This window comes from Manacus vitellinus, unplaced genomic scaffold, assembly GCF_001715985.3.
Source record: "Manacus vitellinus isolate BGI_N305 unplaced genomic scaffold, ASM171598v3 scaffold_6_pilon, whole genome shotgun sequence".
NCBI lineage: Eukaryota > Metazoa > Chordata > Aves > Passeriformes > Pipridae > Manacus > Manacus vitellinus.
In genome coordinates, this window is record NW_021940750.1 from 28,586,598 (window position 1) to 28,730,776 (window position 144,179).

The following is a 144,179-nucleotide window of genomic DNA, read 5'->3' on the forward strand; positions in this document are numbered from 1 at the left end:
TCGGCATCCTTCTGGAAATAGACTATAAGGATCATCCTGTGCTAAAATGCAAATGTGATTTGTTAGTTCAAGGCTAAATAGAGTTACATTTCTCTGTCCAGTCTCTAGGCTCTTGAGAAAGACATACTAAGTATGGGTTAATAACTGGCCAGAAATCCTGGGATTTTTATTATTTCTTTTTTCATATGGCATTTCTGTCAGGTCATATAGATTGATTACCTACTAAGCATCTCAAACATTCTTACTTAATTTCATTTGTTATAGAAATGGACAATTAAAAACATCTGAATAAACATTTCACTGTGCACATCTTTGGCAAGTTCCTGAGATACATTCAAGACTTCAACCTTGAGATTAAATAAGTATGTGTGGTAGGTAACAGGTACTGTTCTTCAAATAGATACAAGAACTTCTGCTTTCCAACCTCTCCCTAAGGGAGTTGAGAGGTACAGCAATGCAAATGGAAGGAAACCAGGCTTTAGAAAATGTCTTCTCTTCTGAAAAGGAGTGTACAGGCACCAGAACTCAACTGTATGCATCAAATTAAACAATAACTGAGCCACTCCATTAGTTGAGTGTAATAATAGTCAAAGACCCAGAAAGTACAAATACATGCCATGAATCTTGTCTTTCCTCAGTCATCATGGATTTAATAAAATGGTATTCTAATCTCTAAATACTACCATAGTAAATACATTTTAAGAAAAGTTCTATTTCTAACTTAGTTCTATTGAATGATCCATCTTGGATTACTGGAAGCTGAAGTAGTTGTGATACACTAATTCAAACACTCATGACTGTCTCATTTGGGAAGCAATCTTTCCCCTATATATTAATTATCATCAGCAGAGGCCCTGAACTAAATCCACTCCACTCAAATAAGCCTGTAGTGAGGTTCTCCACTGAAGGCTTCCAGTCTTAATTCCAACAGCTCGGGTCTGATGGTCAACCATGTATTCTGAGCTCATGTATTACATGAGGTGAAGGAGCATTTTGAGAGTCTGGTAGCTAGCTTTGAGAAGGGGACAAAGTTACATACAGTTTTATATTTTGCAGCCAATAACCTCAACCCAAGGTGAGGTTAAAAATGTCAGAATTTGGTTACCTATTTTATCTAGACATCATATTCTGTCAGGTTCAACAGCAGTTAGGATACTGTATAGTGTATAAATCACTGTCTACAAGAACATACAGTGGAAAACCAGTATGATTTAAATCATATTCATAACTTAACAGAGAAGAATAAAGTTTTCCCAGTTCTGTTCATTCCATGCAGGGCAATGAAATACTCATTTCAGCTCAGCAAAAATGTTATCAGATTCTGTTAATGTTATTTCTTCAGGAGTTATTAACAGAATATGTTCATTTCACTGAACAGCTTAGTTTGCCTCATATTTGCAGATTTATGTGAACATACTTGAAAATGTAAAAAAAGGCAAAGAGAAAAGATAAAGTTGAGAAAACGCACATAGGCAAGTTGGCAGATCCAAGAGTATGTTATTCATTCAAACTACTGACTTGGGCAAAAATGTATCAACGCAGGGGTCAGATTCAGAGGTATCCAGAACGCAAGGAACACCTCACACAGGACATTTATTACACTATCTGAGAAACCTACTGAAAAACAAAATCAGGATAGAGGAATAAATCACGTAATTCATAGTTTGTGGCAAACAGCATTTAACAATTAAGTGTCATATATAACTAACACAAAGCACATTCAGGAACACGAACTGATAAGGAACTAGAGTATTGCAAATTGGCAAATACTCACAGGTTCATATTTTTCTTGGTGGAGACTGTAAGAAAGCACTCAGTATTTGACTGAATAGGCATTTTACAAACACCAACTCTGAAAGCAGTACTGGTAAATCTTAAGAGATATTTGTGAAAGGGTGAATTTGGTTTTCTGTAGACTTGGATCATATAATACTATGATTTAGTAGGGTAATGGTAAAATTTCCAGAAGTATTGCACTCAGTAAGCTAGAGAAGTTTCCAACATCCATTGCAAATATAAATTTAAAGACTGATTAAGACAGAACAGTATATGCCTGTTTTAGAGGTTCCATACAGTATTTCACATTTTGCCTTCTAAAGGAATGAAATTACAAACTCAGGTTTGAAACAAGCCCTTGAGTACAATTTTCAAAGACACATGCTCTTCCCATCCACTCCACCTGCTTTACATAGATCCAGAATGATCTCCTAAATCAACTTTATAGATAGAGTTCTGAAAATACAAGATAATCCCCTACATATTCATGATATTATCCTGGCAGCTGATTCTGCCTTTTTTCTTCAGAATATTTTTTTTTAAAAATAAAAAGCTTTACCTATTTAGAACAACCGCTGTGTATCTTCTTTCCACAAAAATAATTCCACATAAAATATTAGTAAAGGGAGATGGGAAATTAGTCTCTGGCTTCTCTTTCTCCTCAATTTCTTCATCCTCATCATCATCTTCAGAATCACTCCAAGATACATAATTATCCTGGTTCCTATTGTTATACCATTCAACACTTTCAAACTGCTGCCGTTCATATGGTTTGTATTTGCGCAAGATTTCAAGCAGCTTTATTACTTTTGGGGTCACAAATTTCAGGTCAAGTGAGGCAGGCGAGAAGTGCTCTTCACAGAGTGCATGTATTTTCCTTAGGAAAGTGTCTGTAAACAATAAAAATTTCCTGTGCAGCTCCTCTTGTTCATGTTTGATATACTTCTGCAGCTCTCTCACCATCATCCCAGCTACCTTATCTGCACACCAGGGTCCCAGAACAACCAACACAGCTCGACAGTCTGACAATATCTACAACAAATGAATTCAAATATCAGTTCAAAGAGTGCATTCATGAACTATTCATTTAAGACTAGGGGCTTTTTTCTCTTATAGCACAATCTTTGTAACAGTTATGACAATTGTTTTGTTATAAAAATATGCAGAAGTCTGCTTTTGTTATTTACATGACCTTGGGAACTTTGGTGTTTCTAATGGAGCAAGTTCCCCCTTCCTCTTAAATTACCATCAATCAACTTCAAACTCTGTACATTTCTGAATCTCAAGAAAACCCCAAGCTTAGTCAATATTTTGCGATTTTGTGGAACTGTAATTTGAAATTTACCCTAAGATAATTATACTAATAAGAAGAATACTTCTTCAGGCAGCTAGATAAACAAAGCAGAAATTCTAATCCTTTATATATAACACAGAACTTATAAAATAAACACTTTACTGGGCATTTTTACTTTATTTGTTACTGATAGCTGGCAGGGTTTCAAAAGTATATAACCAGAGAGTTGTACACTGGCCTTAGCAAGTCTACCCTTTCAAAGGAAAAACAAAACACAGTGGTTTGTGTGTGAGTGGAATAGGAAAAAGAGAGAACTATACCCTATTCAGAGAAAACAGCATAGGCACTTGAGTACCATCATCTTATCTGATGGTCTTTTTAAAAGATTCATTTGGATGTCCTATATTACAACAGAAGAACTAAAATTCAACTGTAACAGTCAAGATGATAGTTGCTACTTTAATTTTCCTTTCTTCCTCCCTTCTGTGACAAAGCAAAGAACTGGCTATCATCTTTACACTATCCTCTGTGAAGTCTGTTAGCTGTAGGATTTAAAGGCAAAATTATCTAAACTAATTGCAACTACATATAGAGGCTGGATACTCTCCAGTGCCAAGACAAAAAGCACCTCAGGTTGAAACTCATTTCTTTTTCCTAATATGGATGCCTCCATCTTCTAGGAGAGCTACTGGATCAGAAAACAAGCACAGAGGGTTAAGCTTTAGAAATCTATCAGCTAATCCACTCTCCTGGACTCTGCAAGTCATGGAGACTGCCTTCAGCCAGAATTCCTTATATATTTTAGCCTAGTACATTTTAAGTTTAGCACAAAAGTAATCAGGACTTCCATTTCCCACGCAGCTGTGCTAGGCTGCCTTATGTACCATCTTTCCCTCTGGTTGAAATAGTATTTTATGGACCAGCATCAAAGTCCTCAGTTTCCAAGAATGTTAAAGGAAACTGGAATACTTTTGGCTGAAAAATACATTTTCCACTTTTCTCATGTACTATTATGGGAATGTGACTCACTAGTGACTTCTTCTTCAAAGACTTACACACCTACATAGGTGTAACTTGGGAAGCAATTCCAAACCACAAAGCCCAAGTGGGGGAAAAGAACCATGAGTGGACCCCAGGCATAACAGGTCCCTGCTCAATACACCACACCTTTTGGATTATACTCTGCCATCTGGCATGACAACATAGGGGCAAACACAGAGAAAGCCAGGGGCAACTTTGAGATTCAAATTCCATCCCAGAGGTGTGGCACTAGTCCAGCGTTGTTCTAAGATAAACTGAAGACACTGTACATCTATGGCTGAAATTTTTGCCTGAATTCTTCCTATCAACTCTTAATACAACTGGGCACAGTCGAAATACTTCCTTAGGCATTATTTCCTCTCCTATACTGAATTATTCAGAGGTCAAAGGAGATTGTGAAGATCTCAAATTTTTGACTTCAGAGATGAGGACCCACAACATCAGGGTGCAGAATTGTTTCAGTGTTTTAAGCAAATCTGAATCTCAAACCAGATGAAGTTCTAATCAATGGCTAACATTCAAGTCCCACTCATTTATGAAAAGACCTGCACTGTTAGAGAATCCAACAATCAGAAGTCTTTTGGCTTAGACAGTCTAGGATGCGTGGGTTAGGAGGTTTCAGTAATGTAACATACATGGCAAAGAAAAACAGTTGTAAGATTCCTATTCCCCAGGTTTCTCACATAGCTTGATATCCTTACCTGCTTAGAAATTAAGGTAGAATCTCTTTCTTTTGAATGTACAGATATGTTGCAGTCATTTAAAAAAGCAAGTGCTTCATCCAATTCCTTTAATAATCTTCCATACAATCCACTTTTGTCAGTATATGGTCCACAGTCTACAACAATCTCACATGGCTGAGAAGCATATCTTAATGAGGGCAAAGAACAAGTTAAATAAACACAGCTTCTGAAAGTCACAGCTTTTTCACGCTCTTAAGGTTATACATCAAATACAACAGCAACATGACATGTATTCAAGAGCATTTCTTTCCCCACCATGAATTACTAATGATTAGTAGTTATACAGCTAAATACTTTAGTAGAGAAAAACCTCCACCACCCCAAATATTGAACTACTTCATTCTAAAATACTGTTCGTCCTAATACACTCCTAAAAAGGAGGTTAATATTGCTATCCTCATTTCAAATATTGCAGAATTCAAGGCAAAATAAACTGAATTTCCTTGACCACCATCTTCATTTGTTTTTCCAAAGTGTACTCTCTTCATATGCAAAACAAAACCAATCCACATACTGTAAATTTATGTCTATATATCTATGTTTACACAAGTAAAATACTCTTGAATAGCAGTGAAATTTTCTTAAAAGCTAATGGTTCACACAAGTTCAGAAAAATGCATTTAAAACATTCACACACACACATCTGTTCCAGAACATGAAAAAACCACTTTAAAAACTTTGTCTGAAACTCAGCAATGCAGTACAGCTGGTGCAAGAAAATAAGATACATAGAAATCACTTCACCCTAATATTCCCCTACAAAAAGTCATTACACTATCACTACCTTTATTTTAAATAACATTCACAGGATTCCAGATTCTGTAACTCACTTCCTCTGCTACTTAAGTATTTACCACTTCCTCTCATCTCTCTCTGCCTTTCATCAGCCCTTAAAATCCAGGCTACTCATTCAGGGGGAAAAAAAAAAAGGAAAAAAAGAAAAAAAGGCAACTTCTCCATATTAAGAACATATTGTACTGTGGATGTTGCAACATTTTGCTAAATAGAAACATTATGGCATACACTGGACATGAACCAGTTACACTCCAAACATAAGAGTGCATTTTGCAAGTTCAGAAATGTTTAATGGAATGTGAATTTTTAAGGTTGGTGGTGTGTTGGGGTTTTTTTGGTTGCTTTGGGTTGGTTTTTTTTTCCTTGAGGTTCTTTTCAGTTGTTTTGATGTCTTTTTTGACTTTTTTTGGTTTTGTTTTTTTTTAACAACTACAGAAAATCTCTGAATATCAAGGCCAATCAGCCTTTGTACTCAAAAAGCCATTGAACATTCCATCTCTGCCCTAAATAGAAGTAGTGGCATCACATACACACAAACTTTTCTAAAATTTAAAAGAGTAAATATTGCTACTAGTTTATTTCAAAATGAATATGCAAGCATCAATTTAACAGCTCTAATTATAGAACACACCTGTCTAAGACCACCAAATCAGTTGCAGTTTCAGCATTGCTCTTTAAAATTTTCTCCAGTTTCTGGATCTTCTCCTCTAACTCAGCAGGATCACATTTCCCATTTAAAATGGAAGCTGTTAATCCCAAAATTCGTGGACATGATGGATAATCCTCACAGATCTGTGAAGTAAAATCGAATTCCTTAGGACAGTTATCCTGAAAACCTACTATCAAGTTAGCAAACTGCAAACTTAAGATGCTTAGGCTGGAAATTTTTATTTCAATACCAGGTGCTGCAAAAGGAACCAAACCTCGAATTAATATTTTCTCTTCTGCTAACTGGAAGTTAAACTAAAAACTGAACAATATTTAACAGCCATCATATTTAAAGGTAAATATTTACAATGTAGAAAAAAATATAAACACTTAGCATTATACAAAATATTCTTGTGACACAATATATATCATACTTCCACACCATATGAAAACGCACATGCACTTGAAGAGAGATTTGAAAATACATTTATTATGCCTTACACTTATAAGCCAAATACCACATGGAGCCAAAAATATTCTGGAAAAAGTCCTAGAAACACCTCTAGAAATCAGTATTTTAGAAATAATAAAAATTGATTAGTACATACCATTCCCAAACGCAAATATTTTATAAATGAATTAAAAAAATTCCCCTAATTCCATAAATTTAGCTTCACTGTTAATGCCAGATTTTTCTTTAATCCCCACCATAAAATACAGTAAATACATTATTTTTCTATCTTTTAATATTGCTGAAGTCTTAACTCATTGCAGTAATTTCACAGTACCAGAACATGCTAAGATATGGTTCCACTAATATTTTTCCTTGGTAGAAAAAGCTGCCTTAAATGTTTCCCAATTCCCCAGCTCTCCCACTGACTTCTCATTCTCAACCAAGTATTAAAACATTCAAGCAATGGAAGCCCACCTTCATAATTTCACGGTACGGATGATCCTGGATTGCAAGATGGCACTCATCAAACACCAGAAGGTTAATATTAGACAGGGATAAATACTCATTTCTCAGAACAGTCAAAGCAACGTGACATGTCATAACCAGAACCTAGATTGAAAGGAAAAAACCACGTGTCAGTACAAGAAAAGTATCAGCTGTCTTAGACCAAGGTGAAGGAGGAAAGCCTTCTGCAGGTCTTGTTACACAACATTAGCAAATATCAATCCCTACTCATCTACCTACACCAGGTAAGGACAAAAGAGAATAAAACATTCTCTACAGGAGAGAATAATCTGTCTGAAGGGGTTTATATATATAGATCATATATATTCACGTGCCTAGAAAAAACAATACAATAGACAATATCAACACCAGCAGCCAGACTACACAGAACAAATATCATTAAATTCATAAGTTAGTGTCCTTTATGTGTCCCATCATCATGTCTCTGGCAAGAAAGACAGCTCTTCATAAGCCTCCAACCATTTGCAGCTGTAACAAAACCAGGATGTTATCGCAATTCTTTTAAAAGCAAAACTTATTTCTTGTACACTGACACAGATAAAAATTTTGATAGAATTATGCACAAGTTTTACACTAACTTTGAACTCCACTTTCTCCTGTCAGAGTTACTCAGACATATTTCATAGACCACTATTAACTGCCAGAGAGAAAAATCCAGAAATTAGAAATATTTGCATTCCTGCAAGATACGTAGGTCACCTTAAAAAAAAAATGAAAAAAAAGAACCACCAAGGAAATTGTTACATTAAAGCTAATGATTTTCCATCTATAAAGACAAGTACACAGAAATAGTGTACTTAAAAAAGCAGGAATAAAATGTCAATGTTCTGCACCCCCAGAGAACATTCAATTTTATCATACTTTTAACCTAATATTTAACAAAATTTTAATGGCATTTAAGGTAAAGCATGCACACTCAAAATATCTTCTTAAATCATCATCATGAACTACAAGTCCAGGAGACTGAAAACAAAAGACTAAAAGGACAGCTTTTTAAAAGCAACCTCATAATGCCTACATGTTTTGTCTCAAAATTAATACACAAATAGTACCAATATGCTGCATTTCTTTTAGAAAAAACTGAACGTATAATTGGAAGAAATCAATTCTGACCCAGCCTAATCCACTGTACATTTAGCTTATAGTTTATACTTAATACATTACCTGATGCTTAGAGAATTCCTGACTCCACTTCTCTTTTGTCCATGATTCAGTTATCTCTAAACTTGAATACTCTCCCACTTTAAGGTCTGAATGTGTCCTGACAGCTGACACTTGTTGAGCAACTTGATTTGCTTAAGAAAAAAAATAAATCTCATTCACATAAAGGTCTTTCCATACACTGATTTTCAAGATGTCTGTCATATTACCTAGCACTAGGTTTTATAACAGGATCTTTAGCTTAGACTAATGTTAAACCAGGTGTACATGGCAACTGTCTTTATGCAAAACCACATCAAGGAAACAGATCAGTAACTAAATTGCACTTCAGATTCAATGTCTAAACTTTAAACTAGCAAACAAAACATGCAATATATATTAAAAGTTTATATTAAAGTGATTATAAACAAAAGATTAAAGGTATCACATCCTTGCTGTTGAAGACTTTATGCAAAAGTTTCTCCCACCTTAGCTATCAGACAACATCTGTTCCAGAATATTCCATGGAAATACTAGCAGTGTGTTTAGGAACTTTTTGTCTTACCAGAGTTGACCAAGAACACAGTTCTTTTTCCATTTTTGTTGAAATCTCCCCTGATCTGATAGGACAGCTCTTTAGTGAGTAGTACTGCAATAAAAGTCTTCCCTGAGCCAGTGTTTAAGCAGACTATTGTATTATGATCCAAAGCTGCTTCAAGCAGTTCAACCTAGGTTTAAAAAATAATAATGTCCTTACTTGCAGCAATGCAGTGAAAAAGCTGACAAAAAAATAACACAAGTAATAAATAAACTATAGACAAGTCAGTAGTACCTTGATCCTGAGATCTTTACACTGCCACAGAATTAACATTTCTCTTTCATAACAATGTACTGTTACAATCTTTAAAAAATATTAACACACTATATATAGTCCAGCTTCTAAATCTAAAATCCTTCAGTGTCACAATTTGTTCTCAGGTAGCTTTCTATCTTTTTAATAGATGATTCTGCTACTAGATACATTGTGTGAAGAAGCTACAGCTTTTCAATCTAATTGCATATACCAATGCAGCCAAATAAGCAAGTACACTAGCTCAGGGTGATTGAAGCTCCTCAGTAATACTAACAAAATGCTGGCTTTCGGGCACGTCTACAGTGAAACTCTAGAACTCAGAAACAGTTTATGTTGAAGTGAAAAACAAGGTAACCTGAAGAGGTTTCTGACTTTACAGAGCTACTTTGACCTGTCTGTAAACCAAAAATCAAAATTTACTACATAGAAGACATAAGATGGGGGAAGGAGACATGATGTGTGCATACAGTTGAGAGTCACAGTTTACTCTATTTGTCCATAACAGCATTCTGCAGAGAGCAGGAGAATACTCAGCTTAAATGTTGTCTGCTCATTAAAGAAAACTGAGAAGAGGGAATGGGAATATAACAAATGTAGAGCAAAGTCAAACTAAAGAATTAACTCCCAACACGTGGAGTTGAGAGACATGCTTAGGCAGTGTGCAGCACTGCACATTCTCCACCTGCTCTGGCTCTTTTTCCATTAAATTAATGGATTTAATTGTACTTTTTTTTAACATTACTCCATTAGTACTATCACTAGTACCTGATATTTTCTTGGCGTGTAAATGTTATCATGAATTGCTTCTTGTTGCCATGGTAGTCCAAAAAATGGACCCATTGGGGAGGAAGCAGGGGTCATGAGCTGCAGTCCCGCCATGCTGAGGGATTGCAAAGCAGGGCTTTTCATTCATTCATCCAGTGTTTCTTTCATTGCATTTTTGTTCCAGCCCAGCCTACTATAAGAAGAAAAAGAAACAGCATTAGATACAGTTGCAATCCCAAAAAAGAAGAGAAAATTTATTATAAGAAAAGGACATTACTTGATTTTACTAACCAAAGTTCTTCTTCTCATACGATTTTCAGCAGAAAACATTGATTTTAAATTTACAGGCACTCTTCCAGTTGAAGATGTGTGTTTAACAAAGTACAACAGAAATTCAAAAGAAGCCGTACTTTACAGGGCAAAGTTCATTCCAAGCATTTGGATTTACACACATACATTTTAATATAAAGTTCCATTTATGTTCTCACAATCTCATTTAAAATATCTTGAACAAAAAATTTTTAAAAGGAAAGTTGTCTTAGCTTTACTTCAGGAAAGAAAAACATTGATTTTCTACAGCATAGGCATAAGTATCAGATTTTCCATTTTTCTTTCCAACCAAAAAGTCCCTGTGACCAGTTAAAGCCTTTACACGCACGCAAACACGAATTTTATTCTAACTGGCAGGAAAAGAACAGAAACTACACAAGAACTTCAGTATTTTCAAATAACACATCCTGATAAGGTTATCTTTTTAAGGAACTGGCAGAAGCATTATAAATAATTGCTGATGACTCCGATAAGGACTAATGGAGACCTGGATCCATATCAGGTTAACCACCAATTTCCTGAAAGATACCCTAATTGATAAACAAACAAAGCATTCAGAACTTCATGGCAATTATGCATTGGAAAACACTTTCCTACTAAGGCTATGAAGTCGTCATCACCAGAGGGGCTTAAAAAAATTTGCTACTTGTTAGGAATCATCAAGGTAAAAAACAAGAGATAAAGCTTTGTCTCATTTCTTTCCAAAGTGTCAGAGAAAGCCCAGAAGGACATTGTGGTTAAGGTGAACTAACATTATACATCAAGTTCCATCATAAAGAATTATTTATCTTTTGAAAACAAACATTCAGTAGCAAAAGCTACTTACTGAAAAAGGTAAATGTAATTTCTTAGGATTTTTTTTCAGTTGCTTTGGAATCAATCTCCAAACTTATGCAAACCTTTTCATTTACTTTTTCAGTCCTGTAACCTAAGCTACCATTTCAGCCTGAATATTTCAGATTACCTAAACAGATAAAATCAATCAATATGCTATTGCTTTATTTAGCTGCAAACAGAAAACAACACAGCCTACACACATCATAAAATAAGTAACATGTCATTTATTCATTTCAGTTGTAATAAAAAAAAAAAAAAAAAAAAAAAAAAAGACTCCTGCAGATTTTCAGATTGTTTCTATACATTTCAAAAAATGCATACACACGCACACAGGTTCTGTTCTAATAATTCAACAAGTAACTTTATAGAGTGTTCTAATCTGGCACAACTAAAGATGTTCTGGTTCATTCCCTCTTTGGAACTAGTGGTTTCGTGGCTGTTCCTCCACTGGGACTCCAAAGTTCTGGGTCATGGGAGACAACAGGTAGGAGAGATACATTATCACAGAACAGTTTATTTGTTATACAGTTTCATGTAGCAATCTGATCATCCCTGACATTCTGATCTACTGAGCATTCTCACACCAAGTATACTTCATGTTAATCAATGTGTGACTGATCAGCTTAAATCAGTCACGTGGCAAGGACAGCAGCATGATACACAATCTTCCCCAGCCACTAGTAGAAAGCATTGAGAAATTCTGGGCACTGCTAAACCCTTAGAGAAGCTTTTGTATGAATCGACAGCTTAGATGCATGAGAGCAGGGAAGAAGGGAGAAAATGTAGGGAAAGATGTGTCATCCCCAACACCTCCTTCTCCAAGCTTATAGACAAAGCTCTCCTTTAATATATCTAGCTTCTCTTTTCATATTCCAATGAGTTTAGCACTAGTTGACAACATATTCAAAAAAATCCTTAGAATCATAGAATGATTTGGGTTGGAAGAGAATTTAAAGATCATCTAGTACCAACCCCTCTCTTGTGTTTATCATGATTACAATATTTCATTGAAATGGTCTCAAGCATGCTTCTCTAATTACATAAGCAACTTGTGAAAAAAACCCTAATGTTTGATTTGTTTAAAAAGAGGCCTCATCAGTGTCATAATAATTTCTAGAAGGGACCAGGGGAAAAAAAAAAAACAACAAACCTTTTCCATAGTAAAAGCTGAAGCTGTTTCCTCAATCATTCTTCTATGTAAGCCCAGTCACTTCAGTTTTATAAATCACTTTAGATGAGCAGCACCTCTTCTTTGTTTACTGTTCCACCTATGTTGTGTTTCTTTTTCAAATGGTAACTACAACTTTGAGAACATATAAAACAGCTCTATAACATCACCAGGAGGGAATTAAGAGAAGAAAACCAACCTTATTTTGAAAGGCTGCTAATAAAAAACAACATAGGATCCAATATGACAAATAATTCTATCTCCTTTGCTACACATTTCATAACAGTGATACCAGGTTAGCTACCCTGCTGCAAGAAGCAAGGGAATTTAGACTTACCTACAGTTCCAGCTTGATCTGGAAAAGCTGTGAAACAACATATACTCTAAACTACAATTTTGGTTTCTGTGTACCTTCATGAAAGACCTGCCCCAAAGTACAATCATGTCACTGAGATCAAAAAAGCATTCTTGAAAAAACTTTTGAAGTGCAAAGGAAGAAGTAGACGCACATTCATAACAGCATTGCGTGCCACTGTAACCATAGCAGAGCTGAGCTCACATAAGGCTGAACACACTTGAAATATCATATAGTGGGAAGAAATTTGAGCTAATTCAGGTAAAGAAAAAAAGTTATCCTCCCTAAACCATCACTGTTACTTTCTGCTGTAATAAAGTTCCCTAGTCCTGGCCTTCATTTCTATGATTCGTATTGGAAGTATATAAGATCTGACAAGATCAATGTCAACATTATTATGGGAGTAAGCCAATAATTGTATCATTCTAAGTTTCTATTTCAATAGCAAGGAAGAATATCAAGTTCTTCAATAAAAGAAAAATACTACAGGACCATCTACAAATAAAAAGCAAAAAAACACATCTACTTGAAGAACAGATTTTAAATTGAAAACATCTGAGATGTGAGTACATGTGTTCCGAATCTGTGGACAGAGATCGACTGAACATGAGCTAACTGAAACTAGCTAATAGTAAAGTAGAAAAAAAAAAAAACAAACTAGTCCTGCTCAGCCAGCTTTGAGTAATAAATATACTTGCTATGATGTTCCATCTTTGTCCACTACATTATTTTGAAAATTAATAGAATAAGAAACTGTAAGAACTTGCTGAAGTTGAATTTGGAGGGAGAAACACCTGAACCAAATCTTGCTTCCTGGGGCTTTAGACTAGTTACAGGAGCTTTAGACAGTTACAGAAACTTGATAAGGCAGCACAGTGCCCAAGCTTATCTGTTCTACTAAAATAACAGTGACCATCAATCTTGACAGTTTTAAGAGCAGAATTAACAACTTGATGTCCTTACTTTAATGCACATTTATGTGAACAGATAGTGAACTGCAAAGCTAGAACTAACCCCTTTAAAGAACTTTATTTCAGAAGGGTATTCAAGGTTGGGAATGAACAGTCAATAACATGTAACAGCAATTTCTTCCAGCCTTCAATAATTCTAGAACTATATGTGTAGGTTTTTCAGCCACATGACTGTATCCAAGTTGAAGCCACCCTTGGTGCACAAAAAATTCAAGGTTTGCTGCAGTAAGGAATACAAGCCACACCAGCCAGGGCTCTCACTCAGAATAAGACATCCTGGATCTAGTTCTGCTCAGAGGACAGTTTAAAACATTTATGGAATGACACTGAAGTAGACAGAGAAGAGACCAGAGTCGCAGGGATGCATCTTTCAAGTTTTTACCACCATTTGCATGCATAGTTTGTGTTATATTCATACCAAGTTAAGAAGTTCTTACTGCCATATGCAATGTATTTCATTTGCTTTCTACACTGATTTGTTAATTTGTGCCCAATATAATTCTTATGATACAGAAATTATTTCCAATGCTTTAGGTTTTCATCTTTTCCAGGAATGTCTAAATTATTCTCTAAAAACACTTTCAGCATCAGCCAAAAGAGCCTCAAGAGGTAAAAATAATTCACTTATTCTAAAGGAAATAAACCACAACTATAAAAAAAATTAATAGAATCATATTCTCTTACATGAACACCTGAAAAGTCTGAAAGCAGTTTCTTAATAGCCATTTCTACATTCAAGTGTTACATGAAACATTAACTATTTTCTAACAAATAGAATTCTTACTTGGGTAAGGGAGAACCAAGTAGAAAGAAAAATGCAAAATATTACAAATATAAAATACATAGTACAAAATTAATGTAAATGTTCATTTACAAAATGTAAATAATGTCACCGAGTGTGTTCCACATCAACTTACACTGTAAGAATTCAGTAGTAAGAATTGTTTTTGCCCAGGTGAGGGTGCAGATTTCTACACTGTCTGGTTTTTAAACCTCCTTTAAAAGTACACTTTTTAAAAGGATTTGACTTTTGCTGTGATATTCCAAAAACGTCACAAAAGTATATTTTTTGAATATTACTCCCATCATTTCAGTTCTCTTATGAGAACTTAAAAATCCCAAACCAAACACCCCCAGTTTTATTTGGAAAAAAAAGGCCCAAAACTCAAACATCAAAAAACTGACAAATAATATTATTCAATAAGATTAATCAGAAATTTCTTACATTATGCTGCCTTTAACACAGAATGCAGCTGTAGAAGACACTCCTTATCTCTTATCCTTCAAAGATCTTTATCATGTGCATCATCTAACAGCAATTTTTATACTTGGTCTTACAATATTCTTAAACGAAAAAAAAGGTATTTCAGATGTGTTCCCTTTCAAGAAGGACAAACAAAGTTCAAATGTAAGCATTCCTGTAAGGACCATCTTCCCTGGTTTCACTAGCTCAATCATCAATATTCATTGTGAAAGGTTATTTTGAACTAGAAGAATTTTATTTGTTCTATTTTTCTGGTACAGAACTGTCTAACAGCACAAGCAGAACACTGGCCTCTAATAGCCTACCCAAGGCATACCAAAGCAGTAAAGTCTGCTTTCTGTTGTTCAGGAAAGTTTCATTAAAGAGCTTATTAATAAAGATTACATTGAGGCTCTACATTTGGATGGGCTGCTTCCGAAGCATTTCTACAAGCAATACAACAGTTACCAGCTGGAATTCCTGGCATGCTCCCCCTAAACGTCTGTTTACAGGAGAGAAATGGAATATAACATGATGCTTTGCAGACTCAGAAAACTGCATAAACTCTTAAGTCCTTCATCTAGTGTTCAGTCACCAGTATGACTAAACCTGGATTTGATGCAAAAAGCCCAATAAACACTTTCTGTTGCAATTAGTCTGGCTCTACCAACAAGACACCGTTCACACAAGAGCAGCACAGCTGTTGTATACTGGAACAGTCTCTATGGCAAAAGAATTACAAGAATTACAGCGCTATTTATCAGCATAACACACACGGGCTGGAGGGCATTTACCAGTAAAGCAGTGCAAAGTGAAAACAAAAATCAGGGCTGTAGTGACACCAGTGCATGAGGCATTGAGAATAAACATTCTCCTTTAAAGAATATAGACATGCAGCCAGATTCTGGAACAAACTTTCATTTTTTCAAACGCTGTGTATAAAGCCCTGTGCAACAATCCTAACTATGCAGTTGCCTAATCAGGGGTGTAGACTCCTCTTCTTTTACCTCCTTAACACAGAGGACAAAACATAAAACATGAAGTAAATGGTACCTAAGACATGAGGCAAAGTGAGGAATAGCTAGAACAGGAAACTAGATACATTTCTGTCTACTCTACATTTTCAAACCACAGGTCCATTTTTCTGCTGTGTAGCTTTAATTGGAAAGCCTCTTTTCATATTTTTGACAAATTCATAATTCTAACTGAAGCATACTTTTGAAACTAAGATATTAACAATTTGTCATTTTCTTTCCTCACCATCTCCCTTCTATCTCCTACTGGGAACAACATATAAATCCAATTATAACTCTAACCTTTTGTATCACCCCTCTCCTCACCCTTTTTTTTTTTTTAAGTGATTGTATTCACCAACACAACCATATTGGAATATAAAATCCATAAGAAATACCTAAACGCCCAGACATCCTTTTAAAAAACTGAATAGATTTCTAATCATATTCAGCTTCAGAAGAAATATCACAGCATGTGTTTCATGACAAACATCTTTATCTATGCTACTGGATAAAATGAAGTAGCTACTTTCATTATTCTTTCCAAGGAAATTCACAGTAAATTTCTGTAACCTCACACAGAAGTTACATTAATCTATGGTTCTGAAGTAGCTTTAAATACAAAATAGAAGACAGAGCAGTGATACATCAAAACCTGCTTCTTGCACACTACAAAGCACAGTCTTACCGTTTTAATTTCCGCAGCCTCTGTGTTTATGCTTCCTGAACTGCATTTTGACATCATGATATCAGCTTGTAGATTAATCACATAATTTGCAAGCTTCGGCTCTTAAAAACAACAACAACAAAGAACTATGAACTATAAAAATTATTTGAAAAGGGAACTATGACAGCAGGGTTAATTGTGGTAATTCAGTTGCATACAAACATTTAAATGTGTTGAGCCAACACTACAATTGGCTGACAGAAATGAATTATTTAAGTTCACTTTGAACATGAATTGTTTTAGTTTACTACTAGAAACTAAAATTCAAAAAAGAGTGATATAGAAGATAATTTTTGGTAGCTTAAATGTGCATGTACTTCCCTAATCCTATTTACAGGTTACTATTATTAATAACAGGTTCATATGAGAAATACAGCAGTAGAGTGTTCAATATAATTTTACTATGGTCTGTAAAATTGTACTGCTTTTTCCATGCACATGCACTTTGATTTCACTTGAGCTAAACATTAAAAAAATTAAATCAGAATTCAAACTTCCTTAAATTATTTCAATTTGTAGCTGCAAGTAGTAGTCAACTCATGAAAAAGCAACAACCATTTCTTCATATTACATTAGCACGTATTTATTTAGTAAAAGTAAAAATATTGTGCATTTAAGATGGTGATTTAGACATAAAACTCTGAAAGACAGTCATTCGTGACAGTGAATTTCTACATACATTAGTCAAATAAATATATTTTTACATGTAATATAAAAATATAACTTAAAGCAAAAATACCATATATATGCAGATCCAAAGTGTTCTTAAAATCTAAAATAAAAAATTTACACAATATATACATACACCTAAAAGTATGAGTTTCCCCAGACCAGAAAAGAGAAAATTTTTAAATCAATACTGAAAACTTAAATGCAAAATGGATCTTGATGAAAATTTCTACTCCAATCAGTTCCACAAAGTTAACAAGGAGGACACTCCCAAGATTACTTCAGTATGTTCATTTTTACCTCAAATGCTGATGCTGAGCTTTTCCAGAGTCTCCAAGGCTGTAATTTTGTTTCACCCTAGGTAACCTAAAAGGCAATATAAAGAGAGAGCATTTTAACATGAACTGCCATAAAAATCAATTGTGCCATGTGGTAGTCTGCTTTCTTGCATTTTAATATTTAGCTCTGTAGCAAGAACACATGGTCCTTCAAAATCTAATTATCATATGTCCTTTTCTGGCTAGGGATACAGACAGCGTCTGAAAGATCAGCCTCAAGTGCTCAGGAGATATTTGCATGTTTTGTTTTATCTGCTGAAGTAATTGCTAGCTGAGGCCAAATAGATTTACAGCTTTCCTCCCCTGTGCTCCCTCTACATATTTCACCTAACACAGTAAAGAAATCTACAAGAAAATTATCATTCAACACATTTAAAAGAAAATTCTGAAAAAATCTATGTTTTTCCAGAAAACAAAATAAACAGTTATTGTTTTATTTTACAACAAGAATACAAAAGGAGTGCAGCACAGAAAATCTGATGAATATTGCATTCATGTATAAAATAGACCTACAAAAATTTTATTCCCAGGGCTACATTTTAAATTCTTGTTTGCAGCATACATAAATATATCCTTTTTTCACGACAAAATACAGCAAATTACTGCTAGGATGCAGTAAGTAGAACTTAGATTTATTATAACATGTTCCTGTTATGCCTAGGTTATTCATTTATTCACTGCCTCTAAACATGAACGAAAATATGTATTCCATTCAACCAGAAAATAACCTAATAACAGAAAACTGCCACATCCACGGTAAAAATACAGAAATATACTCCCCACTGTATTTGCAAGAAAAGCTAAAAGGAACAATATAGCATTTGGCTACCCCAGCATAAAGCAAACACAAACAGAAAAAAAGGCTCAACCCTTGCCAGTAAAGCTAATGCCATGTGTGGCTTCACAGAGCAAATTTACTTTACTGCCTAATCGCAGATGGCAAACACAAAGCACCCAGATCAGTAGGTAAGATCTGGAAAACCAAAACGTATGTAATTCTCCACCAACCCAAACCGCTTCCTTTGGCACATCAAAGCCGAGAGCCAGAAGACCGCGGCTTTAATCAATCGATCGGCAGGCGGGAATTACAGTGGGCCCTTTGAATGCCAACCCAAAACCAGACAGGCCGCATTCCTGAGATGCAGTCAAGGTCTAGTACAAAACAGCGAGCGTGTATCGCATTAGCATCTAAATGGCCTTGGTGCACCCGCTCAGACAAAGCCTGGTGCGGTGTGGCCGATCCTTCCCGATCCTTCCCGCTGCCGGCCGCGGGCACCTGCCGCCGGGATGGCCCTGGGGACAGCCCAGCACTCAACAGCCCACACGCTGGAGCCCCAGCCGGCAAGGCTGCTTTTACCACATTAAAAAGAAAAATTAATTTATATAAAAAATTTTGCTCCGTAGTGTCCAGGCATCTTGTTAAAAACAAGCAAAAGGGACAAAAAGGAAAAATCAATTACATAATTACATTTTAGAAACTTATTTTTTAGCAATGTCAATGTGTGCTATCAAACAGCAATGCTACCCTTTTTTTTTTTAATGTTACATTTTCTTCTAAGAGCTCAAAATTCACATATTTTTTCAACGGGTAGAACGTGAGAGTTCCAAGACAACGAGCTACTTGGAGAGTCTTAACTCCAAGACACACCACAAACACAACAAATACTCGAAGAAAAAAGTACCAACATGAAAAAAAAATCGGTTCCTATAAAGACATCAAGAGAAGCATCCAGGAAGTGACACAGCAGGTACTTCTGCAAATCTCCAGCACTCTAAAAACCTGCAAGCAAACCACGAGTTACTTCTGCAAACCTCAGCCAAGATCTTCAAGTATCTTGGCTATTTGCTACTGAAACACTTGCTAATGCAAAAACCAGGTAGCCGAATATACCAGAGGATACAAACAAATCAACGGGTTTTATTTTTATTTCATGGGTTTGGAATTCAGCCCTTGAAAATAATCACATTCATATGATGTCCAACTTGCTATCAAAAAAGGATGACTAAAATTTAGAGTAAAAGACCTGCTGTAACACTATAAGCAACTGACTGAATCTGAAACACAGATTATCAAAGTTCTTGCGCTTGAATATCCAATTCTCTCCATCAAATAAATCATTACTTAAACTGTTAACAACTTGAAAATGAAGTTATCTTGCAAGAAGTTCTATGCAATTGGGCTCTTAAGCTCTCAATAGAGCTATGATAAAGTGAATAATCTCCATACAAATACAAATGAATTCCAGCATGAACCCAACTCCTGCATTATCAAAAGGGAGTAAGGTAAAAACTGCCATTATGACTGGGAGGAAAAAGTCCTTCTAGGCTGGCATCCTGTCTCTCTATAACTACAGCTGGTTGCAGATGCTGGGGGCAGGGGTGACTACAAAACAGGACTTATCCTTCTCTTCCATGTGTTATTCCAGCAACTTCACATTTCAACCATTTTTCTTTGGTTTATTGTGATCCAAACAATCGAGTTAGTCAGAAACAGCAGTACTAACTTCTTTCTGCCTCAGATTAACTCCAAACCAAAATACTCTTATCATCCAAGGAACTAAGCCTTCTCCATAAAAGCCAGGTAACACACTTCTCTAAACAAAAAAAATCTGAGTTATACAAGCACTCTGAAAAACATTTATTAGATTTAAACTTATTAGAATTAAATTATGCCACATATTTAATTCGAGTTTTTTCAAGCCACTGCATAGAAAAATAAAAATCACAGGTAAATTTATAGATTCTAATTTATAGGTACTATCATATCAGTATCACAGGTAGGGATAAGTGATCATATCCATGCATTTCTTTATCATTTGGTACTTTACCTGGGTACCAAATTAATTACTTGTGATGATTTACTTTATTTAAAGGTTACGTTCAAGCCTTTCAGGCACCTACGTCTTTCGACAGGAAGGCAATTAAGCAGACATTAGGGCAGGGATTTCTCTCTTCCCCAATTTGGGGGCAAGCTGTGAGGCAAGTACAGTTCCAAAGCATTAATTATTCTTGCTTAGGATAAGTAAAAGCAGCAGCTGTCCCCTGAATATAACCCCATGTGGAGACTTCAATCCCATTATTTGCATAAACATAAACCCTTTCTCTCCATGTGGCTAAAAGTCAAGCTCCCCATATTCAACAGCTCTGTTATCTCTGTGCCACAACATCCAAAATTACTAAGTGTTCTACATTACAAAAGGCTTTCTCTGAAGTCAGTAATTGCATCATGCAACACCAACAGATACTTGGATTTTAAATAAAGCTCTAAAACTTCTACCAACTCTAAAATGAGAGTTCGAATCTCCTATTGTTGGTCATAATATCAAGTTAAGTATCACCCAAGAACCAGTGTACGAATTCCAGCCTTAGATCACCCCAAAAAAGTGTTCCTTATTAACTGTGCAAACTAACTCTTCCTAGTGCAACCTTAAAATGCACAAGTTAGCACATTATTTATTCCATATTTTAAACTTTGTAGTTTTTAATGTCTTCCTAAAAAGGAAAGACTACTAGTCTTCACATGTTCTTACCCTGTGAAAAACTTGCGGAATTTTCTTTTATGTGAAGCTGGGATGAAGTAAAGTCCATAAAAATATGTAGCATGAAGAAACTATTTTTGCTCCCAAATTCAGAAGACAGTCAAAGCTCCACCGATACCACAGAATCCAATCTCCAGAGAGAGAACACCAGAAGGGAGAAAAAAAAACCACAGTAAACAAAAAACATACTTGGCTCTTTCATTTTATTGAAGGAAAAAATGTGAATAATTTCTAAGACATTTCCATAGGGCCCCTGCTTCTGTTTTTTTTATTTTTCCTTTTGGAATATGTAAGAATGTCTAAAGGTGAAGATGCTGCCCAGTAAAGTGGTCAACATCAGCCCTAGAGATATTTAACAGATGTGTAGATGTGGCACTTAGGAACATGGTTTAGTATGGACTTGGCAGTATTACATTGATGGTTGGATCTTATGGTTCTTTTCCAATCTAAATGCTGTGAAATTCTATAGTTCTATGAAAATGCTCTGTGGCATACAAAGAGTGTTTCAAGGACTCTCAGAGAAGATGAACAGAATTTCCCATGATGGCAAGAATGTGCATGATTGTAAAATGATCTGAATTAATTCCAAAATGGAAAAGATACTGTTATTTCCCTCCATGTAAATACATGCATTTAGAATACAACATGAGCATTCTGTTAAATTTTTTTCGGTTAAACAAATTGCAGCAGAATGTATCAATTAACAATTTTAATTTTTTTTAATGCATCAATCTTCATTTTTCAGTATTGTCCAATAAAGCCAAGATTTGTATACTATCTGGGGTTCCAAAGTGGTGAGAAGTCAAAATATTACATTTTATCAGTATAAAGCTTGAAGCCTCATGCAGTATTTTCACATCACATGTTATCTGTAGCCCTGTTGACCTTCCAGAACAATTGACATGATACTGACACTGAATCAGATATATTCAAGAATTTACTTGGCAAAAAGGTAGTGATGGGAGAGCTGAAGTCCTTATCTAAGATAAAGTGGTAAAAAATAACAGTACAAGATGAGACATACTTGTTTTGTGTATTGTCAGTCCTGAAGTAGAGGTAGAAAAAACTAGAATGGTTTGAAAAGATTTGAGGACTTCTTGTGCTGAGTAACTTAAAAGTTTTCACTGATGATAAAAAACTTTATTTTTAACAGATGTCTAAAATGGAATTCTTAGGTTTAGGAGTAAATATGGAGTCATGACTGAATTAAAAAAATAAAAATACTCAAGATCCACAAAACCCAACTGGAACAGCTTCCTCTCCCCAGTATGTGGGGTTATAGGAGTCTAAATATTGACTGAGAAGCTTTATATTTTAAAGCTTTTTTCCCTCCTTTGAAAGCCTTTCCCATTCTGATCAACTAGGAAAGGTAGAACAAGGTTGAACAGATAAACCACCAACCATGTCAGTTGTGAACTAATTGGTTCAAAAGGGTCCTGTCGCTCCAACACTGCTGCAACTGAGCACCACTAACCCCTGCAGGGCACAGACCCAAATCAGAAAACACATCCGTTCCTGATTCATCCATCTCTCAAACTTCCACAGAAGCAGAGTGAATGCAAGATAAAAAAAAGGAAAAATTGAGATAAAATAGGTATCCTTGAGAGAGTTCTCTCAATGTATATTAATAGGTATCTATCTCTAACGCCAAGTCTACATTACAGTTTTCAGTCCTTTCAGTCCTTTTCAGACCTTTTCAGCCCAGTGCAGCGTCAGTCCTATTTTCCACATCAGCTCTGCATGTTACATTTATTGTGATGGATACTCTTACTATGTGGCTAAAAAACAGTATCCAAGTTGTTCCTCCTTGTGGAATGATAAACCAGTTTGTTTCAGTTTTTGAAGCTTTTCTTGCTACTATGACTTTAAAAGAAAGGGAGGTAGAGGGGGAGGTAATTTTTTTACCCTTCATTTCTTAGAATGGAGCAAAAGCTATTCCTGCATATATGCAAAAGTATTCCCAGCTATGTAAATGAAAGGATTGTTCCAGACAAAATTAAGTTGTGGTTTACTGAATACAGCATTTACCAAATATTTATTTAATGATTATAGAGGTAGATTAGAAGGAAAGATAATGAAATTATTGTTAAACAATTACACTTTTTTGTATTATTATCTAAAATTACTCAGGCCTAAGTAATAACTTTCAGGCATTAAATCCCTGAAAGTGGTACAGTTGATGGCTTCTGACACTAGTTTGGGTTCTGGAAGCAATGTAACTAAGTTAATACAGTACTGGGCCTGCCAATTATCTCTTCTGCCAAGCACAACTCAGAATTAATATATTCCTATGCTTGTTTCAATTCCAGATCCTGTCTGTATAGCTGGCACAATACTGCATTGAAAAAGACACATGTATCTACAGGACCCTGGTCCAGCCATCAGTCAAAGAGAGTTACTTCCTTCCGTAATAATAAAATACAGTCCCGTAATTTAAACACTTGTGAACTACATTTTTAGGGCAGAATATAAACATATATAAACATACAACTTTGAGTAGAGACTTTTTTTCTAAAAATAACAGTAGATCTTGCTTTATCTGGAATTACCAGGTCCACGAGCACTGGTTATCAAAAAATAGAAAATATTAATTCAAAGAAAGAATCCTTTTCTTACCACGTTAGTTGTAGTTTGCACAGAAGTTGCCTAACCATCGATCATTATGTCTGGTATCATTTAATAACCAAAGTATAGCAGCAGACGTTTTACAGGTTGCTGATTGCAGCAACATTCAGTAGCCAACATCAAACAACCATCAGCAAAAACTCTGAGGCATTTTCTTATTTCATTAGTTCTCAGTTTTCAGAAAAAAATGAGGCCAAATTCTGTGGGGCTGACCTGACAGCTCCATCAGCAGAGCCTGATATAGCTCCCCTTTCTGCTGGTGTCCTAAGGTTCTACTCTGGATACATTAAGACCTACCAAAAAAAAAAAAAAAATAGTGACAGCCTGGCAGGTAACATTCTGACAGAGATGACAGCAGAATGAAACAAGCGGTGGAACATATCTCCACCATTCCGAATCTGGGAAAGTTCAGATTCACACACAATCTTTTGCAGTTCTCACTGTATCATTCCTCAAGTCTGGGCAGCTCTGTAAACACTTCAATTCTTTCACTTAACAATGAGTACTGGACTAGGAGTACTTTCTCGCTCTCATTTATCCTCACAGTACCCTGCAGATGACCAATTCCAGGTCAGACTGACTATGTTTCTCCAGAGGTCCATCAAATCCAGGCTCTCTGAAGACATCCATGAAGCAGCACAGCACAGAAGTGGAGATCAGGGCTGCTGTAATGAATACACAGCCAGATATGTTGGATCAGAAGCAGCACTGCCAGCATTTAAGTGACAAAGAACTCAATCTGGTTGTGAAGGAAAGGAGCAAGTTTCTAGAAGCAAACCAAAAAACATGAATGCGATCAAAGTCTTGGAAAAGCAGAGATACTTCAGATTAAAAAAAAACAAGCCACCTTACTAAAATTTTGTCTTTAGACACCAAATAATTTTGCTTAAAAACAGGGTGATAATCAAGCATTTTAAAGTAAATTATTTCACTATTAACATCCCAATACACCAAGTCCAACTAAATCAGAGGCATTAACACCCCTAATTTAATCTTGATTTATATTGGTTAGGTTTACATATAAAGTTGTTGCATAACTACCCTTTCCATCAGTTAGGAACTTATCTTGCTTTTGTAGCTTTCTTTAGAAACAAGTGCATACATATTGATATCATTTAGGTTGATTCACAACCATCAAATACAGGCATCTGATTAACAAGGAGAACAGCATCACAGCCATTAACATTCAAGTAATCATAGCATTTAGCTTACTAATTGGTATATTTAATTACATAGACAATTTTCTCCCTGCATACTACAGTGTATTTGGAAAGAATTTACACCTTCATTCATGCAAACATATCTTACATTTTTCATAATAATAAATAAAAAACTTTAAATTATGCAGAATAAATATTTAAATACAAATGGCTTTCAATTTCATTGACTAATCATTTGCTTCTATCAGCTAATGAGCTGCTTATTTGAGTAGGCATACACAGATGCACTAAGATGCCCAAAGAGGCAGATAATTGATTAGTATGACTTTCACAATTACTTAAGCAGATTACATTCCTAACTTTCAATGGAGATTTCCCTCTTCTTTCTCAGAACTGCTTTCTCAACACTGAACAACAGGAAATCTCTCACTTCTCTTCAATTAATTACTTTAAAAATGGCCATTTTCATAATATCATAATTTACAATTCAAGCTACCTCAGCATCTTCCAAATACATACTAAAAATGCTGAAAAAGCATCCATAGGCTGTAAGTCTAGGCCTCTAAGACTTGCAAGAGAAATACAGTTTTGAAATGAAATTTTAAAGGTATATAATTTTTACAAGTTTGACCTTGCTGCACAGACAAGCGGTTAGACACACTTAGACTAATCACCTAAAGCAATGAAGCTATTTCAAAAAGTACAAGTGTGTTAAACTCTTATGAACAAGCTGTCACTGAGAAGAGTGACCTTATTACTCCTCTTCTAGTCCGATTAAACACGTGGCATATGCAGAAGTTTAACGTACCATCATTTCACTAGATTGGTATTTCATTTTAGCTTTCTCAAATATGCTTATAAAAATCTGTAGTTGGCTGTACAGTCAAAGTAATCACAGAAGAAACACATCTCTGATGCAGACAAAACATAGGAAAGTCACTTTACATTTTATCGCTTCCCTTTCATTTTCACTCAGCAGTAAGACAAAATGCTGTATGATAAAAGGTTCCCAGGCCTCACTTTAACATGCATTTAATGTGGGAAGGTTAAACACCCAAGAGCATCACTCTTACTCTTCAATCTATACACTGTCTCCTCAACTGTTTCCAGGTAATTTGTGACCACACGTACAGTCAGACAATAACAACAAAATGAAAGAAATCACACAGAATAAGCTGTTTCTTAGATGAAATGATCTTGCTAATTCACTTTACCATAAAACTTTAGAAATGAAGCTTAACAACAAATACCACAGCCTGGGGGTTTTTCTCTAGGCAGAAATGCCATCTAAAATGCACAGCAAGCTACAGCCCAAGATCCAGTCTATGCTCCTCACAGGCCTAACGGGTAAAAGAATTTACTGTTTTGAGTAGCACCTCCATGATCATGTACCCCCTAAATAGAATGCAAACTTTTACAGAATCTATTTTATATTAAGGTTTGATGGCTTTATCTTTTCAATTAACCCTCTAGACAGTCACATAATATCAACTGAAAATATTTCTGCATTAAGTATTGGCTACCACTTCATATAAAAATTACACATACAGTCAACCAATATTCTTAGAAGTATGCTTGTAAACTTGAACTCGTAAATATTGTTTATCCTATAAATCCAACAGGAAACAAGAGTCGAGTTTAGCCCATACTTGAAGCGCTCAACTGGTAACATTGAGAAGCACACTGTTTACATTTTGGATATTCTTGACTAAAGATCTAATATAGCCAGTTAAGATATATCACCATTCAATTATATATGATATCAAAAACATATCTAAGATGTACCACCATTTAATTACATGTTTTAACAAAAACAGCGGTCAGTTTTCACCACAAAATTGAGTTTAGCCAATGGAAAAAAAAAATTCCAAAACCATGGTCTGGAAAATTTGTATAGCCTAGGCCCACCCCTAGTTCTACTCTGAAGGCAAATTTATGGGATGGGGAGAAACATCTCACTCAAGCTGTGGAGAAAAAAAATCAGAAAGTTTTCCTGATTTACAAAGGTAACTTGCGACTCTCAACTAGTCCAACTTGTTACTTTTTAACTTCCGACATAATTATATAATGACTTCTGCTCTGGATAGTCTGGGTTCCCAATGTTTTGGTTTCAAATGAAGGATTACAAATCTCTACCAGGTTGATGGTGAACAAACTAGGGAGTTATTCTGTTTTGATTTGGGTTTTGTTTGGGGGAATGGTGGTTGGTTTTAGGGGGTTTGTTTGTTTTTTTAAATCAGGACAATGATTTCCCCTGCCCTCACTAAAATATAAGCACTTTCAAAAGCTTTTAAAGCTAATCAAATTATACACAAAAACTTGAACATATAATTACAAAAAAACCTTATCCCATCACTTTCATAAGAATAGAAAACTGGATAAAGGAAACATTCATTTTTTATGTTATTAGGTGTTGATTTGTATCTGATTTTACTACTGTCTTGGAACATATAATCAACTACATTTGAGGAAAAATGGAAAATAAGTCCTAGAATTTTAAGCAGTTTCTTGTACAGATCCCTAATTATGGAGTCACAACTCCAAATTACCATTAGCTAAAAATGAGAGGTTTTAAACTAGGCATAACTTCAGATCTGAAGTTTCCCAAGCTAACAGCTACAGTCTAAGTGTTCTATCTCAACTACCACACTACGATTGTTGTTACCTTTGCTAAGAAGCAGCTCATACCTCAGAATAGTACTCGCTAAAGGAGTGTCATTAAATCCAATTGTATTTTTATTCCACTTTCATAACATAATGTAAGGTTTTTTTCCCCCACTTTGGTTCATATCCTAGATTTTCCACAGCTGACTTTCATACACAAAACAACAAGATTACTGTAATAACACACCTGTCTATAACAGAAGCTATTAACAATAAAGTGAGAAAGTAGACAGATGAGAAAAACATGAAGCAATTATTCCAATTAATAGGTGAGAAAAGTCAGTATTCATAAAGGAACACAAGTGGAAAGTGGTATTTTGGATTAGTTTTCATGAGACTGCAGATTCAATCTGATGGCAACCTAGTGCTAGATGAAGCAGCCCCACTGTCACTGCTTCTCTAACAGCTTTGACAATTGCCTGACTCTCTGGGAGAAAACTCGTTCAGCATGCTACAACCAAGTGATTTTTTTTTTCCCTTGACCTAGGCAAGTTTTCTCCTGGTACAGCAAGCTGAATTAAGTAGCTGATGGGAATCAGAGGAGTATTAGAGCTGGCATGAGGAGAAGGTTGTCATCCATTTTGACAGCCACTTGACTGCCTGCATTACAGAAAACAAGGAAATTGGATTCAACACGTTTTTGACTGTCATTTAAAATCACACACCAGCTTCTCTTCTCTACTGCCAACTGTTGCTGAATGGTGTTACACTAATGACAATAAACCTAAAACTTCCAAATCCAAAACTTCTGGCTGTGTAGTCCATAACTATTTGAATGGTGCAAAAGGAAACAGAGACAGCAGACAGCAGTAACAGGATGAACCGATAAAAGGTTTTAACAACTATTAATAGCTGGCAGTCAATGTACACATTAGAAGCATTATTGGCGTACAACTCCAAATGCTTGCCAGAAATCAGCACCTGCTTCATCATTATGCCAGTCACTACATTTCCCTAAAATCATTCAATAATTCCTTGTAGACCCTCATACAGTAGGATGGTCAATAGACAGTTTTAACAAATCATCAATTTTGTCACTAGAAACTTATCTTCTATTCAGTTTAGGCAATACAGTCTTGAGAAGACCATTTTCCAGAAAATTTAGTATTAATCAAGGCAGGTTTAACTTCTCAACTTTGACACAGCAAAGTATTAACTATGCAAAGATTACTATAGGGAAAATTGCTCATCTCCTGGAAGCTGCTTGTATGTCTTTCAAAGACCCAGGGAGCTCATAAATGGTTTTGGCATTCTTCCAGTCCTTTTTTCAATTAAATACTTGAAGGCAAAAATGCATTGCCTTCCTAAAACCTACACACTTCCTCCTCCAGAGCTTCATCACCTGTCACTGCTCAAACTCATTCCTATCAAATCCCTCCGCTGATGATGTAGCCACACTTCTTTAGTGGAAGATTTCACTAACTCACAGTCTTTGTGATTAAACAGGAGACAAGTCAACTGATCTATTCAGCATATAAGCCTATGGACTTGAACACCTGGGTATACATTTATTTTTTATTTATAATCTTTGAAAGTACACAGACAGCTTCTTATTGCCTTGTCACAGCTTGCTATCTTTCTTTAGTGTCAATGAACCCATGAGGCTGACACTGACAGAGTTCAATATTCTCTAGAAATAATGAAGAAAGGGAAAACTTTCCCCACACACTTTTTTTACAAGTAGCAGAAAATTGTAAGGCAGTGCATGAGACCTTGCTGACAGTAACTGTAGAAATAATGAAAGAGATAGAAAGATAATCCCATGGCTCTCAGTAACATGCTTCTGTCACTTCCCCCTTACAGTCTCTGCCATTCATGCTGATTCTGTTCATTACACTGGTAGAAAATATTCATATTCCAATTTTCTTCTTATTTTGTTTCCCTGTTTCACACACAGAAACAGGGAAGACTAAGTAGCAAGAAGAATAAATGACAAATACACACACATCTTCCTGGGGACTTAAAGAACATGCAGCAGAAACAGAGGTTCAAATATGGGTTTGTTTGGGGCTTGTTTTGTTTTAAGAAGTAGTATACTTTTTCATGCTCATTATCCATCTCCAAGAATAATTTGGTTTCTACAGTCTTGGAGGTCATTGAGACAGCACTATGTCAGACAGCAAGAGCCACGAATCTTCAGGAACTGGGGAGAGGGGCATGTGATTCCCCCCCCCTCCAAAAAATAATTTTTCACAAACCTCACATCACTTCTTAATAACTTTACATAGCAAGTTGCCAATATGGACATATAACTTTAGTGGAAAGATAGCAAAAGGTTGTGGGTCACTAAAAACAATTGACTGATCAAAGCATTTTCTTTCATTTTATGTCCTCTTCCAAAAACAAAAGCCATCAACCACAAAGGTATAGCAAGGCAGACAGGTTTGCCTGCTCAGAAATACAAAGCTTCAGTGAGGAATTAGAAGTCTTACTTGAGATTGATACCAGACACTAATATCCGGATTAAAGAAAATCAAATATAATCAATGAACATTATGAATTCATAAAACCCCAATTCATAAGTCAGCTTAAACATATTTAAATGTTTTAATGTACAGAGGCAAATATATAAACATCTAAAAACTGCCTTTTATTTATGCACTTGAAAGTTCAATTCAAAGGAGGGGGTGAAAACAAAGATACCTGAATTAACTTGCCAAAACCCAGTCAGTAAGGTAAATTAGGTCTTCTGAATCCTGGGAAACGTCCTAACCCCAGAGAACCTCTAGAAGTTTTTACTATCAGCTACAAGGCAACTTCACCTTCAGATAGGTAGGCCTTGCTCATTTCTTCTTGAACAAGAAAATATAGAGCAAAAAACACCACAAAAGGCCAGTAACAGTTTAAAGAAGCTGTAAGAAACCTGATCTAGATAAGAAACAAAGCAGACTTTCCAAACGAAAGAGCAACATGAATTGCAAAGGTAGCCAGCCCAGACATGCTTGCATAGCCAAATCATGTCAATGGAGTCAAACAAATTAACTTCAAAAAGCAAGATGTATTTGCCTCACTTCCTAAGGAAAGGAGATTTATGCAGTCAGTAAGTGGGTAGGTCAAAAACTCTAATTCAGTTTTCAAAAATAGAAGATAAAAAAAAAATTAAAAATTCTTATTTTCAAGGAGACCAATTATTATTACCACTACCCAGCTACTTATCAGCACCTCAGCTGAGGAAAAGGTTGCTACATGGCCTGACAATTTATCAAGAATCAGATTCAAAAGGAGGAGACAGACACTGGCAATCAGTTTTTAATAATTCACAGTAGGGGGGGGATTGGGGTCACTTTTTTTGTGTGTGCATCTGTGTACAAATGAAAAACCACCAGGGTATTGGTAAGCAATTTAAAACATCCAAAAAAATCCCAAGGCCAGTTAAAACAGCCCCAAACTTGTTTCCAGCAATCAGTCCTTCAAGTCAGCAGTCACCCTGCTGCATCTCAGATCTCTCACATTTATTCAATGAATCCCAAGGAATTGATTTCTTTATGAAGAATAACAGATTTAAAACACAGGCAGAAACAGATCATGCCTGCTTACATCACAGAAGTACAGAGCCACTGACATAAAGAGAAAGAAAGCACAGCAAACCAAGTTATTCTACTATTACATTACCAAAGATCAAGAGAGAACACTTTTGGTTCTTTCCCTTGGTAAGAAGGGACTCAAAAGTAACACCTACACCAACCAAAACACAGATCAGATTCACAAGTAAGTTGCACTTCAAGGAAAGGTCACGACAAGCGGTACTAAAGTCTCTTGGATCCAGGAGTGTTTATGAAAGGAGAAGTTACTCTTCCTTCTTTTTCCCACCAGAAGGGGATTTCAACACCTGCAGCTGTGCAACAAGGCAAGCAAATTCCTTGATACTGGTTTCAGTTCTCTGCTTCTTGACCTCATAAATTTGAAGGTGACAAATGTCATGGAAAACTGATTTAACTAATGTAGTCTGCAAGACAGAGCAGAAATAACACGGGAATTTGAGAGATACTGCTCAACACACAAACTTGAAAAACTGTGATGTTACTAAGTGAGGTGTGCAAGATCTACCAAGAGTTCACCTAATATAATATCATGGCATACATTAAAGTGGGCACTGCTTTATTATCTAGATTATGCATTCTAGAATGCTTACTTTAATTACATTCCTAAATCCACCACATCCCCAAACGATCAACACAGTTTGAACACCAAACCTTGCCATTCCAATAAAGACTGCAGTAACTTCAGCTAAAAAGTTAACTTTTAGTTTTTACTATGTATCAGGTTTCTTCTCTTCAGGTTTATCGTGATACATATGAAAGTCACAAAAGGATAAAGGATAACAAAAAGATATCTGGAAGATGTAAAGAAAAATCATGCTTTCTGATCTACACCAACTATTCTTAGCCTTCAGTATAGAGTATTCTAAAAGCATACTGCACACAATTATACAGACACTCCCGCTCTACACAATACTATAATTACACTTCTAGTTTCTTTAAAGGTAGCCACTTCCTAAAAAAATAAATAAATGAATAAAATCAAAGTTCTGTTATCAGTCTGAAGAAATTACTGCTGAACACATGAAGGTGATGGGATACAGATGGTCAGGGGTTACATAGCTAGGCATCAGGACACAGGAGCCAACAATGTAGCAGGCTCAGGGTACCCCCTAGTTTGTATCACCTACATGAGAGGAAAAAAAAGGTCACAGAGAATTACAGAATAACAGAACAACTCATCTCAGAATGTTCTGATGTTCTACCTGCTGCCTGATAGACTTAACCTATGCCCTGAAATAAAAATCCTGTCTGTAGCCTTAGCACTTCCTATAATGCTCATCACCCCTAAAGCCTAGAATCCTTTACAAAATCTTTCTGAACTCTTGCTTTCACTTATACACTACAGCTTATCTAAAGAGAAATCAGAGTATTTCAGCTCTATTATCCATTTTACTAAATGAATCCTTGCTCTTCCAGGAAAAATACACGTTTGCATTTGGGTTTGCCAGTAATTCGCATTCAGTACAGATCAATGCACATTTAGTCAGTTCATACTGAAAGCAAACATGGGTCAAGTCCTGATACTTGGATTCTGATCAGCTGTGTTAAAGCAAATCCATTCACTTTGCTGAAAAACTGGCAAAGTATGTATTTTAAAAGCAGGAAATGAGAAACATCTATGGACTGCACAAAAAAAATGGCAATATATTGGGTTTTTGAACTGCAGGGTTTGCTTTTTTCCTTCCTGTAGGCTACAGATGACCAAGGTATTTCTAAAAAAAAAAAAAATAATAACTTCTAGAAAAACACTGGTGTAACATATCAGACAAAACAGTTCTGTTAGCTTCCCTCTACCAGTAACCAGTGGTGGACATGTACGAAACAGTATAATCACAGGGCAAGCAGAAGTACCATGGACTAGCCACCTTGCTGTTTGCCAAGACTGAAAAGATACTCCTGTTTTTATAGTCTCTGATGATTTTCAGTATAAATTAATAGATTCCACTTTCTTGTAAACTTCTGGCATTCCCAATAGGCTGCTGCACCACGTCTTTTAGTTATGCACAGTGTAAAGGAGTATGGCATTTCTTTCCAATCTGTAGAATACAGAAATCTTTCAAAAACAGGGCAAACAAACAAACAACACTTCCTTATGCTACTTTTTTCATGACTCTCTGTTTCATGTCTGTTATCCCTTCACTGGTATGTCCTGCACCGGGTGAAAAGCTTCAGTCGATTTTCCATCTACCTTTCTCTAAGTTTAATACAGCCCTTTTAGGGTAGAAGAGAGATGAAGAGAAAATACCCAAGCTGAATTCAGTATTACATATATGGACTTGGAACAGATTTATACAATGGCATATTGATGCCATTTCATTCTCAATTAATTGTTAATTCTAGTATTCATCACGCTGTGATTGCCAAGTACTGAGCTGCCACTTTCACAGAACTGTATCACTAAGATGCTTTAAAGAACTGCAGTAGCTAATTCAGGGTCAACACTTCTGAATATTTACGTAATTTTTAATTCTACAGATTAATTGATAAAGTAACAGTCCAATTACTAAACACTATACCTTCCAGCTGAAAACTTCTAGTAGCACCTTCAAAGGTCACAGACCACAATGTATCTTATAGAGACAGACAATGGGAAAGACTCTCTTAAGAGAAGAATTTAGAATAATTATGGTATAATAGAAATGAACTTCAGTTTGTGTCTGTATGAACTTGCTAAAACAAGCACCACCCAGCCTACTGAACACACACGTGCCATCAGCATTTCAGCAGAGCATCCAAAGCGGCTCATTTGAAGAAAACGTGTAAAACGGTGCAAACCGAGTGTCTGCAAAGTTAACTGTTTTGGTTCCCACGTTTAGGAAAACAAAAGAGAAAACAATCTCCCAATCTATGCACTTTCACCAGTTGAGTCCACCACATAACTTGAAGACCAGAACCTTAACACCAAAATACTCAGGACTCAGAATACTGATCACCATAAGTGCCAACATTCCTCGGACTATTAGCTAGTAACTGAGATTCACCAGTCACTATGAGATTCACTTTTCTGAAACACTAATTTTTCCTTAAATATAATACACAAAAAAATCCTTTTTTTTTTTTTTTTTTAACAGGTATCAGTATCACAACCCTTTTTCTACTCATTCAGGCTACCTTACCTAACACAGCAACAAACTCCTGTGCAGTAATATACATCTTTATAATCTTTCTTTTTTTCAACGCACAATCACACAGCACAACGTCTGCCTTCGTTTACACTGGAAGAGAACGGAAAGGAAGCAACGTGCGGAGCCACAGGAGTTTCTCACACCGCCTTTCACACCAGCGCTGCAGATTGGAAACTCCTTTACAACCCCCACCGCTCTCCTCGGGCCCACGAGGACACGGCGGGAGGGCCGCGGAGCCCCCGGGGGCGCTGAGCACAGACAAAGCCGAGCGGGGCCCGGGGCGCGGCCCGGCCGGCCGGGCCCCCGGCCGGCGCGGGAGCTGCCGCGGAGCGCGACCCCGGCCCCGGGAGCCAGTGCTGGTGCCGCCTGGCGGCGGAGGAAGGGGCAGCGCGTGCCCGGGCCCACGCGTGGAGGGATGGAAAGCAACCCTGCCGCCATCTCCTACCGCATCCGGGGCCGGCGGAGCGCGTGGCGGCGACAAACACCGCGCGCTCGGCCGCCATGCTAGCTCCCCGGGGGCCATCTCCTACCTGCTCGGACGGGACCTCAGCCGGTCGCTTCACTCCATCTACGAGGCCGCGTCTCATTGTGCTCCTGCTGCCGCTCGCCCCCCCCCGCCACCCCCCCCCCCTGCCGCGCATTTCCTGCCCCGCGCCGCCGCCTCAGTCCCCGCAGTGCTGTAGGGCCCCCCCTTCCCCCAGTTTCACCTGGGGCCCGGGACGGCGCCCCTCCCTCCTTCCGCCCCGCTGGCTTAACGGGCCGGCGCTACGCAAAACGGTAGCGCGCCCGCCGCCCCTGCCCGCCCGTCACCAACGGGGGCCGCCTCAGCGCCCGCGGCGCAAACCCCGCTCGCGCAGAATGCCGCCCTGCGCAAGTCACCGCACGCTTCCGTCATTCCCCACGCGTATGAGTAGGTAGCCCGGCGTATTGGCTAGGCCGGGGCCGGGTTAAAAAGGTGAAAAGGTTCGCTGAGGCTGGCCAATGGGACACGCGGGACACAGCGGCGGTCCCGCTGAGCCGCCAGGGTCGTCCCGGCGCGTCACGTGCGTGGCTGCGCTCCCCTCCCCCGCCGCAGGACTGCGAGGCGCTAGGCCCCTCCGCGCACGCGCGCGGGCGGGTTCGTGCACCGAGGCGGGAGGCGGCGCCCGCCATCTTTGTGGGGGTGAGGGACCCGCTGAGGCTGGGCCGGCCGTGGAGGGGCGGATCTGAGGGAATGGCGTCGTGCTGTCGCGTGGCAAGCCGTAGGGAAAAAGGCCACCCCCTTTTGGCAGTGTATGGACAGAGCAGTGCTGAACTCTCTCATGACTCTGTAACAAAATGCCACCGCTCCATGCACACAGGTGGCCAGTTCCATCAGCCGTGACCTTCCTGCCAAAGGCAAAGGGCTGCTTTCTCACCCGGGAGCCATTAGCCCAGCCGTGCTCGGCCCATGTGGAGGAAGAATAAATTATGGCGGGGAGGGGTTGGGTTTATGTGGGCTCCCAAAACCAACATCTCCCGTTGTCATTGCTTGAGGCAGATTGTTGACTGCACCACTAGTCTCACTCCAGTTTCTTGGCAATGCTCCCTTGCTTGAGTAGATGTTATTAACTACTACTATATTTTTTAAAAAGTGTCCTAAGATATCTGGGATTAAACAGGTGATGTAGAGTAAGGCTTTTCCACCACCAAAACCCTTCAGCCACAGGTGAAGAACCAGTTACACTTGTGTTAAGCCGGGTGACCAAGAGACTCCTGTCCTGTGATCACATACACTTGCATAAGGACTGGTTAGAGATTGTCCTTGTTGCCTAGTAAAGAAGATGACCACAAATGCAATGCAAAGCCACGTCTTGCCAGCCACTGCCCTTGTTAGTTGTGCTGAAGGCAGTGTGTATCCAATGAAAGATCTGTGATGGGAGGTTCAGCCTCCCTCGTCCCATCTGCTCTCTACTAGGGACTTGCCATCTTCTTTAGTATAACTGTGCCTACAAAATCAATATGAGAATATAAAGCTAATTGGAGCACTCTAAGGTTAATTTAAACCAACCTTAGTAAAATTATTTCAGATTAAAAGTGATATAGAGGCCAGACATATTATCAAATTAAGTATTTTCTTGGCTCAACCTCTGTTGCTGTTTAGAGCACATCTTCTGTAATGTCCATGTTGTTAAATGTTACAGTATTAGGTATTTTTTTAGCATTGAACAGGCATCCTTCTGTTTTTTTATGGATGGAAGAATAATTATATCCCATGACAAAAGCTGAGGAAGAGGGGCAGCTGTTCAGTCTTATCCAGTGGGAACATCAGAACATATGGGTCTATTTTTCCAATTTTAGCTGAAGTACTGAAGGAAATTGGCATTCTTTATTATTTCAACATAAAATAGAACAGAAAGAAACCCTCCTTAATGCAGGCCATGGTTAAATAGTGAATTTTATCCAATTCAAGTAGGTTCAAAGAGAAAGCAAGCAGAATACTTAGGAAACAAAACAGACGAATGCCAGGAGAATTCTGGAAGTTATTTTCATATAAAAAAGGGTGTCTTTCTCCACAGCTACTTCCTCCTCGAGCCTGCCTGCTGACAGGAGTTTTTGATTTAAAAGCACAGTTAGGATAAAATTTGTGCTATTCTTTACAATTCTATCCCCACTAACCTCTCTTCATTCTAAGACACGTATATATATATATATATGTATAATGACAGCTAACCTTCAGAGCTTAAGCCTAAATTAAGAATTTACTTTTATGTTGATTTCACAAATTCTTTACAAAGATTTTTAATATGAGATGAAGTCATCAATGTAATATGCAACTCTAAAAAATTCCACATACTTCAAACTGGTTGGCATTCAGATCTTGGTTAAAAAAACACACAACCAACCATAAAACCAAAGCAAACAGGCTGTGGGATGAAAAGAATACAATAGCCCATCTATTAAAATCCAGAAAAGAATGAGAAACAATGTACCAAGTTACAACCTTCCCCATATCTTTAGGACTAGAAATACTGATCTTTACTCTGTAGGGTAACTGTTAAAAGACAAGAAAATAGAGACATTTATCTCCCCCTTTTTAAAAAATCATCAGTAAAGGTTGGGGGGATGGTGTTTCTGTTTCTTCCTGTTGAGTAACAGTAAAAAAAAATTCTGTTAGACAAGAGGAAAATTGACATTAAAAAAATCATGATGTCACAAATAATTTTCTTTGTTCATGCTACAGAACTCTGTAATCACACCAGTGGAAACCGGGCTTTTTGGCTCCACTCGTCTCATCAGGTTCTAAAATGGACTCTGAAGAGATTCCTTCCTGCAAGACAATGGTGACCTCTGTTGTTCCCTCCCGTTGGTACCAGCCATGATGCTGTTTTGGCCTTGTGTCATGCACTATTTCAATAGTGGACTTTGAAACAAGCGGGCAGTTACTGAGAAAATCTGGGCTGAAGTGTTGCATTCAAGTTTCTGTCCAGGAAAGGATGTGTCTATTCTGCACTCTGCTTAAGAAAATTTTCCCTGCGGGTTTCGTCTCAAGCAGCCCCTAGTCTGGCTACCAGGTTTTCCAGTTCATAGCTGTGAATCACTGCAGGAAGGAGCAGTTGCAAACATTTTAAGCCACAGTGCAGTAATAACACCTGCAATGTGTTATGAGAAAAAGCTGCAGGTATTATTATAGAGAAGGAAGTTGGAAAAAATAATAACCTATTTTGAACAGATTCCATTTCTAAAACTGGAGCTGAGATTTTAAAAAGGTGTTAGGTGGCACAAATCTTTGTGTTGCCCTAAGATGCTTTAAAAAAAATTTTTGGTGTACTTTCACACTTCAGTGACTCAGACTTCTTAACTCCAAGGATATTTTCCCTAGCGCAAGAGAAACTTCAATAGTTTTAACTGCTTTCTTTTTTAACCTCTTTAAATTGCTGATATGAGGACATGAGCTGACATAGTTTGGAAACTGACTCCTCTCTCTCCAGAAAATTCTTTCCAGGCAAACTTCTCTACTTTTTCCTTGGATTTCTCCAGACTGATGATCTCCTCCATCATCTTCTACCTGTGCTATGGTCTCTAGAGTGTCTCTATCACAGTGACACGTCAGTAAAGAAACCCCTCAAACTCAGATGATTGGTAAAGAAGAATAAGGATGAAGAAAAATAAATGTTGTGTTAGGAAACAAATCCATTTGTGACCTCCTATAGCTACCAGTGGATGAAAAAAAATGGGGAACAAAATTCAGTTCAGCCACAAGACTTGTAATTGTGTTGGCTATTCTGGAATGTCTCACAGAGAAAGAATATTTTTAAACCAAAACTGGCTTCCAACTGCTCTAGAAATATTTTTTGGCTTCTTTTGATGCCATCAAACCTACAATGGGTTTGGATGCCTTAATTTTCCTATGAATTAAGAAATACATCAAAACAAGAAAAAAAGAAAAGAGTCACAGAAGATTTTGGTGTGACTAAAAAGTCTCCTGAACACGGGCAGCAAGAAAGAGAAGTTTTGCCCAGGTTTCCGGGTGATGTCAGCCCTTGAAGAGCTGAGCACTGCACTGTTTCCTTTCAGGTTTGTACCAGCAGGGAAACAGAAGAGCAAGTGGGAAAGGCGAGGGGTTGCTGAGGGCAGTGACTGGGATGAGAGGAGGAACCTGCAGTTGGATTCCTGACTGAGCATGGGCTTGTTCATACAGAGGTGGGAAATCAACAAAGGCATCTTTTCCACTACAACCACCTTCATGGGAGGTGACAGACAGCAGCACCTTCCATCTTTGCTTCTGCACCACCACACCAAAGTGTAATCACACAGCTGACAAAGAAAGCGAGAGGAAGACTAATATCTCCAATTTCTTGAAACAGAGGCATTTCCAAAAGAGGGCCAGTGGAAATTCTCCTTGTTGCCATTTGAGAAGAAGCTGAGAGAGCCAGCACTCTTCATCTGGGAGAAGACTGGGGGGAGTGTGAGTGTCTTAGCATTGTGCATAAAACACAATGAAGATGAGGGAGCCAAGCTCTTCTCAAAGAGAAGAGAAGAGCCTGGTTGCCCAGGCAGGTTGTGGAGTCTCCATCCTTGGACATGCTCACAAAGCAAGGGCACATAATCCTGGGAGCCTGCTTGAGCAGGGCCAGAGGACCTCCACATATCCCTCACAACCTCAGTTGTTCTGTGTGATTCTTTGGTTTGGTTTGACTCCTGAAGTCTCTGAGCTCAACCCTGATGCCGACTGGCAAGGATTCTGGGGCAAAGGATGATCCCAAACTCCTCCCTTAGGATCCATCACTAAACAGCATCTCCCCAGTCCAGAATATCATAATACAGACACAGTCAGAAGAGACAAAAGATCATTTTTTTCTGGACATCAACTGCAGGGTGTGGAGGGAAGCCCAGTCTGAACAGGGGTTCAGACAGGAAATTGGCACCTGCAACAACACAGTCAGGGAGCACTTGATAAAACCACCAAGGCAGGAATAGGTATGACTTGCTTCCCCTTTCCTTCGGAAACACAGTTGACAAAGAATTGTGTATGGCCCAGAAGAGAGAGCTATTGCTTTTTGACCACTACCCTTTAGGTGCAACCATGCAACTGGTTCTTTATCAACTGAATGGTCCACCCATTGGATCCATCTCCAATTTAGAGAGAAAAATGGTGTGGGGAACTGTGTGAACTGCAGAAGTCCAGATAAATGACATCTGTAAGCCTTCCCTTGCCCACTGATGCAGTCACTCCATCATAGAAGGCCACTAGGCTGGTCAGGCAGGACTTGCCCTTGGTGAAGGTGTGCTGGCTGTCCCAGATCACCTCCCTGTCCTCCATGTGCTTCAGCATAACTTCTAGGAGGATTTGTTCCTGATCTTCCCAGGCACAGAAGTGAGGCTCACAGGTTGTTAGCAACTAGGGCCCCCCTTCCTACCCTTTTTGAAAATGGGTACAATGTTTCCCTTTTTCACAAGCAGCTGCAATGACAAATACAAAAGATCTGTCATATGACATTTAACATAAGTTCCTAATGTCCTTGAGAAATACCCTTTTGAATGCTCCTCTTTGCCTGGGAACCAAGAAATACCACTTTGCAATGTATAAATCTGTATTGATGCTGATTCTTGCTAACATGCAGAAAATACATATTGGCAAAGTGATAAATCAGTTCCCCAGAGTACAAATCGGCCATGAAAAAGTAACCTAAAAATAATCAATTCAAAGTATTTACAGCAGATGGAGCTCTACATTTTGCTTTGATCATATGTTACATGATATTCCAAGATAAAGTGTACAGTCTGACAAGGACTGTGGCAAGTTAGTGGTACCATCTCACCAAGGAATGGAGTTACAGAAGGCATTTCATAAACTGCTGCAATTAGCTTTCCTGGAAATAATCCTTGTAACATCAGTAGAAATAGCAACTCAAAAAAAGGTTATCACTGTATATTGGTATCTTAATAGAAATCACAGCTCAAGTCTAAGGGTTTGCTGTATCTGCTCACCAATTTGAAGCCAGCTCACCCTGCTGGCTTTTGTTTACCAGCCAGGTAAAATGAGCACTGAAGAGAGGACAAAGTTTTCTTTATACACTACTAACCAGAATCTATGTGTAATGTCCACAGATTATCCTTTGGAACTCTGGGCTCCTGCATAACCAAAGTGCTTACTCACTGTATGTATACATGCATAGGGTTCCTTGTCTGAAATGAAGCCTGTTCTTGTCTTTATTGCTGCCAAGATCCAGATGGATGTGTTTCCCATGCTGCATTTGCATCATTTTTAAACTACAAAAATTTTGATTACACACCAAGGGTAAGGGAGATTATTTTTGCAGTTTCTAACAGAATTACTTTTATCCTTGAGTAATTAAAAGAAATCTGGTACAATTCTTGTCCTATTATGTTTGAATTTGAACTAAAGTTTGGATCTTATACTGCTATAAAAGCTTACTCTGCTTCCACATTCTGAGATGACCCATCTTGCCTATTTGAACTTCACACCCTCCACTCCCCAGTCCACTTGCAAATTCCTAACCATAGTGTCAGTTGCAAAAAAATTAATCCAATTAAAAAAAATCACAACATTTTTATTCTCCACCTAATTGTCATTCATGACACCAAAAAAAGCTACTGTTTTCAAACTGTATTTACAGATTTTAAAGTTATAGTGATGAAAAGGTGATTGATGCCCCATACCTGGAAACATTCAGATCAGACTGGAAAGGGTTCTCAGCAACCTGATCTGGTGGAAGGTGCCCACTGCAGAGGGTTGGACTAGATGGCATTTAAAGGTCCCTTCCAGCCCAAACCATTCTATGATTCTGGAAGTCTGCACTGCTAACAGGACTGGACTCTAATATTCCAAATTCTCAACAGCATAATGAATATCCTCTTACTGCCTATGCTTAGGTGTGGGGGAGGATGGTCCTATAGGCAGGTACCAGCTAATCCAAGAGTGGTTAGAAACACTTTGAAAGCATGTGGGATGATTTGATTTTGTAGCAGGATAGAGGAATATTTATAATTCCTAATGCATGAAACTTTTAGAGAAGAAGCATTCCTACTCCTTTCTCCATATACCATTTCCTTTCTCTGTGTTTATCCAGTTCAGATATATTTCTCAGGAGACACATCATGGGGCTGAATCCGATGGTATTGCAACTCTGTTGTACTTTATTTTCCTTTTCATAGTAAATATGAATGGATACTGCAACTAGTAATTTACTAATCCACAAGTCTAAACATGGACATAGAAACAGTCCAGATAAACTGAATTGTAAGAACAGTAACTAATTAAGCACAACTGTTTTTGTAATGTTTCCCATGGCTTGCCTTTATAATGCCAATTTCTATGCATTAATAAATTAATAATTCTTCACCTTTATAAAAATTTAAAATCCATCTGTTTATTGACCAGAATAAAAGTCTAGATTCTTCCTCTAAAATGAAAAGTCACTTTCTGGGTAGTTGGGAAACAACATACTTTATGAATTTGCAATGTTTACTCTGCTAAAAAGTGAATATAATTTCTGGGCATGAAAAGGTATAAATAGATAAAAATAATATACACAATAGATAAGATATACAATAATAACAATGAATAAATTAAACAATTAGAACTAAATGGTGATCTCCCCTAAACTATGTTTTAAGGTATTTTGTTGTGAGAAAAAGGACAAAGCCACAGATAACAGATTATATACAGGAAGCCTGTCCATTTATTTCAAAATTAGAGATTTTGTAAAATAAATTGGAACTATTCACTAGTAAATACTATTCTTATTAAAGCATAGCAGTTTCTAAAAACATTTGCTTTTTCAGTGTACCAGCTATACATAAGAATATAGTTCTTTCTCACAAAAATTAGCTTTGAGCAACTAGTGCAAACATCCAATACAAACCTGACTGAAAGTGTTAAGAAATGTATTTGTAAGTACATGAAAATGCATCTCCTTCAGTATATCTGGATACTACTCAAATCCTCCCAGCATTTGTTCTCATTTAAAAAAAAAAGTTCATTCCTCACCACTTGCCAAAGAGGAACATGTATTTTAAATATTACATTCCTTACTTACAAATTATTTATTTAGGATGAAGTCCCTCATAAACCTTTAGCAAACTAGCACTTTACATTTTAAACTGGAGAACTTTAACAAGAAAAGGTAAAACAGTTTATTCAGCTTTTTACAAAGCAGTATACAATAGCACAAAGTGGTATGCCTACTAAAATGTTTTGTTCAAGACAAAAGCAGAAGTTGAATTTTTTATTACAATAAAAATTCTTATTTGACTTGTGTAACTTATTTGGCATTAAAACATGACTGCATTGCTTCTCTCAAAAACTGAGCAGCATATACTTTGAAAGTCACTTGATTTACATCACACCAGTCATTTTGAAGTAAACAATGGTGATTTTCTGTTACAGTCTTAATCACAGCTGTGGACCAGGACCCCCCTGTACAAATTGGTCCTTGGACACACAGCAAATCTATTCTGTGAATCAAAGAAATTCCAGGAAGGCCCAGTGAAAGTCATGAAACCATTGGGGGAATAAAATATTACCTGGCCTGAACATAGCAGTGAAGGCAAGTAAATAGTCTTTCCTGGAATGATAGATTTTAGTATTTCTCACAAAGATAAAATTATTTTTATTGGTCCTTCTAACCGTTTTCATGAAGAAAAAAATTTATTAATCACTCATTAATTTTATGTTCTAGAGACATAAATGTAGATATTCCTCCCCTATGGGGAAAAAATAACTGGGTCTCATTTTCCAGTATCAGCAGCAGCAGCTGCCTGGAAAAGAGTCATCGAAAGTACCACTGAGGTGGAAGGAAGTTTACCATGTGTTACATTTAGTGGAGGAAAGAAATACTTTCATGTTCCACAATTTCAGTTAAGATAACCCTGAAATGACTATGGCATTTGAAAAAATAAGGTTTAATTTTTAACCCTTCATGGGCTCTGAAGTTGTGTAGAGCAATGGACAGCTGTGCCGCTCAGAACACGACTTTTCCATATCATTTAATGTGCATGCACCTCCCATCCTCCTGCACGAACAGCTTCACAATCTTGGGGTGGTGTGGCTGGGAACAAGCCCTACTGTATGTCCTGTTTATATACAAACCTGGAATGTGAATGATCCTAAGTTGGGCAACTGCAAATTATTGTTATCAGTGGTGTTCCGAGGGAAAGAATTGGAAGTAATTTACCTGACAAAAAACTGCACAATGCAGAAATACAAAGAAGTTAGGGGGTTTTACCTCCATTCAGATCTGCCACCTATGGAAACAGCTCAATGGAAACAGCAGGCAACCTGTTGTCAGTGTGAGCTTTCAGCTGTAGCAGTTTGGAAACTTCCATGGCTATATCCCAGCCTGAAACCTCATCTTCATCTTCCAGTTATTTGTTCCCTGCTGCTCTTCTAACTTCCTCTCTTTAGAGGGTTGATCCTGCAGAATTTAGACAAACAAATGCTCTGTGTACAAGGGGAGGTAACTGAAGTGAGTGGTATGGTTGGTGTATGTTGGATTTTTGAGGGGATCCAGCACTAAGGGCATTGCATAGGCTTCAGGGACCTCCTGGCCTATGTGGTTAATGTTGATTTAAGTGCCCTCGGGGCCAGGTCCTGTAGTGTGTGCTTAGCACACAGATGTGTTGCATTGACTTCCACAGAAGTAGAGGAAGTGAACACATCACTGGATGCATTCACATTTGTGCTTGGCAAGAAGGGACTCCAAGTATTTAAAGCTAGCATAAGTGATAATGCACAGTTATTATCATGTTAGATGGCTGAATGTGATACCACATGCGCTGGGCAGATTAATCTCCTACAGCTCTGATTTTGTGAGGATTGTTGCAGAGAACCCTAAAGAAACCCAATGGGTATTGCATGGTACCCCCATAAACTCAATGGAGCATTACTTGATTAAAGAAGTTACAGTCATACTGAGCTGGAGTAAACTGAGAGTGTCCAGAAGACGTAGAGGATTTAAGTGTGTTTAGACACCAAATATCACCATGTAGAAATTTCAGCCTCCGGAAGTTTTAATGGAAGAAAGTAGCTTAATCACTCAGTATATTTTGCAACTGTAGCTGAAAGTTTAACATCACAAAATAACATATTGCTATGCAGCTTCAAGAGTCACACAATTATATTCAATCATTTCCCCTGCTTTTCAAGTCTGCTGTTCATTAAAAACTCTTCTCCAGCTTGCAGTTTCCAGTTTTCAAATGGATGACACAACCAATGCATAGCTTAACGTTCATTCTCATGAGTCATAATTAATAAATAATCGTATCACATACACAGAATTTTACAGGTACTCTTAAAATGGTTTTACAGTTCTATTAAATATATAGATAAAATAATCACTGCTATATAAAAAAAATCATTTTCAAACAGCTGAACTCTCAAGCTCTGCATAAAATTCTGTAGACACATTCATTACAATCTAGAAACTGAATAAAAATACATTTTAGAGCTCAATCTCTCAAAAATATTCATGGCATTGAAAACTGATTGTCATTTTTTACTGTAATCTGTGCTTCCCCTACCATTGTACTGAAAATTTCCTACAATTTGGCAAAGGCTATATCCAGGTCAGTTTGTAGTTTATGTGACTGTTTAACTCATTTCCTCAGTTCTTAGTCATCTGCCCCATAAATGTTTTGTGGGGTTCTGTCTTTAATGGTGTATCTTTCCTTGCACTTTCTATAAAATCACAATGAAACACTTTGCAGTTAAGTTACATGACTACAATGACATTGAACCATCCTTTTATAGTTGTCACTTGCCCTTTAATGGTGCTTCTGTGAACACCAAACATCCTTTATCCAATGATCCTCAAACACTTCCTGTCACTTACACTTCACAATAATCTGCTACCCACATTTGCTCAAAACCAGTGGGTTTTAGAAACAGTCTTAACAGATCAGTACCCTTGTCCATCTGAATTCTGCTGCTAAATTGAACTACCAAATGTGGTCAGTTTAAGGTTGGCATTTTTCAAAAACCCAGTCAAAAATTCAGGAAAAACTTCCTTATTCTGACAGCGCACATATCTGATGGAAAATGGGTAGACAACAGACTGCCCACCAGCCTTTAAACCCCCACTGCCTCAAGCCAGTTCTCTAGGCAGCAAGTTAAAATAGGCTTTGCCATACAGAATGTTTCACAATCAGGCTTTTAGACAGTAGTTCAGAACAGGCCACAAAGCCCAACAACAAGCACTGTTTTCAGAACAGGGCACTTGCATTGAGGGATTGGATCTTGGACCGTGGAAGAAGAGATGCAGGCTCACAAGTCAATTTAAGTGGGGGGAAACTGCTTCTTATGCAGATGTCACTCTTTGCCGTTCCAGGTAAAAGCAAAACTCCTGAAGAATCCAGACTTTTCTTTCATGCACAGTTGACAATACCAGTATCATCACTCTTAACTCTTCACCTGTGATCTTCTCACCCATGGAATGGCTGGGTAAGGTACACTGCCTCTGTTATAGCAAACCTACGACCAAACAAACCCCAAAATGGAAAGCAGCATAACACCAAGTGTCATGGACTAATTTAGTATTTTTTTTCATCTATTTTGAATGGAAGAAGCAATCTTTGTCTCTCAGTGGGATAGGATGGAAAGTGTGTATCAGCTGAAACACTGGGTGAGATGACCAAGACAACTGCTGGATGCTGTTTGACATTTAAACTGCTCATTTCAATGTTTCAGTCACTGTTCATCAGTGGGAGGTAACAAAGAAAACCTTGGGTTTTTTCCCTCTTGGATGAAAATACTGTGTAATGAAATTCCCAGCATCACTGCATTCCCACCTTTCCATTCTTCATGGATGGATAAGACATCCAAAGAGCTTCTTATCCTGATTAATAATCTTAGAAAGAAGAAGACAGAAGAGAGCATACTTTACTTGACTGAACTTTCATAGCTATAAAGTTATATGAAGAGACTGTAATCCAATTCCAGGTAACCTCTGCTCAAGATCTATAAATATGGAAGGATCAGTGAGTAAAGATACAAAGAATCAGAAAAGGTTGTCATAAACCAAAGGAGCCTGTGAAGAGTGAAACATAATGAAGAGCTGTCAACACTTTCACTCCGAACTAATGTACACTGCTACTTGCTGCAATTAAATAGATGCCATACCCCAGCCTAGTATTCCTTGGTTTTAAGGATAAGGATATAATGTTTCTTGTATTTAGTTTTATTCTTTCAGAGGGAAAAGCACTAGCCTTTCAATATTCTATTTTAGCCTACTTCCAGAAAGCATTTTCAAAAAATCTAATAAAGGTTTTCTTTTGGAAGAAAGTATCACTGTCTTCAACAACAAGCACAAACAAGTTCATAGATCACAAAATCAGATGACTCAAAATGCTGAGCACTTTCATCAGCAAGATGAAGAATGTATTTTTTTACTTATGTTGATTTACATTGAATTAAGTTGGGACATTTGGATCTGTTCCTCACCAGGCACAGTAGATCTTATTTTTAGGTTCATGGGGTGAATCCAGATCTAGTCAACAGTGAAAGGACAGAATAGGAAAGATTTGAAAAGTAGTGACTTCACAAAAAGTCACATAGAGAAAAGTTACTGGTATTAAATTGAATTTGAAGACTTCTCTTTTGTTCTCCAAAGCATGGGTTACACCTTGTCTGGAAAAATCCTAAGTCAAATATCCTAAAGTGATCACTGATGTGGACAAAAATTACAAGAGGCAGAAGTGGCTCAACTGTGCCTATGGAAAAGCCACAGGAGTCTCTTAGTTGCACTAGAAAGTCAGTGTTGGCTGTCAGCATTTCTCTGTATTTAGTTTTATATCTGTCATTTCTTTCTCTATTGATTTGGACACTTAAAGGCTATTTCTAATCCTTTTACCATACACTTGTGCCTTAAGAGTAGCCTTAGCAAATTAGGTGACCTATTGTTTTTTATATCTTCAAAAAAGAGACATTTTCCCGTGATCTGCTAAGTAAAAGCAGCAGCAAAAATGAAGCAGAAGCAGACTCAGAAGCACTGAGGTACTTTTAAAACACTTCAGTTTCTGGGCTAAGATTTCCCATATGACCACTCCTGTGAAGCAGTGAGCATGTATGTGCTTCACACTTCTCCACACCCAGTTTATTCCTTCGGACCAAACCTAACAAAAGGTGCAGGACCAAAGTGAATTTAAATCCTAAAAAAAATCAAACTCTCCTACCCCAATAAACCCTCAACCTGATTTTGCTGCTCCACTGGATTTGCTACTGGAACTGTAATTCCTGATCTGTATTTCACTACCTGTAGTTCTGCTCTGTCTCCAACTCTTCCAAATAATTCAATGAAAAACGTGAAGAAGCATTTCTAGCCTTGCCCTTGCAGGTGGCCAGATCCAGAGGCAAGTCAACACTACCCCTCTTCCACAGCTGTCAGGCCCTACATAAGAAAATGAAGCCAGAAGAATAATTTTTGAAGACTAGAGCTCTGAATTGTTCATATTTCTACTGATAATTATCTGGTTTTATTTAGCATCTTATAAAGCAAGGCACAAATGTACAAAATTGCGTCTACTAAATCGGGTCATTTTTATATATATTTACACAGTTATCATAATATAAAACGTGCTTTGACACTGTCATAGCACAACAGTAGAGGAATTGAAGACAACCTGATAATAAACACAAATACCAGGTCCTGGATTTCTGTTTGTGCTTCACCTGAAGGAATATATTCATATGCAGATACACAAAGCAATCCAGCCACCATCCTTTATTTTTCCACACCTCACACAGATCAAACTTTGTTGCTAAGAAGCTGTGGAAGGAGTAAAAGGCAGTAGATCAGCACCCAGAAGAAAATGATGAAGTAAAATATCTCTGGCTGCTCAAAAATTGTAATCTCGTGAATTGGTGGTGGGGTCTCACTTGCTTCTGAGTCCTTTTTCTTCCTGTAAACAGGAGATAATTCAATAAGAGGCAAGCAAAAGAAAAAAAAACCTTCATTGTTAATGTTTACTGTGAAGATCAGAGGGCAGACTAACAGACAGCAGTTTAAAGAACCAATTCAATTTAGTCAGCCTGAGTCCCAGCTAGACTAGGAGGGGCAGAACAGGCTAAAGCAGTGTGTTCCTTCCAGAGCCACTGTACATATCAATTAATCCTCAGAAAACTGGACAAATTCTCAGGTAGTATAAGGAGATTCCCACCAGTCAGAAAGATGCCCTTTTATTTTGAGAACAGTAAACATAGCTCTGGGCAGCACAAATCAAACTTTCACAATTTTGCTTATACACTGGATCTGACTTAATATACTTCCCCCAAATCATCTACTTTCAGAGCTACTTATGTCAGACACCTGAATATTAAACAGAAAAAGCCCAAAACTTCCAGAAACCAACTAGCAGTTGGGGTTTTCCAGGACAACTCCAAAATTTGAACTTTCCAAATTTCCAACTGTGGTTCATAAGGGCAAAGTCCAATGGACTCTGCTGGCACCACTGAGCTCTCACAAAGACAAGGAAGGGTCTTATTTAAAAAGGCACAAGATGGTACACTCGTTTTATAATTTTACAATACTATAAGAATAACCCTCTGGGTCTAATCTACTTTTGGAGAAAAATGTGTTTTGGCCTGTTTTAATGAGTCCTTTTTTCTGGCTTGAGGCATCCTACTTGCTCAGATGTTATACTGGATATATACCTGAGTATCACCCAAAATTTGCTCAATATCAGCAATCCGTAAACAGCTACAACTGTAACAGCTATTTATGTTGGTTTTTTTTTTAACAGAAGCATAAGTGAGACCGGGACAGTGGATCTTGATAATATTTTGTGTTTTCTGCATTTAAATATAACAATCGTTTTAACTACTGAGAGGTACCACTCAGTATCAGCTAAGAGAGAAAACCTAAAGCAATCCTTTGTTTTTTATAGATATTTAGTATCCAAAGGCATACACACTCTGTGTTCAGGACCCATCACCCTAGTCTAGACTAAACACACACACACACACACACACATACTCTAACAGAGGGGCCTGACCTCCACTGAAGTTATTGATTTTCCCTAGCATTGACCATACTAAATACTGTCTTGACAGTCTTCCAAACATAGAAAGAGTCATCACTGCTAGAGGGCCTGACATATCCACCAAGTGGAGAGAACACTCAGACTCCTGCTTAGACAGCTGAATCTTTCAACTCAAGTCAAGAAAAAGCATTTTAGTCAAGGGACAGATTAAGCAATAATGAACTTTCGTATCTTACGCTTATAGGAAATATGTAGCACTTTTGTAGCACTGCTAGTAGTACCTAGATTTATGGATTCCTCGCAAAACTCTTTGAATAAGAACCACTCACCTGATGATTAATGTATTTTCACCCATATCTGTCATCTTCTGCTCATTTACACCATAGGTTTCCTTAAACAAACAAGAAATAGATTATATAACAAAAATAAAATTCAGTATGTCACAAAGGTGGTAATTGTGTGTGTATTTTATGCAGAGTATTTCTAATTGTTTGCTCAATTAAAATGAAAGTGTGCTTATAAATGTATTCCCTGTTAGCACATCCAGCACTGCAGTCTAGTATACACACACAGAAAAAGAAAAAAGTTGTGAAATAAGATTTTTTTGCTTTCAACTGCTTTCACTCAGCTGAATAAAGCTCCCCTCATTCATATGTATTTCTAATAGCTCTGACAGCGTTGCAAAACTAAAGCATCTGTGTGAAACCTCAGTTTCACTGAACGTTGGTGGCAGCATTTCTTTAAAACTCCAAGATGGTCAGAATTTTGTTTTTGTGCTGAAAAAAGCCATATTCCTATCCCTGCTCAGCGTGACCAGATTGCTGATAATGTCCCTTTCTTCTGACTTAAAAAGTAAAAATCCAGACCTCAGCTGTACAGTGTGCTCTCAAGAAGCCAGTATGAATCACATCTGTCATTAGGGATGCAGTTTCATGTTACAACTAAAATTCTTTTAGGGTTAGCTGCTGCTACTGAGAGAATATAACACTGCTACTGTGAAGGAGAGGGAAAGAGCCCAGTTTTTCAGAAACAGTGCTCTTCAGAAGACACACAACATTTTTGCAGGGTTGGGACCAGGGCACCAACATACATACAGAGAATGCAAAAATTGAAAGAAACTGGGGCAGCAAGTAAAGGAAGCTTCAAAGAAGCAAAATGTTGCAGCTATACAGTTATGACGGAGCAAGATTCAAAGTTACAGTAGATTTAATTGTAGTATGAGGGACTCCTTTGGGGATTTGTTCAAGGGTCAGTGAAATTCAGTTCCATGTATTTAGGAGATATAGAAGCTATGCCTGGTTTTGGCACTAAAATTATTAGAAGCCACAAGACTTGCATACTGTCACAGAGCTTTATAGAGAGAGTAGACCTTTTTACAGTGTGTGAACTTTTGGAGTTTAAGAGAAACAGAGAAACAGTGACAAATAAATTTCCACACACTTACCTCCTCAGAAGGATTAGGAGACCTTTTTCGGAGATAAACATTGGCATCATTGTCACTGGTTCTGAAATGTATGTAAAAGCAAGTTTTTTAAATTTAAATTCATAAAGGAAAGTTAAAGAGAGCCACTGCAATTGCACATGCCAGTTTTAAGCTGTGCAAAACCACAAATATGCATTGTTGCCTGTATTAGAATATGGACTCAAATTTATCAGTAACATTATAAAAACAGCTTTGGGAAAATCTGACTCATTTTCAAAATTCATATGCTCAAAAAGGAATCTTTTCTGAAAAATGCCATCTGACAGCATTTTCCCACCTTCAACATCACTAGCATTTCAGTGAGAATATACCAGGTTTTATGGCATCAACATAAATTAAAAACGGACAGGGGAACAAAAAGCTTGAAGGGAACAATGGGTTTTTCTAAGTAAACTTTCAAATTCATTACAGTGCTAAAGTGATAAGCATCAACAAATTGCAGTTCATGTCCCACTCCAATAAACCTAAGAATAAATTGGAACATAAGAAGAAACAGAAGTGAATGGAGTAAAATTAGCTGAGTGTCTCTGTACTGGCTCTGGCTGGGGTGCAGTTAAATTACCCCACAGCAGCCCCTATAGTGCTGTGCTTTGTACTTGTAGCTAGAAGGGTGTTGGTAAAACACGTGTTTTGGCTGCAGCTGAGCAGCGCTGGAACAGCACCGTGGCCTTGCCTCCAACCCCCACCCTACAGGCCAGTGGTCTGAGGCTGGGCAAGAGGTTAGGAGGGGACACAGCCAGGACAGCTGACCCAAACTGACCAAAGGACACTCATACTTGTTATTATATCTGTCTTCTGAAGCAACCACTACACTCTGCTTCCCAGGAAGTGGCTGGACATCACCTGCTGATGGGAAGTAGAGAAAAAATAATTCTTATTTTTTGGGGTCTTCTAATTTTCTTCCACACATGGCCTTCGCTTTTTTATCATTAAAATGCCTTTATCTCAACCCATGAGTTCTTCATCTTATTTTCTCTCCACAACCTCATTTACTTGATCATAATCAGAAGAAAACACTCAAAAAATATCTGTTGGAATGAATCGGTGTCATGCTTCCATACAGTGTCACAATGCACATGGATTATTTCATCTACCTTACAAAATACTCTTTCTGTTGGAAAAGCAGTTATAACACTGCCATGTTCAAAATGCACTGGGGTTCCAATTGGGCTCCGTGTAGCAAAGTGTATAGCACAGTCAAATCAAGTTCCATTGGCACTGAATCACCCGATATGTTTAAGAGAAGCACAGGAAGAAGAGAAACACAGGAAGAAGCCAATGAGTTCCAATACACTGTTCCTAAAAGAAGACTACAAGAAATATCCAATGGACAGGGCACATTTCCAAAGACCAGTCAGGTGTATTTAAGAGAAAGTTAATGTGAAATACCTGGTAAATTCCTGGCATTCAGCAATTTCTTGCAGGTTATCTTGTGATAGAGTAGTAGTGGCAACTTCTGAGATCTGCAAATCTTCTTTGATCATATTTTCCCCTTCCTCCTCCCTATTACTACTTTCTTCTGGTGTCTTTATAGCTATTGATAAATCCTCTAGAGGTTCTACTATGGCCTGTTGAAGTTAAGAAACATTTTGCATTAGGCAACAAGACTGATTCTCCACCCTTCCAAATACCTTAGTGGTGTAGCCTATTCAGATGCTATATTGCAAGTAGTATGAGACTGAAAGTCTCACTGAAGAGAATAAAAAAAGCAATAAATTTCTTGAAAATCTTTCTGGATACATTGAGCTATAAAGTATCACCAGTGCAACATACAATCATCATACTGACAATTGTCAGTTCTTTCTATTAAGAAGCCATGACATGACATGGGGCTTCGAAGCAATCCACAAGACTTTTTTAAATCTATCCCAAATTAGTCTTTCAAGCTAACAGCAAAGTGACTTCATTACTATAGTAAGTGTCAAGACAAAAACATGCTGAAGCAACTTGTCCAATCAACATATAGAGCAGCATTAAATGGACACTCACTCCTGAAAAACACTGTCAAAAATTACTCCACTGGAAAACTTGTAAGGCACTTCAAAATTGGTGTCTGCAAGAAGAGATACAGGAGCAAACTGTCTAAACCAAATACCCCAAAAATCTCCCCCTCTTTCTCCTCCTCCAGTGTAGACAAGCCTTCATTTTGACAAGCCTACTCAAATTGCTTTTTTAAGCTTTTGTAGGCAAACTTATTTGGATTCAGATAAAAATTGTCATTGCCTTTATCCTTTCTTTATAAGCTATACTACTTTCTCTTCATCTCATTACAAATTATTAAAAATACCTTCTCTGGTAATCTTTTATGCCTAGGGATTACAGAGAAGCCTCAAAGGTAATCTTTTATGCCTAGGGATTACAGAGAAGCCTCAAACTATTTTAAAACATAATAAAAATTCACATTTTTGCTGTACTATTAACAGGGCTTATTTTCTCTCTTAATGCCAGATCTTCTCAGGGATCTGCAATTCCATTCATTCCAGTAGGGGGCTGTGGCAAACAGTGTTACGGGACAGGAAACAAAGTATATTTTAAACATTTCTCCCAAACACTGCAAAATGAAAGCAAATGAAAACCTCTGAGGTCAGATGCTAATCCCCCACAAAGAAATGCTGGTAATAAAAAAATAAAATACCTCAAGATGTTGTGGAATAGTGGAATCTTGATCGTTGGTGGCCTTATTGCCATCTTCTTCAATTTCTAACTCTTCTACTATTAATGGCACTTCTTTTTCATTGGAATAATTCATGTGACTATTAATATTTGTAGTTTCCTCCTCTCTGTTCTCAGTATCTGTTTCTAATGGAGGGGTGCTTAGCTTATTGTCTAAGTCTGGCTCTGAAGCATCTTCCTTGTAGTTTTGTTCTGGTAAGCTCTTGTCAGGTAAAACACCTGTTACTGTTTCAGAAGAAGCTTTGTCATTTCCAGTGTCATAACCTTCGATACAAGGCTCCAGGTAAGCATTCAGAACTGCTGATATAGGGACATTATAATGTGGATAATAAAAGAGATCATGGGGTATTACGGATACTTTGGAAGAACTGGGCAACACTTGAGCTGCAGACTCAACTTCATCACAGCTGTCCAGGTCATCTGGAGTTTTAGGTACATCTGAGAGAGACTCATCAGATGTTTCATGCTGTGTAGACAGTTCTTGGCTTTCGAGATTAGAACTATTCAGTGAACAAGGGCTTGATTCTATTGTCTCGAAGACAGGTGATTCCTTTGTATGTTCGTCTTCTGGATGTTTCTGTATTTCCTCATTTAGAAGATGAAGAACGTACTTATGTGTATCTTCTTGTTTTGAGGTGTCTTCTGGTAAAAGAACTGAAGATTGGGGTTTGCTCTCTTCTACTTTATTAATAGAATCATCTGTAAGTATACCTGAAGTCCAGGATAATGGACTCAAAGAAGAAGTATTGGCTGAAAGGCTCTTAGTTTCGTTGTCATATTCAGTAGGGGTTTCTTTAGTTAATTCCTCAGAGTATTCTTCAAAAGAGTCGACAGAATTTTTCTGATCTGTCAGAACAGTTGGAGAAAGGTCATTGTTCTGTTTCAGTTGATCATCAGAGATGCCCCCTTCACCTGACATGAATTTATCACTTAGAACCTCCCAAGAGGAACTGGATTCAAAACTGACAGATCCTGTGATTTTCAGTGAGGTAGGCCTCTGAGGCTCTTCTTCAGATGTTTCCTGTGAGTCACCTAACACTTGACTCAGTTTCCCATTACAATTTTCAGCAGCGGTTTCTGAGGGGATTCTCTCAGGGATGTCATGAATATGGACCTTTGGAGGAGCAGGATGACTCCTCTCGTGATTAACAGTATACATGTTTTCTTCACTTTCACTTAAAATCAAGATTTTGCCTTCCTTTTCTGACGGTGTGTCTTTGATGTGGACATATGTGGACTCAATTGGAAGCTCCTTGTCAGGATCTGTAAAGTCTTCCTATAAGTGATGATACACCATTAAATAATAAATCCTACCTCAAATACCATTTTACATTTCCCAAACACTATAGAAAGAATAACTACCTAGCCCATCACCCCATTACCTTGTAAATGGCCAATTAATGACTCATTTATTTTGAAAGTAGGAAAACTGATTTGGCAAGTCAAGTGCCTTGAAAAAGCTCAATGTCAAGAAGCCACTTGTACAGGAAGATCAGAATGCAGACAAGCCTAATCCTCAGTTGTTAATGTATTCATTTCTCCCTGCTGCACCTGTGGAGACAACTGATGGCTTTTTGACATAATCCCAAACCCTAGGAATAACATAAATCTAACAACTCCAATAAATCCACTGTGAAATGTATTGATATATTAGATTATTTCATTCCAACAGACTGTATTAAAAGAAAGGTTGGTTTTTTCTATGTCCATTAAAATGCCAACAAGTCTTAATGTCAGCAGATCTTACTGCTCATCTAACTTAATAATAACAACTAGATTATTATAATAATTTTAATTCCAATGACTTTAGTAATGCCCACCAATTTTATCAGATACAAAATATATCCCAGCTGGAACCTGCAGTTGAGAAATGCCTGTTTCTGCAAAAGATCTTTGGCAATCCCTGGCACTGTCAGGCCCCACTTAATCCTCAACTCTTTATTTTTGCATTTAAGTCCTAGTTGTTTAAGCTGCAGTTTATTTCATGCTTACAGTGAGTGCTTCTGACTGTTGTATTGACAAGATTCAGCCTCTGGTATCTTGTGTCTCATACCTGCTAAATTCAGATCGATCATGGCCCTCAAACTTGAGAAGATAGAATTCAAAATTAAATTCAAAGTCCAATGAAACATCACAGGTGAACAGATAAATTTCAGCCTTATTTAAGACAAATACAGCAAAGTGGTAGAGTCCTGTGAAACCAGTCCTAATCTCTGAAAGTTACAATTGGATGTAAATGTTTAAAAGCACAATTCTACCTAAGGCATTCTAGCACTCACCAACGAAAGCCTATTTCACTAGATTTAACAAAAATGCAAACAATTAAATCTGAGTTTGTTATTTTAAATAGCTTAGAAAAAAACATAGAAAATAAATATCTGACTTTATTAAGTACACCAAAGCAAATTAAAGAAATGTGATATAGGAGAAAACACATACCCCTTCCAGCTCTGGGAAGTGCTCCAGAAATTGTGCCACGTATGTGACGATTGACTGTTCATCAGGTGATTCCACCATGATATCTGTGGAGACAGACAAAAAGGCCTTAAGCACACACATCTTTAAAACACTTGCAGAGGAACAGATCGTCAGACATTTATCCTGCCTTTGTGGTGAGAGAATTAACAGCTAACAAACACTTTTCTTTTTCTGACAGATAAGATAAATGCTCTCCACTGTTGATGGCACTCGATAGAGTTCTCAACATTTTGTTCACATGTTTTTTCCTATTTCCAAACACATACCAAATCCCAATCAGGGTCCCTTTTCATCCACCTTTGTACTGTCATTTATGTTGTTGTCACTAGACAGTTGAGTGTTGTTCAGTGACAATACAGAGGCTTATTTGTGACAGGATGACCCAGTCTTCTGACATGTGACCCACGAAAATGCAATTGGGTTTTGAGTCATAGCATCAAGGTCTAACACCTGTCTAGTAGAGTTCAGTAAAAAGCACTACAAGAATCCACTTACATACATATATTTATATACACACATATGTTTGTATTTAAATATACAAATATGTGTGTGTGTATATGCATTGTAAAGTGAAAATTGGGAGATGCAAATGCATTTGAACAGGTATCCATTCAGTTTCCTGGTACGGCAGCCTTGCACACTTCATCATGGAGTGACATTTAGTCTCTCCATGCTGAGGTGTTACAAAACAGTGCTAATGCACTGAGACACCCCTCAGCACAACAATTAATGCCCCCTAGTAATGCAGATGTCACATAGCATCTAAACGTGAACCAGGGCCAGTGTACATAGCTAAAACCATGGTAAGATCTCTGCCCCCAAGGAGCTTACAAATATGACTGACAGCATACAGCTACAAGCTGCTGACCAATTAATTTCTATTTTTCTAATCAGTAAGATCAACACACTGATCACATCAACAGCCTAATCACTGGGAGGTTTTTGGTAGGTATCACAATGCACTATTCATGAATTCATTATAGTTTGAATGTTACCCAACAGAGCTGGTGTAGGCGTTTTACCTTCTGGTTCGAGGAGCCGAGGAACACCCAGCTTATTCTGTGCTATGCTGAAAGCATCCTCCAGGTTTTCTCGTGCTGATTTCTCCAGTGCTTGCTTCATGTCTACCAAAGTGCAGTCTATGGCTTTTATGATGGCTAAGAAAGCAAGGCCACTCCTCCAACTGCTGGTAAAGTCCTGAACTGCAACACCGTACCTAAACAGAATGACATACAGTTTACGGGGGTGGTCGTGATACAAAATCCAAAGTAAAGGCATAACAATTTTCAAAGACTCCGAAAAGTTAAAACAGAAGGTTGCTGAGTTGTACTTGTCACATTTGAGATATTTTTGGATTTCAAAATGCACAAATACATCCAGAAAACACACAGATTCACAAACTGGATTGGTGTGGCTAACAGCTGACATGAACCTGCTTGTAGGAAGTAGTTAGTAAAAACAAAGCCCTCAAGAATTCAGCAACCACAATTAACATTCACAAAACCAAATGTCTCTGTGATTCCCGTTTCTGTTGCTCTCCAGCATTTTAATGCCATAGCTTGGGAAAACTGCCAAGATTTAAATATTTAAACAAATAAGCATAAATGATTCACATTCCTGTGTATTTGGCCTTCTATAGCAGAAAATTTGCCAAATGCAAATGATGTCAGCATATCCAGAAACCACAAGTTTATGTCCAAAGTTTTGGAGCGAAAACTTGCAATGAAATACAGCCCCAGAATAGAAAATTCTGCAGAGATCATGGGATAGCAGTATTATAGTGATGCTATTATGTTTTTAACAGTGCAGTTGCAAGAACAATTTTCTCCTGTTAGATGTTTTCGATTTGTACTCTTTGACTGGGCTGAAAAGACTATGGCCTTTACTTCTCAGGTCCTCACTTTCCTTGTATCACCTCCCTGTTAATGATGATATCAGCATTATTTTGGGACTAAAACCATGCCTCCTTTATGGTCTGTGCTGGTAGCAGTGAACTATGGATCTCAATGGAACAACAAGCACCCTTAGCTTCACTGGAGAGAACCAAGGAATGATGTCCACAGGACCAAGCATTTAAGATTGAAATTTCTGTCTTCAACACTAGATACAGAAATTTGTGTCCAAAGGCAGATTTGGACATACAAATCAACAGATAAAAATGCCAAATATTCATATAACCAACCTGTATAAGTAACTTTGACCCATGCCCTCTTTAAAACTCTCTGCCAGTCACTGCTTCAGATAACAACACATATAAAATACAGTCCAAGCATTTGCATGTGCACCAGATATCTTACACTACAGTTTTTTAACGTGACAGTAACTCTGCCAGGATAAAGCATTACTAGACAAAATGCTTTGGCAAAACAACCACTTTTTTATTAAAGAGGAGAGATGTGTTGTGCAATGGAAATGGACTCAAATTTTACAAGTTTGAGAGAAGTGACTTAAGTTTCACCACCTTCCCCCTTGAGTTCTGAGGAATGAGGAGGTCTAGTAGGGTCTCTGTCCTTCATGGCACTCTGCAGCACACAGAGAAGCTTCCTCAGGGCTGTTGCTTAATTTAAAAGGCTGTTGATAAAGTCTTTCAATACATTTATTTTTTCAGTTCACCCCTTGGTTACACCTAGCCTTTAATTAGCAAAAGATATTGGACAGACTGCAGGAAAGCCAGGGGTATGGGGAGGTGGGAATGCTCCTGTTTTAAACAGCATCAAGAAGGTTATTGCAAGTTAACATTTAACACTCAAACTATGAAGCCAGCAGCGGGCTTCAAGGTCAGACAGCTGCTGTAGACACACGGCCGTACTCAAACACCCCCTGCAGAGACCCTGCACTTGCAAACTTTGAAAGCAGAAGAAGCCACAGCACACAGTAACAGACCCACGGGGCAGGACAGAGAAAAGAGACTCAGCTTCAAAAGGGCAGGTGGCAAGACACGGTTTTATACAAGAGTTTGCTAGCTTACTTTCTGGTTTTCCTCTGAACCCAGATTAGAAGGGCCCTGATGGCTTTCCGCTGATCCTTCACTGTAATAGACATGTTTCTCTCCACGCTGGGAGTGCTGGGGGATGTGTCTGACTCTGGACCACTGGGCCCAGAGGACAGGCTGGAGGAGGAGGAGTTCCTGTTGAGGTTGCCGGTCAGCTCCTTAATCTGTAATAAAAGGCAAAACACACAGTGCTCTGCTTTATCATGGGCTGCACGGTGCTCTTGTTTACATGCAAACTTTAAAGAGATCAATGCCGTAACTGAATTTTAAGAGGTAATTAGAGTCCTGTCCATTTTAACTCTTGGCTTGTATTGCACAGGCATGACAGTCAGCAGCAGCCCAGCTGGCAGCCCCAGGCAACAGAAAGGGCAGGGTACTGTTCAGGCTGAACTGCGGAAATTCCTATTAAACAAAAAGCAAAGAAACATGTCCTTGAAAGAAAAGTTAGTTTAACTGAAATTGTTCTCTTCACAGGAGTTGCTTGCGTGATATATTTTTAGTCAAAAAGTAGTGACTTGCAGCAGGACTCCTGTCCTTGGTCAGCACTGACATTTGAGTCCAAATTATCCACTCTGCTGCTTTTGGGTCCCCTGTGCCCTCTGCTGCCAGGGTGACAGATCCTGGTCGCAGCATCTCTGCCCGCAAGTCTGCCTGGCTGAACCGGTTCTGTGCAGCACTGCTCAGCCCGAGGAGCTCAGCCAGGGAGAGAAGCCTCTGTGCAAATTCAAGATCATTTTTTTAACCTTACAGCCATTTTTTAAATGAGTTCAAGAGAATGAAAGGGCCTCACATTCGTACAAGAGTTGCAGAACCCTCTCTCCATCTCTCTCTCTGTCCATTAGAATTTGGTATTGTTTAGAAGGTAATTTTCAAACTATGTGTAGATTAGGGCACAGTTTTAATCTAAGTCTGGGGCTAAATCAATTTTCAGGCTCAAATCAGTTTTTTCACTTCCTGGCCCTTCGAGATCTTTCATTCATCAGTTGTGAATTTTTGCCATGTCGAGTAAGTCTCCAGAGATCAGTGATTCTAAATGGAATTTCCTATCGCATTGGACCAAATCCAGAAAAGGTTATTGAAAATAAACTGTGACCTGGAACCAAACCCAGGACATTGGTTCAGATCCAGGGAATCTGGAACAGAACCCTGAGAAGGCAAGGAGAGAAAGCAAAGTAGTAATCTGAAGCTCTAATTCAGGTCCAAGTCAAATGAGGGTTTAAATTGTCTCCAATTTACACCAAAATAGGTCCAATGAAGTAAAATGAAAGCAGCTGCAAGTATAAAATTAGTGTAGGTAAAGCTCAGGTTTACTATGATTAATTATGTTCTTTAGGACTAAAAATCAATTTAAAAATCAGTATTCAGCTGGAATTGATTGATACCATGAAGACTGTTCACTTATGAGTAAAGTATTCAAATTTTATTACCTGAAAAAACAAGATTATATTCCATATTAGTCCAAGAACCAGAGAGGAATTTCCATCTGCTATTTCTGCTGCATCAATGCTAACAAGCTTTACCTGTAAAAGAGAAAATAAATCCAGAGCCAAATTCAAAAAAGCAAAGTATATGCAAAAAATGCACTGAGACTACTGGATATGTCCACAGCACTTCTGCCACTGACTGGCCGGCCAGAAAGCAATACTGAAATCTTGTGTTAAGGATAATTTTCCCTGATGACAAGCACCCTGCTTCTGGAACTCCTATCTGAATGCCCCAGCATAGTCTGCAGCACAAAAGTGAATCCAGTTCTGCATTCCTGGGACCACAAATGCATTTCCTCCATATAAAAATGGAAGAAGACAGGGCACACTCCAGTGGATCCCATTCATCTTTCTCACTTCTCATACAAAAATTTAAAATCCTAGTAAGATCTGCTTACTTCTTTTTTGCTATACATCTTGTTCCTCCTTGCTTATCCCACCTTACACAGCTTGTCACAGAGTTCCAATTAAATCAGTGAGCAAAGGATAGGGTTGCCTAATCCAAGCAAACTCTAGACTTTCCCACAGAGGTTTTTTCCAGCTGATAACACCAGGATGTTATTCTCTTAGACAACACAGACTTGTTTTGGCAAAGGTCACAGGGGAGGGAGGAAACAAGGAAGCTGTCAGTACCGCACAAGGCACCCAGACTGAGTTAAAGCCCAGCATACAGCCCATTCATCTCGGAGAAATCCCGGACATGGCGAATCACTCAGCAGTGCTTTGCCCTGCTGCCCCAGCTCCACAGAAGCGTATGCTGACAGGTTCTACTGTGGTTTAATATCTAACCCTGAAGCTCTTGGCAGCCAAGGCATTTTGCCAACACTTTCATCACCACCCTTCACTAACCGGTTTGGTTAAGCTGAAAAAAGGAAAGCAAAATAACTTTTTATCTAGTGGTTTGCACAACATTTTCAATCTTAGCAAGAAGACACCTCTAGCTGTCATATTTCAAGGCTCAGATTTCTTGCCAGCTCCAAAGTATTTGGCATGGGAAAACCTTTAAGACTTGGTGCATTTGAATAGCACTTTCTCCACAATGGGGAACAAGTGGCCTTTATCATTAGACTGCTCGGTGTGAGCTCTGTCCTCTTACTGCTGCTTACGCTTGTCACTCAGCTCCACAGAAATACCCAGCTGGTAATACCAGCTGCTGGTATTACCCAGCAGCAATACTAAGATATTGGCTGCTTACTTTTAAGGGAACAAGAAATCCATAGAAAAGGAGGTTCAGCACTACTAATTAAAAGGCCACCTGTGCTCTAGGCTCCTCTTGCCTGGCCTTGCTCACTGAGGTTCTAGGTTATCCCCTGGTGAGGTCCTGACAACCAGACATGCTTCAGCTGCAGCTCTGCAATATGCTGGTACCAACAGAGAGAAAAAAAAAATCTCATCTGCCAGTGGGTCTTAGCTGGATATGGGTAGAAAGCATCAACTGGGAAACTTAAAAAATATGTGAATATGTAAAATATTTTTTCAGAGTTCTATAGCAGGACATGTAGATGTACACATTTAGGGCCAGATCAGCCTCCACTGATGGATTTTCCATAGGGAGACTGGAACACTTGGAAGTTACGGGACTACTTCTTGACTTTTCACATACCCTCCTGAGGAAAAAGGCAAAGGATGTTAAACCTCCCACATCTCAGAGGTCATAAGAGATGCACTAAGACCTCACATCATGCTCATTCCTGCACTGGGGTCTTCAGCAACTCTCCTGCAGGATCTCTGGAGCAAGAGTTAAGGCTCAGTGCAGGGAAGCAGCAAAGTGGCATCAGTTTTGTTTGGGCATTCCATGCAAGGCAGGATTCTACTCCTATGCACACACTCCATCCCCCCTCACCCATAAAGATAAACCTTACTGCAGTCCTTTATAGGAAATAGCTCATTTTCTCTTTCTGGAAGATCTAGGTATACCATGTATATGAGTTGTTACATGACTGGGATTTCTCTTGGCCCCATTACTTCTCAACATTTTTCAAGAGCAGAGAGTTTTCAATACACAGGTCATTTCGGTAAGGCTTTGGAATAAACCCACATTGGGAGAAACAAAAAAAAGGAATGAATAATTTCAAGCTATGGGGCCTGATCGCTCTTGGTCACTTGCAACTTTAGGAAGTGATTCTGCAGTGCTGCCACACTGACTGTGAGGGAAGTTATATCCCCATAAGGCTTTGATTCCTGGAATTATGTATCTATGTCATGTTCCCAGATTTCATTTTCTCTTGCCTTTGACTCATTATCAGCTGCTGCAGCAGTCAGTTTACCAGAAAAATACATGATTTGTAATACTCAAAGTATTTCCCATAAAAGAAAGTCACCTACCTTCAGTGTAACTGAAATAATGCCACTAAGACCCAGCTCATAAAAATTACCTGCATTTCTTTTTATTTTCTTTTAATATTGCGTTCCTGATCCTTTAATCCCATTGAACTTTCACATATAAAATGAACAAATAATCCTTGTTTTAGACTCCATAGGTGTTCTTGTTGTGCATTTTTATGTGGCTTTTCAGCCTTGCTGCTGAAAGGTAAGTCACAGCCTCCTTAAGCAGTACATTCCTCTTACAAACATGAAGCATATCTGACTAACTACAGTTGCAACAATTGCAACTTGCAGCACACATCAAGAGAAAAATATTAAGACCAGCCTTTGGAAATACTCACATTACTGTCCTCCAAGAACTTAAGTGCTTTGGCTATGTTGTTCAAACGAAAAATGCGATGGGTTGAAGATTTGTATTCGTGCATCTAGATAAAAGAAGAGCCATAGTTTTTAAAATGGTGGAATTATTCAGCAGGTCATACAAAACTTAAAAACCTACAAGCACTGAGGCAAAATAAAGCTAGGGAAATCTACCTATGTAAAATTATTGCCATCTTTTGTGAGCAGTAAAATGCTTCAACTACGTGATTGTAGCAAAACAGGGTTAGCAACCAGCTTTCCTGCTCTCCAGATGTTATCACTCTCTTGGACCTGCCACACTGATTATTTATGTAATCATTCCCCAACCATGTTCAGTCACAGGATCATATTTGCCTGAAAATCCATAATAATAGATTTTTTTTTTGTCTTGAATTAAATAAATGATCCTAATTAGGAAGCATGAGCAATTTTCATAGCAGGCACAGGCAGGTGGGACGCAAAACCCCTCACTTTGGCAGAAATGGAACAGATTTTGCATGCCTGTTGCCCTGCAATTCCACTTTGGCACGCTGTTTTTATCACATGCATACAGAAACACCTAACATAACTTTGGCCAGCTGATCTTGCCCCCTTCCCTGACCTCCCCTTCCCTGACCTCCTCCCTGACCGTAGGCATAGCCTACAGTTTACTATGATGTATCTCCCCCTTCAATTCCTTTCCAGCCTGGCTCTCAATGCAGTCAGTGTGAAGACACACAGAGACACCGCTGCTTCTGCTGCAGCTCCNACTGCCATTCCTGCTGCAGAAAGCAGGTGCTCAGTCACTACAGAGCATCACCAGTGCATCTGCAGGGGTGACATGGCTGCAAAATGGGCCCCTCCTCTTGCCCAAGTGTGATACCCACACAGAGGAGAGTTCTTGCTGACAAGATTGCTGGAGAGAGAAAACATTAAAGTCAACTGTAACTGGGCTTTTATATTTGCACTGGGTGTTCCATTTCTGGCATGTGGAACTTTACATAGCTCTTACACAAAAAGGAGGAGAGAAAAAGGTTCTGATTAGTGAACCTTTGCCCTGCTGATTTAGACCATATTAGTAAGACTAATGAAAACTGAGTCAGGATACCAGAACTAAACTCACACCTACAGCAAGCATCAGCAGACATACTGAGTATCATAATGATCTCAGACAAAATAGAAACTGAACTGGTGGATTGAAAAAAAAATACAGTAAATATGTGTTTTCTTGATAATGTGACTTGGGTGATCTCCAAATGGAATATGTAAGCATTATTGTATTAAAGTCTTAAAAACCCTGAGGGGTTGGAACATTAACACTGATCACACACCATTTACACCTCATTGTTATGTATTTCCTTGAAATCTTACAGCTCAGGAGCCAGCCTGTAACATAAGGAAATTACAACAAAGCCACTGAAATTCTCATTACTATACCCAAGATGTGGCACCAAATGCACCCTTACTCCTTGCATATCCATATATTGTTGCTCATAACATACCAAGCTCCATTCCTATGGAGGTTTCTCCCTCTCTTTACGTACCAACTTTTGTCCTGACAGGACTTCCAGGAGCGCCATCAAGATTTTGCCATCTTGTATATCAATAAACAAGTCTTTCACTTTCAAAGGGGGCTTGCACTGTGAAGAAAAAACCACATAGCTTTTAAAGCAGTACTGTTTGATAAGTCACCATGATTTCAGAGAGTCAGAAGGAGAATTTTACAAAACAGAGATACTAGAAGTAAATCATAACCTGCAGGAAGAAAGACCTGACTATTCTTCGCATCAGTGGCAATTTTGTCCTAGGAATGTTGGAGCTAAAACTGAGATACAGAATTGTAATTGTGAAGAAAAAAACACATAGCTTTTAAAGCAGTTTGATAAGTCACCATGATTTCAGAGAGTCAGAAGGAGAATTTTACAAAACAGAGATACTAGAAGTAAATCATAGCCTGCAGGAAGAAAGACCTGACTATTCTTCACATCAGTGGCAATTTTGTCCTAGGAATGTTGGAGCTAAAACTGAGATACAGAATTGTAATTGAGATCAGACAAGGACTAATTCCAGATTTCCCGTAACAGAATCTAACACTAAAAACTGTGCTAAGAAGTGACCACCCAGGGGTTGGGTGCTGATCCCTCAGACTAAGACAAGTCCACCAGAAGCAAATACCACTTTATACAGAAATAAGCCTGTGATCCAGCCAACCACAATGTCCTGTCTCCTCTGAAAGGTTTCTGGTGTGCCATTCTGCTTCCCCTTATTTTCTAAGTACTTTAAATAGCAACTTCTTGTATTGTGTCTCTTCTCAGCAAACTCCTCCAAGGGGAACCTCGTCCTCACCTCACTGAGGTGTGGATGATTTGTGCTCTGTTGGATGAGGCACACAGCCAAATCAGCTCAGCCCTTAGGGGGAGTCTTAGCTGCAGCAATTACACTCTCTTCAGGTGTCACTCACTCACGTGTCCCTAAAGAGCTCAATCTTTTTATCTTTGGATGGGCAACACACTACTGTTCCATTAAGCACTAATCTTGGCAAACTGGGACCACACATTTTCATTACTGGTCCCTAATCCAGCCAAGAGTACTAAACAATGCTCCATGAAAGAAAGCAAGATATCATTCATTTCAAAATTAAATAACCTATCTGAAAGCCTCAAACCCAAACCTTTTCTATTCTTTCAGTACTTAAGGCAAGAACAAACAGAACTCAGAAGTGCAAATTATTCCCAATTATCCCACGACCAGCAGAGCCAGATCCTCTCAAAAGATGACCCAAGTGGGATGGTCTGCTCCAAAAGCAGACACACCACACTGTAAGTTTCCTGAAGAAGTATAAGAAGACTTCATTGCTGCCTTTGAAAGCAAGAAGCCACTCTGCAAGAAGTGCTTCTTTAAGGAGAAAGGCAGAAGCCACCTTTCTCACTGAGTGTCCTCAGGGAATCACCTGTAACTAGAGACAGCTTTGATGAAGCTCTCATTATTTACATGGGTATGTTTATTATGCCACTTCCAGGAAAAACATTAATATACCAGAAGACTTTTGCCCTTTCTCCAGAAAGGCATTTTGCTTTGTTGAGTCAGACAGGAAAAAAATTTGTATGCACTCCAGAGAAAGCTGACCTGCCCGCAGAGGTTCTAAGTCTTCATATGCTTGGCACAGCAGAATTAACAGCACCCTACAGCCTTTTTCATTATATAATTCCTTCTGTAAATCAAAGACCTCCTCTACAGTCACATATTTGACAACCCTTTCTGACAACTTCCAAAACTGCAGTTAGTTTAAAGCCCTAGAGCCTGATTCATGAAGGCATCACGTAACACTGTCTTCGTTCTGAGAGGCCTTTGGGAGCAATTGCTAGTCAAAACATTTCTAGCTAGCCTTATTCTGATTTTCCAGTGAGTTTTAAGAGGATCCCTTTATGCCTTCAGCAACACTCACTGCAGAATAGTGGACTTAAGCAACTATTTACGTGATACCTTTCTTCTAAAATCCCTTTACTTTACTGTGTCTGAAATGCAATCACTTCCCAAGAACTACAGAAGCTAAACTTATAGTTAGTTTGTGGCTCAAACTTAGACCCAGTCCGTTCTTTTTGAAATTTAACCATGGATACTAAAGCATTGTGAAGCTCAAACACCAGTCCAATTTAAGACTTGTCTAGATCGGGAGATGGTCTCATTTCTTGATCCTGCACTAAGCATTACTACTGTCTCAGTAATATTAAGATTTTTTTTTTCTCTTTTCGACCAAAACAGCAGGAAAAAGGTTCTCAGCATGACAGACCACTCAGGAGAGTTAGTACTTATCTGCTATCAATAAGAACAGTAAATTAGATTTAATAGCCATATTATGTTGTGATTAAGAAACAACTACAGCTTAAAGATATGAAGGGATGTCCAAAACTTAGTTCTCTGATGTAAGTGGATATGTGAAGATCCCATCATACTGCCCCTCCCAACATGGTTGACAAGGAATTAATGTTTTCCATCTTCAGATCTGGGATGAAGATGGGTTCTGAAGAACATCTGTCTTTGGCCATAATGCCTCAGATGTTCAAACTTGCAGTCCAGGGAAGAACACAGACATCCTCACCAGAGCAGCCTCAACCACATTTGATTTTACGTGGGCGCATTGTATGGGAAAATTATACCCTCATGGTAACAGCCATTAACATTAAAGACTTTAATGCACCTAAGATGAACTGAAGCTACCCAAGCATTGATTGTGCCTGAAAACAAAGTTTAATTTAGGCAGAAACAGGCTTTAGCTTTCCCTCATCGTCCTCCAAATGTCTCCACATGCACAAAAGTCAACTTTGTTTCCAAATTTTACCTCCTTTAAAAGGAGTTAACTGCAATCTGTCTATGGCTGTATCCTTGTATCCCAATATCAAGACCATCAGTCTTACCTTTCCCAAGTGCAGGTTTATCCATCTGGTAAAGGTCCTCTTCTGTACATTTTCCCGTTCAACTAGGAATATCAGAAACAAAAAACAGCACTTAAGTTTCCAGAAAAGGGAAAGCTGGTAGGAAATTTCAGAAACTGATACACAAAACAGAATTCATGGGAGTCCTGTGAATAAAACAAATACATTCCAAACCAGGAGACATAAGTTTGAGCTACAGTGTTTTATTCAATTCTTTGACCAGACATGAGCTATACACTTCTAGATGCATTTTTAAAGGCAGGAGGAAGGAATCTCTCTTAGTTTTGCAGTCTTTAATGCTCAGCTTCTGAGAGGTGAACATTTATTTATGTGCTGTGCACAGCTCTCCAGTGATGTCACCCTCTGAGCAAGCAGCTTGACCTTTCTATGTGAATTTACAGGATTATTGCTCTGACACCCTTGTGCAAATTGGGCTGGTGCAGATTCCAATATACTCACTTGCATGCACAAGGAAACAGGACCAACACAACAATTTTCTCTTCATTCTTATGAATGGAAAAGCCTCATCAAATCTCATCTTCCCAGTCTCCTAACCAGGACATTTAAAATCAAAATTCCAAGTCCCTAGATTGAAGAATCATTTCATTTATATTGCAATAAGACGAGGAGTGCTAGTTTCTTGCCAGAAGTGCTGTATGCTAGGTGCTGTACAAACAGCTCTCAGGCCAGCTGAAGAGTTTTTAATCACATCTGCCATTTCCTGAATCCATTTCCATAGTGAACTACAGCAAAAGTGCAAGGGGAATCATATTACTGACCAGCTTTCATTTACCTTCTAATATAAAAAAGTAAACCATATATTTAATATAAATGAAGTAGACTGTGAAAGTAATATTTCATTTTAAAGACAATTATTCTCTAGAGGTTCTCAAGTTTCACTTGAATTAAGGAAATCTGGCAATTTATGAACAAAAACCATTAAAACTAGTTATATGCTGTATTTCAATTTACTCATAGAGTATATCAAATATATTTTAAAACCATTTTGTGTTTCTTCAGCTCTACAAAAACAGCTAACCCATCTACTGGGAAATCACATTCTGTAAAAGTCTGGTTTGTTTTTATTGGTCAGACTGATTATAGGCCAAGCAGTAGCTTCTGTAAATCAAATTTTAATATTGTTCTTTTTGATCATTTTAACTGAAGGGTCAGCAGTCTAATCATATGTATAATTATTTTCCTTATTTTTATGCATTGGAATAGAGCTTTCAGCATGAAGCACATCTGTCACTTTTAAGTCCCCTTATTCCATAAAACCTGATTTTATATAAGATTGGTTAAAAAAAGTCATTACCCCTTAAGTGCTTCAGAAAACATGGAAAATGCCAAACTAATTATTGCTGTTGGCTTTTCTTTTAAAATGTCTTAGAAGAATGTGCACACATTTGAAACAGCTCTCTACAAAAGAAACTGTAAATTATATTAGGATTCCAGAGTATCTGTAAAACACCCACAGCATTTACCACCTACAAATCCCGAAGTACAACAAACTGAGAGATGTGTCACATATTTTTTGGGCTTCCTTTCCTTCAGCACCTTGACCCCAGAACTGGTTTTCCATGCACTCCCACAGCCAAGGCTGAACAGAAGTGCTATGGGTCACCCAGGGTGTAACTTCCACAATCAATCTGCTAAAATTAAACTTTGAAGGTGGGCGGAGGTTAATGTTAAGCCAGAACTTCTCCCAGATATACTCCTTTCTGTTCAAATACAGGTGTTAGTGCAAAGGGGATGGCAGAACAGACACAGGACCTAGCAGCAGGCAATGGGGCCACCTCTTGAACTTGTCTGAAATGCTCAGGAATGCCTGGGTGGGCATCAGTGCCAGGCTTTGGGAAGGAAAGGAGACCTTATCAAAAGGGCTGGATATACAGACTTCCAATGTCAACCAAAATCAAAGAGGAAACACAGAGGGTACACAGAAGCTTTCTGGTATCATCAGAGGCTTGGTTTCTTGTCCTATTTTTCACCAGTCACTTTGACAACCTTCATTTTCACAGTAAATAAGGATGCAAAAGAGAGCTGTGTTTATTTACAGATCATCCATAAACCTGAGCATACATTGGCTCCTAATTTGGCTGCAGAAATTCTGCCATGATGCAAATTAGGAGTTGCACATATGCCTTAAAGGATGGGCGAGCCAAGCTGGTATTACTGCTTCAAGAAGCTCACATACCAAAAAAAAAAAAAAGACACTTTCAGGAAAGCACTTGCATACATGAACAGATTTCTGAGATTAATCACTGAACATTTCTATGGCAAAGAGCCTCTTTCCAGGAAGAGCGATGACTCCAGAATGGGCACTATTTAATTCTGTAATAGTCTAAAGCAACAGTAACTGGACGGGAAGAGGAAAAGGGAGGAAATGTGTTTATAAAACCCCTAAGGTAGACAAACCTCTAATGCAGTCCATATGCTCAATGGCAGAGCTAATGGGAAAAATTCAGCACAGGTATTTACTGATGTGTGCGTTTAACTGCTATTCTTCTCCAGCTTTGTGGACCTCCCAGTTTCAGTACAGCCTCTCTTCTCCACAACCTTTTCATTTCAGATAATTGTAGAGACTCTATAAACTTTATACAGTTTCTATAAATTAAATCTTTTTTTCTCCTTCACACCTACTATTATATAAAAGTGAAGAAAATCATTCAAGTCTAAAGTTCCTATGCTTGTATATATAGTTTACTGAAACTGCACTGTGTTTACTGGGCAGCTAGAGAGCAATAACACCATTATAAAATAATTACACCCACATATAGCTGGCCTGCACACAAATACCATGCTGGAAAAGAAGAATTCCTGCTGTGAGGGTTGGATTGAAAGATCTAATGCTGGAAGGTAGTAAAAGTTAGGAATTGCCATTTTGATTCAGCTCATACCTTGACATAAGAGAAAAATTACACAGGGAAATTTTGACCACCACACAGAAGCTGGGTCTTACATACTCTTCCAATAAGCTAAAGTGTAACTTCTTTTCACAGAAGGGTTGAAGACATTGCAGAGGCACAGTATTTATATCAAAGTGCACGTGTAAGTCACTGACAGGCATTAGCTGCAATAATTTAAAGGGGAAGAAACCCCTAGAGAAGGAAAAAGTGTGCTGTTAGGGCGATGAACCTATTCTATAACCCACACAGTTCTTTGCTCCACACTGTGTCCTAGAGGACAGGAATTTGGCAGAATTTGGCCCAATATCTGTACCTTAGTAAGTCTGCAAATACATATTCACAAAGATACACCGCTTTGTCAAGTCTTATGGCAAAGGCAACTAATTTGTCAAAGACTAAAACTAAGCTATTTCAAAAACCACTTGGGCAGAATTCAAAGTTAAGCTGCTAATGCACAAGGGAGTTCAGCTGCTTTCCTGTGTGGCACTGTCTAGAAATTCCTCAGGCATTTACTAATGCCATTTCTTCCTCTCTCAAATCTCCTCAAAGGTCATTACTGTTGCGTCACCTACAGGAAGCCAATCCCTAACAGCCTCTACATTCAACAGCAAATTTGAGATAGCAAATATTGATTTGCTCCTAAATACTATTTATTCTGTTGTTGTAGAACCAGTTATGAATAATCCTCTGAGGCACACCACGGTGGGGCTGGGCACATCAAGGAACTAAGAAACATGCAAGTTGATTCGAGTGGAACACTTGTCAGTGTGTAATTACATAGCTTCAGAAAACTGCTTGATTTGCATGTATGGATATTACTCCCAAAGCAAAGCAGAAGGACACTTAAATTTGCTTCCAAACCTATTAGCATTTCATCTAGGATATCATCATCAGATGACGTTAAAACCTTCACAACAGGCCAAGCTGGCTTTTAGATCCACTTGCAACTTACCTTCTGGACATCTTACTAAGTACCAGTTTTACAATATGCACAAAAGTCAGCTTCCTTGTTTCTACCACAATTTACAACCTCTATAGATACAATATATACCTTATTAACAAGTTATTAACAAGAAGCAAGTTTTCAAGATGGAAATGATGGTGTTGGCCACCTAACTGTGACAGAGGATGCTTTAACTGCCCTTGGCTTGAGAGGCCCATATTCACTTCATAAGTAACCAGTGGCTGCCAAAGAACCAGCTCATAACGTGCATGGCTCTGGAGGCATTCCAGCATTTGCCAAAGTCTTTGATCTGAAGGAAATGGCATTTCTTATTACACAACAAAAATATATGGGAAAATGTATGATAATTAAATACTACAGCCTAACTCCAAAGTGGAATACAGTTCAGACACCCTAAGTCTTGGGAAATGCAAATTCCTCTCCTTCTGCCTTCCTCACCCCCAAACCCTCATTCACACAGTTAAGCAATCAATCAGTTTCTAGTGAACACACGCTAAACAATCTACTTTTGAACTCCAGGCCAATAAATAAAACAAGAACTGGATTTTAAACTTGGCTTCATAGTGTTCCTGCACTGTGACTCAGCCTAGGTATTTCTGATTTCTAGGCAACATACTATTGAATCTGAATACTCTTTTCTCTGCAAACAATGCCTATGAAGGAAGCCAGACTGACATCTTAGAAAATTGATTTTACCTAAAACTGCTTATTTGCGATGAAGAGAGATGCAAGTAACTTCTTGCAGGCAAATAAAGGCCATGCCATTAGTTACAGTAAGTGGTCAGGCATTAGATACAGGATGTTGATGCCAGATACCAGATACTGTATCTGACAACTGTAAGGAAGCACAGATCCTTGTCCGGGAGACCTCCTACTGTTCAAATACTACACGTGGGACAAAGTTCGAATGCAAACACCAAAGACAGGGCACATGCAAGCAACACATCTGACATGGAAAGGCTGATTAAAGGTGTGCTGTAACAAAAACAAAAGGGGGGTGAGCAAGGGAGACTGGGGGGGGGGTAGCGACTGACAGCAAAATAACTGGAGAGTAGAAGATTAAATATGTAAATTAGGGCAGGGAAAAGTGCAATTAAATTTTCCACTTTTGTTTCATCTCAACACAGAGTTACATTAAACACGTTGAATCCTCAGAGACTTAGTCTGTATTATATGAAATGAAAAAATATCTCACAACATAAGACAACATATAGGAAAACACATTCCTCTCATGTATATGGTGCAGTTCAGCTACACTGCTCTCTGAGCACTCAGTACTTGTATGTAAAAATCTCCATATTTGTAGGAGTATGAATTTTAAAGGCATAATCAAAGAATAAGGAATAATTTTATCCAAATTGCCCACAAACTTCATTTTACAAGCTTCTGGATTCCTGTGAATTCTATATTTTCCTTGTGCTTAAGAAACCCCCAAACAGCTTAGAAGATTAATATAAATTTTCTGCTTGATCTATACAGGGGTTGAAGGCTTTGTTGTGTACCATATGCCAATTTGATGTAATTTGGAGCACATGAAATATTAAATCTTAAAAACTCTGGTTTTCTAAAGGAAACATTAACTACACTATATAATATGAGTCTGCTCTCAAGTTACCTCCTATGAAACAGGGCCTCTAAGACTTCCAGATGAAGTTGTTAAGTTAATTGTTTGTTGAAACCGACCCATTTATTAGGGTCCTTATTAAATTTCTACGGCAGGTGTTGAAAGCTTGAAGCTTTTTCATTCCATAGAAGTTGCAGAGTCTGAGTCTTACTGGTTCAAAATTCTTTAAAACTCAGGTTGGTCCTGCAGAACACAAACATCATAAGATCCCAGGCATTACATTTTCATTAGCTGCAGCAAAAGAGGTTTCTTTTGGAGTTCAATGTCTGGTTATAGCAAAATATTTACTGCTGCAATTGGTATGTTAGGATTACATGCACCAGACAAATATTACAGGATGAATATGAGATTTCTAAAAAACTCTTAGTGCTTCAATCCTCACAATGTCTGAGACAGATGTTCCTCTTACCAAAGCATTAGAAAGATGAATTTACTTGTAAATTCTACTAGGCTCTGGAAGAGATATCCTACATAAAATATTACTATTAGAGCTGATCAAAATAGCTTCCAATGAGAGGGATTTATATTTCCCCCTTGAAAACTAATTTCGTAGTGGCAGATGGTAAAGATTCCCCTCCATGTACCCTTCAATCACAAAGCAAACATCTTTGTTCTCATGACTCTTTATGCACATGGAAAATGTTATTGAACAGATTAAAAAAATTTCTCATTTACATACCAGGAATGTTATGAAACAAAAATCTGACAAGGTTAAAAAAGAGAAATACAATTGTGTTCTGAACACTGTGAATGAAACAAACATCAGTGTTTACTGAGAAGATTGTTGGACCCAAATAAAGTATTAATTAGGTTAAATTCAATGGGTTTGGAATTGATCTAACAAGTGACTTAAGAGCTGATCCAGCAAGAGGTTTTCAGGCTGTGCAGAGCACCTCTTCTGGTTTATTACACACTGTGCAGGGATCATAATATCTCCTTCTGCACAAGAAAAGAAACAGGATTTGCCGTTACCAGCAATGGCCATTAGGAGAAATGCAACAACAACCAACACCTTGGTTCAAGAGTTGCTCTTCGCCCAGAGTTCATGGTATTCCAGCACTGTTTGCTGCACTAGTCTGGTTTCTCCAAACAGTTCACCTCCTGGGACTGCTTATGTTTCTTGGAGGTATTGAGGTCCCCAGCTCTGCAGCAGACAAAATGTCCAACCCTTGTCATTGCTGGAGTGTTGAACTCTGCTTCGAAGCACAATGCTTAACTTCAGCTTCAACCTCCTGCACCTTTCCTACCTACTTGAGTACATCAGGTCTGATTCTCTTCGCTTGCTCAAAAATAAAATCAGGAGTGCCTTTTTGAAGCTAGTAAAATTATAGTAGCTGCACTCAGCCAGGTACCAGTTAGCCCCATCTTCATATCAGTTAGAGAAATGGCTCTTGAATCACGTTCACATTGACAAGGTTTTACTAGCACTAACACAGCCCTTTCCCTCCCACATGGAGAAGAATGCCCCATACCCATAACAGTATCTGCACCAGTATCTATACCTCACATCTAACATGAGATCTCCATCCTCGGCCTTTGGCATCTAAAAAGAAAAATACAACATCTTCCAGAAACCACCCTACATCAGCCAAGTAAGGGCTCGTCACAGAGTCCAGTCCACTTCATCTCCACTGCTCTGCATTTACTTTTAATTGTTGTGGCAAACCTAGAAAGTCTAAACTGTGAAATTCTTCAAGTTTTTTGACTTCCAGAGAGGAAAAAAAATCCTTTTTGTTGAGACATCAAAATCTGAAATGCACTAAGATATTCTGCTATACATCAGATCTGACAACAGTGCTAAAGCCTGAATAATTTGAGATGAGCAAAGAAGCCAAACAAAACCCACACTATGTGTCAGGGTTATTTGGTTATTTCTTGACATTCAGAGTCAGATGAGAACTAGCATGTGTCCAGAGTCCCACTGTTTCCTATATTTGTCAGTTAATGTTAATGAGTTGGTGCTTAACTGTACTTTTATGCATTTAAAACCATTGTAACTGAATTTGTGAGCAGAATGCAGAAAATGAATTTGCAAGGGGCTTTAACACAGAATTTGAGCTCTCACTATTAGCCAGCAGGACCTTTAAAGCACCACAGGATGGGACAGAAGAGCTGAGAGGACAACTGCCAGGGGTGGATAATCCTCCTTGTAATTTGCCTTTACCTGTGGCAAACTTAGAAGACAGAAGTTTCTTCTTCTAAAATCAAGTATCGAAAGTCAGTCACAAATGTGTCACAGAACTACCTTGCAGAAGGCCTGAAATCACAAATAATTGCTTGTTGGAGTGCCCGTGGCTTCCGGATTTCTCTTTTTTACTTCTCCCACTGTCCCCAAAGAATTCGAGATTACCCAGCCAGTATATCATCCAAACCAAGAAGTGCTTACAAAGCCTTCTGAACAGGACACCACAGCACTAGAAGAGGTTCAGAAGTAAAACTTAATTATACATGTGCAGTACTGCAAAAACAGTAGTAAAAGCCAGAAAGAGTAATTACTGCAGGGACCACCAAAACCTACTGGTGTCCTCAAGAAAGGGAGTGGCCTCGGGTGGGTCTCCTTAGTGAGAAATATGAAGAATCCAAAATCACACTGTCTTCTGCCTCTCTCCCACTTATCCATCCCTTTATTGTCTCTTGTCAAAGCCAATAAGCAGCACAGAAGAAATAGAGTGAGGAGTATGGTAATCAGGTGAATATTAGAAACATGTAGAAATACATACAACTCTAAGAAGAAAAGATTGAAGAGATTTACAGAGATTAATATTAACTAGAGAAAAATTCTGTGGCTTTGGAGGAATAAGCAGATGCTTTGTTCATTGTGGGCCAAACATGTGATCTGAAGTAGAGGGTACAAGACTGTTCTTAGAGGGATGGAGAGGAAAACGAAACCAAAACCACAATATAAGAGATAGGAGCTACACTGTGTAAGGTGCTGTATTGCAGAGCAAGGCAATCACCATTTAAAAATGGATGAAGGCAGAGTGTAAGTTGCCAAAGTTAGATTAAAATGGATAAAAAACTGAACTACGGCAGAGGTCCTTTTGAGACGCATTTTATAAAATCCAGGAACCCAGCAGTGACCGGGATACACCCCTGTGGAGTTGCCATTTGTCTTAAATGACCTGCTGGGAGGCATTCTGGGAGGCATTCTAGGAGGCTTCAAGGGAGTTATGCCTACTTTTCTAAGAGAGGGAACCTGCCACAGAAGTTGCGGGCAGACCAAGGATGGCAAACGTCTGAGTGTTGAGCAAAGTCAATCATGTAGCCTCCCCCACAAGACCCTAGCTGACCCTAACTCTGCCCCCTCTAGCCCAAACACAGGTTCCATGCACAGCACAGCAGAAAGCCTGGCTCCCTCTGCACACTGGTGAGCACTGGTCTGTTAGCACAGGGAACCGTGAGCTGGAAGTACTGGGCATTATTCTGGGTGATACTATCCAGCTGCCAAAAGTTAGCAGATGAATTATTTTTCTGAAGTCAGTAGAAGTCTTTCTTTTGCTCCAGAAGGCTTTAAAAACAGGTTATAATGTGTAAAGATCATTCGGAAATAGTATTGGCACAGCTTACCAATTAATCAAAACTAGAAGGTGTCAGACAAAATCTTGGGACTGGGCTTGGATTAAGGCCTGCGGTAACACTCATGATCCCAGTTCTTCCTGAGTCTCCCAGAATGTGGCAATGTAGCCCTCAAGTGACTGATGCTCTTGATGAGCTCCACATTTTTAGCTGCTCGCCTGAAGGCAGGTTTCAACAAATCTGCCAGGATGAAAACCCAAAAAAAAAAAAAAAGTGTATATGAGCTCTCTTGTTCTGGGGATCCAACAGTAAAATAGCACCATTTTATGGTATTAAACCAATGTCATGAAAAACCACAGCACAGCGACCTGTAGACATTTCACACACCTTCAACACTGACACTGACATGCCTCCTCACTTTGTCATTGAATAGTTCACCTGTAGCCTCCAGGACTAAAGCCAACTCTCTACTTCTCTATTTTTTGCAACTCTTTTCCAAATTTCAAATGAGAACATGGAAGGAGCCATGAAAATTCACCGTTTGTCCTTCGTGGCCAACATGGAACATCCACTCAGAAGGAAAGGCAAACAAAAAAGAATTTGGATTTAAGTGCCAAGCAAATATTTGCGTTATTTCCAGAAACAAAATTACTCATAGCAAGAAAATCTGCTTTCAAGTAAAAACCCTGTTATTACATAACTAAACTCTGTGTTTGCACTGCACCTTTAACCCAATTAGCTCTGTGATTCTCCTTATCAGACTTTCCTGTCCTTGGGGACAAGACATAGCATTATCTCCTGTTACAACAAAGGAGAAAATGGGAGCACCAAGAACTTCAAGGACCAATTATCATGCAAGCAACAAGCCCTTCCTTTAATACATTCCACGGTGCTCATATGGCATTACATCTTTCCAAAGGCAAGTTTAAATTAAAAAAAAAATAAAAGCTTGTGGAAAGAACAAGTATTTTGTTGCTTTGAACTGTGCTCAACATGCAGAACGATCCCTCCTGAGATGGGCTTAAGAGATACACTGCAAAACGGGACGTAACCTACTTGTTTGCTGTATTAGCTTGTACTAGGAAGAAGTTAATCTGACATTCCAGAGGAAGGTGGACCTTCCAATATATGTCATAGTGCCTAGCACAAGAGGAATAAAGGCACTTTGGCAAGAGAGGGAGGGCCAGCACAAGGGAGGGTGTCAAACAGCTCTTTGGCAGCAGAGCTGGCCTAGTGTGTTAAGCAGTTCCAACCCAAGAGCACTTACATATCCAAACATTATCACATTAGCTCACTAATGCTCTCCACATTACTCTTGCACTGCTTTGCATCTCCTACCCCACACCTTAACAACAGGATTCTGGTTAATGCGTGTTCCTCACGTTTTTTTATCCATTTGCCACATCAAATCATGAACGTTGTGCAATGGGAATAATGCAGAGCATGAGGGCTGACAGCATTCCTGTTGCCGTAGAAGTCAGAAGTCTAATCAGTCAACTCCTGTTCTGCCTCTTCTTCCTCTCTCTGACAGGTATACCTGCCAATTTCAGCCCAGAGGACTGCTACTGTGTGCTGGATATGGTTAATAGGTGATACATCCACCTTCTTTAGGCCTCCAGGTACCTTCAGAACTGGAATGTACATGCTCTCCAACAGAAAAAAATCACTACTCATCCTCCATTTTTCTTAATCCATAGGATGTGAGATGGATGGATGAGCAGCAGAAGAGGACAGTGAGGACACTGCTGCTGTTGGGACTACACATTCCAGTTCCTTATGGTAACTGAGTTGGACAATCCAGTATAACAGAAGACACCAAAAGCACTAGAAAGGCTGTGCTGCACACAGACTGATGTCTGCAACTCCTTGTCAACACTGCTGAGATCAGGTGAGCTAGTACAAGCACGGACATTGCATACAGGGTGACAGGGAATGACCAGATGTTTTGCCCACTCGGGTCTTGACTATGCTCAGACCAAGAGACTTCAAAGCTGTTTTAATACTGTTTGTATATAACTTGTATAAGATTCTTTTATAAAAAGCCCAGGTATCTCACATAGCTGTGCTGGAGCCAGGTCAGAGCCATTCTGACTTCAAGTGGCACTTTCAGATGAGAAGCCTTCACAGGTGGTCAAGGCCCTGTGCAGCGATTGCCTTGCTCACGCCATCCAGCAACTGCTTAGTTTTGAGAGCCTGGTTTTAAGTTGAGAAGCTTAACTCTTGTGAGGAGTTTCTACTCTTTACAGCTGTATGAATTGACCCAGGGCAACCAAAACATTTCAGAAATATGAGACATGACTCATGGATTTCGAGAGCCAGAGTCCACACATCCCCAATGAGTGTCATTTTGGGATCACGGAAAGACATTATTAAGTATTCCAAGGACTCTGGTAGGCTTGAAGTGTGCATGGCAATGAGCTTCATCAAAGCACTTGCAGCAAAGTCAGACTAGAGAATTGAGTAATCATGACTAAAACATGCTCATACAGTCAGTTCCCCTCAGGATTAGAAACACAATGAAATCTTCACAGAGAAAAAAAAATCAAGAGCGCAACTACCTGATTGCAGCCTCTTGCATGGCAACAGGGAAACAGCAAGTCTTTAAGCAGAAGATGCTACTTTGAAACTGAGGTATCATTAAAAAAAATAAAAGGACTCTCGATGCCAAACAGCACGTAGACTCTGCTACAACATATTGCTAGGAAGGTCAGGGGTATCAGAGTATGACCTCTCTTAAAAAATCCTAAGTAAAGCATGGCAAGGAGAAGGCTCAAAGCCCTAAATATCTGCAGGAATTCCATTCAGACCTTGGGCAAATTTCCACAATCTCTGCTTCTCATCTGTAACAGTGGAATCATTCACACTTTGAAGGCATCTTGAAATTGAACCCACACACACTGACTGCAAAGTCAGGTCCCAATGTTTAGAAAATATGGAATTCATAAGATGATTTTTGTGATGTATCTATCCAACAATATCACAACTGCTGATCAATAACATCATTTACACAACCGAGGAAGGAATGGCAACAGGACTTGATACAACAGTGTACCTCTCTTGTGCTAATTTTGTTTGCATATGTATGAAGTTTGATCCCAGTGCAGTAAAGTTGTAAAGACAGAAACACCTTTTGCCTACTAACCCTGTGATACTGGAAATAACAGAGAATAAAAAGTTACAACTCAACTTCATCAGCAGACCATTCCTCCCTTGTTCACCAACACAACAATCATAAGCAAGTCACTTGAAAAGTCAGGACGGGAATTTTCTTTTAGTGTAACTTCATTTGGAAGAAGAAAGTGAAACTTCTCATGATTATATTTTAGTTTATTTTTCCATTAATAATTATGACTGCAATTTAGCTGTAAGAATGGCTTTGAAAATATACCTTCTCCATTTCAATTTATTTCTACAGCTGCAGAATTACATTGTTTAACTTTTCTTTCTTAAGTGGATTTTCTTTGGCTTTGGCTTCCATTTAATAAAGTGACTAGTTTACTGAAAACAGCCTCTGCAGTTTCAGTGGATTAGTGCAGTAAAGCCTAACTTGATTGAAAAATAACTTTGCTCCATGTTGCTTTACTGCCAGTGTGCTCACACAGATGACAGCTGTGTCTGGCCAATAGACCAGTTATTTCACGTTTTGTTTGTTTTCAAATGGTCAGCAACTGCAACACCAATAACACGCACCCTCTTCATTTTACGTTCTGTGGTGTGTGCAGAGTTCTGTGGTGTGTGCAGAGTACGTGGGAATCATCTAAGTGGAGACATTGTCAGGAGAGGGCTTAAGTGCTCTGCTGAAGATCAGCAGTCGATAAAAGCAAAGAGAGCAAGTATGGACCAAAGAGAGTAATATAATTACTTACAATTCTATGCCAGATGAAACACGTAGGTGGCAATTAAGTACAAAAAGCTTGTCAGAAATCCCTAAGCACATAATTTAATCAGGATTTGATGCTATGACACCACAACATGCTGCACAGCTCTTTAGGGTCTGCAGAGCCTTCATTCCTCACTGATATCCCATCCTGCAACACTCTGGGCACAGCTGTGTCCCCCAGAGACTCTTCCACAGAGACAGCACCCACAGCTCAAGATAGGCATCAGGATTTAGCTTTTATTTGTCTGCTAAAACAAACAGATTTAATCCATACATCATTTTATTATGGTGTAAATAACAGTTGCTCTGTTCTTTCAACAGTGAAAAGGTTTCATTTTAGAGCTGCTTTTTTGTAGGATGGTTACATTAAACCCCACACATGTAAGCAAGCAAGGATTCTTTGACATTAAGAGATGAGAAGCAAGGACCATGGGCCTTTCAAACTCCCAAGACAAACCTTATCTGCCCTTGGCCAGAAAATTAAAACTGGAGATAACTGTTGACTTTTACAAATACCAGTATTGGCTCATATATCTCTGATGGAAAAAAAAATAACTGATTGATTTACTTCATGTCCACTGAACATAGGATTTTAAAGCTTAATTATATAAATCCTTCCACTTATATGCTTTTAGACCACACTCTCCATTAAAAAAAAAATTAAAAAAAAAAATTAAAAAGACACAATCAGGTATAAAAGTGCAATTATATAGCAAAGGACATATTTTTGTCACAAATAACATGCAGGCAAGTAAGGATTTTGAGTTTCTAAGTAAATTAAAATTTACAAAATAATGACAAAAAGTAGGTAGACAAGTTCATAGTATTTGCAATTTCAACAGAAATCTCATTGGTATAAAGAATATAAACTTTGCTCACTAAGTGAGAGACGACAGTCTTCTACAGAACTGGATTGTTAAGGAAGATGGGAAGAGCTTAACAGATGGTTTCAGGAGGAATTGCCAGTCAAAGGAAAAACTTTCTGCTGGTATACCCTGACCCTTTTCCTCTGGATTTCTAGAAACTTAGTAAATTGATCCATGCAATTTTATAAAGGGGCAAATATAAGAAATTATCACTATACTGACTGTACAAAAATTTACAGTTGACTGATTTGTCTGATGTCACACAAGAAGCCAAGTGACATCTTGAGCCTTGCTCTTTAAGTCACATTTTTCATGGTATGCAAGGATATGCTTAGAAAGCACTGATTTGATTTGAGTTGCTATGAAAACGATGGATCTTTAAACTGCAGCTTGTGTGGGCCCTTTTCTTAATGAAATCCACTGAGATACTGGACTCCACAGCTAAAATAGGTTTTACCATACAGGTTTGAAGCGAATGAATCTGGAGCAGAATGTACTTGCTATAAAAAGCAAGGGAAAAAAAGTCTTCAAACTTACATTTGTCCCAAGAGTCACATAAAATTTCATGTCTCAGGGTTGTCTTCCAGAGAAAGGAATGTTTCCCTGGAAACATGTTTCTAAATACAGTTGCTCCACTCATATCTTACACTAACAGTTTGTTCTTCAAGAACAGAGACAGGCTAATCAATGCCGAGCTGATATCCCTGAAACTTGCTCGCTCTACTCAAATCCTGCAATTTCTCAGGATCCCCCTATTTTTAATAACTGACAACATAAAAAAACCATAACCTGTGGTCCAAGTTACTTCCAAAATGGATGCAAATCCTCATCTCATACTTCAGCATCTTTAACCTCTGACATAAAAACAGAGATGCCCTACTGCTAAATACTCTTCACATCTGAGACAGCTGGTGCTCAATCCGGTACCACAGGCATTCCAGGAAAGGGACTGTATCTTGACTTCATACCATGCCTGGCACACAGGAGCACCAATCACTTATAAAAGAAGGATTCAGAGCTGTCCCAGTTAAGCTATGACTAATTACACATTTACCTCCTGGTAACCAGCAGAGGAAATCTATGAAGTCACCATGGTGTGTGGTTTCAGGAGATGAGTTCTGTCCTTACCCAGGCACTAATGTAAGCATTAATCGTAGTTTCCTCATGGACAAAGCATAAATGCTGGTGAATACTTCACTTTTAGAGCACAAGAAGGAGGAGCTGTGTATTTCCAGCATCCCTTCTTGTTACCCTGAACTTCTTGCCAATATCCACCTACAACTAGGAGCCAGTGCTGGTCCTGGCATGTCTCCTAACAAGATCTCCAAGTTTGCAGTGGGTTTGGCAGAGTGTAATTATTGTCTTGTGTCTCTGCCTAGGAAGAGCCATCTCTGAAAAAAGTGGATGGGTGATACCAGCCTTTGCCCTGTCATCTTTATGCTTTAACCAGAATAGAAGTGCTGGAAGACATCATGCTTATTGCTTGTGAATACTTACCTGGCAGATGGAATTTTTTGGAGACAAACAAGTATTTTACCTTTTGATACAAGAGTGGTGGCAAGAGAAAGATTATTTGATCTGAATAAAGGAAGATTAAGATTTGACAGAATACTTTTTTCTCCATGTGTGAGGTCTCTCATGAATGGCACTGAAAGACTAATTAGTTGTCTCTCCCAGCAAATGAACTAAGGAACATCAAATAAAAACATCAGGGTGCAGGTTTAAAAACAAAATTAAGGGAGCTGCTCATGGAAGTCCTCACAGCCAGACACTGAGGATTCAACACATTTAGTGAGAGCTTTAGGGGAGACACAGTCACAGACAGGAAATTCACCTGGGCTTATTCACCAACAAACTCCCTTCTGGTTCTGGAAGAAGTCCCTGGTTTGCAAATGGTTGCCAGACTAGACAAGGACATTGTGAAAACTTCTTACCCTGTTCTTACACTAACTGGGTACCCCTCTTTAGCCACTGTCAGACAGAGACACTTGGCTGAGCAGACCTTTGGTGTGACTACATGGCCTGCAGTATATTCTCCTATCAGGTACTGCAGTGGACAAGTCTCAGCTGTGGGACAAGTCAGAGAGAACCTGGGCTGAAGGCAGTCTGACATATTCCTAGGCTGAAGCAAACGACCACTTTGCATAAAAGGCCCTGGGAGATAGAGAAAAAGTGAGAAACCTTTGTAGTTTCATGCTCGTATAGCAATGGGAAGGTGAGAGGTTTGGGTTTGGTTTTCTTTTCCGCTATTACCCACTCTGTCCAATCTACAGTAGGACTTCCCCTACTGCACATAAATAGATGATCATACTTTACATCAATTGACAGTCTTCTTTAAGTCATCTTGGATGGTCTCACCCTTAGATGGACTGAAACATTAAAAAAAAAAGCAGGGAGAGGGAAGGATCTGAATAAGACAACCCTTTTTGGCTACCTGCTCCAAGAGCCTTTCACTCACTTTTACTGTCAAAAAGTTACATGCCTTGTTGTTAAAGTCAACTGCTTTAACAAATTACTTCATTAATTTCAAATGTACTACCTTATTTATAAAACAGTTGACCTTGTTAAAACAGCTGTCTGCTAATAAAACAGCCCTGAAAACTTTGTGCAGTATATCTTTCAGGGTGTAGCTATCACAGAGCCTATGGGTGGGAGAGAACTATTGGCATCCAAAGTTGGACACACACAGAAAAACCCCTACAGTAAGCATAAGAACCAAAGTAAATAAATAGGTCTCCTGTCACACCCTGAAGGTTGCCACCACCCAGCGCTTGCCAAGGAAAGCACATTCCAGATATGGGGCCCTTCCTGACTGCCACAATTACTCCCAGAAACAGGTCTAATCCATCAGACTCCGGATCTCTATGGGAAATCAAAAGCCAGAAATAAAGTCAGGAAAGTGATAAAAAAATTATTCTCAGACAGGTCACCACAGTGAATATTTTTAGACCAGATGTGGGTTAGAAGCAAAGAGCAGTTACTTTCTCTTACCCTCATATTGAGCACTATTTCACTGATGCCAGCATCCTCTGGAGATTTATTTCTCCATCCCCTTGCAGATCTGTTTAGCTTAGCCTGACCCCTAATTGCATCCCAGAGATCAGAAAATGCCACTTTTGCCTGCTTTGCCTGGGGCAGTCCCTGCTTTCCCTTGGGCTGACTAGGCTGTATGAAAATGTCTCTTCTTTCCCTCCCTTCATCAGGAGAGCTTCTTGTAGTGAAGTGTAGGTTTGCTGAGCAGCTAAGGATATGGAAAATGCTGCTATTGAAGATTTTCCTAACAATGTAAACGCTTGACAGACAAGGTCATCATTGTATTTACTTTAAAAAGCAAACATTACAATATCAACAGAGTGTTTTTAAAGAAACCTGCAGCTTCCAGGAGTGCCAGCACCTACTGTCCAATGCCTTTGGCCCGTAAGAGCATCCTGGGACTTCTAGAATAAGGTCTGGGCAGAGAAGTTATCAGTCAAAAATAAGAAGAAAGAATTTCAAGAAAGAATTTGACTCTCATAAATTCTGCACATGTGGTGCTATATGAGAATGCTTTTTCAATTCAAAGCATCTCACTGCTGCCTCTATTCTGAGAGGAGAAAAAAAAAGTATTTCTTAACTGGTATTTTTTTGAGGAATTGCACCTGGAGTAAGAGAATGCCACAGTTATCAAAAAGGACTTCGCGTTCTTACTGAGGAAGCAGTTCAGTCCCCAAGCGCTGCAACTACCCATCTCATGACCTACACATAAGGTGCCTATCCAAGCACTTTTCCCACAGAGCCACCTGTGCTGTACTCCCAAGGACACATCCCCTTCAGCCTATCTGCCACCATTTGCAGTTTCTGGGCAAGAACTTCTCACACTGGAGTCCTTAAACCTCAGATGATCTGCATTGGTCTTGAGACACTCATCAGCAGTTTCTTATGGCTTGGAGACTTTGTATTCACTTCAGACACAGAGGTGAGAAGGTAGGATTGTTTTGCACTGAGGAATGCTGTTAGCAATCCACATATTTTGGAGAACACATTTCTTTAACAAGTTTATAGTTTCCCAAGTTGTAACATGGATCAATGAGATGTTGATGGCCGGTATGGCACACCTGAATTTTCGCCTTCAGTTTGGAAACACCAACTCACGCTTTTCCTTCAAATGCCCTTTTGGTTCTTGCTTCAAATTGTACAAAAACATCCTTGAAAACAAGCTATTGTTGTCTGTACTGAAGAGGTTCGTGAGTGTTACCAGGTGTTGGAGCTAGCTCTGTAAACCATTATGCTCATTCCTGATGAGTGCTCTTTCCAGTGAAACCCTGTGCTCTAAACGGGAGTTTAGAGTAGTATCAAGCATATCAGTCACTGGAAATGGATAACTTTTGTCCTCTACGCTGTTGCTTCTAGAAAGTAGAAGTTTCTTCCTCGTTATGAAGTTACAGACCCAACGAGGCCTAATTCAAACCCACACGTCCTCTGGGTGCCCGTTCGCAAATGCCCTTGTGCTCCACATCGCTACTGTCAGCGTCCCAAATCACCGTCCCAGATTTGGACCCTCCTGCCAATTCTTCTCAAAACTGCAGAGGCACTCACTGCTAACCCAGTTCTGTCGAAATGATCCCCATTTGCTAAATCACCTGTGCAGCCCCAGTGGCCGTGCCACGGCAGGAGGTCCCAGGGACACAGCAGCAAAGCCATGGCCAGAGCACCATCCTGCCCAGAGCTGGGCACCCCTGACCCTGCAGGCAACCAGGGCTGTTCTGTGGGACTTCTGCCAGCCTGGGACACATGGAGAACTGCCCTCCCTCCCTCCTTTGCCCCAACCTGCAATGAGGAGTTTTACTTGATACTTTGCGTGCCACTGTCTAAAATACACACACTGGATAAGATGCTACTTTTTCTGTCTTTGTTAATCTCTTCGAGCTCCTTTAATTGCAGCCTGGAAGCTTTCTCCAGACTAGTGGCTGGCATTATTTTATCCTTTCCCTGAAGAGTTCAGCTGCCTTTGCTATTTACAGGCATTTCTCTAGGGCTGAATCTCAATTTTTGCTGGGATATGGAGTCACATGTTCCACAGATTATCGCACCATCCATCCCCCTTCTGCTTCTTGAGTCAAATCAGAAAAGTAAAAACGATGTGCATACTTCTCTCACCTCAAAAAGTACATTCTATCCCTTTAAAAATGGATGCAACATGTACTTTGAACAGCAGGAATAAATACTACAGATTCACCATCTTATTATCTGTTCCACCATTCTACCACTAGACAATAATATTAAGTGAGGCTTTTTAATGATTTTTTTTTTCTATAGTCCTCTCTTCACTCTGGCTCTGTTCTTTTTATCAGAGGTAAGCCAGCACTTTTTGCCAAGAGGCCCCTTTTTTCAGGTAGTTTCTGCTGGATGTATAGTCCTTCTCTTTATTGTTACTTTGCTTTTGTTTCCTATTCTTTATTTGCTAAATTGATGATTTGACTCTATTACATATATATCAAATACCAGAAAATATAATGTTTCAGAAAAGATCAGAAAAGGCTGGTTTCAGAAAGACCTGGGCTAATCCCAAGAGCAGATTGTGCAAGGATAGCTTGTGTCTCACTAAGTGCACACAGACTCTTGTTGGGGCTCTCCAAATTCCTTCCCTCTTTAACCCGAGTTTCTTCCCCAGAGTTGAATGCAAATTGCTCCATCTTGCTTTTAATCAGTCCTTGTAGTTCCTCATAGACATGCTACTTCTCTGGCTCTTTCTCCAGGTTTGATAATTTGTCTTTCAGTAGGAATGTACCGCATTGTGTCAGAAATTCATCTCCTTTTATTCAAGGGCAAAGAAAAAATGTAGATGTAAATGACATGCGCTTTATATTTTTTTTCTGCATGCGTATGAAAAGCAGATAGAAGAGCAAGCACAGCAGACCAATATCGTAAATAATTCAGGGACATGAAAGGGTCCTCTACAGAAGCATCATTATGTTTTAAACTGCTTTCAGTTTAAATGTTTTCAACAATTAGGAAACAGCTATGCAGGTCACTTCCTTTCAAAAGCATCACTCTAATCAGTAAGAGCAGTATTCTTCAGCTGACTAAATGCTTTTTGTTAAAATTTCCAAAAGGACCACTGACTCCTGTTGTATAATTTGGGTAGACTCCTTAGTAAGATTAATCAGCAGCTCAGAGCTTGTGGGAAGTGTGAAGTGTGATGCATCAAAAAGAACCATGCAACTGCAGTGCGATGGAAAGTAATGCTTTCCCTGCCAAAAAGATTCTGGGTGAAAGAAAAGAAGAGAAAAAAGAAAAGATTTATGCATATTATTAAGTATATATCATTCTCTAGATTTTACCTTTGCACTGGTATTAGCATCTTAGATATTTTTGTAGCTCCAGTCATGACTATACAATTAAGTTTCTTTAAGTTTTGGTTAAAGTTGCACTGTGCTGCTGATTGTTTTTTTAAAATGCAAAGTGTACCGAGTTTTACTGACTCATGATCCATTAAAAGATCTGTTGATTTTTTAACTAGTTTATTCTCTCTATCCAACAGAAGGAATTTTCTTATTACAAAATCCAAAATCTAATCCCATTACTTGCAAAATATCCTTAAACTATGAATAGGATATAAGCCCTGCAGCCACATTTACAGAGAGACACCTTCGACTCCTCTTTCTGGCACAGAAGCAGGAAAAGAATAAGGTAAGGAGGTGCCACAGGAAGACTGGTGGTGTTCATGGGAAAGGACAGATATCCTGGTGCACCTCTGGAACCCAAAGCATTATTTGAAGATTTCAGGTCATCTACATGTTATGAGCCCGAGCAATATATCTGTTGTTTACCAAACTATTGAAATTACTCACCAGATATTTCTTTAGTAAACTGCAAATTATTTTGGTTGTTTGTTTGTTTTTTTTTTAATAGGATTACTTCCATCATCTTTTATTCTTTTGCCAGTTTAGTTTTTATGCTGCACTCTGAAAGAGCTGAAGTATTTGCTCAATGCTTTCAGAAAAATGCACTCCTACCCTTACAAAAAATGTCATTTTTAAAACATTTATTGATGTTTCATGACACATGACAAGAAATGCAATTAGAGACTGTGATTTTCTCCATATGCATTCAATTTCTCTATTCCCCACAGTAATTTGGGTCCCAAATGTAGGTTATATAATTTTTCCAGAAAATCATTCAAAAAGATATTCTTAATGCTGGGTTGAGGCTGTTTTCCCTATCCAAGAGTTTGCCTCCTAAAACCTTTGCAAAGCAAAGTCAATTTTTAATTCATTTTCATTATCTTCAGAGATAAACATAGTAACTTAATAGCAGAAGCAGCAAAGAACAGCGCTATAGTTCAACAGTACAGTAAATCCATCCTAAAGCTTTTGGAACCAAATTTCTTTTTAAAACCCACATCATACAAAATGCCGAACTAATATAAACTTAACCTAGAAGCTTATTATGTAAAAAAAGTTGGAAGTTAACTTTGTATCACCATGTTTCAGACTACATCAGATATTACTCCGTCTCCTGCAGCCAGCAGGTAAATGTCGAGCTGTCAAACTTCATTGCACATTCCTGTGACTGCAGCAGAGAAGTGAATGTGAGTCCATGTGTGATCTCAATTACCTCTGCGTTGCTTTATCATACAGTAATAACATATAATCAATATTAACATCTATAGGCTAGGTAATGTTAAAATAACTCCTGGTTTTAATGAGTTGGGGCGTTAGGAAACACTTCCCCCCTGGGTTAGGTTGTCACCCATTAGCCTGTGCATCATGTCCTGGCATCCACTAAAAGGAGAGAAAAATTTAATGACAGGTCTTTCAGCCAGTTGCAATCCAACCCAGGAAAGCCTCAGACTTCCTTTTACACTCACTGAGGGCACCTGAATGCCCAGCAAGAAGAGCACATTCTGCCTGCCTCACTTTGCCCACAGTTCCTTGCCCATGAGGGTCTGGAAGCAAACTAAAGCCCTTATACCTGTAAATTTTTGCCCAGGGAGGTGATGGATTCACTGTCCCTGGTGGTTTATAAGATGAGACTGGATGTGGCACTTAGTGCCATGGTCTAGTAACCACTATGGTGTTGGATCAAGGGTTGGACTTCATGATCTCGGAGGTCTTTTCCAACTCAGCTGATTCTATGATTCTATGAAATATAGTGGCTGTGGAGCACCTGGGTCAGAGCTTATTCACAAGGGAAGAGATACTCTAACAGAAGGTAGTGAGAAACAGTCTTTAAAAGGAAAGAAGTTTTATATACTACTTTTAGTGTGAATAACATACTTGAATAGGTTTATAACTCCGTCATATCACTTGTTATAACCTAGTCTTGGAAACATAGGTTGCAACCAGTACAGTAAACTACCTCACTAACTTAGAAATGTTCACGTAGATGGATTCAAATCTTCATCCTGGTAAGCAATCAAAAGCAGAAACACAAAACCAGAAGTAATTGCCTACAGCAGGCTTCATCAGCCACCTAACATGTATCTCATGACACAGCTGCAAGTCTGCAATATCCACCAGGTAGAAGAGACCCAACAGAATGATGATTTGCTTTCTTTTTCGTCCTTTAATGCTACATGACTGAACACGACGTGTAGTACCATGTCTGTTTTTCTCTAGCTTTGTACGGAGTCACCATTTACATACCTGATGAGGGCACACAGACAGCTCTTGCACAAAGATTTGCTTAATGTTCTCCATCAGTTCACAGACTGATTGGCCTGCACAAAATGGGAGATAGAGAAGAGCTGTCTAAATCCTTCTGTGATTCTATGGGAAACCAGATGCAGGATTTGATGCCAGATAAAGTTAACCTAGTGGACAAAAGGGTTTATTTTAACTTGGTCACTTGATCCAATTCACTGCACAGTCACACAAACACTTGTGCCAGTATGAGCCAAGGGGGAAAAGGGTGTGTTATAGCTCTGCCTGTCTTGGCAGCAGCACTGGCTTATTTCTATTTAAACTGTATGTTAAAGTATGTCTTAATAGCCTTTGAGCCATTTTATTTAGTCTCTTGAGTCACACATACATCACACAGATTTTTGCTGCTGTCCAGACTGGAGACACTTCATAAACAAAGCATGAGTCCTCACACAGGAGGGAAAATTATGGTATGTCTAACCAAATACTCAGTGATCCAGTGACTGCATAAAATGGTTGTGTTTTCAGAAATAGTTATAGTTTGGTAGTTAAAGCAGAGGATTGCTGAGATATGCCACCAACATGAGAGAAGCAAACAAATGAATCTGTCTCCACGCCCCAGTCTCACCACCTTTCATAAGCACTTTGTAAGGTCTCAGGATGAGAGCTTACATTTTGATTGTGTGTCTATGAAAAAATAACTGACAAAACCTTAAGATTCTTGAGATTCTTAAAAGCATTTAAAAATATAACATAGAGCTGTGATAAAAACCAGGTATGTGTAATGTATGTTAACAGAGTGGCTGTCCATTGTCTCCTATGTATTTGCAGGGCCTGCACTACAGGAGAAGTCCTTATCTTAGGAGTTCATTCATTTTCTCTCTACCTCATCCTTACCTTTACCTATCCAGTGATAAACCACAGAAAAAAAGGATATGTACTGTTGATTAGAACATTTAAATTACACATTTAGTTAGCTGCTCATGCCAATCCTACTCCAAATGATGAAAATGGAGGAATTCGTTTTGCACAAGTGGCTGAAGACGTAAGGATCAAGAACCACCTTTCTCCCTGCCTGTTTTGCATTTATCATTCCTACCTCTCTGTTTTGCTGGTGCTTATTTCTCCATTCAGTCTTTGATCTTGGTTGTAATCTTGGCATGCAGTTATCTCTTCCCTTCACTGTTCGTTCTTTCCGTCTCACAGCAGATAAAGTGGCACAGCTCTACAGAGGTAGTTTCCTTCCTTACCAGACAACAAGTTAGACAACCAGAGCAATCATAAACCATTTCTGATGCTGCTCCACGATAGCTGTGGTTAGAGGAGCATTACACACACCAAATCACTTCAGCTATAACATTTCAGGCCAGCACAAAATGAACACAATGTCCCTCAGGCATCTCTGAGTTATGCTGCCCAAAGGCAGTAGCTGATGCACCATCTCAGGAGGCCTGATAGCAGCATTCAGTCCTCACTCATGCATTAAATATCAGAATCACAAGGGGCTGCTACCTTTTAAATCCAGCTCACCATAAAAGGATTCTCTCTGTTGGTTATTTCATAGCTGAAGGAATGAATAATTAAAAGGCAGTAGGTATTCTGCACAAGAACTAAATCTCTAGTAAAGAGCAGAACAACGTTTAATAGGTCCAGATTTTCATACATAAGAAAGAGTTTAGACAGGTCAAAGCTGTGGTGGGGGGAAACAGTTTTCCCCCTGAAGTTATAAAATGGTAAAACCCCAGGGGGTGGTGACCCTTGAAGTTTTGAGGTTTTACCCAATGAGTGCTTCTGCAAAATATAAACATATCACAAGCAGAACGGAAGAGAAGGTAGTTGTAGTTTTGTTGTTGAAGAAGTAGCCGTGTTGTAGGAGCCAGGAGGAGCAACAGCAGCAGCCCCACTGGGGGCTGAGCCCACCCCCAGCCCCCAGCGGGGGGGGCTGCAGGGACATGGAACAGTGTTAAACTGAGCTAAGTGCCTGTAGCTAGAAAGCTGAAGGAGTTTTCTCCACCGTGAGTGGGCAAACGGAGCAGCGGCAGAGGCAGCAGCGGACAGAGGACAGTGGCAAAGAGCCAACAGATAAGAACTGAAGAAGCAGCAAACAGCATGCAGCCAAGGAAGACACAGAGTTGTCTGAGAGAGCCGAGAGAGAGAGCCGGCAGCAGAGAGAGAACTGAGTTCTACAGAGAAAGTTTGGGTAAGAACTGAAACTAAAACCCCAAACTCCTTGGAGACCTCCGAGAAAGGAGGATGATGATGGACTCTTACTTGAAAGAGTCTTAAAGTGCTACAGCACTGCAGAAAGGAGCTAAAAAGCTCCGAGAAAGAATGTGGAGAGGGTGACCTTGGCCCCCACCTGCTGCTTGAGACAGAGCAGAGCTCTGTAGGGAACTTAAATCCCCTGAAGATGAGGACTGTCACGAAGACCCCTGAACTTCATGATATGACGTGGTGATAGCGACCTTTGTCCTGGGAAACGCAGCCCACGGAAGAGAAGACCCTCGCTTGAAGACGAGTGGCTGAGAGGGCTTGGATACCCTCTCGTGAGTACTGGCAGAGATCCAGCCACAGCTGCTGCATGCATGAGAAGAAGAAAGCCTGCTGCCTTAGAGACTGCTGCTCTGAAAGTAGAAAAGATCTTTTCCTTCTTCCCTCCTGGACTTTTATTTGGAGGGGAGAAGAGATTTGATCCATTGTAAATACTTATGTCATGGTAGAGATAGCTAAGATTGTATATAATGTATTGTAGAATTTATTTGTACAGTCATTGTAATATATATTCCCTTTCCCCCATTCTGAGTCTCGTATAGTGTCTGGAAAAACCATCTCATACTGGGTTGAGATGTGAGAGGGGGCTTGGACTAGGGAATTGGATTTTGAAGCTCTCAAACCATGACACTTAGACATATGCAGAGCAGGCTGGCAGTGGAGGCCTGACGTGCAGAGCACACACCCACCAATCTGGAGACACTCTGGCTCTCAGCTGGGGAACGTGTTCATGGCACAGGCACGTCCCCGCCTTCCACAGGGCTCGCACAAATGTCCTGTTTTCCCCATGGTGGTGGCATGTTACAGGCAGATGAAGATTCCCTCTTTTCCAGTTTAACTTTACAAGCTGCTCCATGTTGAAATGTGCCACATAGTAAAACAGGAGCTGGGCTCAGGGTGTGGGATTTGACTGGCATTAGCTGCAAGATGCTGTATCAGTAGAAATGAAACAATAAACTCATCTTGTTCCAGTGACTTAACACTACACAAACAGAAGCTGGTTAAATATAGACCTTGCCTGAAAAATCAGTTTCCATAGGTGAAGCCTACTCTCCCTGCTCTCAGTGAAGCTGCAAAGCTGGCTGCAATCTGCCATCCCTGGCAGCCTCTCCAAGGTGGCTGGGTGCTGCCAGCTCTGCTGGTATACACTGGGATGGACTGGGCACATACTGCATGATCCAAGCCTACCCAGGCAGGACAAGAGGTGCAACAAATGCTTCTTCAGTCCAGAAAGCCCAGTGATGGAGGCTGGCTCTGCTGCCCACGGACTCGTGCAAGGTCTGCAGTAGAGCTGACAGCTGCACTTTCCTCCTTAACACTCTGACAGCTTTGAATTGCCAGTGGCACAGTCAAAAGTCATCTTACCCTCATTAGTGGAGGAAAAGTACTATGGATATACCTCAGGCTAAGAGGTGGATCTATCATTTGAGGTAAGGATGTAAAACCCAAGAAAAATAAGAGAACAGCTTTTGAAGACAAAGTCCCTTTGAACGAATACTCAGTTTACTAAACTGAACTAAAACACCTGAAGGCTGATCATGGGAGAGTCCTCTGCTTCCACTTAGGAGCAAGTCCTCGCTGTTACAGGATGAAGCGTTTCAGCATCAGTCACAACCAATATTCTCCAAGGAGCAACAGGCAGATCTCAAGAAAAACAGGGTGAAAACACCAACAAATGCAAGTCCTCAGACAAATGCAAGCACTCAGGAATTTCTTGTCCTTCCACAGCCAGCAAATGTCAACTGCAGTGTGGTCATTTCTCAGAGAATATTGTCTGTGACTAACACTGAAACACAGAAGGCAGTGACCTTCTCAATGTAGCCTAGAAGAGGGCTTCACATATTCCCAGTCAGGGTCCACTGTTGTTTTTAGCTTTCATATCTACTGGTATCTTTTGGCATCCACAGTAACACCGAAGTCCATATCAGCTGGACTACAAGTCACACAGTCACTTCCCATCCTCTACCAATGCGACAGGTTGGTTGGGCTAAGGCACAGACCATTTCGCTTTGTGGAGTTCTTTCTGAACTCCACAAGCTTCATGTTGGCCTAGTCACCAGGTTTATCCCCAGGGATTTAGGTTATCTCATTTGCCATGCCAGTTGCTACCCCCAATTTAATGCCATTCACACATTTGGCGAAGGCACACTCTGTGTCTTAACCAGCCTGCTGATCAAAATGTTGAGCAACGTGCACTCCAGCACCAAGCCCCGAGTACTCTGCTCACTACTTGACACCAGCTGGATGTCAGCCCTTTGATCTCCTGGACTCCAGCCAAAGGTGGTCTCATCAGTTTTCAATCCACCTAACAATCTGTTCCACCAGATTGTGACTGCTGTATCAGAAAGGCCATTTCCCACTGGCAGAATCTGGCAGTTTTGAATCCTTCCTACACTGGTAAGGGTGAAAATATGCAGATGGAATGAGAAGCCATGATATTTCTGAATTAAATTTCCAAGGTCCAAAACCATCTGAGACCTGGGATTGCAATGGTCAGTGTTGAACTGTACCATGAATTTACCAGCACAAGAACACCTGCCTGTGTGGCCTTTAGCTTACTGAAAAAAAGATGATGATGCTCACAGATGAAATAGAGATCCAACACAAATGCAAGTGCATTTTAGGCACAACTTGCAAGAATTGATTAATTTCCCATGTCAGAGACTGTGATTTAAGCATTTTTCCAAAACCGAAGAACATCTCCTCAGTGAGGCCCCCTTAACAGTTAACAAGACCACGCTTTCAAGAAGATCACAGAACTTATAGGAAGAGATTTCATAGCTTTCAGAGAAGCCATTAGAAAGAAGGACTATCATGTGATCCAAAACTGAAATAAACAATGGTAGCAAAAACACATCAACCGACTCTAGAGTGAACTGGGTGTTCAGATGAAGAGATTACCATTTTGGGTATATGTACACAAATTAGCAATTAGGAGTAATTGCTTTCAGCTGCATTTTGCTGTTAAAAAAATATTAATAACTTGTAATTAACACTAATTTAAGGACAGATGAAAGCCCATGTTGGTGCTGATAGTAGACATGCCTGACAAAAAACAGCTACCTCATATGCAGTGCTGGTGGTTGTCAGTTAGAATATTTCAATGTGTTCCTAAACCAAAATTATAACAGCTTTAATCTCTCTGTCTTCTCAGGCACTTCCTGCCCACTAATGTCTCCCTTTAACCATGGTCAGATCTTCAACAAACCTACCATAGAGGAAGAAACTCATTGTGCTTCCTACTCCTCTGCACATGCTGCCAGGTATCAGCCCAACGCTGCTCCTTGATACCCACCCAGAGCCTCGTGTCATGACACAGGACCTGCCATGCCCATGTGAGCTGCCCAACTGAACTCCAAGAGGAAGCCTGTGAACCACACTGCCCTGCCATACATGTTCTTCTACAGCTACATGAGAAGAGATAAACATAGCCAAGATCTAAGATTAAAATGAGTTTGCTGGAAGATTTCCTCGCCATTTCACGTAATCTGCCCTGACAGCGCTTCCTGCCTGAAAATAAAATCTGTCCAGCCCCAGGCAGTCCTGGTTGTGCTCCTCTGCACATCACCGTGGGAGGCAAGCCCGTGCACAGGCAGCACGATGGGCAGGGCAGCCATGCCCAGCTGAACCTCCAGTTGTGCTACAAGGGCAAGCCAGTGAAGTGCCAGGGTGATGCTGGGGAAGAAGCTATTTGGCCATTACAGAGGTGTGGCTCTGCGGCTGTCCTGCGGTCAGTGATGAGGTACATGGGACAAGGCACCATGCCTGGTCAGCACTTCAGCCAAAGACCAGCTCATGAGTGCCCTTTCCACAAGTTACAACTCAAGAATATCACTTTGAAGTGGTCTTTTCAAAAATTTACCTCATCCAGTACTTCACTCTGTAAAAGCACATGCCTGTTACAGGCTTTAAATGCATCAGGCTGGTAGACTTGTTCTAAACAATTGTGCTCCCAGCATCTGGCTACCCAAGTTGTAAAACCCTCATGCAGAGTGGTTTAGTATGCACTTTTCTGGACAGAATGCTGGATCAGACGTAAATGTTCATTTGACCCAGAATCTCACCTGGGTTAAACAGAAATGGACTTGGTCTCATCAACAGTAGCCAATAGCACAGATTTGTCAATACACAGGACAAAGGCCAACAGGGACAGTTTCTCAGCTGAGCTCCAGATTATAAAACACCAGGCAAGTCAAAAAAGCCCAAACCCCAAGAGAGTGATGCATCTGTCCTACATGGCCAAGGCATGCCCATTAACTTTATTCCCTCCTGTTGACTACTGTTGAATTCCTTGGTTTTTTTCCCCCAGTCTAACCAGCATTTATATTTGGTCAAATAGGCATCCTTCAGCAAGAGAGAAACATATGCCTGGACCCATGGGAGCATTTCTCAAGTTCTCCAGCCCTGCTTCCCTGAGCAGGTGCTGAGGTTCCCCACTGGGGCTGGAGCTGTGACTGAGGTTCATTGCCCAGTTTCCTGCACCATTCCAGCACATGTCTGGGTTCACCAAATATCATCTTCATTAGTGGAGCTGAGCAGATTTAGGTCCTGCAGTATAACTGCTTGTGTAAAGGTCATGCAGATTCCTTAAAAAAAAATAGGCCCTAATAATTAGTATTATTCTGAAGATCTAGCTAGGCGTTCACACTCTTCTGACAGTGGAAAAGCTGAGAGATCTCATTTGATCTCTATTTCCTCTAACTCCTATTTCTATATGCTGAGGTTCAGGAATCTTTTATCAGTAACAGGCTAATCCCTTATGATCACTCTGAGGGGCTCAAACAGACTCAGAATAGAATTCAGTCCCTTTTGTCACCAAAACTTCACAGCAAATAGAGGTTTCACTGTAAACAGGATTGGCAATACATCATTCAGACATTTTGATGCTTTTTGGAGCAGAGGAAACCCCAATTCTGACTGTGAGTTTCAGTTTAGCCATTGGTAAAACATTTAAACTTTCTACACTACCTCTATTCTACTGATTTTGCAAACACCCCCTTACCTGTTACAGACCATTAACAAAGCGCCCTTTTTGTGCTTCCATGGCATTTGGAGAAATGCTGCAAAGCTGTGACCCTCCTCAGACTCCCCTGTCTGTTGTCCATGAGCAGGAGAAGGTAGAGTGTCCTCTGCCGCAGCTGAGCAGGGGTGCAGGAAAACAGGAATTTCCCTTTAGGGATCGGCTGCAGGGAATTACCTAGTTGCTTAGAAACATGAGATTAACTAAAGCTCAGTTTTCCCCTTCCTTCACACATGCACTTAAGGAAAGGCCGTAAATCGGCTTGGTGGGAGACTCAGGATGGCTGGTGGATGGGGTGCGACGCAGGGTCACCACACAGGGTCACTGTGTGAGGCAGGTGGCAGGCACTGGGGAAGGAATGTTTCCCGGTCCCCTTCCTGGGCTCGTGAGCGATGGTTGGTTTGCACTGAAAAGTTTGTCCTTGCTGAATTTCAGCCACCTGGACAACAGTCAGTCATGGAGCTCCACAGCCAAATTGCCCCTGTCAGGATTTTGGCTTTGATGACAAACAGTTGAGGGAATGCAGCTAGGGCAAAGGAAATAAGCATCTGACAACCAGGAGCAGATGATATTTAAAGTAAATGATATTTTAAGCGTAAATAAAAGTTATATTAATTTCTGTGCCTCTTAGTAATGTTTTCTATGTGAGCTGCCAAAGCATCAGTGATTGGCAGCAATAAACAGCCTATTTGCATCTTTCATACCTCAAGGAATTGGACAGAAGGGGTGATTAGAAACACAGAGACCCAACTACTGCTTTGCTTACCCACCATCATGTAACACAGAAGAAGGAAAAAACAATCTAGATAAAGCAGACGTGGACTTAATCTCGTACAGTTTACAGTCAAACCAGTTTAACATGAAAAAGCTCCATTGCTAATGCAAACAAGAGATCAGAGCCCGCAACGTGCGCTCAAGAGCTTTAATGAAGTCTCTGCAAGAAGAACGCTCTCCAAACCTGACATAACAGGTCAAAGGGCAGATGAACTGGTATCTGCCTATAATGTATTAGAATTTGGAAAGAGATACTGTGCCTAATTTAGACTCTTTCACATTCATTCACATGCACAGACATCGCTTCTCAGACACGGAGTGGAAGGGATATGCTGTGCACTACGTACCTAATAACCTTGTGGACAGGAGCCAGCAGTGTGGTTATCATTGTGCTGGATAGTTACGACAAGCTGAGGGTTAATTATTAGCAGAGCTTAAAATCAAAGAGAGTTTGATCCAGACTGCATTATATACAGTATACACACACACACAAAGCTACTAGCCTGAAGCACTTCCAGGGTCTTTACAGACAAGCTCAGCATAGTTTAGACATGTCCAAGGTGGTGCACCATGCCAAGGTAGCAGTGACAGGGAGACTGTAGCCAGGCAGCTCTTGGAAGAGTTAGCACCTATGTAAAAGGGTGTTGTGGGGGCTTTCCACTGGTTGGTTTTTTCGCAATACCACTTCAATGGTTGTTTATAAATAGTTAACATGATTAGAACGAAGTTGTGTTTTGAGTATTATTGAAGTTCTGCACACAAAAATTCTCTCTTTGACCTTGGAAATATTTTTTTTCAGGGAGGAAGGACTAGAGTTGCTTTCTGCTCCACACTTGCATCCTTTGCAATGAAAAACAATGTGGTCTGCAACAACAGACTTGCAAATATCAGAGTTCTGATTTTGTTAGAGGTTATTTAATGATATTTAATAAATTCAGGCTGGTGAGATGGGGAAGAAGAGGCCAAGGGAACAAAGCAACAACCAAAAACTGAAATAATCTGACAAACTTTTGTTTCTCAGATTAACAGAAATTCAAATTTGGTAGACTTATTTGTTCTTTTCCACAGCAAAATGCTCTTTGGGCCTATATGATACATGATGGCTCTCTGGCAGACAGGTCAGAGCACTCTGCCTTGCTCCAGAGATGAACATCTCCAACATATCCAAGGTTTTTCACTTAAGTTTTCCCATTAATTCAGCATTAACCTGATTGACTTGATTATAACAAACACAGTTTTACCTGTGCATAAGCACTTGATACTCAGTCTGCATTCAGAAAGAAAACAAGGAATGTGGGTAAGCAGATCAGGCTGAGTTGAGAATACACATTGCCAGGGGTGAATCGCCTCTCACTGGTGACATTATGGTCTTCACCCAGGACGTGCCCATGTTCCAACCTGGAGGTTTCTAAGGCAGATACAATGAGCACCACATGTAACTAACAGATGGATCACGCTCACCAGAGAGGAAAAAGGAGTTTACTCGACCAAAATGAAACAAAAATGAGGAGCCAAGCTGCCGAAACAAGGCGGCGTTTGTGCAGGACGGGGGGGCTCAGCTGACAACACTGCTCTTTTATGTGCTCTCATACCGTGTTCGGTGCATAAACATGGGCTGACGTGACCAAGGGCTCCCCGCGAGCGAGCGGAGCAACTTTCCTCTGGCAGAGAAGGATTAGTGTTTGCTGACTCTGTCAAAAGGAAATCAGGGCGACCTCTGCCTCCCCCCTGCTGGTGTGGCCACCCCGGTAGCTGCAGGGCTTACACTGTAGTCTGCAGTGTTTACATTGCTGGCCCCAAATCTTCTTCTGTGTCTGCAGAGTTGCAGCAGAGGCTGAAATCGAGCCTAATTCTCTCACGGCAAATGAGAGGCCTTTCCCAGCCTGGCGTTTGCATTTCACATTCCCATGTACTGCAAAAAAACCATCAAAAACAGGGGACAAATCATGGTGGCAGAGGAAACCTACATGACCAGCTGAGAAGGTCCAACTTCCAGACAGTGAGGGCTTAAGAGAAATGCCACCCATTAAGCCAAAATTACAAAGAGAATCCTGGGGGTCTTATGAGACAGGGCAGCTAGGTTCAGGGATCATATCCAGCCCCTGCCAAGTGCCACGACTCAGTGTTTGTCATTAGGAGTCACAGCTGTGAGAAATGCACAGTTTTAATGAGGGCTAAGTCAACAGGAGGGACCTTTCAGGCGTGTAATACCAGCAGCTACGGTGACTGCAGATCGGAGTAGACTTCATCAAGGAAACATTTGCTAAAATAGTTTTGAAGTTAGCAGTCCCAACAACCTCCCCAAAGCTCTCCCAAACACAGTGCTTTCATTAGTACATCAAATCTTGCTTTAGGAAATTAAAGTACATTTCCACTTTTCTCTGCTCTAGCCATCATGAGAACAGAAAAAGTGAATTAAATCCCAATGCTGTTCTCGGGAACATCTGATCCTGGGACAATGTCGACAGCCTGGCAAGGGCTTGGGAAACACTCGGGCATCTTCCAGCCTTCGCTCTTGTCCCCTCCCTGAAGTACTCTTCAAGGACTTTCTATGCATAAATAAACTAAGGTAGGATGAACTTCAAATAGGCCTCGCCCTACACAGTCAAATAAATTAGGGAAAATGTATATATGATTTGTAATATTTGCATTTCAAGCAGTGAAACTTCTTGTTTTGATACATTATACATGCTGGGATTACTACCAGCCTGCAAACTGGATAGGTGCATTTTATGCATTGCTTTTTACCATGATGGGTGACTTTGTTGAGGGACCAGGTAGAGCTTAGAAAACTCAGGTTATGGCATTACAGCTAAACAATGTTCTCCTGCTTACAGCTGTAGTTTAATCCATCCATTTGTTACCTCTCAAAGCCAAATTTCACATTTTGCACCTGCAGTCAGGCTGGGCCTTGGCAATGCTGTTCAGTTACTTGTCATTCTCAGTCAGTCACTGCTGTAATCTTACTTATTTGTAGTCATGTTATTGAAGCAAAGATGTACTTTCAAGAGATTACTCTGTATAAATAAAAGAACCTAATTTTTTCTCAGTGGTCACAAATTAGATAACAAAAGCAACATAAGCAAGGCAATAAATAAACTGGGTTTATACAAATAACAATTGAATTTGTTTGTTTCATAGTTTGCAGTCTGGAAACATGACCACTTGCACTAGGCTACTGTCACTGATTTCTCTTACTCAGATAAGCATGCCACCAAAAAAGTCTGAGGGGAGGCAGGAGCTTTTATAAGGCCAACAAACAGGAGCTGGAAAAACAACAAAGCAACTTATCAGCCAGCCTAATAAAAGAAATTACCTCTCCCTACAAACCTTGCCTTTGCCATGGCAGCAAATTCACTACCCAAATATTTCTCATCCTTACAATCAAATTTTACATTTACTAGACGCCCAAGAGCAGCCTCAGTTTATAACTGACTTCTGTAACTAAACAAGATTTTCCACACAGAAGGGCAAAAAAAAGCACAGGAACACTGGTACTGGAAACACAGCTTCTTTAATCTGGCCAGCACAAGCTTTGGATCTTTGAGTTCCTCCACCCCCACATGCTGCAATCCCAGCATCCATGGAGAATCCCTAGCAGAAAAACGATGGGCCTTGGGACCAAATCACTTCCCAGCTGACACTGCCCAGAATTACCATCACTAGTGTGGGTGGGTCTGTATCCCAAATAATCCATCTGAGAGACATGCTGGCTCCCTCACAAGCATGCAGGATTCCTTGGGGACTCCTGAGAGGAGGCAGCAGCAAGCTCCTGAAGTGGCTGAAAGCCTTTTCCATTCCACATTCACTGCCATAGCTCTCAATTAGGAGAGCATTTTCTATGAGGCTGGAGGAATAATTGCATCCCGTGGATCAGCAGACAAACAGGTAATGTATAGCCACAGGGCAGTGTAGGGATTTTCCCTAGAGCATCCACGATGTCTGGAGAGGCCTAATAAACTACTTACAGGAACCATTATGAGTATATAACCATTAAGGTATATAGCCATTAAGGTATATAACCTTGCTTTGTCAGCTGCAGAGTAAACACACCCACACACATGTGGTCCCTTTTCAGCATCCTTGTTATTAAGAGCAGCTCAGGCATCCCCAGTGAGCTTCTTGTTGAGACAGAAAAGCAGGGAAATACTCCTGAAATTCACTCCAACCCATTTTTGTTTAGAGTAGCCACACAATTCCTCCTCCCTGCCTCAAGGGGATATCAAAAGCAAAAGCCAGAATTACAGACAAATGAGCCTTAGCCCCATTGCTCTGGCAGGACAGGGCTTTGTGCTCAGCCTTTCCAGCTAAACCACTCTGCTGCTCGCCTCTCCCAGAACAGCCTCCAACACCAGCGGCTGTGGATGAGCCCAGCTCCACAGGTATTGATCCTGGTACAAAAAACACACAGTTGGCCCGTCTGATCTCAGGGTCCTCTCCTCTGCTGCCCTCACTGCTTTCTGTGCATCCACCTCCGCTGCCAGGACTTGGGTCGACTTCAAGCACGTAGTAACAGACCCACACCGCTAACACCTTGTCTCAAGTAAAACAGCAGCAGAGGAAAAAGTATCCTTAGTTCGCTTTACATTTAACTATGAACAGCTGAGGCAGAGCCACCTTCATTCTGCAGAGAAACACACCAGCATCCAGAGTGGTTTAGTTAATCGACTTTCAGGAAAGTTAAATTACAGTAACTTTTGAGGCTACATTATTCCTTAGCTACACGATACCAAAGTGGCAGGTTCATGGCTCTATGGTACTGTAAATAAATGCTAAATCTGTGTTTTAATGGTGTCAGGCAGGCAGCAGCTGTTGCTGCTGAATGCCCGGCAGATTGGTATTGCTATCAGGGCTCTCAGAAGGCAAGGCACTGAATAGCCTAAAGATATTATTGTCTGCAACAAGGATTTTCTTTCATAAACACCACCTGAAAAAAACAAACAAACAGACAAAGAAGTTGTATGTTGGGAATAGATGACGAAAAGGCTTTTCCTGTGCCCCTGCTCTGGGCACTAGGCTGTCAGATTTCATGTGAGGGGAAAATAAGACATTACATGATCTGAAAGAGCATATAAGAGAAAGGAAAGGCAGGATACAGAATTAAATGCATAATTCATGGCTTGTGAAAGCCTTGCGGCAAGACCTTTCGGACTTGCTAATTGCTTTGCTGAGAAGTAGGCCAGAAGTCATAACAAAGACTCCTACACCTAAGCAAATGAACCCATAGAGCTGTTAAAACGTCCACCCAGGGGCTTCCACATCACCCCTCTTGCCAGGTGTGCTACTGGCTCACCTGACAACATGCCAACCAAGGACAAGTGCATGGGTGATCCAAGGATCTAGATCTAATTCTGGTTTGCAGTTCTGTATATTCAGGGTTTTGAACTGCAGGCAGATATATTTATATAAACTGGTTTCAGCAATACTGTAGCCCCTGGAGGACTCTCACTGTGTGCTCAGAACATGCAACTCTGTGCGTGTGAGACAGGCAGATGAGCAGCTCCTCCACTGCAGTAGCCAGATTTAGCCACACTGAGCTCAGTGGCAAAAAATTCAGTGGGTGCAAGATCAAATCCCAGTTGCAGGCAAAGAAATTCATATGACAAGTAGGGAGGATGAAGGCAAGCCTAACAGCTTATAATTACTGAGGGTTGTGCATGTGCATGATTGGTGGATCTAAGCCGTGAACAAAGCATCAAAATCTCTTAGCTTCCTATGTTATAACTACCTCCTCCTCCATGTCCCCAGTGAACAGCTTTGGATTTTCTCATGCCAGGAGGCAAAATCATAGGATTTTATCTTCCAGCATGTTCAAGTCTCTGCTATTCACATTCATTTCAGAAAACGCTATTCCAGCCCATTCTCTGGTAATATCCTGCCGACCACCACCTGCCCCTGCTCTTTTAACTTTGCAAAACCTCACCAGAATTTAGCCTCAAGGACCCAAGAAAGGCTTCATTATTGCTCTTTCCAATTTGTTAGAGAATCCAGTTAGAGTCATTCACTAAGTCTGAAGATAGATGGACTTGTCTCCAAAGCATGGGGATCAGGCACTTTCCTGCTCTGCCAGCTTGTCCAGCTCCAGTCCCTTCAGAGCAGTTGTCTTCTTGCTGTCCTATTTTTACTGTCTTCACCTGGCTAAGAGAAGTCTATCCCCTCAACTGATACTGAATCCTGTTCACAACACATAAAAAAAAATATCTTTTAAAGCCCTTTCCTTCCCCTTTGGTATTATTTACTGATGTATAAAAATTATCATAAAAACTCTTTAATAAAATGCAGATCAATATCTTCCATAAGGCATCTTATCCCCATGAGGTTTCAGAAGTAAAACTACTGAAAGTGCATGAAAACAGAGTCTGTCCCTTAATTATACTGTGCTCGGTCATACTATATTGAGGAACTTACTGAAGCAGATTAAATTTTACTGCTAACACACTTATTTAGTTACTTAAACATGTTTCTCAGGGTCTAGAATATGAAAAAGCAGAAGGATTTGAGAGAGATGAAGAAAAAGTAAGATGGTTAAAGATCCCTGGGTTTGATGGGTTTCATCTGGAAACCATCAGTACCAGCTTGTATGAATGAAGCTATCAAACATACGATAGTGGAATACAGTTTCAGAGCATACAAAACATCTTCTTTGTGATACTTCAAATTACACGATGGTGAAAAGACAGACTGCTTTGCAACACCTATATAAGAATCTTAAATATTATTCTGTAAATATAAATGGAGTCAGAATTAAGGCAGGAGAATTTAAAGAGCAGTTCAAATGTCAGTGGAGAAGTACAGTGAAGCTGGGGATCCCCAGACTTCGATCAGACCCACAATGCCAATGCCTAATTCTGAAGGTGAATAACCTCTAAGTTACTTTGAAAACTGATATCTCAAACCAAGCTGCAACACATTCAATGGGTAACACTCACCTACACCATTTTAAATCTCCCTTTAACATTTTAACTCTTAATGTTACTGTCCTTTACACACTCCCCGATTTAGGTTTGGACATCTATGAGGGGCATACAAGGAATTCAGTTTCCTGAAGACCAGTGGTTCACAACCCAAATAAGCAAATGAATGTCAAAGCATGGAGAAGTGGGAATGTCAGAAAAATGTCACTTAATCTTGTGAGTTCCACCTTTAATAAATTTTGATAGCTCCCACATTGGATGTAAGGTAAATAAGTATTAGCAATAAGTACTGTTTGGTGTAGATTTATTCTGTTCTGTGACCTACCCATTTGGTCCAAGAGAGAAGGCAGTAAAAGCAGAATGGATCCATTGCAATCACAACATAAAAGGCAGTCTTTCACTTCATACAAAGAATACTAGCACAGATGGTGAATCCACATTTTTCAGGAAAATCCATGTGCTTCCAAATTAATGAGACATGGGTTAGAAGAACACAGTATTATACACTTTCGTCATTATGTCAGAAGTGATTTGTTGTCCAAGCTTTAGGTATCCAGATGGTACCAAAAATACTCCAAACTTTCTATAAGCACAAAGCTTTCACTATAATTAAAAAATGGTTCCAGAAAATATCCTGGTTTTTCTGAGTATTCCTAGTTCACTTTTAACTGCTGAACATGCCCCACTTTGTTTGCAGTACTTTAAAAAGAAGGATGCACACACACCAGAAAGCCTCAAAAGGCAGAGCTGGGGAGCGATAGCATGGGAGAGGGGAGCTGGGCAGAGTCACCACATTCCTGAAATGCAGAAAAGAAGGAATCAGGAGCCAGGAAGCCAGGGTGCTTCCCTGGTAGATAGACTGGCAAAGTCTTCAGAAAAGAACAGGTCTCTGGACATGCACAGTGGCACCAAAGCAAAATTACGGAACTCCATGATCCATGTTCATACAATTAAAACTAGCACCAACCAAGAGCAATGGCTTCTTCTGACTCAGACCAGGTTTAACCCACTTCCTCCATGACGGGTTTATCCATATTGGAGCCAAAGCAATTGGGCTTTATAAATAAGTTCCATTATTAAGACACTTTATTTTCTGACAGGAGCCTCAAAAATCTCCATAAAAGCTCGCAGTGAAATAATTGCTTTCTTTTCACTTCATTCTAGCAGACTCACACAGGTTTGACTGTATTTTTTCTCTATGAAGTAAATTGTACGGCCTCTCTTAAAAGGCTCACATTTTAAAAAGAAGCCTAGAAAGTACCAGGCTAAATTTGACATATTTTTCCCTATGTTTCAAAGCCACGGAAGGGTTTTTCTGGAAGAAGATGACACCTTTTCTACTCAAGAAGACTGAAAATCTGCTGCAGAAAAAAAATGGGTAGAAAAATAAGAAAGGAATAAACTTCTGGGAGAGTATGTGGGTGGTAGGATTCAGTCTTTAATCTGACAGGTGTAAGTCAGCACCTCTCCACAAACATATCTATAAGGGATCTAATTGTTTTCCTCTTTGTATTGTACTGCTTTCTAATGATATCCATTGTTTTTAGATTAGCTTCCTGCCAGTCTCTTTGTCTGATGTCCAAAAAACTAACAGGTTAACACAACAAGAAAAACTGATGCCTTTCTTCATCCACACACTTGGTCTTCTAAGTGTCTCAAACAAATTCATCTTGAAATTAAAAACAATGTTGTCAACCATGAAGGAGGCAACGTGGTCCAAAGAGAGATTTACAGACTGGTAACTAGGGAGCAGGCAGAGGAGGTGGCTGCTCAGCTGATGGATATAAATAGTAAAATCCTAGTCAACAGGATATTATTGTTCTTTGGGGTTCCCAAAGAAGCCTTAAGCGATGGATCAGCTCCTACGCACATGCTGATCGCCCATGTGCAGTGCGGAGGACCTGCCTGGGGAAGACTCGAGGCTATTTCAGGAGTTACCAGGCCTCAGCACTTCCCATGCTCTGGTAGAAGGAAAGATTGAGAAAGTGGTGGGAAAGTGCTCAGCAAAACACCTGTCATTTATTCATTCCTTTTAGTATTAGTAACTCATGTCTAAGAATCATGGGATTAAATTGTCAATGCTTTTCCTCTGCTCGTGCCATGAAGCCAAGCCTAGATGGAGATCACCAGACAAATACCAAAGAGCTTGAGAAACTGGGAATAGAGAACAAAGAAGAAACAAAATCTTCCAGGAGTAGGTTAGAATGGCTTATTTATCAAGCTGTAATTCCACAACACACCAGCTTCAACTGGCTTCAAGTCAAAGCCGCTTACACTTTCAGATATTGCAGAGCTTCCATTACAAACCACATTTCAAGGTTAGGCAATTAATTGCCTCATTCCTCTATGACCTTTGCACTAAGAAAAACCAGAATCTGATTGCTGTCTATTTCTAAATTTGTTTAACTCTATGACTTCCTCTCTTGCAGAACATATTCCTATAATAATCCAGGGCACGCAGACATCTTTAGGTAGGTATTTCTCTACATTCACACAAGATAAATGTCTCATCCATGCCATAAGCAAGCTCTCCCTCAGTCTTCCTCTCTACTCCACCAAGCTCTTTCAGACCCATGCATAAGGCAGGCAGGATTTCAGGACAGTGGATATAGCACTGCTCTCGTAAAATAACATTTGGATGATTCTGAGACCTGAACTGAAGAGCATGAATTCACAGCAAGTTCATGCTGGGATAAAATTTAATCTGATTCATTTATGCATGCAAGTGGAAAGCTTTTATTAGCATACATTCCTCAAAGAAAACAAATTATAGTTCCTGGAGATGTTCATCATTAATTACCCTCTTCCAGCATCTAGCAGCAAGTTTTCTTCCTTCCCCACCTTCACTTTATCTTCTTTCTAGCAACACATACCCAAAACAAAGCAAACAAAACTCTTGGAACAAACTCAGAGAACTGAAAGCATAGTAAGAAGAGGCAGAGCACGCACAGCTAATTTGGATCTTGACTGAGGTAATACCAAAACACTTGAAGGAGAAAAAAAGTTCTACCTGAAGATGATAATTAGCAACTCATAAAGATGAGACATAAAAAATACATCTTCACAAACAGGGAAGAAAGAACAAAGCAGCTTTATTTCACTCTACAAACATTTTGTTCTTCTTGCATTCTAAGTCAAACCTAAATTAAATCTGATTGTAGATTCCCACCAACTGGTGTGTACTGGAGAGAACCCCAACAAGCGCATGCAAACCCAGAAGGAAACCACCTGCCACCAAACATGGGAGCACCACATGTGGGAATGAAAAATGGGTCTGTAGCTTCATGATAATTATCAAGTTGTAAAGGTTTACTGCAGAGAAGGCAGTATCTACGTATATTACAGTTTACATGAATTGTCAGAGGATATTGTTAACTTTTGCTGTCACATAGTGAAAGAGAGAAGAAGGTGTGAAGAGAGGAATTTGGTCAGGTAGTTACAATGGTCACCCTGAAAAGAGAATACCAAGGTTCAAGGCCTGCTTCACCAAAACTTTCCATGTTCACACATGAAAAAGCATGTTATTAGGCTGTCTGGATAACTTGTGAAATAAATCCTCTGGCTTTCATGTGTCTTTGATCCTCAAGCCTAACATAAGGGTGTCATCTAGAGAAATACATCAAAACCCAGAGACACTCAAACACTAAAAAAATAGAAATAAATCCCTCCTAGAATGCATTAAAAACACATTTCAATTTTAGTCAAGACAAATGCAAAGCACTGGGAAAGAAAACCTGTGGGCATCCATATCATGTGAGTACCAGAACCCAAGCTTGGGCCTCTCTGTAAAACCACAGTTACTAAATGCTACTTCCACATCCATAACAGCCCCTTCATTCCTCTGCAAGGATGCTGCGTGCAAGAACACACATGTGTAGCAGGACCAGAAAGCCAAGAAGAAGTGGGCAATCTTTTTGTCACGTGGACATCACATTAGCACATTACGCCGTATTTTCCATGCAGCTCCTGTGTTTAGGCTCCAAAACTGATCATTAGTATGATAAATTAAATGAGTGGAAACTTTGGCTCAAAGAGCCCAAACTGCTGCAGCTCTGAAGTCAGTCACTCTTCCTAAGCTTTGGTTCATTAGTGAAATGAGAATACAAGAGGTCAAGTGAACATTGAGTTTGCAATTAAGTGCCTAAATGACAAAACTGTTTACTGGCTTGAGTGACGCAACAGGGGGGTCTCATTCAGAGCTTTCTGTAGGCATTCAGAGCGCTTCTGCAACTGACTTTCGTAATCAGTCTCAGCATAAAAGCAAAGGACTCGATATGCATGAAAAAAAACGAGATCCTGCATGAAAAAAAATTTGCTCCAGAGCCATCTGTGGGATAGGCAATGAAATAATGCCTAGACCTTCCCCAAAACTAAAGGGTGTCAAGGGACTTGAAAGGTACTAAGATCAGACCAGTTGAAACAAAATCTGAATGTAACTTGCTGCATTAATTAGTTTCCAAACAGTTTTGTGACAGGTGGATTTCAGCTTTCCAGACCTCCCCAGCTACACTGGGATCTCTCAGCACCTGAGGACGGCCCCTCTCGGTTATGCCTAGGACTGGACAGGAAAAATGCACCGTCCTTCTCCTGCAGAAATGGGCTACCATCACCAGGGTCACAACGGTTTCCTCACTTCAGAGGAGTCACACTGGTGCAACCTCCAAATTCTTAAATTAAAATAAACTCATGATGAGTGATACTGTCAGCTGCAGCTTAGACAAAGGATTTTATAGTGTCCTTAACTGTACTGGAAACCAAAACATGGTGCTTCCTCTTCACATACACAGTTGTTGAAGACAATTAAAACTCCTATCTCCTTTGATCCTTCTGATAAACACTAATGTTTTAAAGTTTTGAAAGGCCAACATTGAATACATCAAAAAGACTGCCTACCCTCACAAGAAGAAATGCAGATCAGGCAGTAAAAATTCGTATTCTGTGTTCTTTCATCCAAGGTCAACTACCAAATGAACTTCTGGAATAAGACTGAACACAAGTTCTTTTGACCAACATTAGGTCCTTTAACAACTTTTTTCTTCGTAACAGGCAGAAATGGAAAGTCTTGCAAGAGTCCCTGAAATTTCAAATCACTCCTTGTCCTGTGTTCACGGAGATCTTAAAAAAAAAAAAAAAAGGATAGAAAAAAATGAGAGCAACAGGAACTAAATGTTGTTTGTTCACTGACATTAATCATCAGGAAATCCCCTACCCAGCCTGGAACCTGAGAACAAGGAGAGGGACCAAATGCTTCCCAGCTACTCTGAAAGTTACTCTACAGTTACTCTTGGAATCATGCAGGTTTTGTACCAGAAATAGGCCTACAGAGTACCTTGTAAAAAGGGGGAGTCAATGGGAATTTTATCTCTAAAAGGTCATCTCTTTTGGACTGGATTTTTCTGACTCATCAAGTTCAAGTATGACATGAAGGTACTGGGGACAGTCCCTCCCTAGGCTTCTGAGGACCATGCTCTTCCCCATGTGCCTACTTCTCTTTGCCTTGCTACTCTCCCTGGGCAAAAAGCCCAGACAGATTTATATTTCTTTCCTTATATCCAAGACAGTAAGTCTGAAGTGGACAATTCATACTACATTATTTATAAATACTATATCTTTATTAAGTTATAACTGCAGTTCATGTTTATTGTGAACATCAGTAAGAGTCAGAAAACTTTAGTCATGTGTCCAGAGGCAGTCATATGAAGGATCAGTTTTTAACAGTTATCTTTGTTGGCATTGTTTTCATTTGTCAAAGAGCCAGGTCTCTCTTGCCCTTCCCATTTTTCACTGAGCCAAGAAAAGTATAATCAGCCTTAAGTTATGAACTACATTGACTGCATACACCAAACACCTATTGATATACATTAGGGGGTTCATTGCAAAGACTGAAACAAAATGGCAAAGGACTCCTATCTGACCATTAGTGCACAACAGAAAGACAGCCCATGCACGTAAATGCTCCCTCTGCTTTGGCTGCAATTCAGAGCTTCAGCTGGTGTCCTGTGAAATGGACAGTTCAAGCTGTGATATGGCTCTCACAACATATGAACAACACAGGGCCAACTGACCACTGAAGGGTTTAGTGCACTGTTATGTGGGTTTCTTGAAGAAAACATGTGGAAAAAAAGGCTGGAAGAATAAAAATGTAGTTGGTGACACTAGCTGATCTAGCTGGGCTATTTCATGGGTATGGGTAGAGCATCTCTGACCTTAGCAGGGCTCTGAATGAACTCAGACACATGGAGCATCTAAACAGATGCGTTTCCTGGTAATGGACACTGCACAAGAGCAGGGACTTCTTTGGCCAGCTTGGGACATTACAAAATGCATTTATGCCCAGTCTTAATTATGATAGGATGAAGATCCAAGGGGATACATGCACTAAATACAACAAGGACTGAAATATAAATGTTTGTATTCAAAATTAACCCTGTGACGCATATTTAATGAGCATTTATTTTGTAAACAACTGGAATTATACTACCAAAAGAGAAAAAACATAATGAAGTAAATCAACACCAGCCTAGAAAGGACTCATTTCTGACTACCAACAGCAGAAGACACCAACATTAAAAGTATAAAAAACAAGGGAACTCATTTTTCACAGATACACTGGTTCTGAATTATGTTGAACTATATCAGGAGTAACTTTCAAGATACTACAACATAAAATATGTTCTAATTTACGTCTGAAATTAATTTGTAGAAAGTAATTAACAGAATCCTTCAAAGTATTACACTACTTCAACAAATATGTCTTGAATCATGCCATTGAATCAAGTAATGGACACAGAGATTAGAGTTATCTTTTAAATGTTTTTGATAACATCTACTCGGATTCAGTGGGATTTCTGGTTTTATAAAGAAATCCTCTGCCTGCAGCTTACAGGTCCACAGGCATTCACTCCAGAGACATCCAGGCTGCTGCTATTACAAGCATCCTTAGAAGATGCCAATTTGAACTTGTGTTCATGGCTATGAAGCCTCGAACTGCAGCTAAAACACAGCTCAGCTGTTTGCACAGAAATATGCAGCAATTATAATGAAGTAAAATCCATCCTGCAATTCCTCCACCTACAGTCCCTGTATTTAACTGGTTGGGGAGATACAAAAATAGAATAGCAGGTACAGAGACATGTAGAAAATGACACGTATTTCTTAAAAGGTGCTGTGATGCCCTTCACCACCCCAGCACTGACAAAAATCTCACTGCTTATCTGATAATTTCTATTCCTGAATACATTTTTGAAATCTTTTTGACTTCTACATGACAAGACAGATATTTGGCTCTTCCCCTTTAGACATTTGCCCTTAAGAATCATTCTGAAACAACTGAAAGTTTAAACAGCTTAGGACATAAATATTTAAATGGACACTGACAAGCCAAAATGCCCAAGGTTGCTTCTTCTAGTCCAACAGAAGTTTGTCTTTAAAACTGAAAATCAAGTCATCCCTTTGTAATATTTTCAAAATAGATGCTACATATACTTCAGGAGGCAAGTGGTATAACCTTGAAATTGTCTTTAGGAGAAAGAAAATTGCTTGAATTTCTGTCCAAGTCAAGTGGACAAAAGAAAAACAAGCGGGAGAATTATGAAAAGTACATTATATTTTTAAATCTTTACTAGTTTTAACACAGTGTTTTGAAGACTGTAATTTCTAAACCACGACTTCAGGCAAGTGATATGGTCTGAGGTGTCACCAGCTCTCCTAATGCTGAGGCTGGTCAATGCCTTAACAACAGCTTACCCAGGAAAGACAGAGAAGGTGATGTTGGCAAGTGACAGCACATCAACCCATGCCTTGAGTCAGATCCATGCAGTTGCCAAATACAGTCTCTCTTAAGACAAAGTGTTAATACACAAGTGTATGAGTTCATTTGACTGTGGAGCTACCAGGCATGATTTGAATTTGGTGTCATTTCATCCACTCAGGGGGACAGAGAGCCCAGACTTCTAATTTGTTAGAGAAATTAGGGATTGACCTTGTTAAAATTGCATGCTGAAACATGCAATCTGCACTTTGCCTTACCTCTCACTGCTCCTTTATTTCACTGCCAGGGTTCCTACATCTGGAGCAGGTAAGTCTTCCTTACATTGTTGACAAATACTGGCAGGTATGAGGCTGCCCTTACAAAGACCATCTCCAGCAGAAAAAGTATGTTTCCAGCATTAACTCTGGAATCTTTATTTTGGGGGGGGGGTTCCCACTTATAATTCTCAGGCCTGTTTAACTGCACTTTTATATACAATAGGATCACTTTCTGGTTGTACAGGGCTTTGCCTAATGTTCTCCAGGCAATTTCATCCTTCCAAATGTCACCTAAATCTACAAAGAACTCCCCTAAATAAGCGTGCCTACAGGCAGAATGAAATCCTGCTGAGTATGGTGACAAGTTTTAGAAGAGTTAAAGTAATGAACAGTTACAGCATGTTACTTTTGTCAGAATGAATAGATACATTAAAAAAGTTTCCTTCTATTTGTAAAACTTCCATGTATTTTAAAAGCATGTCAAACTATAGCAAACAAGTTGAATGCTGCTGTATCTTGTAATTAAAAGAAAATTATCACTCTCTGTAGTTAAGTGCAAAAATCATAAGAATTATGCTTCATACATAAATGATAAAGAAAAATACAGAGAGAAACATTTTCAAGACTGACTATAGCACCTGCCTTTGGTAGTCCATCAGAGATGCCTAAGCCCCCCAGAGCAAAGACAGGAGGTTACTCTCACTGCCAGAGTTAACTTTTATGAGCTAAGCATTTGTATTACCTCCTAGGACACAGGCTTCATTCAGAACCTGTTACCTCAAAGGAAGCTGAGACTCAAATTGATGACAACTACAGTCACTGCTGTCCAAAGTTTATAAAGTCTAGATCATAGGGATCCAAACAGGAAGTCAAGCAAAATCAGAGTGCCAGTAGTTTACGACTAAATGATCCACCCATAAACTATGGTTTCCCATAAACCTACAAACCATGACAAGGATGGGGAATTAATGAGGCCGGCATTGTTTAGGTTATTTCTTCAAGTCTGTCACCATTTTTTCCCCATTATTTCTGACAACACTACAGTACACTCCTGCGTAGCCCTCCAAATACGTTTGAAGGCCATGCATCCCTCAGCAGAGCAAGGCTGAGGCTCAGAAAAGTATTTAAATCTACAGAAATCAAGGAATAAACATCTAGGAGTTTCTGTGGTTTCTGGATCAAACCCTGAGTGAGTAGTGAAATGACAAGTAGCAGGACCTTGTCTAGTCTTCTGATAGCAGAATGGTAGAGTTCTACCATCTCAGCCCATCTACTCTATTGTAAATATACAAAATGAACATTCAAACCATAATTATTTTTAAGTGGTGGTAACAAAACTTCTGACTGCACAATTATTCATCTCCACATATTTCATTCCAAGGAATGTAAGGAAAGATATGTACTACTCAACATACATTCAGACTATTGCAAAGCACACAACCAAAATATCATCTAAAAGAGATTAATTCCTGCTGAGGATGTTGCCTCTTTCTAGCGACTGCAATTTGCCACATAAGGAAGTATATTTCTGATGATCCTAAATCAAGCTTCCAATAGGGAAGATTTTAAAATATTCTTGTGTTGTAACAAAATGTTCCCACTGGTGTTGTAATGAAAGAAAGAGAGAGAGAAAAAAACCCATCTCCTGGCAGGAAATTAATTATTGAGCATTCCACTGCTTGATGATGCGCTCCTCCATTCTGCGCAGGCTTTCCATTTTTCTCTCTCAGTATGTGGAGAAACTCACTATGGAGAATGTACAAACAGAATAAAGAGCACAAGAGGATCAGTTTATTGAATGTGTTTAGAAACCGAACAGACCTGGAGAGAGGAACTTAGTTTGTGCATCACCACATCTGGCATTTGTTCCCTCTTTACATTCCTCTCCCGTCTTCACCATTAGATTGTTGCTTCTGCTTCTGTTCTCTGAAATCGCCTCTGCCGAGAACGGATGCGCCTGGCTTTTAGTATCAGTTACCTGCGACAGTTCTGAAATGTCACTTCCTTTATTTAAAAAATAAAATGGAAGATCTCATATCTTGATGGAAAGGGAAAATAGAAGCCCACCATTATGCACCTATGTCTAAATATCCGGATGTAATTCCATTTTTAAAATCATCTTCCCCCCCCATGTCCAGCCCATTTAGTAAATTTCACCCCTTGCTGCCAGTTTTAGTCTCACTGTGAAAAAACTGAAAAACCTACACAGGCCATAATTTCACCCATTAGTTACATGACAAAACATACAGTCCCTGAGGCTACTTTTGCACCCAGCACATGCACCTAGAACAACTTCTCAATTTGGTGGGATCATGTCACTGCAAAAGCATCTCCAGAAGAACAGACACTTCCGAGTAAGCAGCACCTTGGATCCTTCCTGGATGTGGAACTACCAAACTAGAGAAGGAAGATGCAACAGACTGAAACAGCACATGCCATCTTCAAATAGTATTCTACATCAGCAGTGCTCTATAGCTTAGCTAAGGCATAATGAACTGTTTGAAAGAAATGAGCAATTTTTGCTTTTAAAAAAGGAGGTAGAAAGGTTATGGAAAACTACTACAGCAGATCGCTGTATGATTCCTGCAGAAACTTTAATACCAGCTAGGCTGCTCAGGACCCTTTCTCATGGTCATCACCATTTGGGCTCTTTCATCCTGCTGGGTAGGATGGCTTAGACTGTACTGCCTCTATCTGCCTTGCAGACCTCACATTTGTCTGGCTCTGTGCATCAGCAGCAGAAGTCTCCATAGCTACACACAGACATTCAGTGTTTTCATGTGTTGTTCATATCTGCAAATATTTAGCTGCTGCCTCCCATCCTCTCCTTACTCCTCCTGGGTCTGTATCAATATAATGGGTTCCCCAGAGACCAGGAAGCACCTTCACATATGCAGAATGTCCCACTGAATGGGAGCATTCTGGAATAAGACAAACCATCCACTTCATAGCACCTACTCTAAGCACGGCTGGTCGTGCAAGAGAGCGCTGCAGGAGCTGGAGATGCAGCAGCAGATGAGGACCCTCACTGCATGAGGTCCTTCGTGTGGCCCTGAGAAGCAGGGCCCTGCAGGAGCTCTGATGGTGCTGATGGAAACTCTGCATTGTGTTCACCTAGTTTTTCGTCCCAGACTCTTGACTTTTTAGCACATCCAGGCTGTTATTGATTCTGCAACTGATAGGGAATGATACTAGCAGTGATTCGGATTGCACTGTTTTGAGAGGAGGGAATGAATTTTTAATTATAAAGCAGGAGCACGTTTAATTATTACATACAAACATGGAGCATATGCTGCCATTTTACAAGAAACTGTTCTGAAGAAAAGCACCATGCTCTGCCACCAAGCTCCCAAGCGACAAAAATCACACTCTCACGAGTATCAGACTCACCATCTGTAAAATGTTTTTCATCTCTAGAAGATAATGTGAGAACTATGTGTTACAAATCATATATTTTGTGATAGATATTATCACTTGCTTTGGAGCAGCACCTTAGAACAAGTGCTTTTTCTCCCCTGTAAGAGCTCACAAGAGGCATAAAACTTCTTAAAACCGTATTTAGCAGTGCAACTCATATATCTCTCAGAATTTCTCTTGTATGGTAAGAAGGGAACAGGAGGTTTTTTTCATGAACATAATGTCATTCAAAGGAATTTCCTCTGTAGGATGACATTCTCCTACAGGACTACAGGAATTTTTGATAAGGCTGTGTGCATCTGTATAAATGAGTTCTAAGTTCCAGAAAGTGAAATTACTTTTAACTCCTTCTTCTACACATGACTGAGAGGCAAAGCCAAAAACCTATTACTCTTTTTAAAAACAGATTACTTTTGTATTCCTTTTCAAAAAATGTCCATGAATTAATGATTAAATCTGCTACAGTTTTGAGCAACAAGAGATCAGCCATGCTAACAACACAGAATAGAAAGAGACTGAGCCAAGAGTCAGAAATGTAGAATTACACTGTAATGAGAGACTGTCAAAACCCAAGGGGAGATCAACCTGGAATCAACAGCTCTTGCTGTACTCAAAATCTGAATTTCAGAGGTTAGGATGATGCAGGTCAAAATGCTGTGGAGTGACCCCATCAGCAGCTAACGGCATTAATACAACATCAGAGCTTAAAGAATGGCTAATTTGACTCTCTTCTGATAAATTATACATCTTCTATAATCAATCCAAACCAAAACTAATTTCCAGCAACTGCACTGCTCTGACAGTAGACAGTGCCTTAATATAATTATGCATAGACAAGAAGAGATAATGACCTCTGATTTAAGTCTATTATTTTTATGGAACATAAAGATACATTGCAGTATTATGTGAGATATAGATTAAGATTGGTATGTTACATTAAACAAATTGTTCTCCCATAAACCACTGCTGCTTTTTCCTCTTCCATCGATTCTTGCTGTCCTTGATAATCACGACGAGTTACCTAGTGAGGGGCAAACATAACTTTGGAGGAACTACTACTACGCTGACACCGATCTACCTTCAGACCCAAGTATTTGCACCCCTTCCGCCTGCAAAGCCTGTGGCAGAATAGAAGAGCATCTCGTAGACGATTTATCCAAAAGCTCTGTCCATGTTTATTCAACAGCAGCCTTTCAGAAGATACATTAAATCGAGTCCTGATAGCCATCTGCTTCCGCTCAAATCGCGCTGGTCCAGACCCGGAGCCGTGCCCTGATCGTGGCCGAGTGACCCCGGATCTCCAGGTCGGGGCGGCGGGAGGGCGCCTCTGCTCGGCCCCACAGGGACCCCGCACCGGGGCTCCCGTTAACCACAGCGGCACGTGAGCCGCGCACCGGCCGCGGAACAGTGCCCGCGGGCCGCGAGGACGAAGCCGAGCTGGAGGCCTGCGCCCCGTCACCCGGGACGGGGCGTCGGGGGCGGCTTTGGGTGGCAGCGCCGCGAGGAACCGGGCTGGCGCCCACCGCCGCCAGCAGCATCCCAGCGCCCGCGGAGCCCCGCGCCCCGTCATGACCCCGGGCCGGCGCCGCTCGCCCCAAGCGCCGGGGCTCCCCGCGGCGACGGGCCGGTCGGCCGCGCCGGGGGAACTTTGGCCCGGCCGAGCTCCTCCTCCGGCTCGGCGCCCGCGCCGCCCCGCTCCGCGGGCCGGGGGAGCACGAGCAGAGCGCGGGCCGGCGGGGAGGCAGGACGGCGCGCCGGGAGCAGTGGGGGCAGGTGGCGGGGCGGCGCGGGGGCGGAGGGAGGGGTTTCGCGGTCGGTGTTGGTTTACCTTGGAGGTTTTGCCACTCGCGATGTCGCTGAATGTGCCCCGATGAGTCTCTCGCGCTGGACCAGTGTTCCACTCCTGCCCGGCCAATGGGGACGCGGGGCCGGGGTGAAGGGGCGGCGAGAGCCGGCGGCGCCGCCACCGCAAACCGACCGGCCTCACCGCACCGACGGCGTGGCGCGGAGCGGAGCGGGCGGGGGGCGGCCCCTCTCCGGCCGGCTGCGCCACGCCCGCGTCCTCCCTCTGCCTCCGCCGCGCTCCTCCCTCCTCCGCCCGGCCGGCCGGGAGCGCACCGGAGCCTGGCGCGAGGTGCGGAGCGGGCCGGAGGTCCGGCAGTTGCCACCCGGGGCATCGCCCGCCCGCCGCCCTTCCTCCCGCAAAGCGAAGCCGCGCCCCGATCGCCTCCGCGCCCAAAACATCGCTCCGCGCCGCCCGCGCCGACCGCCCTCCGGTCGGGGACCCCGCACACGGAGCGGCTCGTGCGCGGTCCCGGGGGGCTGCGAACAACGCCGGCTCGTGCGCGGTCCCGGGGGGCTGCGAACAACGCCGAGCGTGTGTCCTGCTGTGTCTGGGGAGTGGAGAAGGGTCGTCCCTAGAATAATTGTCGTGCAGCCACGGCAGCAATGGAAGAACGAAAGTATGAGCAGCAGAGGGGTTCTCCTCGTGGGGATTAAATCAGTGCCATTATACATTAAAAACATTTATACTTGCATACTGATTTAGCTTGCTCTTGCTAGTCCGTCTGGGCCGTCAGATTTCCTTTGAGGTGAATTTTCACATTGGATGTCTTCATTTACACCTTTTTTTCATCAAACTTGGACAGTAATTGTTACCAAGGCTCTGCAGTGTCACTAAGAGCTGTTCTCTACAAACCTGGTGAACAGCATGAACATCTCCTTTGCATACGAGGCGTTTCATTACAATATACCACTATTTGTACTTACGTGCCTGTTTTCAAACCATGACGACTGTATAATGTAAACAGCAAACTTTGACACGATCTAGTCAGACCAGTATAGCATCAAGAGTTAGACTAGCAGAACACACAAGCTGAGATCTACAAAGTTAAATGTAAACAAACTGGGATCTAGAAATTGTGGCTCTTTCAAGTTGGAAGTGTTTTTGTGATCCCAAGCAAACACTTATTCCACACAACCAGTTGTTTCACCCAGCTCAGGAATGCAGTGCTCTTCCCACAGCCTGCTCTGGTGATTTCTCTATTACTACTCAAAATCAGATGGAGATGGTAAGGAGGCAAAGTCATCCCTTTAACATCTAAGAGGGATTCATCACCACTATAACATGCAGCAGTCAGCTATCCTAAAATGCGGTCTCCAAGAGTGGAGCAGTCTTCAGCTGCTTATATACCCAGACTGGAAAGTTTTGCATAGGTGTAAGAACAGATGGGTGCCACGACGAAGAGTTTATAAACCTGACTGCAAGGAGCAGAAAAAACAGCTTGTGAAAAAGAAAAAGCATCTCAGCTCAGACAGATCTGCAGAAATCACAATGCTGTGCTTTGACTTCATTTTGCACTGGGAGGACCTGTTTGTTCCAGGAGTTGTCTGAGTGGGCTGAATGCATCAGTACCACATTTAGAGGTGGAGCTGGAAACTGAGCCAGTGTGGCTGTGGGAAAAACAGGCAAATGACTTCACAGCATCAGTGAAACAGTCTGCGAGAGGTGGCTGGAGATCCCCAATACTCACTGCAGCTCGAGGCAGGACTACTGCCAGTGCCATATGGGGACAGCTGAGGCTTTGTCCCATTGTGTGTGGGCACACTCCAGGAGCTGGAGTGTCATGAGCTCTCTAGAGAGCCTGTCCCAGTCGGCACTGGCCTGCTCGTGAGACCTCCCAGTGGCCATTTGCTCTGGTCAACATGCCAGCTGGAGAAAGTAGTATGACATGAGGGGAAGGTAAAGGAATGAGGAATAATGAACCAGTGTGCAATCTTCAGCATCAGACTCCACCACTTCTCTGGGTGCCCTGTTCCAATGCTTGACCACCCTTTCAGTAAAGACTTCTTTCCTAATATCCAATCTAAACCTCCCCTGGAACAGCTCGAGAGTATTTCCTCTTGTCCTATCACTTGCTACTTGTGAAAAGAGAATGACCCCCACCTGGCTATAACCTCCTTTCAAGTAGTTGTAGAGAGCAATAAGGTCTCCTCTGAGTCGCCTTTTCTCCAGGATAAATACCCCCAGCTCCCTCAGCCGCTCCTCATACAACTTGTGCTCCAGACCCTTCACTGGATACACCCCAGCACCTCAATGTCTTTCTTACAGTGAAGGCCACAAAACTGAACAGGACTCCAGGTGCAGCCACAGCAGTGCCAAGTACAGGAAGACGGTCACTGCCCTGGTCCTGTTGACCACACCGTTTCTGCTGCAACTCCTCACTGCCAGCCCCACCTGGGGTGTGATGTTGCAGCTGTGATTCACTGTTCTTGCATATTTTCCTGGAATTAATTACTGCCTTCACCCTCCTTGCTATCCTCATGCAAGAGCTGCCCAGCTCCACTGTCATGGTGGCTGAGGGTGCAGCCCATGCCACTGACATCTCCAGACCTGCCAGGTGGCTGCATTCGACCCACACAGCCTGGGTCTCAGAGTCAGGCTGGGTTTAGGATGTAAATGATTAACACTGTAGGCAAGGGGAATTTATAACTTCCCCTTAGAGAGAGGAGAAGGGCATTAAACCTTTCTTATCTGGGAAAGCACCTGCTCTATGCTGCCTTGCCCTCTGAAGGCAGGATGGCACAGATTGGTGTGGTCCAGCAGCAGCACAGGCTGGGGCTGCCTGCTCTTCCTGCACCAATGGAGGTGAGACTGTCAGCACAGCAGCCACCCCTTCTGCTGTCAGAGAGTCAGGCTGGACCTCAGCAGGGGGTTCAGGTCCATCTGCCAGGTCTGACCACTCTAGTTTCTAGCCCCACACATCAACATAAGCTGCAATGACCTCATCTTAATACACTGGACTGCAAACTGCTGTGAATGAAAGCCCTGGTCCAGTTTCACTTAGCAGGTGTGCATCTCTGTCCAGGGAGGCAGCAGCCCTGTCACCTGCTTTTGTCAACCCGAGACTTTCAGATGGCTCTTTAGCACCTTCACCAAACTAACTTTGTGGTTAGCAGAAGGCCTCATAGATAGAACCTCCTCCTAGATAATTGTAAAAAAAATTGCCATATATGCAGAACCAAATGCTCCAAAATGGAAATGTAAGCCTCTAAAATTGTAAGGACATTAAAAAATTGTGAGATCCTAAAGGGCATCCTTTATAAACATTTTTCTTTAATATTTTACATTCTTCCCTGCAAGCTGGGGTCTATGAATCAGCTCAGCAAGAAAGTATGAAATCTGAGATTCTCACATAAAGCCAGAATGTTACTTGTTATAAAATCTGTAAATGCTTGTGGGAAATTATCTGTGAAAATGCTATATGCCTTCTAGGAATTAACTGACTGTATACAGTGAGGAGTAAAGAACTCTTAAACAAAGAGTGATTTCAGATTTTATTAACAAAGTCCACTTGCCTTTTGATGTTTAAGGACTATTCTATAACTGAAAAAGCAGGTTACATTTAATTAAGTCCCTTGGCTCAGACTTGTTACTTAGGGCAACACCGTAAACACTTGGCAGAGACTCTGAACTATAATAACAAGTTTATTAAAAATAGAGTTTGGTCACATATGAGAAGGCAGGGAGTCTGATAGGAAGTTCATGGGGAACCTACCACTGTTCTGCATAACCTTCATCTTTTTTTTTAGTGTATGCAGAATAAAGATGTTAAAAATCTTTTCATTTCCCCCCCTTTGCATATCTTACCTGTGAGTGATTTAATAAGTTGAATTCGCAGTTTGAGAATAAAATCTCTATTTGTAGATTGTGTGATAGTAGGAACAAAACAGCCAAATCCTACAGCTCAGCTTTGTGACTGTCCAGATGGAGGGTGTCTAGTGGCTCCTGCTAAAATGGCAAGGGAAGGTATCTGACACAAAGGACACTATTTCTGAAATTAAGGAAGATATTTATGCCATTGTAGCTAAATTGCTTTGCCTTTATATACAGGGTTCCCCATATGAACACTCATTCCAGGAATGTTTTTTTTTGGGCTTTGTTTAAACCAGTTCCAGACCAATGGTAACCAGAAAAAGATGTTGTCTATCGTGCAATAGGTACACCTGTGTGAAAATATTGTGTATATTTAACCCAAATCTCAGAGAAGTGTAACCTCCTATCCCTAGCCATCCATGACTGCTTTGGCCAAAGAGCTACAAAACCAGGTTCCCACTGATTCTTCCTAGATCTCCCTCTGCCTACAGTCCCAAAACATCCTTGTTGAATGCCACAGGTCTGCGAGGTGCTTCTCTGCCCACGACAAATAGTGTTTTGGGAAAGGTCATGGGCATTTGGGTCCTGCCTGCACTACTGGCATAGTCCTTGAGTCTTTGCATGATCCTATGGCTTGTTAAAGATGCTACAGAGAAGGTGAGAATCTCACTCATTTTTTAATCCTTTTAATCCTCTGAAGTCTTCCAGAAAGAGGATGGAAAAATCTTACCCTATAGCTGAATGAGAAAGAGGGAGGAAAGTTAGAGCTTGTAACACAGGAAAGTAATCCACATTCTTATTTAACTCTCATGTTTTACAGGTACATAACAATCTGAGCTGAGTGGTGACTCATTTTCAAGGCAATACTTATGCCACTATAGGTCTCATCAACACTTTATTTTCCTTGCTTAGCCCATATCTGAAACACCAAGGAGTGCCAGCCATGAGAAAAGACTCATTAGCTCTCCCAGATGAGTAGGTAAGTGAAGATTTCATTTCTATTACCCTGTCTGACAGCAGCCACCCCTTAGTCTGGCTCCTCTGCCCACACACATGTAAACAACGGGAGGGGTACCATGTAAAACAGACTTTCAAAGAAAAGCACCGGAAAAGTCAGGAGAAAAAAAGACAGTCTAATTCAACCAAGTAAACAGGAGACGCTCAGAAAAAGGTGCGAAAGGAACGAGAGGTATTGTAATAAGAGGAGGAAGTCAGGTCATGTACAAAATAACCCCCAAATAAGCTATGAAGTGTAAGTGCTTTATGACTTCTTTAAAGGCAAGAGGGAGTACTCTAAAATGTGCGTTCTACTTCTCCAGCCAAAGTTTGATAACAAGCAATGAATTAATTTATAAAATTTATAAAGTTTATATATATAATCAATAAAATGAAGACCAGCTTAGAATTAGGAGTGCCATGCCCTCTTGATCCCTTTCAGCTGCTAAGAGAGGAAGAGGGGGGTGACTCTTGGCCCTGCCTCAGTATACCACTGAGCATAAGTACAAACTCTGGATGTTGATCAACCTCTCTTCCATTACTCTGTTGTGTCTTCTCCTTCCTTGACTCCCAGAAGTCCACCATGTAGGCCACACTGATGAACCACACTGATTCACAACTGTTGCCAGGTGATGGCAATAAATAGACTATGGGACTTATTGGAAGGTCTCTATGTGCTGTGTATGTTTCATCACACAATCCATCAATAATGCCAGGAGTTACAGTGACTTCTAACTTGGAAGCTGAATTTGTTTTATTTGCTTGCTACCAAGGTAAAGTTTGTTTGAACCAACTTAATAGCAAAAAGCACTTGCTATTTTCAAGACTTGGCCTTTTGGGGTGATGGTGTGACATCACAGATACAGCTTCCACATGCAAGAGCTCCGGAAATGAGGTCCTTCTGGTGGGAGCAGGGTTGTATGGATCACTCTCAGTCCTTTCTCTGTTGTTTTTTCATTCGCTTTGGTAAGCATGGTTTATTTTAAGGTGTGATTTATTGAGAACATGAATGCTTTATTTGACAGAGGCAATGGGAAAGGTCCTTCCCTGGCCTTCAGGCTGGTTGTCTTACATTCAGTTTGGTTTTGTGCTGTTCTTTCACTCAGATGGAGGTTGGAAAAAAAGGAGAGTAGTTATGTAAAACTCATTTGAATATTATGTACTTGTGGAGCTGATTTGTTTCTGTTGCCATGAGCATTTCATTCAAAATCTCCTCCCTTACTAGGGCAGAACCCTTCCTTGATTCAGAGAGGACTTGACGTAGCAAAAGCTCCATGCAGTTTTTGGAAACTTGTTTGTTATTTTTCCCGTTTATTCCCCTTCTATTTTTCCTCTGTTTCTGATGGATGCAGGATGCAGTTTTCTCATCCATGTGACAGGATTGTGTAATTCTGCCCCTTTGAGCCTGACTTGCTCTCAATCATCTGTGACCAACTGAATTCAGGACCTTCAGATTCCCTTCTGTATGCTCCAGCACGCTATGAAGATTTGTTGCCCCAGTAGATACTGATCAAAGGTTACAATATTTACCAGTAAAGGAATCACTGTTCCATCGCTAGATGTTGTATAGTACCCTGAGGGCGAGGCAAAAGACCCAAGAAGTAAAGCTTTCACCTTGAGAGCATCCGAGTGTCTCCTAGGAGTTTCCATCTCTTCACGACCCGCTCCCATAATGTGAGCTTCATGGTTTCATCCTATCTGATCCCCATGCAAAGGTAGAGATGCCAGCCTGGTGCAAGCAGAGCCTTGAACAATAACCCAAGAAACAGAGGGGCCTATGCTGTGTCAGGGCTTACTGCATGGAAGGAGAGAGGGACAGCAGAGCAGTGACTTGGTGTGATGGGTATCTCTGCAGATCATGATGTCTGACAGTAGGGTCCACAGGGCTGTGTAAGCTGGTAAAGTTGTGCAGGAAGAAGCAATCCAGCTGAAACTTGCTCAGGGCCAGCCCTCTCTGTGGCACCATGTTCGGCTTCAAGTGACTAGGCAGGCTAGACAAACTGCCTTCTTCTGCCTGAATTATCTTGATTAGAGAAACTTTCATTGTGTACCCTAGAGATACAAGTCAAGGCCTCTGCAATAATATTCACTGGCAAAGACTATTTCTGAACATAACTACAAATATTTAATACGGAGTAAATTATAAATCAGCCTGCTCCAACACCAACCAGAAGTGAATGCTTCAAGTAGAAAATGGAGATTGCCTGGTCTGTTTTTTACCCCATGAATATTAGGATTGGAAGCAGAGCAGTAGGTAATTATTAGTGTTCAAGCACTGCAGTTGCAGATGCTATAAAAATAATGCTAACATTGCTGGCTTTTATACATAGATTTCCATCTGCAGATTTCAAATCTCTTGTATATTGCAATCTTCTGTAATTTCCTGGTATAACCTGCCTGAAACGAAAACTACAAACTCTGAAATATTATTTGATGTTTTAGAATACAACCAGTATATCTTTGCAATGAAATGTTTGTGGAAGAGTGAATTATGTGTGATCTATTCTGCGTACTTCATCATAGTAACAAAATGAATGAGTTTTTTAGAAGCCAGCAAGCAAGAAGTCTCCTTTTGAACTGCCTGACCTCTTTCACAGCACTGGAGATATCAAATATTCTTCAAATGCAACAGTCAGCTAAACTGCCTGTTGATGCAGCACCCTACAGGAGTAATTAAACCTTTCCCCTATTTGTTTGTTACTGTTTGAAGAAGGGGTTTCAATTTTACGTCCAGTGTGAAGTCAGCTTGACTTTGAAAGAGATGTGAGAAGAGATTCCTTCCCTGGCCTTCCCAAACAATATTAGCTTTGGAAGTAAAGTAGCAGAAATATATAAATGCTTCAAATGGAGGGCCTGTTCCCTGTAGCTGATAAATAAACTGAATAATTTTTTGAGGTAAGAAGTGGATGACTCTGATCCGTAACCTGCCAGGCAGAGGCTTTTGCAGTATGAGATGCACTAATGATTCCAAGCCCTTTCAGAGCAGGCATTTTCAAACCTTACTTGTATTTCCCTGAATATTTAATGTCACAGTTCTGCCAGAAGCCTCTGAAAATAGGGAGAATTAAAACCCATCGGTTGTTCCATAGCAGCAGGAAGTCGATGATTTAGAAAGTTTCTCTGTACTATATTTCAAAGTGTGACCTTGAGGAGCTCTAGAAATGTCAGACACGTCCTTGTGGTGTCTGTAGAGGCAGTTTAGAAGTCATGGTTAGTGATACTTCACCTGAGCATAGTTAACTGCAAGCATCTGTCAGGGTTTATCAACCTCTGACAAATATGTCATTAAAGACTAATCACTTTAAAAGTCATGTTAGAGAACACACAGTGTAGCTTTTGCTTAACCAAGTTTTGATATCCCCCTGCTTTGCTGGGGTCAGCAGGGCCCTCAGGATTGGTTTGGAGAGCAGCACTCCAGTGAGGACATGTTTCTAGTGAGAGGTGGCTGCCTGCTTCCTTCTCATTTGTTCTTGTCCCCTTTTCCACATACATTTTCCAAATGAAGATCTGGCTTTCAAACACATTCTTTAAACAGAAATGCCTGGAGATAAAACAAAAAGTGGTCTCTGGCAGGTGTGGGTCACCAAAAAGATCCTTCTGTGCACGGTGTGTAGGTATTTGTGTGTGCACGAGCATAGAAATGCAGGCTGAAGTGATAACTTACCCCTGGTTCAGCATGGGGATTTCATCAAAGTTGCCTCTCCCCACGTCCAACCTTCCCCTGCATCATCCAGTCACACCTGTATCACAGAGATGAGTTGAGGAGCTAAAAGTTGGATGGATTTGTATGTATTTATTCATTGTTTTCCCATGTCTAAGTACTTCCTTGTAAGAATGACCAACAGTTAAAGAGGAAGGCAGTCATCACTTGGCAAATATTATTAGGTCAGCTTTGATGGAAATATCTATCCTTTGCTTTTGAGAGAGGTTCAGGAATGCATCCATTTATGTTGTAACTCCCTTGACTTGAACTGGCAGGTGATCATAGATATCGTAGTACAAAGTTCAACTGGTGTAATTTGAAAAGAAAGCTCGGAGCTGGAAAACACTCTAATTCTTCTCTTAGAAGAACTGCTAAAAAACCCATTTGGTGCAATCTCCTACCTCTCAAAACCAACACAGTAGTAAGTGATAGGTTTGAACGGAAGTCCCAACAGCAATTACTGTTTCCAATACTGAGAACTGTTGAGGTAAAAATGTGACAAATCTCCTAGTTTTGTTAAGATCTGATAAGGCTGCCAAATCGCCCAAAACTTGAACAATCAAGGATTTTCTTTGGTATAGCTCATGTGTTTTTATACAAGTCAATGGCTTATCCCATTTGATCAAAATGAACTTTTATGGGAGCTTTTCCAGATTCCAGGATGAGGTGAAAGTATGACCACATGTCATCATGCTGGAGAGTTCTGCCTTTTGTATTCAGTGATTTTTACCAGCATTTAAAAATCGTATTGCATTTTATTGCACAATTGGTTTAAAGATATGTATTTTTCCAGGAGCTCTTTCTTATGATCATTGGTGAGACACACCACTGAAGTGTTTCATGAAGAGGCAAAGCATTCAGGGCTCTGCATGCATACAGTTAATTTTCCTCTTAAGAAGAAAACACCAGGCCCCAAGGCTTTTTTAAATGCACTGGGGAAAAGAAAGACAAAAACCAGTGGCCAGAAGCTGAAGCCAAGATGAATCCAAATGAGGAGATTTTAATAGTGAGTCAGTCATCCAGAGAAATGATGATTTGCCAACTCTTAATGTCTTCAGAGAGGGAGCATGCCTTTCTAGAAGATGTGCCATACCCATAGTACAGTGTATTCAAAAGTGGGTTAATTGAGTGAAGTATAATGACTTGTAAAATAAAAGCCATATCAGAGGATCTGTTTAATGGTCCTTTGCCTTTAGTTTTGTGAGGTTTATCTTCTTTTCATTTTTCCAGCTCTTACACAGACTAGCTCAAAGAGTTTTAATTCCATTCCTTACAGATGTCTACCTAGGAAAATGAAGCCATTGAGCAAAGCAAAAGTCATAAGAGCAACTGTGAAGTGATAACAGTATGCAGTTAGTGCTCAGCCAGTGGGAACTAATTCACTCATTCACAAAGCTACAAAGCTGCCGTCAGACGGCATTTTTTGTTGCTATCAAACGGATTGTGATTAGATCCACTGACAAAGGTGAATGGTTTGATAATTATAATTTAATCCTCTTCTATCAATTCAGCAACACATTCACTAAATCATGCAGTCCATTTTTTGTGATGTTATCTGAATTCATAGTCAAAACTACTACCACAATGTTTGAAAATACATGTTGCTAAATATTTTTTGTAGCACAGTTCATACCTCTCTGTGTATCTAACCTGTATGGCCTCTCTGCCACAGGTGTGTATAAAATAATCTGTGTATGTACCTATAAATACACATATATAAGGATTTAATGAACATGGGAGTCAACAGAAGTGTCGTTGTTGGAGCATGAACATGTGAACATCTGATTTGTTCAGCGCTGTTTCTGCCAGTCATGCACACCCATGCACAAGAAGCCACTGCCTCATGTTCCTCTCATGCAACTTCACGAAGACTTGTAACATTGACATGGCATCATGGAGAGGCTCAGGGAGTCAGTGGGTACCCTGCTACCGAGTGATACTTGTCAAGGGCTCATCTTCCTCATTTAGGTGTGTTCTGAGAGTTAAAACACAAATAGTGACACACCTGAAGGATGTTATCATCGTCATCATTCACTCAATTCAGAGCACCTGAATTTGGAAAATCTGGACATTCATTTGTCTTTGGCTGTGGCATAGGGCATACATGATCATGTGTAAGACACTTTATTTCTCTGAATTCAGGACTGAATTTACAGGACTGGATGATCTTCATTTACTGTGCTCTACTTCTACCAGTTCTTATAAGCTGCTGCACTCATATGTCTTCATGTGGAGGAAGTTTCAGGAAAGCCATGTGGTTTCATTATTGCCTGTATAAACAGAAAGCAATGCCTGTATTTTGGCTGGTAAAAGTGAAGTAACAGTGATCAGAGTTTTTATTTGTTCATATTTTGGGGTAGGGTATCAGATGTACCTGTGTTCAATTCTTTTTTATATGTTCTTTTTGAGCAACTCCGTTGGTACTGCACATGCTTAACCCCTCTGCCCTCACCAGGAATGGTTCCAAAGTTCTTAACCAAAGGCCATCAGTAACCTCTCCAGATTATGGAAAGGGTTGCACATCCAGTATCAGAAATGCTCAGGCTTCTTGTCACTGCTCCTGCAAAAGATATTTGCTTAAAAGCCCCTTTTCCTGCTAGGAAGAAAATTTGGGGGAGGGATGAAGTATGTTTTTGCTTCAGCAGTAGTGGAAGAAACCTAATAAAACATGCTTCAGTTGTATCCTAGAGGTGAAAGTGCAAAAATGGAGAGGGGGGATAAAACAAACAAATAAACAAAGTACTGCTTATTGTTTTGAGAAATCTCATCATCTCTGAGCTGACTTCTGTGATTTTTGAGCAGCTGCAGGAACAGGGTTGCTCTGCCTTTCCTGCACAGCTGAACAGATGATACATCAGTTTTAAATCAGTTCCCAGCTGATAGGGAAAGGATTGCAATCTGCTTAATAGTGCCTTTGCTGCAGACAAGTAGATGACACTCCTGAAAGAAAAATAAAAGGAGCACAGCTATTTTCCGAGATGGAAGGAGACGGGCCTGCAGCCATCAGTTATATTTGGGAGCACCATGTTGTGTGTGTGGATTCCACCCCGGAGCAGTGGCCTTGAGTGCACAGCCACAATCAGTGTCAGCTCTCACCTCATGCATTTTATGTGCTGTAAAAGCCACAGCTTTATTCCCACCCTGGTCCTCAACTTCTAACAGCTCGTCTTTCTCAGAAAGCTGGAGTAGCAGCACACAATGCACAATGTAACACCTCTCTCCCTGTTTCTTCCCACAGACCAGCCATTGAGCACTGGTCAGGAGCCATTAGCACCCAGTTCGAACACAATGTAAATTGTATGAGGACTTATTGTTTTTATAAAGATCGCATGCAATTTGTTGCCAAGCAGCCTCCACAAATATTTAAAGCCTACCTCTTTCTCCACACAATTTTTCTTAAAAAAACCCAACAAAACAAAAATAACAAGAGCTTTACTTTGTGCCATAAAGGCTGAGACATAATTAACCTCTTCCTGCACAGGAACCAGACACTGGGATGATGGAATTATTGACATATGCATGTGTTCCATGGGGATGATGCTGGAGAGGACTTGACTTGGAGGCTGGCTATGTATAAATATATGTATTATTATTATACATTTTGCCAGTATGAAGTAATCCCCCTTCTCTTGACAGGTAACATTTTTCTGGCTAACGCTGATGTAATTATCTGATTTCTAATGACCACCTTCTCATCACAAATATCTCCAGGGTCCAGGCCCACCTAGGAAGAACAGCCACACTTGATCATGTTTTCCTCTCTCCTTCCATCCCTTCTCCATCCCTTCACATACCCAGCTGCTCTGCTGAATCATCAGACAGGAACAATGTCCATTCTGTCAAAATGTTATAGGAGTGCCAGCTCTAGATTTCTCCATAGAAACTTGGAAGTAGACAACATATTTATAAATACTTGATATTATTTTTACTCCTATCACACTTCAGTTTCACCAATATGAGTTATCAGACAGCTCCCACTGTCTGTGGGAACAGTGTCCAGACACGGAGCTGTCTAGTCACACAAGAATTATCATCAGTATCACACAGGACAGACCTCATGAAAAAACAGACCAAGTATAAATATAAGCAATGGCTCAAATCCCAGCTGCACTTTTTTGTAGGAGCAAGCCTTCATACAGTACATACCTTTGTGTGTGCAACTGCAACACTCAAAAGGAGACAATTCCCAGCCAAATGAAACTTGTGTCAGTGACTCCAGGGTGTGATTGCAAGGAGATGTCTGTGATCTCTGAGGAGTCAGGATTATGAAGGTGACGAGCATGGCCCTAAGAACTTCATCAAAATTTTGCCATTCATTCAAGCCATACATACCTATAACATAAGAGAAAGACTGTTTCCAGGGCATTTTCTGCCCAGCTCTTTCTCACACTTTATTTCTTATGTTCAGGTGTTATTCTGATTTTTGAAACCAAAGTTTCACGCTTAGAGCAGAATCACATAAACGCGATCTGAGTTCCCTGAGCTTGCAATTTTTAATGATACATCTCATGTAAGTTTTAAATCAGTTCCTCCAAAATTATTTCGGAATTGCCTGAAATGCCATTTAGTGTGACCTGACCTATTTTTTGCTAGACAAACTTTAAAACTGGTTGGAAAGTATCCCCATTTTAGCCATGACCTTATTATTTATAATCAGGTCTTGATCCTATAATATCTATTAATTATAATAATTTTCCTCAAAATGCTATTCATCCACACATTCATAAGGACATAATATCCTGCACCTTGCCTAACTGAGGCAAAACTGGAAGATCTTATCATGGCTTCTTATGGTGGCTTTCTATAAAAATGCAAATACCTACAGCTAATGGGTCACAATGGGATTGTCAGGTTGGTAACATTAATTATATGCATAATTGTTTTCTGCATCAAGACATTAGTGTGTAAAAGCACAGACAGTTTTTTAAGATTTTTCTTGCTTTTAACTGTATTTACCAACTGTGATTTACTATTTTTTCTTCTGTGAGAGCAAGAAGCATAGATCATTAGACAGGTTTTTCTTTTGTTGCCAGTTTGCTTCACCTGTGGTTCTCATGCATTGCCAATGAGATCTGCAGTACACACAAATGAAAAGAACCATTTAAACTCACAAGAAGCAGCTGAAAGAAACCAAATAAGAGCTATTTAGAATCATAGAATATATTGGATTGGAAGTGAACTTTAAAGGTCACCTAGTCAAAACTCCCTGCAATGAGCAGGGACATCTTCAACTAGATCAGGTTGCTCAGAGTCTAGTCCAATCTGACCTTGAAGGTTTACAGGAATAGGGCATCCACCCATCTCTCTGGGCAACCTGTGCCAGTGTTTCACCACCCACACTGTAAAAAATTTCTTTCTTATGTCTAATCTAAATCTACCCTCTTTTAGTTTAAAATCATTACCCCTTGTTCTATTACAACAGGCCCTACTAAAAAGTTTATCCTCATCTTTCTTATGAACCCCCCTTAAGTATAGAAAGGCTGCTATAAGGTCTACCTGAAGCTTTCTCTTCTCAACTTTTTCAGCCCTTCCTCACAGGAAAAGTGCTCCATCCCTCATTGTGGCCCTCCCCTGGACCCACTCCAACAGGTCCATGTCCTTCCTATATTGGGTGCCCCAGATCTGGATGAAATACTCCAGGTGGGGTCTCACAAGAGCAGAGTAGAAGGGTAGAATCCCCTCCTTTGACCTGCTGGCCACACTGCTTTTGATGCAGCCCAGGATACAATGGCTTTCTAGCCTGCAAGCACACATTGTTAATGCAAGTCCAGCACCCCCAAGTACTTCTTGGCAGGGCTGCTCTCAATCCATTCATCCCTCAGCCTGCATTGGTATCAGGGATCCCTGAGGGGCACAACTTGTCACCCATCTCTATCTGGACATTGAGCTGTTGACCATTACCCTCTGGATGTGATCATCCAACCAATTCCTCACTCACTGAACAGTCCATCTAATAAATCCATCTCTCTCCAATTTAGAGAGAAGGATGTTGTGGGGGACTATGTATCACAGGCTTTACAGAAGTCCATGTAGATGACATCCATAGCTCTACATTTGTTCACTGATGTAGTCAGTCCATCTGAGAAGACCATGAAGCTGGTCAGGCAGGACTTGCCCTTGGTAAAGCCATGCTGGCAGTCTCGAACCACCTCCCTGTCCTCCATGTGCCTTAGCACTGTTTCTAGGAGGATTTGTTCCATGGTCTTCCCAGGTACAGAGCTCGCAGGTCTGTAGTTCCCAGGCTCATTCTTTCTACCCCTTTTAAAAATGGGTGCAAGGTTTCCCTTTTTCCAGTCAAGCAGGACTTCACCTGACTGCTATGACTTTTCAAATATCATGGAGAGTGTCTTGGCAACCATGTCAGCCAATTCTCTCAGGACTCTGGGATACATCTTGTCAGGTCTCATAGACAGGTATGTTCAGGTTCCTCAGGTGGTCATGGACCTTGTCTTCCCTTACGGTGGTAGGGCTTTGCTCCCTCAGTCCCCGTCCTTCAGTGCACCCCTTAAGGGATTGGAAAGAGAGATTTCCTGTGAAGGCTGAGGCAAAAAACCTTGTTGAGTACCTCAACCTTTTCCTGATTCATTGTTACTAGATTGCCAGTGCAAAAAAACATACATGGCAGTTTTTCTTCACTATGGAAAATGGAAACACAGAACTGGTCAAATGGGGTCAGCCAGGAGGGGCATCTTGTCCAATGTCCTGTCCTGGAACCATGAGTAGCACTGGGTGAATCAGAAGACTCAAGAACCTCTTGCCAAGCAAACATGAATGAGTCTGCCCTGTGTCAGAAGCCTTCCTGGTTTCTTGAACAAAGATTGGCATAAAAGCTGACACGTTATTTGAATGTTTCTTCTGATTTATTTTTTTTTTTGTTAATGCTAACTAATGCAATTCTGGGTATTAGTGCTACCTATGCCTTTTCAGGCAAGATGTTCTCTTCTGATATTACATGATGGGAAAAAACAGTTCTCCAGCAACAGCCCTGATCTGTAGTTAGCTTTGTTATATCCACCCTATAACCCTTTGGCTGTCAGCCTGGCCACTTTTCTGGGAGAGTGGTCTTTGTGCTGGCTAAAGATCACTTGTTTTCTCTTTCCCTCCTATATTGCTCCTTTCCCTGCTCTACACATGCACATACACTTTCCCTGGCTGGGAAAGGCCAGGCCAAGCTGGTGGGAGCCCTATGGGGACTAGAGGACATGCTGTCATGAGGAGAATCGTCACACGTCCACTAACTCAGAGGACAGGTCTCCACTGGGCTCTGTGCTGTTTGCGGGCATCACGATCCAAGGCCCGTTTCAGACAAGAGATGGGACTACCTCCCTGTAAAGGTCCCTTCTGGCCCTAAAACCTGCAACTCCTTAAGAAGTGGCTTGTACTGCGATCGGGGGATTGAAGATGAATGCCTGTGTGTGTGATGGTTAATGTGCCGTCTGACCGTCACGGGAAACATGAACCGCAGCCAAGAAGCACATTTAAGCCCCGACGGTCGATAGAGAAAATCTCTTTTAATGCTCGTGTGTGCACACCCTCCCTGGTTCGGGGGCCGGACGAGGGGCGGCTCCGCGGACCCTCCGCAGCCCCCGCAGGCTCCGCTCCGCGGGCAGCGCCGAGCCCTGGGCACCGCTGCCCTCTCCTGGCGCCTGCCCGCATCTCGGGATGCTTCGGGTGGCCTGTGCACACTGTAGGATGGAGCACCCGGGAGTGGGTGGAAGTGTGAAAGCCACACCACCAGGGCACACGAGGAACGGCGCAGAATGAGGTTTCCCAGTGAGAACCCAGCTCACCGGTTTACGAATAACTGCAGGTGGATGTTAAAGACAAAGACTGTGGCAATACTCAGAAAGATGGTTTTAGTGCTTCCCTGCCTTAGGGGACTAGTGCCACCTGTGCTCCTCTCCCCACCTTCTTGCCCTCCCCAGCAGGACATGCCAGGGCTACCCACTGTCCTGCACCGAGGAAGGCAGTGAATAGGAGAGCTTTTCATTAGACAGAGCCCCTAATTTGAGGATTGTGTGAAGCATTTCCCCTTCCTGTAGTTAACCCAAAACCTCTAACACATGCACTACCAGTCTCAGTGGAAAACAAATCACATGTTGAGTGTTGTAATGCTTCACTGAGATTTCGGGGAGAATTTGTCAGCCCAGGATCATAGAGATACACAGGGCCTTTTTCTTATCTCAACTTTGAGCAGTCATTTGTGCCTGAGTCAAGAGAGCATAAAGCTCTGCCGCCCATGTTTTCCAGGCACTCGGCACAGGCGCCTTTGCCTGTACAAAGTACATGGAACTCAGATCAGGGCACTGCAGATTGGTCCCCTGTGCTCATCCTCTGAAGGGCAGGACTTTGATTTTTACCACATCTCTCCCTTTTCTCATCAGTGTCCATTCCTGAGGAACTTCTGAGGGTACAGGAGTACTGCACACCCGCAAAACAGTTGGTGATTTCTCTACGGTTAAGCCCATCTTCAAGGCTCCTGCCTGGCCTGGGGCAGCTTTTCCTTGCAACACAGGGAATAAAACAAAAAGAGAGACAAAAGTCCCTCATGCCTGGCTCTGGCCAGGGCTGGAACCACAAGAACAGGAGCAGCCTGTGCATTCGAGAAAGATCAGAGGAGAAGGCAAGAAAAGTCACAAATACGGTACATGGCTCTTGAGAGCACCTCACACCCCTAACCTGTTGAGTGGTAAAAGAAATGTTCTCCATTCCCTCTGGTTTTATTTTCTTTCTCGGGGAACTTCACATAGCTGGAGGAGGAAAAGAAAAATAACCTTCTTAGATATTATTTCAGTACTTTAATTTCTGTTTCAAAGAATCCAATTTATTAAGCAGCAGTACCTGAGATTATACTCACCAAACAAATTCTCAAAGGAAGCCTCACCATCTAGGTGTATTTTTCATTACACAATAAACTCTGAACTCTACCAAAGGTGTTTTCTCATAATGTTAAACTCAGTGCCTGACAATTATTGTCCAGCTCCATTTGGTGCCAGAAGTGCATTCAGTGAAGAAGTAATAAATCCTTTCATGCTGTTTAATAAAACGAGAAAATGTGTTGCTCACACTTGGATACTAGACTTTATTACACAAACACAGCTAAAAAAATAAATGGAGTATTTCCTGTTTAGAAGTGCCTACAAGTCACATGATGTTGATTTTCTCCAGGTGTCACAATTCTAAATGAAATTTTCACTTAAGTTATTCTTAAAGAAGTGAGTTATTTCAAAATGCAATAATCAACATGTTGTTAAAGGTGCAAAAACCATTGTAAAAAACCCCCAAACATTCAATGTGCTGTAGTGAAATTAGATGTGGAACACTGCGGTTGCCAAATTACACAAGATATTTGTGAGACACTTTGCCATCCACTTGAGTGCTTTTTTGACTTTCCACTGAGAGAAAAAAAAAAACAAGGAAAAATCCTATGAGGTCTGAGAAACTCTTTCAAGTCCTCGGTTGATTTTGTCTCTTTGCAGGGAGCTGGGGTTATTCTCTACTCTGGTGGCCTGGCTCTGGTTAGAGGTGCCACTGCCATTGTAAAATAAATGCCTGATATAAATAGATGTCTTCATCAAGGTGCTCAGCACTGAGTGGAAACAGGTCCTTAAGCAGGATTGTCTGTTCCTTCATTTTCACTAATTTAAATGAAAAAGAAGTCAGCCACACATTGTCTTTTAATGGATGAATCCTACAGTTTTGGATGTGTTCCATGCTGCTCATTCTTGCATGGCCCATGTGAACCTCATCCAGTAACGCTTTGAAGAACGTGGTGAATATCTGTCATACATGCTTCATTCCTCCTCTCGCTTGCTTTCCATTTACAGGCTTGTGTGGGTGAATCTTTCCCCTTTGGGGATTCAGGTGGGGGGCATTTAGAGGTGCCCAATAGTCTGTATTTCTGTGGGAGACAGCAAGATTAAAAAGGGCTCCTAACATTTGTAGCAAGAAATGCTGAGCATTAGGATGGGTCTTAGATCTTGCTGAAGTTTCTCCCACAATTTCTGGACAATGACCAGAGCGAGACTTTTGCCCAGAGGCGTTCTATCCACACTGTAAATTCTCTGCAGACCTGAGAAGGAGGGATCTCACTCCAAAACTTCAGAGACATCTAGACACCTTCTGAGCCCCAGGTGTCTGTTATCTCCATCCATGATAATTTTTTTATGTACTATTATATGAACTTAGCATTGCCTCTTTTGTATTTAATAGCTGAAATTGTATCTCTCTTCTGTTAACCTCTTGTCCAGATCTTTTCCAGTTTAAAATGGCTTACACCACTGGGGTTAATAGCTCCTGTTGATGTTTCTTAGAGAAAAAAGCAGATCTCTATCATTGGGTAGGTCATGTCTTCTCTGCAGACTAACTGCATCCCTTATAGCCTTAAGAGGCACTGACACTGCACATCTGTGAATCTTCAAAGAACATCATCTCCTTAGATATCCTCCAAAAATCTCTTCTACCTGAAAGAATGACTCAGAGAGCCACAATTTCACACACAATGGAACAGATCAGAAGTGACTGCGAAGACTTTCCAAATGATGTAACTTTGTAACAGGCTTCAGAGCACATGAGGTTTCCCTACCAGCTTGACCAGCTGGTGACTCTGAGCCACCAGAAGAGGTAGGATCACCTCATCCCCTCACACCTCCGTTTTGTGAGCCAGTGCCTGCCACCAGATGAGTCAGGGAACACACCCATCTGAAAATGATTGGGTTTTTGGGGGGATTGTTTTTTCTCTAGATCAGTTTGCTGATGCAGTTGACCAAATGACATGGTTGGTTGCTGTGCTGGGGAAGCATGTCAGGGAAAAGAGGTGGGACATGCCTTTTTAATAACAGTGCAGTCATCAGATGGCTGGAAGGGCTTGTGAAACCATCTAGCATGGTGTGCATCTCCCTGGGTCCTTTCCTCCCAGAAGCCTCAGTTCAACATTGCATTTAAATGACTGAATTTCAAGCTCATGAGTAGTTTCCAAGGTATTTCATATTTAATTTCAATTTAATTATATTCTTAAATTCAGTGATAAGCATTGATTTACTTGCATGTGCAGAGTTAGGCATGTGCTCATGTTCTTCTCAGGAGGAATATCACAATTGCGTGTATAGAAAGTAATTGATTTTTCATAATAGGTGATTCCAGTTATGAATTTATTTGCCTCATTAGTTGAGAACTGATTTATTTACTCTTTCTCTTTACTGACAGCAGCAAGTTTCCTTCCACCTGGGTGTAACTCCAGGACTCAGAACTTTCCATTTAACTCCCTCCACAGATTTAGTCAAACACTCTGTTACCAGAGTTGATTTTACAAGAGGGTTTTTGTTGTTTAAAAATTTCCAACCAGAGTAGGCTCAAATGTAGGCTTTTAAATCTGCATTTCAGCTCCTCCATGTACTTTGGGGTCTGTGAGCTTCCCTCATCATTTCCAATGAGAGATAAAAAAGAAAACCTCTGAAAAACCTCCCTGTGAGTGTAGGGACCAGAAGGGCCATTTCACAGCATTCTTTCCTCCTTGTTGGGCAGTGGGGTCATGGCACAATGCAAAGAACATCCCCGTATCCTTGTGGGGTCAGATGAGCACAAGTGAGATGGGGAATAGTGATAATAATAGAAAAAGAAAGGTGGAAATAGCTGGGATTTAAAACGGATTTCAAAGACACTCCAGGAATACTAACTATTGAGTATTATGCAATTAAGTGAAACCTTCTGCTTGGCTACGATATATTAAAAAAAAATAGGTCTGTCTGAGTTGAAGTGTGATGCCATGCTGCTCACATTATATATGAATAGTAATTGGAAACAGGACATCTGCAGAAATTAACCATTAACTGTTGAGCACTAAAATCTTTAATTGAGTTTGTAAGCCCTTAATGGCACAGGTAACCTCAAACATAGCTCAGTGCACACACTACCTGGTTAACACTGGTTAATAACTCTAACAGCTGATAATATTTCACACCCATGAGAGCACCAGATTAGCAAGAGACTTGGTGGAATGAGCTCAGCTCACCACTCTTTTGGACCACAGACATAACAGCTTAACCTTTCTGAACCTAACCTTTCTGCTGTAACTGGTATTTTTGGGTTTTCTTCTTTCCAGGCCTGCACGTGATGAGAGCACCCCTGCACGTAAGGCTCGGTGAACTGCAGACAGCGCCGTGTCCTTGGAGCACTTCACGGCAAAACAACGGATGGAAGTGATGGATAAATCCACATCAGGTGGGCTGGAAGAAGGGGCTATAACTTGAAGTCTCCTTGGCAGGGAGACACACTGTAAATTACCCAAGAAGGGCAAAATCTACCCCAAAGTATCTGTGGGAGCTGAGGAGATCAAAGCTGGGAGGAACAGCCCACTACATGCTTGGCTGAAGGTTCATGCGTGCATCTGAACACCACCATCCTCTACCATTAAACCACGTGTCCAGCAAACCCTGGGACTCTGTAGCCCAGGCAGCTCAGCTCAGAAAGGACAATTTCAAAAGTGTAGTTGGTTTAAAGTGATTACTGCAAGGAGCAGAGCTGACAAACATGTGAAAGGACAGTTGTTGAAAAAGCACGTACTTCTTTGTCAGCAATGAAAAGTAAAACTCGACAAGTGGATTCATGGGTCTAACTTAGCACTGTCAGCTTTAGGTTTCCTAATAGGGAGGCGTGTAAACAAAAATACTTTGCTACTGCCAACTTCTAGCACATTTCTAATCAAATTAATTCTGTTCCAGAAGAAGTATATATTTTATTTAAAAACAACAAAACCCCAAAACCTCTAGATGTAGATTGAATCAATTTTTGAAGAGATTCAGAAATCTCAACTGCAGACTTGTATTATTCATAGCACAAGTATGTGCCACATCTCCTCCAAGGCTGGAATTTATCTGGAGAAAACAAGGTGATGTTTGCACCTCAGGTTGTCCTGAGGGCATCCCTGAAGAACCCAGGCAGAACTGTCACACGCTACCCTCACCCACTGTTGGTAAAAACAGGAGCAGTGATGAGAAAGGTCTGTGGTAGACCTGCCTCTGCAGCAAGGCATGTTGCATTGCCAGCATCCAGGAGGATGTGCTGATGAGAGGCCAGCCCAGACCTGTCCTGTCAGTGCAGGCTTTCTGTTGGCCAGGCAGGGGTGCAGGCAGCAGCAAAGCCCAGGAGAGCAGGTCCTTGCCTTGCGACAGGCAACTGCTCTTTTATGGTCATGACCTGCAGTGTGTGACTGAAGTCAGGAAATGAAAATCACCTTCTTTCTCCATTTTCTCATTTGCCTTAATAAAAAACCTTGCTTGTTCCTACAAACCTTTCTTTTTTAAGATTTTCATTAACAGTACTTAACATGACAATGACTTTGATGACAATAGCCCATTTTTCTGGCTGCTTTTGTGGTACAAGAAAATTCACGATAAGCAGGCTCAGATTGAACCCTTTGAGTGAGCGGACATCTCTGAAACCACTTTTGCCTATGCACTTGTGATAGAAATTTTCTAGTATTTTTTGTAACTACCAAAAAGTTTTGCTGACCAAGATAAATAAATCAAAAACCACAGCTCTGTGCAATGTGGGGTTTGCATTTAAAATAAATCTCTCTCCAATGCAGAGATTTAGTCCCTCTGAGGCCGCTGTTTTGTCACCTTTTACAGCCTTGTCTCCTAGGCACCCTCAGAGTTTACTGCAGCTGACATGGCTTCCTGTGGACTTTCGCCTACACGCTGCCCTTAGGTACCTGCAGGAGTTGATCACTTTGCAGCCATTACTCTTTTCCTATTTTCCCATGTGTTTTTATGGCAACTTGTGGTGATTTTCTAGGCTAGCTGGGATATCTGGGCCTTCTTTGTGCCTTTGTTAGATGTTTTGTTTTTCTTTCTTTTTCCCCAATGGCAGTTATTTTATTACATCCCAGACTGCGTCTCCAGGCCTTGTGCTCTGGGATTCTTGTTTGGTTTTCTCATGGAGCAGCCTTTTTCCCTTACCATTTCCCTGATGCCTTGTATTGCATTTTTATTACAGCAGAGGCTGTGTCTACAGGTCCTTCAGGCTATTTGTTCTGAGACTTTTATTGGATTCTCAATAAATATGTTTGCCATTGGGGGTCCTTAGCTGGTTTCCTTACCTATTTTTATTGAAACTGTGCTTCCAGACAAAATGTTAACCAGCTATTTCAACAGCAATCTGGTTTCTCTTCTGAGCCCTCGCACAGTTTCTTACATGTTTGCGTTGGCTGAGCTACATCTCCTCTTTTTTTCTTTTTTTTTTTTTTCTTTTTTAATGTTCCCTCATGTTTAGGACCTTTTGTTGATGCAGTCTGGGTGCTTTTCTGCAGCTGTCTCCATTTTACATGGCAGCACAACTATAACTTTGTGACAGGCAGCAGGTGGAATGAAAACTGTTCTCAGCAAAATCGAGAAATCCTCGGCTTTGGGTAAACAAAGACAAGCAGGTCACATTCCTGCAAAAAGCTGCTCTTTGCTGAATTGACCCGATGGTTTTTGCTTGGGCAAGCCCTGCTCCACTGGGGTATGTCAGGGTGCATCATCTTCATTAAGAGGGATGGATTTGGTGTCTCACAGGCTGGTGGGTTCGTTGTCCTGGGGAAGGTCCTATGGGGAAACAGTGACATACCCTTGCAGACACATCACCAAGGTACTGATGCTGGAGGCTCCCAGCTGGCCCTGTCATGAGGATTTTGATCCAAATTTTGACAGAAATTCCCATCTAAGACTTGGATTAGTCCCATTTCCATGGTTATTTGTGGTATCAATATATGCAAGTTAGGGGGCAATGGCATTCTCTGGAGAGGCTCATGTAGAAAGAATGATGTGAGAGTTTAGCTACACAGGACAGGAATGGCACTTTTTCCTCCCCAAGGGCAACAATTGCACCCCTGTACTAGTCCTTTGGGAAATGAGGTTGTGGTACAACTACCCAGTATTCACATCACGGAAACCACTGCCAGGGTTGGTGGCTTACCCTGCACTCCATCAGCATGCTGAGGCTGGACAGCCAAATACTGATGGTAATACTGGAGAGAAAAAAGTCTGTCACCAGCCTAAACTTTATTTTTAAAGTAGGTTTTGAGTATTTCACTAGTTTTCTATTTTTAACTTGGGTGAAAACGCTTATGTAAACACCGTGTATGTGTGTTTTTGTGTCTCATAGTAACTTTTGAACTCACGGGCTGGTTTCAACCAGATTTGACCAAGAAGAAGAAATCACAAAGATAGGAAGCTCCTGCAATTTCTATACTAAATAAGCAGCTGGGTAGAGGAGAGATACCAGAGAATCCACACAGGAAAGAGCCATTCTAAATACTTTAGCTGCAGGAAAAGTTTAGATCACAGTTAATGCTTTACTAGACATAAAAATCCACCCATCATTTAAGTTGTCTTTCCCAGATGAAGAACATATCCTGTGTGTAGTAAAAGGTAATTCTGATTGGGCTTCTTCCAGTGCTATGGGCATTTGTAAAGTCTTCTCTCACAAACACATGCTGCAGCTTTAACTTAATACAGTTTAAAAAAAACTCCAACAACACGATGTAAATTCACTCGAAACCAGGATCTGCTCCTTATGATAGACATGGATATTTGCCTGGAGCTAGTTATAAGGCTGTTCTATGGCATTTTTTAATCAGTAGTCTCAGAAATATCAATAGATTGTTTTCCATTTAATGTGACACATATATTAATAACCTTATTTTTGAAGGGACTATTTGTATTTTGGGACCAGGGAATTTGTCTCAGAACAGTGAGACACTGATGGAAGAGAAATGAAGACAGGTCACATCAGATGAGTCCAATGTCTTACCTGGAAGACCATTTCTCCTTGAGCATGAAGCTGTTTTCCAGGCATAGAGAAAGGTGGAAGTGTCTAATGCTACACTATAATTTACCTCAGAAAGAGAAAACTAGAACACAGTGAGACTGATATCCTTGACGTGCCTGGAGTCTACAGGTGATCTGACTGAACCATTCCCAGGTCAGCAGTGAGACTGGAAGGATCCTGGGGGTCACATCCACCCAGATGAAGCTACTGGGACATTGCCAATAGGAAAGAAACTGGGTAAAAAATTAGTAATTTATATGCCTATTTTGCAAACAAGAAAAGAAATTTGAACTGATTAACAGAAATGTAAACAGAAGCTGTAAATGTTTAATTTTTATCCACTGTATTCGGATCAACCAGAACTCTGGATGAGCTGTTGGAGACTGCTTGGCCCAATAAATTAATGGCTCTTCAACATTTTGCCAGAAACCCTGTTTCTGCAGAAGCCATGGGCTTGATTCCTTTAAGTGAGTCAGAAACTAGGTTTGTTTTGCCCATGTCTGGGGGAGATGCAGTCTGCAGTGCAGTACAGGGGGAGGAGCATTTGGCATCCAGGTGCCATCCCAGGCGTTGCTTTTCCTAGAGCATGAACTGCCCATCTTCCTGGGGCAACATCAGCTCAAGAGGGATGCTGGACTCAGGAAAAGCTCTTCCACCCCCAAAACTGGATTTTTTGTGAAGGACCCATCACACCAGCTTATCATCCTGAGGCCCTTGCACTGCCAGGTAACTCTCTGTAGGGCAGCCCGTGGCTTTTCTTTGTCCCTCTGTAAGTGAGGACAGTGACACAACCCTTGAAGGGGATTTTCTCTCAAGTATTCATGATTTTTTCTAGAATGTAATGAGCTAGGCATGGATTACTCCAGTGACACTGCAAAAGAACTTTCTGGCCCCATCTGCAATGAGAAGCTAGGAGCATCCCTAATCATACCAAGGCCAAAATATGTGCTGCTGAAGTGGACTGTTAGTCCACATCAAGCTTAGTTTGTCTAGCCTGTTGAGCAACAACCTGGACTTGTATTAAAACATGCTCAGATGTTGCCTTCTTTCCACATGCCAAGAGGATGCGTGGGAAGTGAGGCTGGAGCTGGGAAGAGCCACGAACTTCAGCCTGGTGATGACACTGGACTTCTTAGGCCAACAAAAGCCTGAAACATCGCATGTGAGTCCATGCAAAACAGAGCAAGTTCAGCTTGCTTTG

The 144,179-nt window shown here is 40.3% G+C and overlaps 2 protein-coding genes across 5 annotated transcripts in view; both read right to left on the reverse strand.

Moving 5' to 3' along the window:
- Positions 1 to 34,907, reverse strand: part of DICER1 (dicer 1, ribonuclease III) — an 81,725-nt gene extending 46,818 nt beyond the window's left edge. For 3 of the 4 annotated variants that reach the window (XR_003916270.1, XM_029964102.1, XM_029964100.1), the window contains exons 1-11: positions 34,871 to 34,907; positions 17,648 to 17,713; positions 16,640 to 16,740; positions 12,352 to 12,504; positions 10,035 to 10,227; positions 8,982 to 9,144; positions 8,441 to 8,571; positions 7,226 to 7,360; positions 6,281 to 6,441; positions 4,813 to 4,981; positions 2,336 to 2,808 (exon numbers count right to left, since the gene is read on the reverse strand). Coding sequence is in view for 3 of the 4 variants with exons in the window: in XM_029964102.1 (XP_029819962.1) it covers positions 2,336 to 2,808; positions 4,813 to 4,981; positions 6,281 to 6,441; positions 7,226 to 7,360; positions 8,441 to 8,571; positions 8,982 to 9,144; positions 10,035 to 10,178 (1,376 nt within the window). In the remaining variant the exon portion in view is untranslated. The remainder of the gene's footprint in view (positions 1 to 2,335; positions 2,809 to 4,812; positions 4,982 to 6,280; positions 6,442 to 7,225; positions 7,361 to 8,440; positions 8,572 to 8,981; positions 9,145 to 10,034; positions 10,228 to 12,351; positions 12,505 to 16,639; positions 16,741 to 17,647; positions 17,714 to 34,870) is intronic. The other variant, XM_029964099.1, reaches the window with a different exon arrangement.
- Positions 34,908 to 48,261: 13,354 nt separating this feature from the next.
- CLMN (calmin) lies at positions 48,262 to 118,383 on the reverse strand. Its single transcript, XM_029964140.1, has 13 exons — positions 117,876 to 118,383; positions 67,989 to 68,050; positions 65,118 to 65,213; positions 63,576 to 63,659; positions 60,853 to 60,945; positions 59,402 to 59,589; positions 57,456 to 57,649; positions 56,395 to 56,477; positions 53,918 to 55,231; positions 52,672 to 52,850; positions 51,244 to 51,304; positions 50,129 to 50,190; positions 48,262 to 48,719 (listed from the first exon to the last, which is right to left on the reverse strand). The coding sequence occupies exons 1-13, from the start codon at positions 118,381 to 118,383 to the stop codon at positions 48,566 to 48,568; spliced, it is 3,078 nt and encodes a 1,025-aa protein (XP_029820000.1). The 3' UTR covers positions 48,262 to 48,565.
- Positions 118,384 to 144,179: the final 25,796 nt, after the last annotated feature.

Excerpts from the sequence above, each read along its gene's own strand:
- CLMN (XM_029964140.1), bottom strand. The coding sequence starts at position 118,383 with ATGACGGGGCGCGGGGCTCCGCGGGCGCTGGGATGCTGCTGGCGGCGG. Across the intron at positions 57,650-59,401 it reads GTTCAGAGGAAAACCAGAAA|GTACGGTGTTGCAGTTCAGG; the intron begins GTAAGCTAGCAA and ends CATTCTGTTTAG. Across the intron at positions 56,478-57,455 it reads TCGGCTCCTCGAACCAGAAG|ATATCATGGTGGAATCACCT; the intron begins GTAAAACGCCTA and ends CTGTCTCCACAG.